The 144,179-nt window shown below is 34.6% G+C and overlaps 2 protein-coding genes and 1 long non-coding RNA gene across 18 annotated transcripts; all 3 read right to left on the bottom strand.

Moving 5' to 3' along the window:
- Positions 1-11,253: 11,253 nt before the first annotated feature.
- On the bottom strand, positions 11,254-71,189 carry LOC309625425 (pancreatic alpha-amylase). Of its 10 annotated transcripts, XM_082384925.1 has the most exons (13): positions 46,998-47,304; positions 46,700-46,785; positions 40,215-40,306; positions 19,017-19,230; positions 18,452-18,598; positions 17,417-17,614; positions 16,800-17,030; positions 15,908-16,041; positions 15,011-15,133; positions 14,833-14,932; positions 13,057-13,175; positions 12,825-12,950; positions 11,254-11,497 (listed from the first exon to the last, which is right to left on the bottom strand). In XM_082384925.1, exons 4-13 carry the CDS (start codon positions 19,182-19,184, stop codon positions 11,308-11,310), a joined length of 1,536 nt encoding a protein of 511 aa, XP_082241051.1. In that variant the 5' UTR covers positions 19,185-19,230; positions 40,215-40,306; positions 46,700-46,785; positions 46,998-47,304; the 3' UTR covers positions 11,254-11,307. The 10 variants fall into 10 exon arrangements, with proteins under 10 accessions (XP_082241051.1, XP_082241046.1, XP_082241054.1 ...); XM_082384920.1 differs by lacking the exons at positions 40,215-40,306; positions 46,700-46,785; positions 46,998-47,304 and adding exons at positions 35,916-36,034; positions 69,775-69,860 and having other exon boundaries at positions 19,017-19,159; XM_082384928.1 differs by lacking the exons at positions 19,017-19,230; positions 40,215-40,306; positions 46,700-46,785; positions 46,998-47,304 and adding exons at positions 69,775-69,853; positions 70,997-71,189.
- On the bottom strand, positions 69,769-96,585 carry RNPC3 (RNA binding region (RNP1, RRM) containing 3; the record flags this gene model as incomplete). 7 transcript variants are annotated; one of them, XR_014242596.1, is made up of 16 exons in its annotated part: positions 70,880-71,078; positions 71,668-71,711; positions 72,756-72,827; positions 73,537-73,669; positions 75,751-75,809; positions 75,898-75,992; positions 77,072-77,233; positions 79,185-79,336; positions 82,032-82,157; positions 85,013-85,155; positions 88,019-88,087; positions 89,190-89,301; positions 89,718-89,801; positions 90,976-91,094; positions 95,191-95,238; positions 96,394-96,585. XR_014242596.1 is itself a non-coding variant. In XM_082385213.1 (15 exons), the coding sequence occupies 14 exons, from the start codon at positions 96,583-96,585 to the stop codon at positions 72,768-72,770; spliced, it is 1,554 nt and encodes a 517-aa protein (XP_082241339.1). In that variant the 3' UTR covers positions 69,769-69,853; positions 72,756-72,767. The 7 variants fall into 7 exon arrangements, 6 of the variants coding, with proteins under 6 accessions (XP_082241339.1, XP_082241342.1, XP_082241340.1 ...); XM_082385213.1 differs by lacking the exons at positions 70,880-71,078; positions 71,668-71,711 and adding an exon at positions 69,769-69,853; XM_082385216.1 differs by having other exon boundaries at positions 70,880-71,711; positions 72,756-72,824; positions 79,185-79,333.
- A 23,279-nt stretch (positions 96,586-119,864) lies between these two features.
- Positions 119,865-122,992, bottom strand: LOC309626507. The gene is made up of 2 exons (XR_014243239.1): positions 121,818-122,992; positions 119,865-121,517 (listed from the first exon to the last, which is right to left on the bottom strand). It is a non-coding gene; the product is annotated as an uncharacterized lncRNA (long non-coding RNA).
- Positions 122,993-144,179: the final 21,187 nt, after the last annotated feature.

The raw sequence follows: 144,179 nt of genomic DNA on the forward strand, positions 1-144,179 counted from the left end.
CTCCATTTGTGTTTGTTTCAAGTTATTTATTTATTTATTTATTTATTTATATTTTTTATTTATTTATCTTTGGCTGCATTGGGTCTTGGTTGCTGCATGCAGGCTTTCTCTAGTTGTGGCGTGCAGGGGCCACTCTTCATTGTAGTGCACGGGTTTCTCATTGCGGTGGCTTCTCTTGTTGTGGAGCATGGGTTCTAGGCTCACAGGCTTCCGTAGTGGTGGCACACTGGCTCAGCAGTTGTGGCTCGCGGGTTCCAGAGTGCGAGCTCAGTAGTTGTGGCGCACGGGCTTAGTTGCTCTGTGGCATGTGTGATCTTCCTGGAACAGGGATCGAACCCCATGTCCCCTGCATTGGCAGGTGGATTTTTAACCACTGTGCCACCAGGGAATCCCCCTCAAGTAATTTTTGATAACCCTTTTGATTTCTTCTTTGACCCAGTGTTATGGTATGGAACCACAAACACCCCAAATAGTCAAATTAATCTTGAGAAAAGAGAACAAAGATGGAGGCACCACACTTCTTGATTTCAAACTACATTACAAAGTTATGGTAACTAAAACAGTATGGTACTGGCATAAAAAAAGGCACATAGACCAATGCTACTGAATAGAAAACCCAGAAATAAACCCACACATATATGGTCAAATGATCTTTGACAAGGACACCAAGAACACCCAATGGGAAAGGCACAGTCCTTTCAAGAAATGATGGTAGGAAAACTGGATGTCCACATGCAAAAGAATGAAACTGGACCCCTGCCTTACAGCACTCACAAAAATTAACTCAAAATAAATTAAAGATTTAAACAAAGAACTCAAAACCATAAAACTCCTAGAAGAAAACAGAGAAAAATTTTTGTGACATTGGTCTTGTCAATGATTTCATGGACATGACACCAAAAGCACAGGCAAAAAAAAGCAAAAGTAAACAAGTGGGACTGTATCAATCTAAAAGGCTTCTGCATAACAAAGGAAACATTAAAAAAAAAAAGAAAAGAAAAAGCAATCTACAGAATGGGAGAAAATATTTGCAAACTATGTATCTGGTAAGGGTTTAATATCCAAAAATATATAAAGAACACTTACAACTCAATGGCTATATATATATATCACAATTTAAAAATGGGCAAAGGACCGGAATAGACATTTTTTCATAAAGACATACAAACGATCCATAGATACATGAGAAGGTGCTCAACACCACTCATCATTAGAAAAATGCAAATCAAAAACATAATGAGATATCTCTTAACACCTGTTAGAGTGTCTACTATCAAAAGGACAAGAGATAACAAATATTCACAAGGATGTGGAGAAAAGGGAACCCTGTACACTGCTGTTAAGAATGTAAATTAGTACAGCCATTATGGAAAACAATAGTTCCTCAAAAAATTAAAAATAGAACTACCATATGATCCAGCAATCCTTCTGTGTATATATCTGAAAGAAATAGAGTCAGTATCTTGAATTGATACCTGCACTCTTACGTTCATTGCTGCATTACTTACTATAGCCAAGATATAGAAATAACCTAAGTGTTCCTCAGTGGGAGAATGGATAAAGAAAACATGGTATGTCTCTATATAATGAAATACTATTCAGCCATTAAAAAAAGAAATACTGCCATTTGTGATGACATGAATGAAACTGGAGGACATTATACTAATTGAAATAAGCCATACAAACAGAGATAAAACTGTATGATCCCACTTATATGTGGAATCTTAAAAAAAAAAAATGGAGCTCGTAGAAACAGGTAGTAGAATGATGGTTGTCCGGGGCTGGGGGTGCTGGGGGAAATGAGAAAGTATAACACTTTCAGTTATAAGATGAATAAATTCTAGGGCTGTAATGTATCACATAGTGGCTATAGTTAATAATACTGTACTGTACACTTGAAATTTGCTGAGAGTCTTAATTTTTTTCTTAAGAGAGTAAGTCTTAATCATTTTACCACACTCACAAAAGAAAATAGTTAACTATATTAGGTGACAGATGTGTTAATTAACTTAATTGTGGTAATTATTCCATTGTTTAAGGATCAACACAATTCTACTCTGTTCCATGTACCCAACACTTTGTTACTGCTGGCTCATTTTGAGAGTGGTGATTTAATTCAAGATGCAGTGGGGTCCAAAGTCTTAGTTCACATGAATCTGTATAGGCCCTCAAAATGTGGGCCAGATGTCATGTAGGGATTGCCTGCCCCTTGAGAGCTAGAAAGACTTGATAATATCCCCATCCCCACTTACTTTGGAAACCCAAAGCCGCCAAGATTTCTGTTGATGGATGGTAGGGAGGGAATGAGTTTATGTCCCCATGGTCATCTCACAATGTTTTACTGGCTTCTCTAACTCTTTTCCCTCTTCTGTTCCTAATTTTATGTCCTTTCCTAGAAAAAAAAAAAAAAAAATCCCCTTCTTTCTAGTACAGACCTAGAAAACCACATTTACACTCTTGGGGTCTTGTCTCAGAATCTCACTCTGTCAGTGGTTTTTCAAGATATCTTCTTAAAGGGGACGATTTTATCTATGAGATAATTCAGATGTCAGATACTAAAATAATATATTTTCACCTTCTAATAACTGTCTTATTACTCAACTTCTATGATTTGGGAATTTATTTCTTAGCTGTTTCTTTCTTGGCTCCATGGAAGGCAGGCCTGTTCAAGTACCTTAAATATCATCTTTTTCAGTATCCTGAGACATGTAGAGGAAAATGTCTTTCCCAAGATCACACTGCTATTTAGTATCAGAGCCATACTGCAGCTAAGAGCCTCTGAATTCTCATTCCAGTGTACTTCCTATCACTCCACACTGCACTGATATTCCAAATAAATGCAATCATTATATAGGTAACCTATTGAAAGAATTTTCTCATTTAATCAAATGAGAAACGTTCAAATTACTTAACGAGAAGATTTTAATTTATATTTTCCTTTGAATATTGAAATTGATAGTAACCACTCCTGGACCAGATATTCTTTGTGACTTTACATTAGAAAAGCAATTACGTATTCTTACAATTTATTGCTCTTTCAAATATGCCATATAGTTCAAAATGCCATGTGGTAATACAATTACTAAATTAATCACTGCTGCAAAGTTAATTTTTATTTATTTACATTTTTAACTCAGACTATAGGCAAATGTAATTTTATAAAATTAAAAAATTAGATATGTTTAAGTAGAGAGAATTGAAGTAATTAAATGAAATTGACTTGTATCTACTCAATTTATACAAATGCCTTATTTATTTATTTTTTTCTAGTCAATATAAGGTTTTATTGGGACAATAAGTAAAACTTGGTGCACATTCATTGTGGCAGGCACTATGCTCTATATATTATGCTGTTTCTGTAACCTCTCTATGAGTTAGCTGTTATTTACAATTATTAGCTAGGAACATGAAGGTGCATGTGGAAAGGTTAAGTAAATTGCCCACAGACACACAATAAAGTAGTAGGAATTGAATTCAGACCCAAATCTATCTCACACTAACACCCACATTTTTACAGATGTGAAAATTGATTCTTTATTCACAATTATCAATATTATTTTACTATCTATATCTATTTGTATGTAGATTATTTTTCAGAGGTTGCATGTTAGTATCTAATGAAGAACTATATTTTTTCAATTACTCACTCATCAGTTAAGTAATTTAAAGCCTATTTTATGTCAAACAGCACGTTTGGTGCTAAAGGTTTAATGTATGCTTAGATGTAAATAAGTATTTGAATAATTATGAAGATTTTTCCTCCTAACATTTTATTAGCTTTTCTCAAATTACATATTTATTAAAATAGATAAAATACTATTAATGCAATAAATTTTGAAAATATTTTTCTAAGCGGTTTGAGATATTTTCCCCCTGGGAATCCTTGCCAGTTCCTCATTTAAATTTTTTCCTCCAAAATCTCTGGAATAATGAGAATGCAGCTTTGCCTGACCTGTAAATGGACTCACTTTCACAATTATATTGAACATATTTTCTTAGCTTTTTTGACTGTCCGTAACATAATGGTTCATACTCACACAGTATTCATCTTTAAGCAACAAAATCTAGGACAGGATTTTGATAAGAAGGCTATCAAAAGCCTTTTGGAAGGCTTAGGAAAGATATCAAAAAGGATAGGAAGGCTTTTGATAGGAAGGCTCACCCTAATTGGAAATATGTCGGCGTTTTTCTAGGTTACATGTAGTGATGGACTTGATTGCATAAGAGTAGGGACATACCTGACCTAGCAGCATGTAAAGCATTCGCATAACACAGATGATTTAACTCTATGAATATACAATACTCCCAACAAAAATCTTTTTTCTTCTCAAACTAAACCTGCCATTTTTAAAGTTCAAAACATGTATTAAAATCCAGATTTGACTTTAATAATCTAACAAGGATGAACTAAATGATATAAACCTGTTCCAAAATCTAATATGACTTCAATCTAATTTGGTGGAAGACAGAAGATCAAGAGCAACAGACACCTTCTTGGACATACTTTAATTTGTACCTAAACTAGGAGATTTCAGAGAAATCCTTGGTTTGGGGAATGGTCTAGGACCTATACAAGGGAATCCATATTGGCCTGTGCACCTACTTCTCTTTCAAAGACAAGATGATGTAAGGTATTATCTGAGCCATGTGAGAGAAAGGGAGAATACAAAATCCTTATAAGGATAATTCTAACATACCTTGAAACATTAGTGTCACCACTTTATGGTATGTATGGAAAAAGAAGAGTTGCCTCACCTCTATCCCTGGGTGGCCCACTATATACTCATCCTCAATGCCTCTAACTCTGTGGTAAGCCACTACTCATGTTCTTGCTTGTCATCTTCCAGAATTCTTTCAAAGAATGCTGCTCCTTCCTCTTAAGTGGCAAGAAAGGGGACTGGCCATACTTGCATTTTCCTGCCCTGAACCTTTATCCTCCTGTGTATATGTCAATCATTACTGAAGTTTGGGAGAGATTAGAGTCAAACATAGCCTGGACACAGGTCATTGCCAAAGATTAAGCCCATCTTCAAGTCTACCCTTCTCTAGGAGTGCCTATTTCTTCATAGTGCAGATTCTGTAACACTCATTATCCAACTCTGCCTGCCATGTTGGTCAAGCTGTACAATATATGTGTTCCCATATCTCCAATGTGAAGTGGGACACAGATTACTCGGGATTTTCCAAAGTCTGTTTAACACTGTGGGGAGACTACATCAGGACTGCCTAGGTTTTAACCTGAGATGGATCAGGCAAATTAGTTTATGCTTGTGGCTTCAGAAATAGGAAATAGGAAAAAAAAAAAATTCAGAAAAAACTTGTATTTATATTTTTAAAAAGAAAAACATTGAAATATCCTAATTCAAAACTCAGAACTTTGTTAGAATTTCTTTCATTTATAGAAAATTTAGAATTTTGTTTGTTTCTTTTTAAAAATTATTATTACAAAAGAGTGTGGATTCCAAATGGTTTCAGTAGTTAGTGACTCTAAAAGTTTGAAACTAGCACTGGCTTTGGCATTCTAATTCGAGTGACCATTGATATTTAGAAATGAATGTGAAATGAAAAGTAAAGTTTCTTTTATTTTTTCTAGGAGATATCTATTATGAAAGTCTGTCTCTCTGTCTCTCTCCCTCTCTATGCTATAGATATTATGCCTTGATTTCCAAATTTGTAAGATTATAATTTAGTACTATAATGCATCCCTCACATATGCACATTTTCTGTTTCCCATCTTCCCCATATGGTTTTATTAATTAAATCCAAATTTACTGTTTTTAATATTATGTCTATGTAAACATTTTTCATTCTGAGCCAAGCATTATGACATTTTATTTCCTTTCTTAGACAAGAGTTTTTACTTTTCTAAAAGTTATTTATTTATTTTTATTTGCTTGGCATTCTTCAAATATCTACTTATGTTTTCCCAAACTTCCAGCAACTCTCTAAAATGCTTCTCAATAAAATTATTCACGAGGTCAAACCCTTCAACTTTTTTATTTTATTTTTCTAAAAAGACCTTTCTCACAAATTCCACCAATGAACTAACCTCATATTTACTGGTTTATCCATAGCCTGCTGGAGTCCTAATCTCCTGGGACTTTTTTTGTTATTATATTGAGAATTCCCTTAGCCTCTCTTCTGTATAGGATTCTATTTCAGAAATCTTAATTTCCTCTTTCTGGGTTTAATTCCTCCTTTCTGTGAAAAAAGGTATATGGGAGTTAGATGTTTTTAGGTTTTTGCATGTGATAAATATGTATTCTCCCCCACAAATCATGGCTGATGGTACGGCTAGCTACAAAATTCTAAGTTGGAAATCATTTTCCTCAGGATTTTAAAGAATTGTTCTACTGTGCTCAAGCTTTCAGGGTTACTGTTAATAAGTTTTCTAAAATAGCTAACATTAATTTAGGAATTCCTATATACCATGTTCTATATTAGCCTATTTATTCCTCATAACAAAGTTATGAAAAAGTAATATTATCCATAAAGATAGTTGAGGAAATTGAGGTCCAAAGAAATTGAAAAGCTTGTCTCAGGTTACTTAGCAAATAAATTTTACAGTCAAAATCTGAATCTACACTCTATTGACTCTCTTGTACTGGCACTCTGGTGCTAATCTAATTTTGATCCACCATATGTAAACTAGTCATTTTCTTTCTCTGGAAGTTTTTAGCATCACTTTTTTCCCTTTGATTTTCTGAAATATTACAATATGCATTGCTTTTAACATTTCCAATTTTAATCTATATACTCATATCCTTGAGCTCATAATTGGCTCTTTCCTGTTTTCCATATAGTCTCTTCAAAAAATCTTTATAATTTGATATTTAAACTCCTGGAATAATCCTCTAATTTTTTAACCTATTCTATTTTATTTTCTGTCTCTTGCCATTTTCCTCTATTTTCTGGAAGGTTTCCTGAATTTTACATTTCAAATTTTCTATTGAATATTTATTGCAGTTAGCACATTTTATTTTCAGGACTCCAATTCATGTGTATAAATATATTTCCATTTCTTTTTTATGTGTCCTAAAACATTCTAGAATTTTTATAGTATCAATTTCCACCTTTGTTAGGTTTATTCTTAGGTACCTTATAGTTTTGTTGTTGTTGTAAATTATGTTTTTTAAATTACTTTTTCTAGTTATGTTTGGTGGTTTTCAAGAATGCCATTGATTTTGTACTGCTGTTTTTTATTTATATTCATTTTCTTCTTTTACAATTACTTAGCATGGGCCATATATAGTTTCCTTCTTGATTATTAATCATTTTATTATTAGTAAGTCTCTTAATCCAACAAAAGCTTTGTATGTGTATGCTGGGGTTTGGTGGCTGTGTGAATTGGGACAGTTTCATTTTGGGTACATTGTCTCAGAACACTTTTTCATCAATTCATCTGTGTCTGCTCTAAGATCATTTATTTTCTTTGTAGTACCTTTGCCTGTTTCTCAACATCTTTTCAGAATGATCAGAAAATCTATATGGCTCCTTATGAAACTTATTATGTTATAGATTTCCTTTATGGTATTAGAGAGTGTATTTTATTCCCCCAAGCTAACATGTAGAATTGGATTATCAAATCAGACAAAAGTGAATCAGAGATCCTATTCCGGCATCAAACTTTCATAATAATTTCAAGAATACAGTCAATCAAGATGTTCAGATAAAACAGAGAAAGGCCTGAGATATCAACAGCAGCACCTCAGGTCCCATTTTCCTGCATTGGACATTAGTATCTGGCTCAGAACAATAGATCAGGTTTCTAAATAAGGTTCATGGGGTTACCTCAGACAACAAGAGCAGTTAAGGTATAAAACATTTCCATTTATGTCTCAGAGAACTGTATAACTTACAAGATATACACCATACCGCATAGATTCTAGGTTATATTTATTATAGGTAACCCTGAGCCAGGAACACTCTATAAAGGGCATTTCAGAGATAAAGTTTCTTCCCCCAGCAAATATCAGTAGTCCCTTTTCCCAGAAGTCCAGCTGACAAGGAGATTAGACCAGGTCACCTACCTTCTATTCTTTCTCTCAGGGCATCTGACGGTAAACAGAGTGAATAGATTGCAGGTTAACTGCTTTAGTTACTTCTTTACACTCCCAAAAGGATTCTGTACAACTATCAAACTGATCATCAAATATGTTCCTTGCTAATACTTGCAACTCTTACTAACTTCTTCTGGAAAATATTGGTTTTCGTTGTGACTTTTAGAGTTTGTGTATAGTTCCAAGGCTCACCACATCCTGGTAGCTCACTGTTCAAATAAACAAGTCTTTAATTAGATCTTTAAGGTCAGAGACCTCCGTATTTCTAAGAGGTTTGGCCATGCTCAAAGTCTGTTGGTACTATTTCCTCTCTAGAAGAGTCCAAATTCCACTCTGTTGAATTTTCATGCTGGTCCTTATTGTTTATCATTTGGGCTGACAATCTCACAGTTTTATTAGAGATGAAGGGGATTATTTCCTATAATTTTTGTTCTTGTTATTTTCTCTTTTCATTAAGGAGGAGGTTGGAATGGAGATAACTTTACTCTGTAATCTTCAAACATAAGAAAATGAAACTTTTTTTAAAGACCTTCTACTGCTATAACTAAAATGTCTGTGATTTGAAGAAGTTTCCTAAAACAAGATTTACTTCAAACTCACGTGTTTGACTTTTTGTGAAAGAATCAGTTTTATAAATTCTAGAATTAACGAGGATCCTATATAAACTTTGAAAATACGCAAAAAGTTTTTGAAAAGGAAATGGTTAAATTTTGTGATAATTGTTTTTGGATTCTGAAAGTATATAATTGATACTGGTGAATGTAAGAGTAAATAAAGGAAAAACAGAACTAAAATTTAGACTCACTTTCAACTACTTTAAATCAGTACCTAGAGTGTCAAATTTTATCTGCAGCAATAAAGAATTTAATTTAAAGAATACACTGAAAGTATACTCTATGGTGCTGCTTTTTCCTATATTTTGGATTAGCCTTTTATATTTTGAATTAATAAGAGAATCAGATGCAAAATTCTCTGACGGTATAGGTAATTATTGACCAGTTTCCACTAAATGATAGGTCGAAAGAGTAAAGGCCACACCTTATCTTTTTACCTCTCATACTTTAGCATTTTATCTTGCTCATGATAGTTAGTTTTCAAGTGGGTGTGCCCTGTACTTCTATCAATAATGTGATGAAAATATTTAAACAATATTCTTTTATTGCCACTTTTCCAATTAATTAATATATGTCAATAAAAATGTTGGCACTTTTTTCATAAGCACCATCTCATTTATTTCTAAGGTCTCCAAAGATTCTTTTCAATGAGTTAAAAGAGCACAAAATATTCTCTACTGGAAGGAGAATAGCAAATCTTCAGCAAAATAACATGTGTCAAAAAAAAAGATATATCTCTCATCAAAAAATCTACAAACAATAAATGCTGGAGAGGGTGTGGAGAAAAGGGAACCCTCTTGCACTGTGTGGGAATGCAAATTGATACAGCCACTATGGAGAACAGTATGGAGGTTCCTTAAAAAACTAAAATTAGAACTAACATATGACCCAGCAATCCCACTACTGGGCACATACCCTAAGAAAACCATAATTCAAAAAGGGACATGTACCACAATGTTCACTGCAGCACTATTTACAATAGCCAGGACAAGGAAGCAACCTAAATGTCCATCAACAGATGAATGGATAAAGATGTGGCACATATATACAATGGAATATTACTCAGCCATAAAAAGAAATGAAACTGAACTATTTGTAGTGAGGTGGATGGACCTAGAGTCTGTCATATAGATTGAAGTAAGTCAGAAAGAGAAAAACAAATACCATATGCTGACACATATATATGGAATCTAAAAAAATTAAAAAAGGTTCTGATGAGCCTAGGGGCAGGACAGGAATAAAGACGCAGATGTAGAGAATGGACTTGAGGACAAGGGGAGGAGGAAGGGTAAGCTGGGACGAAGTGAGAGAGTAGCATTGACATATATACCCTACCAAATGTAAAATAGATAGCTAGTGGGAAGCAGCTGCATAGCACAGGGAGATCAGCTCAGTGCTTTGTGACCACCTAGAGGGGCGGGATAGGGAGGGTGGGAGGGAGACACAAGAGGGAGGGGATATGGGGATATATGTATACATGTGGCTGATTCACTTTGTTGTTCAGCGGAGACTGGAACAGCATTGTGAGGCAATTATACTACAATAAAGATGTTTTAAAAAAAAGACATATCTCAGTCAAATTAAATTACAGAGAGTATTGACATTGATAGAATAAAATTTCCTAAGATAGAACTGGGCAGAATTCCTAAAGTAACACCCAGTTCTTACAAAATCTACCACTAGGAAACAGAGGTTTCATTTTATATCTCATTGTACCTGCACCAAGGAACCTTCTTTAGCAAAGTCCCAACATGCCTCTTCAATTTCAATATGACATTTTATTCTGAAGTTAATAGATAATAATACGTACAACCATAGAATATCAGCTAAATCAAGACACTAAATATAGAGAAGGTAATACTGTAGCTTCTGTTCTATTAGGACATAAGAACAGGACCCAAATCTGACCAGATGTAAGATCTTTAGACTCATTCAATCCAGTACTGCATGGCAGAGCATAGAGCAAGCCTCTCAGAGATGGTGTTGTACCAGAACAACCTTCCTGACTTAGTTTTCCTCCCTCACAGAATCAATTTGGTTAAGAGAGGAAACCAAAGTCATACAACATCATCATGTGAAAGCCATTGGAAAGAGAATGAAAAAAAGAATATAGAGAATGTAGGAGGAGATTCCTGTGAGCTCCAGATAATTATTATAGACTACATAATATGTTTCTTTTAGTTTTTAACTTATTAAACATGAAATGGCCTTTATATTGTGAAAAGCACCCAAGTGTTATGACTTTGTATGGGAATCATCATTAAATCAGCTACCCCTAACTAATTGTTAGAAACACCCTATGTAAGAAATACAGACATATATTAGAGATACATAGCTGGGCAAATGGTGTTAATGGCAACAAACATGTTTTTCAACATGCTTTTCTGAATTCTTAGAAATGCCTTTGACAAAAAGGTTAATGACAATCTTCTAAAACACAACAAAATGTTGATTGTAATGATATTATAATTATTTAAGTATACGTGTTTTTTTATGCCTTTCTGAGTTTTTCAAGTTGGTTACTTATTAGAGCTTTAACCAAAAATTAATGAATTATGAGAAGTTATAGGTTACATATGTATAAGAACAGAAACACCTTTTATTTCTCTGTGTGTACGTATTTAATTCAAACTTTATAATTTAGATTCAGCATGAATCACAATAAATGGATCTTCAGCAGAGTTACTAATAGAAAAATTAGCATTGCCATCGCCGGAAACATAGATTTTAATTCCTGTACAATCGTTACCAATTTTATCTCCAGAAATGACATCACAATATGTACCAGCAGGAAGACCAGTTTGCAAAGTTGAATATAATGCCCTGTAAAATAAAATTTAAGATTTCACCACAATTAAAAGCAAGAATACAGACTATCTCTAAAACAAAGAGTTTAACTTTGTGCTGTAGAACTCTAAGCAGTCAAGGTCTCAATGAAAATAAAATCTAAATACAAAGGTCTCCCCAGTGGCTGTAAGTAGTTTTCTTAGGGCCAACAATATTCTTATAGAAGAGAAGACTTAGGCGTAACCTAGTCAAGAGTAAATATTATTTAAAAAAAAAAAAAAAGGTTGAAGAGTATCAGTGAAGATTTGGTTGAATTGGCTCCCTTAGAGAAAATTGATTCCTGTGGTAAACACACACATTTTAAATTTGTCTTCATCTGAACTTAAGAAAATACTGATTACTGTCAAGAATTTAAATATGATTATTTCTTTAAAAACCTTTTTTTTTTTCAAGAGGGTCAAATAAATTTGGGCTGGAGATAAAAATAATCTCACATTTCTATGAAGAAGTATATGGTTTTAAAATACAAAGCTGTCCCATATATTTATTTTGACTCTCCCATCTACAAAAGACAGAAATTAAAGGACAGGCAATGGAGTCTTGGGGAAGAAAGAGATACACTTTATTTATTTTTTGTCAGTAAAATATAATTTGGGCTAGAGTGAGCTAAGCATGAGTGGAAGTTAGCCTTGGACAAAGGTATTTCAACTGCCTGCAAAGAGGTCTTCTGAGCTATAGTCCTCTGTGTGAGGGAATCAGTATACTTGAGACAGAGAATATAAGTGTCACAAATGAAAAGCCAGTAATGAGATGTTTCAGAACTAAAACTAAAAAATCTCCTGAGGTCAATCAATGACCATAACATATATGTTCTTTATATATATATATGTATGCTTTAAAAAGTATTATTTGTCACAGAAAGACAGGACAGTGAAAAAAGAAGACCAAAGAACTAGATACCAGGGTAGGTGAAAAAAAAGAGACAGAAAAAAAGATATTTCCATCCTGAGGCAGTATTTTTCCATTATTTATTTTAAAAGTCCTAGAAGACAGTCTTCTAGGGATTTCACAACCTTTATATTATGTGAATATTTATGTGAGGTGTATATGTTAGCATATATATGTGCATCATATCTGCCCATGATATGCACAAGTGTACAAAAAATAACTCTACTTAGAAGAGAAAGCCCTTATAAAGAGAGGAGATCAAAAGAATAAGAGTCATCATCATTTTTCTGCTGATCACTATGTTTTCTTAATCTGCTGACTAAAGGATTTTTCAGATATGAAAGAAGTAAATGAACAGGAAAAGAATAAACCAAGAACATGTTGGTACAATTATTTCTAATTGATGTCTACTTACCAGTCATCATTGTTAAAGACAATGAATCCTCTGTTTCCTCTTCCAAAAGCTACTTGGTTGCTACCATTATCCCACCAGTTTGTTAAAGGTTGGCCATCAACTACATTACGGAACACAACCATGTTCCTAAACACAAAATAACATAGGAAATGCTGATGAATATGTCAACAGTTTAAAACAAAATGTTAAGAAACTGTATTATTAGAGGATATCTCTAAATAAGTATTCCTACCTTATTTGACGCCATCGATGTTCACAGATCCAGTCATTGCCACAAGTAGTATCTGGATTAATAGTAACTTCTTTAATGACTCCATTATTATTTGGTGGCCCAATCCAATCATTAACATCCTCAATTAACAAAACTATATTAATACATTTTAAAAGCTCACATTATTAACATTACATGTGTCCTTATTCAGTCCACCAAACCCAGTCTGTCCCTTATGTGTCTCTGTATTGTCTTCATTGAGAATCCAACTTGTTTCGTATTTTTACTGAATTTATCTTCCCCCTAACTTCCCATTCTCTAGTGCCATATTTCAAACAAGGCTATGATTCTCTTACCCTCTCATTTTCTTTGCAAGGAATTGCAATGACTTCTTAATATCACTCTAGGTAGTGCAATGTCACTGAAATGGCAAGGCCTTTAGTGTCAGAAGCAGCAGGACTAAAAGATAGGTTATATTAGTACTAGCTACAAAAACTTAGTTAATATACAAAACTTCGGTGCCTGCTTTTCCTCTTCAGTAAAGTGAAGATATTACTTAGTGGCTATAAAAATTAAACGAGGTATGTAAAAATGCTTTCCACATGATAATTGCTAAATAAATATTAGTTTCTTTCATTCTTCTTTGTTAAATAAATGTACTAATCAAAGCATCACAATATCCCTTACTAAATTGACCAAATTTTTAATATTGTGGTTTCTGATTGGTACTTTCAAAGATAATCATAGGAAAAAACAGATTATGTCTAGGAAGGTTATAAAGGTCTGTCTTAAATCCTGTTGTATGATGAATAGTGGACAAAACTAAGAGTTGTTAGCATGCACAAGTCCTGGAGAAGTCTTGGAAATGTTATGGGAAAAGGGGAAATGGACATACGCCATGACTCTGGCCATCAGAAATAAGACCAGTTAGTGGTAATTACAAGAAGTTGGCTCAATATAAAGGGACATCTTCTAAATATTAAGGCTATCTAACAATAGAATGAGTTGCTGTACAAAGTAGTGGACTTCTCAATTTGAAAATAATCTACTGGAAACTAGATAAATATCTATCTGGTTTGCAGCAAAGAGAATTTTCTACTTCAGGTATGAAGTTGCTGTATGATGTTGTATTTGAAATCTTCAGTTTGAAAACTGTCCACTAACTTACCAAATATATTCTTTAATAATCTTATTTCTCAGTTTTTTTTTAATTATTACTCAGATTATTGTCTTTACCATACCGCCCAAATTTTTTTCATCTTCAACATTCCCAGCAGAGTCAGCAAATGTCTCTTCTTTAACACATATACTTTCTTTCCTGTTATACCATACTTTCCCTATTGAACCTAGGTCCAATTGGATCATCTCTTTGCTTCCCAAAAAACTTCTCTTAAAAGTATTTAACAAATATGTATATTGCTCGTACTGTAGTGCATGTACTGTTTTAATTTTTTTGAAGTGTTAATTTGTAATCATCATATCAACTCTATGAAATAGGTACTTATGAGAAATACATATTTTACTCACTGTATCCTATTTTTAAGTGTGTTTTGTTTTCTTTGGTGAGGGGCTACCTTTGTCATATTTTGAAATAGCTTACATACTCTTTGTCCATAGAGATCATTAATTTTAATTTTTTTAATATCCACTGCATTGTTAAAAGAGTCCTGCATCAGGTCTACACTTAATAAATATTTGATACAAAAAATACCGAATGTAATAGCATCATGTGAAATTAAAACAAAATTAACCTCTTTTTCTTGAGGAAAAGACATTTTGGACAATACCAAAACTTACTTGTCCATTTTCAAAATGTCTTGGCCAACGGTAGCTTGACATTACTCGTGTAAATCCGTAGGGATGAGCGAGCATAAATCCAACTCCCATTTTGTACAGTCTATAACATTATAGAGGAAAATAATATTTTTAATATCAGTAAACTGTAGGTTTAAAAATGGGGAACTTTGTTTCTTACCTAGGGTCCCAGAATGTAAGAATAGATGCTCCCCCAGCTCCACGCCCTCGCTGATTGTCATGGTTATCAACAAAGACAAGTGCTCTGTCAGAAGGCATGAAACCCCAGCCTTCTCCCCAGTTCCTATTTAAAAAGAAAAAAAAAATCTTAAAAGCACCTATATGTATTCTTTTACAATAGCTTTAGAGTAACCTACATGTGTATTTCGTTCAGAATAGCACCCTCTAATGAAATTCTCTAATTAAATGATTATTCTGTAGGGCTTTCAAAATATAAACTATATAGATATATTATCTACAAATTCATTTCATGCATGTATATATGTAGGAATTACTTGACTTATATTCATGTTACAGGTATAAGATTTTTGTTATAAAAGTTATTTTAGAAGTTTCACTGAATTATAATTTAGATGGACTGCAGAAGGTTCAACATTATTATCATTTTATACACAATGGCAAACTGTTTTTAAATAAGGCTTCAATATTATATTGTTATAATATAAATATTTTAATATTTGAAATTAATTAATTGATTAATATATGTAAATTCTACAGTACGGCCACATTGTAGGGACTTCATAAAGTACAGAATCATTTTAACAATAACCTGGCCTGCACAATTTATGTGCAAACATTAATCAAATCTAGTAGAGACGTATAATACCAGGATTAAAATCTCTATGTGATGTTTTGGGTCTCTAAAATTACTTCCTCGTGATTGCCGTTCTAAATAATGATGATCATTTGGCGTTTGGGGAACTCTGACACTTGCTATTAGTAAATGAATCCTTGGATGTTGTCTAAATAAGAAGGCTTAAAGAGGAAAATTCATGTTGGGGTAATATCACAAATAAATCTGTGAAATACTTCAAAGGATCAATTGTATTTCACTTACTTTAAGTAAGACATCTTCTCTCCATTCCACTTGCGCAGAACTGTGCCTAGTTTTGCACCATATTTAAATTCTGTCACACGGCCATTTCCAAAGTACTCACTGCTTTTAATTGGCTCACCACCCAGATCAATTACCTAGTAGAAATCAAGAAGAAAATATCGCTTTAAATAAGAGCTGAAAAGAATTTTAACTAACGAGTTACTATTATATAGAAAATAACTTTATACTATTTATGTTATGTGAAATGCCCCAAATGCTTTTGTTTATGTTAAGATTCTTATTTTCCTTTGTTAAAATCTATGCTACAATATTAAAAGTAACATGACAAAGTAACCTGTTGTCCTGTGAGAATGCTGACCTAATTTAGTCTTGCACATAAATGATAAGAATAGCTCACACTTACAGAGCACTTAATATCCAGCTGGCAATATTTCTAAGTGCTTGCTAAATATTACCTCTTTAATTCTCCAAAGAAAACAAAGACATAACCATTATCATTATTCCTTTCGATAAACTTTGAAAAAATTATTGCTCAGAGAGGTTAATCAATTTGCCTAAACAGACACAGCTAACAGCGCTATAGCCAAGAATTTAAGTCACATAGCCTGGCTCAAGACAACAACTATATTCTTATCTGTCTTCTATAATGGTCTCTGGGGAGATGATACATGACACAGAGATTTTTGGCAGCCTAAAAAAATTCTCGGCACTTGCATAAAAAAGCTCCTGTGATAGAGTCAGATGTGCTGTCTCTGAATCAAAGGAGTTTAAGGAACACTCCTCCGTATACATGAGTCAGCCACTAACCTACAGAAATTGCACTTTTAATGAAATCTGCCATTTACTTTCTGATGAATCTTTGTTTTATCTGCACATATATGTATTGATGTACCTCCTGGTAAATGAAAGGTTTACTTCCTGCAGGGAACCATCTTGTGTTTAGATTATGCAGTTCATCCAAAATCGCCTTCATGTCTCCAGGCCACATGTGCTTAGAAGCATCAATTCTGAACCCTGCTACACCAATGTCAATGAGACGGTTCAGATATTCAGCAATCGTGAAGCGCACATAATCTTTCTCCAGTGCAAGATCAAGAAGACCAAGCAGACGACAATCTCGGACCTATTGAGGTAAAAAATGTTGTGACTGGTACATAAGCATCATCTTTGCCTGAGAATCCATTTGATTATTCATTCATTTATTCATTAATAGATATTTATATAGTGCCTTCTTTGCATTGGTCTCTGGGGATACTGACATTCTAGTATGGACATACCTTTGAAACATTTTCTAGTATAAAAATGGAGAATGTAGGAAATACAGTGGATGAGCTTTTTCATTGTGAACAATTTAATTGGGAAAAATGTTTTAAATATCGATTTGAGATTCTTTGTTTGAACAGTCAGGCTTGGAATCCTGTTCTAAGGGATCTCAACTAATATTTAAAATGAGATCAATAAGTTACATGTGGATAATAAAAGGCATAGACAGCTCTTTTTGCTAATTACCTGAGAAGCATCATTATAGCTCTCAATGTCTCCACTTCCAGTTTTACATTTACCACCATTAAAATCCCAACCAGAGTATGGGACTGCTGGAAAATCCTCAGTTCCAGGGTTGAAGTAACTCCTACAAGTACTGCTCGTTCCTTCAGCCACACCATTTCCACACATATGATTAATTATAGCATCCACGTAAATACGGACCTGAAAGGCAAAATTTCTATTTCAATGGGACCTAGAGAGAGGTAGAAATTTATAATAGTATTAATTTGAGTTTATAGCACATTAATAACACTCCAAAATATTTCTTTGTTATTTTATAACTTACCTTCCTAGAAGAGCAACAGTCAAATGTTAAAGGAAATCATTGTGAACTAAAGCCCTACATGCATTCTAGCCACTTGGTGGAATATTTACATATATGACAAATTAAGAGAACCCAAAACTACCATAACTGTGAAAAAATGCAAAGGCCTTTTTTTGGCGGGGAGGGGCAGGAGAAAAGAATCAGATTAGGCAGGAGAGATGATTGGTTTTTGCAATTTCCATGGGTCATCCTAGGAAATAAAAAGCCAGTCTCTACTATCTATTTAGGATCAGTAGGTATTGTCTCTTGTTATGCTCCTCATCAAAGAGAAAATAATTATTTACCATCAAAGAACCTATGGGAAGAAAGGCCCAGGACTTATGGGTGGAGACACAAGTCACATAAAAGTAACAGCCAATACTGTAACTGGAATTTCCAATTCCTAACTGGAAAAGTGTTCCCCAGAAATGCATGCAGCCAGGAGGGTTAAAAGTTGGTATTTTGCTGTATGAGTAAGTTCGTGGCCTTAAACTTTTACTTACATCTTCTTTAGTGCATAAATAAATATTTACAAAAGCTGAACATAAGGTAACAATTACATTTTAATTTATGGCTAAAGCATGAAGTAAAATTTTAAAATATATGAAAATCGTTGTGCTTGAAAGGAACAGGAGGCAAGAGAGAGAAATCCTTTTTCTATATAATACTTTTAAAGGGAAATTTAATTCACTTACACCAACGTTGTTACATCTAGTCACCATGTCTTTGAATTCATCCTCATTTCCTGATCTTGTACATAACTTGTAGCTAACTGGTTGGTATCTTTCCCACCAAGGTCTTGAAGGGTTATTAATTACCGCATTTTCATTGGGTGGGGAAACCTACAAATAAAACAACAGTAGTAAGTATCAAATTACAGCTTACTTTGTATCACTGAATATTCTAGAAACGACTCAAGAGTCTAAAATTGTTTCTGAATCTTTGTATTTGCAGCCACGTTCCTTGACAACCATTAGAAAATATTAACTTCACATTGGAAATGTCCTGCTGAAAAAAAATATTGTATTAGAAATAAAACATGAAGTTGCCAACAATTTCAAATTTTTTTCTTCCTCAGAAAACTGTTTTAAAAAAATAAATAAATAAAATAAAAAGAAAAAAAAAAAAAAAAGAAAACTGTTTTACTTAGAGTACTTATTTGTGAAGTAAAATGTTGTCCCAGCTTCACAGACACAGAGCATAATACCATTTACTCTAAGCACAGCGAAGTCTGCAATTTATACTGTGAACAATGCCCACCTGAACCCCTCCAAATCCTTTGGGAGCTAAGTATCGCTCACATTCAAGAGCAATATCAACCCAGCGCCACTCAAACAGATGGACAATAGATGTCCGTCCAGATTCGGTATTTGGGGCATACTGAGTCCAGCAGAATCCAATGGCTGAAAGCAATAGAAAGAACTTCATTTTGCTTTCAAGCTGTCAGTGTTCTTTCCAGCAACTATTTATATTCCTGTAAGAAGCATATTTTACAATGTAAATGTTAACACGAATAAACACTTAGAGCACAAACCAGTTATTCATAATCTGAAAAGAACTATCGATAATAATGTTAAACAGGTGAAGAACAGCCATAAAATCTCCCAGGAATGACACCTAAATGACCTTTTAGAACAAAGTTTTCCTTTTTGAGGGAATATTAACCATTTTTAAACATCTGGCATTTTATATATCTATATGTATATAAAAGGTCTGTAATCATGTATTATTTAACTAGGATTCGATCATATTTCTGAAGTCCTTCACTAAGAGAAGGAGATTAACAATTAGGGCCAACTGAATTCACAGTGAAAATTTTGCCTGAACTATCTATTGCAAACATTTGTAATGTTTCAATTTCAAAAAGAAACAGAATATTCAATTCAGTTCTGGTTTCACCTTCAAAGAAAATTTGTAGTTATTTCAATTTCTGGATTAAGATTTAAGAAACTATTTGGGGAGAGAAGATGGCGGAAGAGTAAGACGCGGAGATCACCTTCCTTCCCACAGATACAGTAGAAATACATCTACACGTGGAACTGCTCCTACAGAACACCCACTGAACGCTGGCAGAAAACGTCCGACCTCACAAAAGGCAAGAAACTCCCCTCGTACTTGGGTAGGGCAAAAGAAAAAAGAAATAACAGAGACAAAAGAATAGGGACGGCACCTGCACCAGTGGGAGGGAGCTATGAAGGAGGAAACATTTCCACGCACTAGGAAGCCCCTTTGCGGGCAGAAACTGCAGGTGGCAGAGGGGGGAAGCTTCGGAGCCACGGAGGAGAGCGCAGCCACAGGGGTGCGGAGGGCAAAGCAGAGAGGTTCCCGCACGGAGGAGCGGTGCCGACCAGCACTCACCAGCCCGAGAGGCTTCTCTGCTCAGCCGCCGGGGTGGGCGGGGCTGGGAGCTGAGGCTCCGGCTTCCCTCGGATCGCAGGGAGAGGACTGGGGCTGGCGGCGTGAACACAGCCTGAAGGGGTTAGCGCACCACAGCTGGCTGGGAGGGAGACCGGGAGAAAGTCTGCAGCTGCCGAAGAGGCAAGAGACTTTTTCTTGCCTCTTTGTTTCACGGCGCGCAAGGAGAAGGGATTCAGAGCGCCGCCTAAACGAACTTCAGAGACTGGCGCGAGCCGCGGCGATCAGCGTGGACCCCAGAGACGGGCGTGAGACGCTGGGGCTGCTGCTGCCGCCTCCAAAAAGCCTGTGTGTGAGCACAGGTCACTCTCCACACCGCCCCTCCCGGTAGCCAGTGCAGCCCGCCACCGCCAGGCTCCCGTGATCCGGGGACAACTTCCCCGGGAGAACGCACTGCGCGCCTCAGGCTGCTGCAACGTCACGCCGGCCTCTGACGCCGCAGGCTCGCCGTGCCTCCTCCGTACCCCTCCCTCCCCGCGGCCTGGGTGAGCCAGAGCCCCCGAAGCAGCTGCTCCTTTAACCCCGTCCTGTCTGGGCAGGGAATAGACGCCCTCAGGCGACCTACACGCAGAGGCGGGTCCAAATCCAAAGCTGAACCCCAGGAGCTGTGCGAACAGGGAAGAGAAGGGGAAATCTCTCCCAGCAGCCTCAGAAGCAGCGGATTAAAACTCCACAAACAACTTGATGTGCCTGCATCTGTTGAATACCTGAATAGACAACGAATCATCCCAAATTCAGGAGGTGGAATTTGGGAGCAGGATATATTAATTTTTCCCCTTTTCTTTTTTTTTGTGAGTGTATATGTATATGCTTCTGGGTGAGATTTTGTCTGTATAGCTTTGCTTTACAATAGCTTTATTTTACTTCACTATATTATAGCCTCTTTCTTTCTTTCTTTCTATTTTTTCTCCCTTTTACTCTGAGCCGCGTGGACGAAAGGCTCTCAGTGCTCCAGCCAGGCATCAGGGCTGTGCCTCTGAGGTGGGAGAGCCAACTTCAGGACACTGGTCCACAAGAGACCTCCCAGCTCCACGTAATACCAAACGGCAAAAATCTCTCAGAGATCTCCATCTCAACATCAAGACCCAGCTTCACTCAATGACCAGCAAGCTACAGTGCTGGACACCCTATGCCAAACAACTAGCAAGACAGGAACACAGCCCCATCCATTAGCAGAGAGGCTGGCTAAGATCATAATAAGGCCACAGACACCCCAAAATACACCACCAGACGTGGACGTGCCCACCAGAAAGACAAGATCCAGCCTCATCCACCAGAGCTCAGGCACTAGTTCCCTCCACCAGGAAGCCTACACAACACACTGAAACAACCTTAGCCACTGCGGAAGGATACCAAAAACAATGGGAACTACAAACCTGCAGCCTGTGAAAAGGAGACCCCAAACACAGTAAGATAAGCAAAATGAGATGACAGAAAAACACACAGCAGATGAAGGAGCAGGGTTAAAACACACCAGACTTAACAAATGAAGAGGAAATAGGTAGTCTACCTGAAAAAGAATTCAGAAAAATGATAGTAAGGATGATCCAAAATCTTGGAAATAGAATAGACAAAATGCAAGAAACATTTAACAAGGACGTAGAAGAACTAAAAAGGAACCAAGCAATGATGAAAAACACAACAAATGAAATTAAAAATACTCTAGATGGGATCAATAGCAGAATAACTGAGGCAGAAGAAAGGATAAGTGACCTGGAAGATAAAATGGTGGAAATAACTACTACAGAGCAGGATAAAGAAAAAAGAATGAAAAGAACTGAGGATAGTCTCAGAGACCTCTGGGACAACATTAAACGCACCAACATTCGAATTATAGGGGTCCCAGAAGAAGAAGAGAAAAAAAAAGGGACTGAGAAAATATTTGAAGAGATTATAGTTGAAAACTTCCCTAATATGGGAAAGGAAATAATTAATCAAGTCCTGGAAGCACAGAGAGTCCCATACAGGATAAACCCAAGGAGAAACATGCCAAGACACATATTAATCAAACTGTCAAAAATTAAATATAAGGAAAACATATTAAAGGCAGCAAGGGAAAAACAACAAATAACACACAAGGGAATCCCCATAAGGTTAACATCTGATCTTTCAGCAGAAACTCTGCAAGCCAGAAGGGAGTGGCAGGATATACTTAAAGTGATGAAGGAGAAAAACCTACAACCAAGATTACTCTACCCAGCAAGGATCTCATTCAGATTCGATGGAGAAATTAAAACCTTTACAGACAAGCAAAAGCTGAGAGAGTTCAGCACCACCAAACCAGCTTTACAACAAATGCTAAAGGAACTTCTCTAGGCAAGAAACACAAGAGAAGGAAAACACCTACAATAACAAACCCAAAACATTTAAGAAAATGGGAATAGGAACATACATATCGATAATTACCTTGAATGTAAATGGATTAAATGCTCCCACCAAAAGACACAGGCTGGCTGAATGGATACAAAAACAAGACCCATATATATGCTGTCTACAAGAGACCCACTTCAGACCTAGAGACACATACAGACTGAAAGTGAGGGGATGGAAAAAGATATTCCATGCAAATGGAAATCAAAAGAAAGCTGGAGTAGCAATTCTCATATCAGAAAAAATAGACTTTAAAATAAAGACTATTACAAGAGACAAAGAAGGACACTATATAATGATCAAGGGATCGATCCAAGAGGAAGGTATAACAATTGTAAATATTTATGCACCCAACATAGGAGCACCTCAATACATAAGGCAAATAATAACAGCCATAAAAGGGGAAATCGACAGCAACACAATCATAGTAGGGGACTTTAACACCCCACTTTCACCAACGGACAGATCATCCAAAATGAAAATAAATAAGGAAACACAAGCTTTAAATGATACATTAAACAAGATGGACTTAATTGATATTTATAGGACATTCCACCCAAAAACAACAGAATACACATTTTTCTCAAGTGCTCATGGAACATTCTCCAGGATAGATCATATCTTGGGTCACAAATCAAGCCTTGGTAAATTTAAGAAAATTGAAATTGTATCAAGTGTCTTTTCCGACCACAACGTTATGAGACTAGATATCAATTACAGGAAAAGATCTGTAAAAAATACAAACACATGGAGGCTACACAATACATTACTTAATAACGAAGTGATTACTGAAGAAATCAAAGGGGAAATCAAAAAATACCTAGAAACAAATGACAATGGAGATACGACGACCCAAGACCTATGGGACGCAGCAAAAGCAGTGCTAAGAGGGAAGTTTATAGCAATACAAGCCTACCTCAAGAAACAGGAAACATCTCGAATAAACAACCTAACCTTGCACCTAAAGCAATTAGAGAAAGAAGAACAAAAAAACCCCAAAGCCAGCAGAAGGAAAGAAATTATAAAGATCAGGTCAGAAATAAATGAAAAAGAAATGAAGGAAACAATAGCAAAAATCAATGAAACTAAAAGCTGGTTCTTTGAGAAGATAAACAAAATTGATAAACCATTAGCCAGACTCATCAAGAGAAAAAGGGAGAAGACTCAGATCAATAGAATTAGAAATGAAAAAGGAGAAGTAACCACTGACACTGCAGAAATACAAAAGATCATGAGAGATTACTACAAGCAACTCTATGCCAATAAAATGGACAACCTGGAAGAAATGGACAGATTCTTAGAAATGCACAAACTGCCGAGACTGAACCAGGAAGAAATAGAAAATATGAACAGACCAATCACAAGCACTGAAATTGAAACTGTGATTAAAAATCTTCCAACAAACAAAAGCCCAGGACCAGACGGCTTCACAGGTAAATTCTATCAAACATTTAGAGAAGAGCTAACACCTATCCTTCTCAAACTCTTCCAAAATATAGCAGAGGGAGGAACACTCACAAACTCATTCTACGAGGCCACCATCACTCTGATACCAAAACCAGACAAAGATGTCACAAAGAAAGAAAACTACAGGCCAATATCACTGATGAACATAGATGCAAAAATCCTCAACAAAATACTAGCAAACAGAATCCAACAGCACATTAAAAGGATCATACACCATGATCAAGTGGGGTTTATCCCAGGAATGCAAGGATTCTTCAATATATGCAAATCAATCAACGTGATACACCATATTAACAAATTGAAGGAGAAAAACCATATGATCATCTCAATAGATGCAGAGAAAGCTTTCGACAAAATTCAACACCCATGTATGATAAAAGCCCTGCAGAAAGTAGGCATAGAGGGAACTTTCCTCAACATAATAAAGGCCATATATGACAAACTCACAGCCAACATTGTCCTCAATGGTGAAAAACTGAAACCATTTCCACTAAGATCAGGAACAAGACAAGGTTGCCCACTCTCACCACTATTATTCAACATAGTTTTGGAAGTGTTAGCCACAGCAATCAGAGAAGACAAAGAAATAAAAGGAATCCAAATCGGAAAAGAAGAAGTAAAGCTGTCACTATTAGCAGATGACATGATACTATACATAGAGAATCCTAAAGATGCTACCAGAAAACTCCTAGAGCTAATCAATGAATTTGGTAAAGTAGCAGGATACAAAATTAATGCACAGAAATCTCTTGCATTTCTATACACTAATGACGAAAAATCTGAAAGTGAAATTAAGAAAACACTCCCATTTACCATTGCAACAAAAAGAATAAAATATCTAGGAATAAACCTACCTAAGGAGACAAAAGACCTGTATGCAGAAAATTATAAGACACTGATGAAAGAAATTAAAGATGATACAAATAGATGGAGAGATATACCATGTTCCTGGATTGGAAGAATCAACATTGTGAAAATGACTCTACTACCCAAAGCAATCTACAGATTCAATGCAATCCCTATCAAACTACCACTGGCATTTTTCACAGAACTAGAACAAAAAATTTCACAATTTGTATGGAAACACAAAAGACCCCGAATAGCCAAAGCAATCTTGAGAATGAAAAATGGAGCTGGAGGAATCAGGCTCCCTGACTTCAGACTATATTACAAAGCTTCAGTAATCAAGACAGTTTGGTACTGGCACAAAAACAGAAATATAGATCAATGGAACAGGATAGAAAGCCCAGAGATAAACCCACACACATATGGTCACCTTATCTTTGATAAAGGAGGCAAGCATATACAGTGGAGAAAAGACAGCCTCTTCAATAAGTGGTGCTGGGAAAATTGGACAGGTACATGTAAAAGTATAAAATTAGAACACTCCCTGACACCATGCACAAAAATAAACTCAAAATTGATTAAAGACCTAAGTGTAAGGGCAGACACTATCAAACTCTTAGAGGAAAACATAGGCAGAACACTCTATGACATACATCACAGCAAGATTCTTTTTGACCCAGCTCCCAGAGAAATGGAAATAAGAACACAAATAAACAAATGGGACCTAATGAAACTTAAAAGCTTTTGCACAGCAAAGGAAACCATAAACAAGACCAAAAGACAACCATCAGAATGGGAGAAAATATTTGCAAATGAAGCAACTGACAAAGGATTAATCTCCAAGATTTACAAGCAGCTCATGCAGCTCAATAACAAAAAAACGAACAACCCAATCCAAAAATGGGCAGAAGACCTAAATAGACATTTCTCCAAAGAAGATATACAGATGGCCTACAGACACATGAAAGAATGCTCAACATCATTAATCATTAGAGAAATGCAAATCAAAACTACAATGAGCTATCATCTCACACCGGTCAGAATGGCCATCATCAAAAAATCTAGAAACAATAAATACTGGAGATGGTGTGGAGGAAAGGGAACACTCTTGCACTGTTGGTGGGAATGTAAATTGATACAGCCACTATGGAGAACAGTATGGAGGTTCCTTAGAAAACTACAAATAGAACTACCATACGACCCAGCAATCCCAATACTGGGCATATACCCTGAGAAAACCATAGGTCAAAAAGAGTCATGTACCAAAATGTTCATTGCAGCTCTATTTACAATAGCCAGGACATGGAAGCAACCTAAGTGTCCACCGACAGATGAATGGATAAAGAAGATGTGGCACATATATACAATGGAATATTACTCAGCCATAAAAAGAAATGAAATGGAGGTATTTGTAATGAGGTGGATGGAGTTAGAGTCTGTCATACAGAGTGAAGTAAGTCAGAAAGAGAAAAACAAATACAATATGCTAACACATATATATGGAATCTAAGGGAAAAAAAAAAAAAAAAAAGGCCACGAAGAACCTAGTGGCAAGACGGGAATAAAGACACAGACCTACTAGAGAATGGACTTGAGGATATGGGGAGGGGGTGGGGTGAGATGTGACAGGGTAAGAGAGTGTCATGGACATATATACACTACCAAATGTAAAACAGGTAACTAGTGGGAAGCAGCCGCATAGCACAGGGAGATCAGCTCGGTGATTTGTGACCACCTAGAGGGGTGGGATGGGGAGGGTGGGAGGGAGGGAGATGCAAGAGGGAGGAGAAATGGGAACATATTGTATATGTATAACTGATTCACTTTGTTATAAAGCAGAAGCTAACACACCATTGTAAGGCAATTATACTTCAATAAAGATGTTTAAAAAAAATTAAAAAAAAAAAAAGAAACTATTTGGAAGATGGATGCACATGCGTTGAGGCAACAGACCTTTCCCCTCCACCCTCCCCCCTCCATCAAATCCTGTGCTTAATGCATTGGCTATAGCAGTAGAGTGTGGCTTTTTTCTTTCTCTCTCTCTCTTATTTCTTATAACCAAATATCTCTTCTACCTGATCAAACACTACATCAATAAATTTGCATCCATTTTCCTTCTTAATGTACATGAAATCCTGCTAGAGAGAATATAGTACAGGCGGGAAGAAGTCCATTCATTCAACAAGCATTAACTGAGTGCCTGCTTTTTGCTAAGCGCATGGATGATACTCAGGATACAATGATGAAAAAGATGGAGAAGATTTTGTTCTTGAGCAGCTTACATCCTAGTGGAAAACCAGAAAATACATGAGTTAATAATAATAATAATAATAATAAAACACTTCAAGATGGCAATAAGAACTAATATGAAATAACAGTGTAATGAAATAGAAAATGACTTCACCATCAGGGTATTTTAGACTGAATAGTCTGGGAAGGTATCTTCAAGAAAGTGATTTTCAACTAGAATTTGGAGGTTTAGAAGGAGCTAGTGATTTGAAGATCAGAGAAAGAGAAATCTAGATAGAACAAAGTGCAATAGTAAAAGCCCAAGGCAGGAAAAAGCTTAGAATACTCAAGTCTCTCTCTCTCTCTCTCACACACACACACACACACACAGTCAGCACAGCTAAACAGTGTGTGATAAAAGGGAGAGTCAAGTAAAACTGTATTCCTGTAAGAAGCATATTTTACAAAGTAAATGTTAACATGAATACATACTTAGAGCACAAACTGTTTATTTGTAATCTGAAAAGAACTATCAATAAAAATGTTAAACAGGTGAAGAACATCCATAAAATCTCCCAGCAATACCATCTAAGTGACCTTTTATAACAATGTTTTCCTTATTGAGGGAATATTAACCTTTTTAAACATCTGGCATTATACATATCTACAAAGTCTGTAATCGTGTTATTTAACTAGGATTAGATCTTTTTTTTAAGTCCTTCACTAATAGAAGGAAAATAACAATTAGGGCCAACTGATTTCACAGTCAAAGTATTGTCTTAACTATCTAGTGCAAGCATTTGTAATGTTTCGATTTCAAACAGAAACGGAATATTCAATTCAGTTCTGGTTTCAGTCCCAACCAAAGTTTTTAGTTATTTAAGTTTCTGCCTTAAGAAATTAAGAAATTTCAATATGAGGACTTCCCTGCTGGCACAGTGGTTAAGAATCCGCCTGCCAATGCAGAAGACACGGGTTCGAGTCCTGGTCTGTGAAGATCCCACATGCCGCGGAGCAACTAAGCCCATGAGCCACAACTACTGAGCCTGTGCGCTAGAGCCCGTGAGCTACAACTACTGAGTCCACGTGCCACAACTGCTGAAGCCCGTGCGCCTAGACCCCGTGCTCCGCAACCAGAGAAGCCAGTGCAATGAGACGCCCATGCACATCAAGGAAGAGTAGCCCCCGCTCGCAACAACTAGAGAAAGCTCACGCACAGCAACAAAGACCCAACGCAGCCAAACATGAATAAATAAATAAATAAATAGATAGATAGATAGATAAATAAATAAAGAGTAGCTCCCGTTCGCCGTAACTAGAGAAAGCCCAGTTGCAGCAACGAAGACTCAATGCAGCCAAAAATGAATAAATAAATACGTAAACAAATAAATAAATAAAATTTAAAAATGAAAAAATAAAAAAAGAAATTTCAGTATGACATTTTATTCTGAGGTGAGTAGATATTAATAAAACGTACAACCATAGAATATTAGCTACATCAAGACATTAAGTTTAGAGAAGGTAATTCTGTGGCTTCTATTCCATTAGGACATAATCACAGGACCCAAATCTGACCAGACATAAGATCTTTAGACTCATTCAGTCCACCACAGAACATCTGAGCAAACCCCTCAGTGATGGTGTTGTACCAGAACATCTTTCCTGATGTCCTGGATGTTTTGGAAACTGTGGGTTTTACCATCAAAAGCAGTGTCACTGTGAAAGACTTTGAGTTCAGATATGATACGGTAAGGTCTTAAGTGCTAATGATCACAGTACTGAGATAAGGCATATTTCAAAATATAAGCACTGATGCATTTAAGTTGTATTGCTAATCTTGTAAGTACATTAGGGTAACTAAGCGAAGCAACAAGTCTATTCTCAGTAGAATGATTTATAGGTAGGTTGGGCAGGAGGTTTGCAGCAGGATTAGGTGCCAAAGTGAGTCCGGAGTGATAATTCCAGATAATCAGAAAAGGAAACAAAAAATACATCTGATGATTGAAATAATTCTAATAGCGCTCTAATTTCTAACAGTGAATGATGCAACCATTGAGAATTCTAAAGTGTTTCTGCTTTTCTGCCGGGCTACAGGGTATGCGCCATTCTATTTAAGTGCTGAGCTTCAGTGATCTTAATTTACAGTGATATATTTGTTTGTTGCTTTTCTAAGAATAAGAGGAGATAATGGAGTGGTATTGTAGAATTCAGACTATAAATTTAATGTCCATAAAAATCCATGAGCGCAGTGTATCCAGTCAGAAATGTTTTGTGGAGGGATTCTCAACATGATCAGAAGCTGTAATAATGATACAATTCAACCAATAAAAAAGGACTGAGAGAGACAAGACCTCTCTCTTTCCCAAGAAATCAGGAAATCTTGAAGAAAGAACTCATAAAGAAATAAAGGCAAAACCTGATCAAACGGTTAAGGGAAAGAAGGGAGGAGTCTGTCTCTCAGTTGGATTGTGGTCAAATTCCCACAGACTGATTGCTAAAGTATGCAGAAGGAACAAATGCATATACACTGAAATTCTTTGTGATACATTTGAATTAAAAGGCAACACTGATTTGAGACTTATGCAACATAGTGTTGCAGGAAAGAGATTCTTCCCAAACAGAAAAATACTTTGGCGCTAAAGAGCTCTAATAGCGGCTTTGGCGTGGAAGTGTGGCCTCAACAGCATGGTCTTTGCACAAGGAGAATTTGCATCAGCAGGGAAGGGGCTGGTGGCCTATATTAGTCAAAAGACAGTTTCACATGGTAGCTTAGCAGGCATCAAGGAAGCCACAATATAAAGGAGGAAGATGGCTGGTGCCACACGGTTCAGGAGAATATAATCATGTCTGAGATATGGCATCACATCTTCCAGGTAGAGAATCTGGAAGACTTTGAGGGCAAGCTGTCAATGCCACAGGAAATGGGTGGAGTCAGAGTTTGAGACATACAATGAAACATGTGAATCTTCAGACACATCTTCACTGAGACCAGAGAGTTGATATGAAACCTAACTGAGGAAACAACGTTATTGGCTAAAGAACCCCTTTTATTCAGCAAATCTGCACTTTCAGGAGAAATAACAAATGAATTAAGTATCAGTCCAGGATATAGTGAAACATTAAGATGACATGGAGTACATGACCCTTGAAATGAGGGGTCATGTGTGTGCTAGCAAAGTGATATGACAAGTGAGTCCAGAAAGAGAGAATTTTGGAGAGAGACTGCAGAGCAAAAAGAAGCATAGGTTTTAGTATGAATGCTTTGGATTTCAAGTGACAAAAACAATCAAGAACAATTTGTTAGCTTTGTCACTGGGAAGTTAAGGGATACAGATGGCTTTGGACTGGAATTAAAAGCTCAAAGAAACCTCAAGACATTTTCTGTCTCCATCTCTTGGCTCTGCTTTCCAGTGTCTTGGCTTCATTCTCAGGCAGGCTTTTCCCACACAGTGGCAAAACTGGTCAAACGCAGTGTCAAGCTTACTTCCCAGCAGACTGGCAAACTCAGAGAAAAAAGTAAGCACTTCTTTCCCAACAGTGTAAGCCAAAGACTCAAGACTGACTCTTAATTGGTCTGGCTCAGCTTATAAACCCACCCCTGAACCAAACATTGCGACAAGGGAATGGAATGTCCTGACTGTTCCAGCATAGATCACATGCCTACCCCTGCAGGTGAGAAATAAGGCTAACTGTGCCTTAACAGAATGGGTGAAACATGGTCTCTGTGTAGTTTCTTACCAGGAAACTTATGTACTGTTACCACTAAAGGAGGAGGGGATGCTTGACAGGGATGAACAATAAATACTCATCACATGCACATGTTGGAATCTTCTGGTTCATGTGGATAATATCCTGGAAGGAATTATCACTAAAAGTTATTGCTAACTATAATAATTAACTATGAAAGGAAACTACATAATCTTAGAATTATGGTAGTGGAAAATGTGCATGTACTTGTAAACATGTTGTCTAATAAGTACATCGTGGATTTAGTATACCCTATTTGTCTTGAAGTGTCCATGATAAATGTTGAGTTTGTTTTTTGTCTGTACTTGCCTTTGATAATTTTGGTCTGGATTATTATTCCAAATTCTGTAGTTTGTCAATGCTAAAGAAATATACATGCATGTCTTTTGCCATATGGCTTTGCAATTCTTCCTATTAAAGTATACAGAGTATATCTGCTTATTCAAATGGCATTACTTCTTACTCAAAGCCACTAATAGAGCTCTTAGGCTTGTCCATGTGTCTAGCTTTAATCAATGGAATATTTTCACACTGAGGCAAGCAAAGGCTTTAAATGTTCTTTCATGACAAGACTTGGTCCCTGTATTTCTGCTTTGCATCATGAAAAGAACATACCTTGAGCGGCCACTGACTGAAGAAAATGGATCAGACATGACTTTAACTCACAGCCTGAAGTCAAGCTCAGGTAAACGACATCATGAAGCAGAGCTGTCTCAAACAAACTGCAGAACTCAGAGCAGGAAAATTCAGCATTTGTTGTTTTAAGCTCCCAAGATTTTGAGTTTCTTGATTATGTAGCATTATTGCAGCTGAAAATTATTCAGCTTTTCACACTCCCTGTGAGTTACATTCCACTTATTTTCAACATAATATATTGTATAAAAATGCTGCTGTTATAAATAGTAAGAACATTTTGACATATTACAGATTATTTCATAATATTCTTTCAAACACTGTAACTTTTAAAGGTCTCAAAAACATTTTCCACAGAAGGTATTGAACTTAAAAATCAAAAATATAGCATTTACAAAATTTCTTCCTGTACTTAAGTTTAAAAGCAACATATCATGCACCTATAGATGCTTTCAAGTGGTCCTGGACAAGGAGGGAGGAGGTGAGGGCAGGCAATCCAGCTCCCAAACATCCCACCGCAATTCCAAAGAGAGGAGCCTCATTACTAGAGTTTTATACATTGATTTTCCACAGGAGGTTTTAATTTTAAAAGGGGCAGGGGGAGGGGATTGTCCTGATAAGTTAAAAAACACGTTTGTAACGTATGTGACTACACGGTCATCCTACCTAGAAAATTACAAATTTTCTCCTTACTCCTAAAAGTAATTTGTTTCTGTATACCCAAATTACATCCACATATAAATAGCTAAAAAATAATCAATAATTATGCTAAATGATGCATCATAGAGGAAATATCCCTTTCCTACACAACCTAAATAATCACATTATAAAAAGTAAGTGTTCTTGGGGGCTTCCCTGATGGCGCAGCAGTTGAGAATCTGCCTGCCAATGCAGTGGACACGGGTTCGAGCCCTGGTCTGGGAAGATCCCACATGCCGCGGAGCAACTGGGCCCGTGAGCCACAACTACTGAGCCTGCGCGTCTGGAGCTTGTGCTCCGCAACAAAGAGAGGCCGCGACAGTGAGAGGCCCGCGCACCGCGATGAAGAGTGGCCCCCGCTTGCCGCAACTAGAGAAAGCCCTCGCACAGAAACGAAGACCCAACACAGCCAAATATAAATAAAATAAAAATTAAGAGCTTTGAGATATAATTTTTTTAAAAAAGTAAGTGTTCTTCTTATCACTCCTTTAGCCATGCCTTTACCAGAATACGTCCCATGTTAAACGTCGCCAATTGAAAAGATCTTAGCTCCTTGTTAAGTGTACCCTTGAGAGAGGAAATGAAACATTCTCTCATTTGCATTCATAAGAGTACATCTGTGGAATATGTATGTTACTGCTAAATAGAAAACAAACATACTTCCACGCAGCTTTTCAGCTGATGTGTAAGTAGATTATGGCAGATTCTGACACTCGGAGCATTCTTTACCCTCTAGTGGAAAGCGACGTGGTAGTCAGTGACTGACATTTGGTGGTTGGAAGACTGCTCAGAGTCTACCTACATATCCTCCCTGTTAGGTATTCCTACCACTGCAGTCACACCTCTGAGTAAAGACATTATCTCCAGGAGATTTTTTAAAAATAATCATTAAAATTTAATTCAGTTAATATAAACTATCAATATATTAAGCCATTAACACCTACTAAGTTTTTGAGGCAGTAAGAAGGGATACATTTTATTTTCTTTGAGGACTCATTTCCTCTTTTCTTTTGATAGCTTACTAAGAAGATTGACTCCACAGGTCTGAGTGAGCTCAATGGAAGAACAGGGAATACCAGAGGCTGGACTCAGAAGCCATATCTTCTAACAAAGCCACTTATTGGCTGCTCCCTCCCATATTTATATTGCATTGGGGAAGTGGGGGTCTCTGTCTGCTGAGCACTTTCTGTAGTCACCCAGTCCAGATGTACCAGCCAAAGCATCACTCTTTGTGGATTAATGAAACTGTGAAGCATTATATGTGTTGTGTTTGTAACATTCCCCAGTAAACCCTCTTTTACGTTTACTGTAATGAAGTTAGTATGTCCTTCGAGAGACAAACATGTTACTGGTTGAGATGAGTTAACAAAAAGAAAAAAAAGTTTTAAAGGAAGAAATTGTGAGAGTAAAATTGTGGGATGCTATTCTTGTGAGTTTTCCATGACCAAATGTTGCATAAGGGTAGGAAGGCTCCAAAAGGGGGAGAAAAATCAAAGACAATCATGGGGCATGGATAGGAATTCCAGAGCAAATGAACTGTTAGAGCTCTGAATATTTATTACTGTGTCACTAGCAAGGAACAGTGAAAATATATAGAAAGAAACTATAATTGAGGTTCTTTATTTTTGCATATTATTTTTCTTCTTTAAAACTCTTGACTTTAACACAACATACTGATTGTCCTTTCAAAACACCAAAAAGTATGAAGGAGATTATTTTTCTCTATTCATCTTCTTTTTCTATTTTGAGGAATAGCTACATGTACCGAACACTCTGGCGTCTCTCTGCCACTTCACTCACTAGAGGAAGTGGGTAAAGTCTTTTTGATGAGTTTGGAAGGAAATATTGCACACATGTAGCCCGGCTCCTTCTCTTTCTCTTGGCGGTTGATAAAGGTATTCTGCTTTTTTCTTCTAGAGAGGCTCTGCCCCGTCCAGGGGAGCCCTGCTCCAGTTCAGGCTCTTGAGTGTAAATGTCGATCTAATTCTTAGGTTCACTATTAAGAATGCCGCTCATCCGCTGATAAAAACTAGTCTCTTACATTATTAGCTTTTAAATAAAGGTAATCGTTTTGATTTGTATCTTCCTTACACTTTTGTTTGCTTTTTCAGTAAGTTTCACCCCAGGACTTGGGAAGATGGACTCTTATGTAGCGACACCTCTAAGCCTGCACACTGAAAATGTTTCCATATAGTACCTCTAAAATTAAACCTCTATAACATGAAACTGTATTTACACAAAATACTTTCTTTTACTCAGAAAAATTTCTGTATAGATATTAGTCCTTTTTATTTTTCTTCCCTTTGTTGGTTTTTTTTAACAACAAAAAAAAATGGATACCAATTTCTTAATTTGGTATCTTTAGACTATAAAGCAGAAAATCCTTTATACCAAATAATGCCTTTCCTTCTCAAATGAAAAAATTTTAAGTTTATTCTCATTGGAGGAGCGTTTTGCTGGATGTAAGTCTCTATTCTAATTTTTTTTAATGTATTAGTACTCATTTTGGTACAGGAAAACATTTCGTAGCTAAACTTTCATCTTCTACAAAGCCAGTAATATTACTAAAACCATCCGTTTCTGGCAGATTGAGGGGCTTTGTAAAATGTTATAGTATGCTTGAGGTGTCACTGGACTGACAGTTAAATCAAGGGATAGTTCTATTATTTCCATCCCCAGTGATATAAAAATAGTAAGCAGGAAGTAGGTTGTCATTCAAAATCAGTGATTTCAACACATGACAGTAGTAGCCTGGAGTGAGGATTGACAGATGTAGGTTTACACAAATCTGAAAGGATTCAAAGATTGGCAGACCTATGTGCAAGTGGACTACAAGTGTTGAATTCAGTTTCATTTAAACTACACAGCTCGGGGCTAGTAGGAGTGAAGCAGACCACAAAATTAATGTAACCTAAAACTTAAGAAACTAACTCTGTATTACTATCAGTTTAAGGAATGATAGTTCCTAGAATTTCCCCATGGAAACATATAAAGGTCTTGCATAGAAAGTGATCTTCTACATAGTCAGAAATGCCATTGCTGGTATCGATATATCAAACCTATTAGGAAAGCCTTGACAGGAAATGTGTTTTTCTGATATTAGTCTCTTTCTACCTATCCAACCTATTTTCCCCTCGTATCCCAGAAATCTCCCTCTCCAGCCTCACTAATCGACTAATCTATTTAGTACCACCACACAGGCTCTTTCATTCCTCTGTGCCTCTGTCACTACTTTTCTTCTTGGAATACTCCTCCCTCTTTTCTCCTCCTTACAAATCCTCATCTATATATCAAGCCCTTCCCTTTCCACAAAGCTTTCTCAACTATTTCAGAACAGGCATCATTTTCCTCCTTTGAAGTCAAACAACCTACTACCCATACTTCATTACGCACACTGTTACAATATTTTCCTCTATTTTTATTAATGTATCACATAGTTCTCTTTTGCTCTCACAACTAGACTCCTACTTAAACATGGGTAACATGTTTCAAAGTACCTAAAAGAGTCCTATGCACTTAATAAACATATGTTGGATTGATTGATATGCACTTTCATTGTAAGCTACAGAATTTACTTAATCTTTGCTTGCAGCCCTACAGCACATGGAAGATAATACACAAAGCTAAGGCTAACGTTTCTGATAGAGGCATTCCTGCAGATCCTATGACCTAGAACTGAATTAGAAGTACTAAACTCAAGACAGAGAGGTTTTCTGTCAACTGACTTTTACAGCTAAGGACACACTGACTGACCCTGGCAAGAGTTCAAATTAGAGTTGAATGTTGCTTTCTGCTCCAGTTCCAATGCTCTGTGATTTTCTTTCTTCCTTGAGTTAGATTTTAGGAGAGTATTAGGCTGACAGACCTCAACACTAAGAATAAGAAACACATCTTTATTGAGGACATGAAGAAATATGCGTTTAGGCAGAAATAATGATTAGTATATTATATACAATTTCTCATTTGATACATCAGACTAAAACAGTAGATATTCCTTTCATTTTACAGGTGAGGAAACTGAGCTTCAAAGAAGTGTTTCCAAAATGTCCATTCACTGAATTGATGCACATATAATCATTTTATAACAAATAAGACCTTGAAAAGTATCCCAAAATATCAGTTGGATTTTGCAGATTTGCTATTATAGGGAAATAATACATATTTTACCTTTTATTCTAGTGTAAATGGTGCTCTTTGTACCTAAACCCTTTCAAGACACCCATTTCTACCTAAAAACAAATTATGTGAGTGGCTCTTACCCACACTTTTATTTCCCCAGAGTCTATGTTCAAGGACAAAAAGAGCAAACAGACTGCACATCTGCCCATCTGATCTGTTCAATTTCTTGTGAAAGACCTTTAAAGGTCTTTTAATCTATCACTTTCCATTCTGTTTTTTTTTTTTTTTTTGAAGTATTGTTTTTATTGGAGCCCTTGAATGATTTCTTCTAAAACTTTATAATTTTCTGCAACAAATTCTAAGCTACATCTGATGGATCTAGATGTTTTTTCCTTTATCTCTAGACTTATTTTTTTTTTAAGAGGCTTGCAGTGGGAAACAAAAGAGAAGAAAAATTAAGTCAATTGAACTAGCCCTGAATAAAGACCCTGAAATTTTTTCCACACACTTTCATATTGGAAGGAAGGAAACTGCTTTGATACAGCCATAAGAACAAAATACAAATGTTCTAAAAACTTTGGTTTAAATACGTGAAGACTTTTCTATCCTTTGCAAAAACCATCTGACTTATCTCTACATAACACAGAAAGTAATCTCTTTAGAGATTTGGTTTATTGAACGTAAGTGTCTTTTTGGAAGCTTTTATCATATATTGGTTCAGCATCTAGGGGCACTCTATTTGGAAGCTGAATGATAATAAAAAATGATCCTGATCATCATAATATTGAGATTACTCTGCAAAGGCATGAGCTAATGTCCCAATCATTCTGTTATCCGTCATACTCTATGATGGTGTTTGTTGGTTCAGTTTTGAGTTACAAATGAAAGTCTAATCACAAATAATAATTCTTCAATACAAATAGTTACTTTCCCTTCCATGAGAAGAGAAATAACTCAGTATTCAGAGGCAGAATTACTTCTGTAGATAAAATGAAACATCTAAAGGAAGAAAGTGTTAACAAGTTATTACACATGAGAAAAGGATTAGAAAATACTGTGAACAAAGAAAAAATAGATTTCAAATGTATTATACCCAGACCATGTGGCATCATTTTGCCTGTTTAGGAGTACTTGGTTGACATAATAAGGGCATAGCGTACCAAAGAGTTGACAGCTCTTATGGTTTGAAAATCCTAGAAACGTGATGGGGTTTTGTGAAGGTACTTGACTTCCCCATGATTTTTTTCTAGCTTTACTGAAGAATAATTGACAAATAAAACTTTATATATTTAAAATGTACGATGTGATGATTAGATATAACATTAGCACTATGAAGTGATTGCCAAGAGCAATTTAGCTCACACATCCATCACCTCACATAGTTAACTCCTTTTTTTATTTTTTTATTTTTTGGTAAGCACTATTAAAATCTATTCTAAATGAATTTCAAGTGTACAATCCCATATTATCAACTATAGTGACCTCACTGTACAGTAGATCCTCAGGACTTATTCACCTTATAACTGAAGGTTTGTACCCTGTGGACTACATCTTTCCATTTGCCCACCCCCCCTCCCCCACCAGGCCCTGACAACTACCATTTCTACTCTCTTCCTATAAGTTCAACTCTAATTTTTTAATGCACCACAAATAAGTAATACCATACAAGATTTGTCTTTCTCTGCCTGGCTTATTTCACTCAGCATAATGCCTTTCAAGTTGACAAATAACATTATCTTTATCCATTCACTGCTGATAGACTTTAGGTTGTTTCCACGTTTTGGTTATTGTGAGTAATACTGCACTGAACATGAGGGTGCATATATCAATTCGAGATATTGATTTTATTTCTTTTGAATCTATACGCAGGAGTGGGATTGCTTGGTCATATGGTAGTACTATGTTTAATTTTTTGAGGAACTTCATACTGTTTTCCATAATAGTTATATCAATTTACATTTCTACCAACAGTATACCTGGGTTACCTTTTTCCACATCTTTGCCAACACTTGTTATCTCTTGTCTTTTTGATAATAGACATCCTAACACGTGTGAGGTGACATCTTGTGGTTTTGATTTGCTAGTTCCCTGATGATGAGTGATGTTGAGCACATTTTCATGTACCTCTGGCCAGTTGTATGTCTTCTTTGAAAAATGTCCACTCAGTCCTTTGCCCATTTTAAAATTGGGTTATTTGGGTTTTTTGCTGAGTTGTAAGAGTTCCTTATCTATTTTGAATATTAACTCCTTAACAGATACACCGTTTGCAAATATTTTCTCCCATTCCATAGATTGCCTTGTTTATTTTACTGACCGTTTTCTTTGCTATGCAGATGCTTTTTAGTTTGATCTTGTTCTCCTTGTTTATTTTTGGGGTTCTTTTGTCTGTGATTTTTGGTGTCATATACATGAAATCACTGCTGAGACCAATATCCTGAAGCGTTTTCCTGTTCTCTTCTAGGAGTTTTATGGTGTCAGGTTCTATATTTAAGTCTTTCATTTCAAATAAAATTTTTTCAGTGATGTAAGACAGGGGACCAGTTTCATTATTTTGAATGTGGATATCCAGATTTTCCAACACCATTTATTGAAGAGACTATCTTTTCCCCATTGATGGGTATTAGCACCCCTGTCAAGCATCCTTTGACCATATATGTGAGGGTTTATTTCTGGGCTCTGTTGCCTAGTTTTGGGCCAATACCATACTATTTTGATAACTGTAGTTTTGAAATTTAGTTTGAAATAAGGAAGTGTGATGCCTCCAGCTTTCTTTGCTGTTCTCAAGATGATTTTGGATATTCAAGGTCTTTGGTGATTCCATATGGGAATTTTAAGATTGAATTTTATTTCTGTGAAAAATGCTATTAGAATATTGACAGGGATTGCACTGTCAATAATAGATCACTTTGGGTGGTATGGACATTTTAACAATATTAATTCTTCCAATCCAAGAACATAGGACATCTTTCCACTGGTTTACATCTTATTCAATTTCTTTCCTCAAAGTCTTACAGTTTTCAGCACACAGATCTTTCACTACCTTGGTTAAATTATTCCTAAGTATTTTATTATTTTTGGTGCGGTTGTAAATGGGATTGCTTTCTTACATTCTCTGATAGCTTGTTGTTATTGTATTGATTTTTTCATGTTGATCTTTTCCTCTGTAAATTTACTGAATTTGTTGATTAATTCTAACAGATTTTTGCTGGAGCCTTTAAGAGTTTCCATATATAAAATCATGTCATCTGCAAACAGAGACAAGTTTATCCTTCCTTTCTCATTTGTATGTCTTTGTCTTGCCTAATTGTTTTGGCTAGAAGTTCCCATACTATTTTGAATAGAAATGAGGAGAGGTGAGGTTCCTGATATTAAAGGAAAAATTTTCAGCTTTTCACCTTTCAGTATGATGTTGTCTGTGGGCTTGTCCTGTACGAGTTTTATTATGTTTAGGTACATTCCTTCTATACTTCATTTGTTGACAGAAGAATGTTGAATTCTGTCAAATACAGGCATACCTCATTCCTTGTTTTGTTGTGCTTTGCAGATATTGCACTTTTTACAAATTGAAGGTCTGTGGCAACCATGCACAGAGCAAGTTTAAAGCCACCATTTTCCAACAGCATCTGCTCACTTTGTTACTTTGTCATACATTTTGGCAATTCTCACAATATTTCAAACTTTCTCATTATGATTATATTTATTACAGTGATCTTTGATCAGTGATATTAGATGCTATTACTGTAAAATTATTCTGCCTCACTGAAGTCTCAGATGAGAGCCTCTTTTAGCAATAAAGTATTTTTTCAAACAGGCACGTACATTTTGAAAGATATAATGCTATTGTATACTTAACAGATTACACTATAAATATAACTTTCATATGCACTGGTGAAGCCAGAAAAATTCTGTGAATGGCTTTATTAAGATACTCGCATTATTATGGTGATCTGGAACTGAACCCACGATATCTCTGAGGCATGTCTACACTTCTTCTGCTTCTATTGAGATCCCAGGACATTTATGATCTGAGAAATCAAGGTAATCAGGAATTGGTGAAATGTGGGAAGAATTAGACTGAGGATGAGAGGAATAACTCTATTCCAAGGCCTTATCTTTACTAAGTTTCTACTTCTCAAAAATTGACATATTTTTCTTTTCCTCTTCTCTTTCATTATGTCACTTTATTTTACAAATAATTATTGAGTTCTTAAAATATCTGCCAGACCCTGTCCTGTGACTGAGGATTCAATAAAGACCAAAATAGACACTGTCCTATAGATTTATGGTGAGTGGTGAGAAGAAAAGTACAGAAAGTCATGACAATAGTAGAGGAATTTGACCTAATCCTCGATAAATGACTTTATAGGAGTGGCCTTTGAACTAAGAATTGAATGATGAATAGCAGTTAATTAGGGAAAGAGGTGAGAAAAGATCCTTCCAAGTAGAAGAGGCAGAATTTCCCTGAGTTAAACTTGATGAGATAAAAGGAGCTCAGTGAATCTGAGTAACTAAAAGATTAGTATGGTTATAGGAAAAAAAAAAAAAAGTTGAAGAGGAGAGTTTGGGAGATGAGGCTTCAGATGCAGAAAGGTCTAATAGCCCTGCTAAGAATTTTGGCCTTTTATTCTAAGGTAAGTGGTAATCCATTGACAGAATTTTGGAAAGGTGGTGGTGCTGGTGGTGGTTTTCTGATTTGAGAAGACCATTCTGGATGCACAGTAGACAATGGAATGATTAGAGGAAGGGCTAAGGTAGATGCTGATGATGAAGTGAGCCCCTCCATAATCAACAGAACGTGAAGTTCTATCAGTTTGATATGCTAATAGTAACAATTTCAATAGATGGCCTTGATGTTTTATTCTCCTGGACAAGCTCTTTAACCTCTATACACATATGCTCCCTGTACAAATACTGCTATCCCATTATAGAATCTCTTTCAAATATCCTTTTTGAAGTTTGCAGCCTTAAGTCCATAATGTTCATCTTCCCTTCCCGGACATACATACCTGATTATCATGGTTACCCTACTCCCCTGCTAACGACCAGGAAATTCTTAAAAGGGTTCTCTCTGTACAATCTTACCTAAAAGAAAGCATGTAATTCTGATGTGTTACAAAACTGCTGTGAGGTGTTCCCAGGCTGTGGCTTGTGTTTGGACTCCCTGCGTCCATCCTGCAATGAATTTGTTATAAACAATAAAGTCTGGTTTTAAATTGTGAGTCTGTGGTGTTTTCTTCATAATAATGTTGGTAAAATAAGAGATTTTAGTCATTTAACAAAACCATGACTAGATAGTGGCAGTGGAGAGAGAAAAGAACTTAGTCGAGAAATATTTAGAAGGTAAATTAGGAATGTGATGCTGAATGCATGATGGCCTGAGTGACATATGAGAAGAGGGTTTCAACAATGAGACCAGATTTCTTGCTTGCAGAACTGAATGACTGGTGATGCCAGTCACTGAGTTATGGGACCACTTATAAAGAACAGGAACCAGCCATACTAAAACCTGGGTTAGGAGCATTCCAAAATAAGTGGGGGTAAACATCCCCAAAAATCTCCAAGGTGAAAAATAACATGGCCCATTCAAGTAAATGAAGAAAGTCCATCATGACTGAGGGTATGGGATTGCCAAGGGAAAGAGCAAAGCTGAGGTTGGAGGGCTAGGTTCATGCCAGATAGTGTATAGTACTGTAGGTTATCATGAGGAGTTGAGATTTTAGTCTAAATGCAATAAAAATGTAATAGTGTTAGGCATGTGAGTTTGTAATTTGACTTAAATACTATGAATATTATTTTGTGGTTTGTAGTAAAATCAGTTGAGGAAGTAAAACAGTACAAACAGGAGAAAAGTTGTTTTGGAAACAGGCAAGACATAATGATGACCTGGATGAAGAGGTGGAAGAGGATACAAGAAAAGAAGTGCAAGGAATTAAGAGATTGAAGATAAAAATTCATAGATCATGCTAAGGTTTATATGAAGAAGTAGGGCAAGTTGTTAAGAGGAAAAAGTCAAGGAAATACCTCAGGTATCTTAGTAAGTGGTGAAACACAGCAGCGGGGAATACCAAAAGGCTTCTTGAAGAAACAAATTGAAGGTCACATTTTGGATATGTTAAGTAGGAGATATCTGTGAAATAGTGAAGTAGAGATGTGAAGCATCTCTTGTAAATGTGAGGTTGAAGTCCAAGAAAAGATCTGCTTTCAAGATGCAGGCCTCCATGCCAAAGTATGCATTTTAAATCCGTAGAAATGATGGCAAACACTTCGAAGAGAGGATTGAAAAGAAAGAGAATTAGATCCAAATGAGTTCACTCTCAAGAGTTCACTCTCATGACTTCACCTTAATGTAGTTACTTCTCAAAGGCCTCATAGCCTAATACCATTCCATTGGGAGTTGGGGTATCAACATTTGAATTTTTTGGTGGGGTGGAACACAAACATGAAGTCCCTAACACCTATCCATTGCAAAACTAAAATTTCTTCATATTTTACAAGGAATTTTATTCCTCCATGACTTTCATGCACTTTATTTAACTCTCTATGGTTCCCTTCCATCACCCCTGAATATCTAGTAACTTCTCTTCCTTTCAGATGCAGTTGAAAAACATCTTTATGAAGCGTACCTTGATATTCCCAGGAATAGTTAATAACTCCTCTGTAAGACAGCTTTTTAACTTATATGATATTATTAAGTGATATTTGATTTATATTGTAAAAAATAAGTATTTATATGGCCATCATTCTGGGACCAATCTTCTTAAAGGTAGACTTCATATTTAATATTCCTTGCAAAACAAATAGCATAATGGCTTACGTGATCAATTAATGGTTACAATATACAGACTCTAAAATCCAGGGATTGTGCAAGACATTGGTGTAGCTTGGGTCATGTCCACATTGATGTTTTTTTAAGTAAATGAACACCATGTCAGAAACTGTGTAATACAGTCAACTCTAATCCTTGCAAAAACTTTGTATACATAAAGGAACTAAGGCTAAGAGAGACTGAATAAATTGTTCAGGCTCATATAATAAGTAACAAGGCCAAAATTTGATAATCGTCCTACCACGAGTCAACATCCTCTGTACTACACCAATGTTTCTCATAGAATTCTCAGGTTGTAATGTCCAATATGGTAGCCAAAAGCAACGCTTTGCTATTGAACCCTTGAAATATGATTTATCTGGACAGAAATATGATATGTATGTAAAATACACTCCAGATTTTGAAGTTAGCATGAAAAACAATGTAAAAAATTAATTAGTATATTGTTTACATGTTGAGATAATATTTTGTGATACATTAGGCTAGATAAAATTTATTATTAACATTAAATTTCCTAGTTTCTTTTTACCTTTTTTAATATGGCTACTAAATTTTTTTAAATTACATATGTGGTTTTCATTATATTTCTATTGGACAGCACTGTTGTAGCACCTTTCTCATACTAAGTCTGAGAAAGGACACGTCCATGCACAAATACAAATAACAATAATAAAATGAAGGATATGATCACTATCTTAAGAGAGAGATGAGTAACGTGCTTTAGGATTTCATTAATAGGAAAATCCTTTGTGACTGATGGGAATACGGGAAGGTAAAATTGACTTGAAGAATGGGTTTGGTTTTAATGAAAAGAGATAAGGTGAAATGACTTTTAAGTAAGAAAAGAAATATAGCAATTGTAGGAATTGGGCAAGGAAAATAGCAAGAAATTAATATAGTTTTGTAGAACATTGAGTTAGAAGTAGAGGAGCCATAGGACTTAGGAAAGTTATATTGGGGGGCTCTCAAAGTCAGGGAGAAGAAAGCAGACTTTCTTCTGAAAGCTATGAGAAGTTATAGAAGGTTTTTATTCATTTGTTTGTTTTTAAAAAGGAAAGTAATATGATTAGAGCCTTTGGAGTATGGCAGATGGATTGGCAGGCAAAGAGAACTGAGATAGAAACAATCGAAAACTTGTGCAGTATTAAAACAGAGTAGTGATGAAAATGTGAACTATGATTTCAGCAGTAAAAATGAAAATTAGGAGACTGTGGTAAACTGTAACAATAAGTGCCACCCAATGAATGACACTTGACAGTATCCATATTTTTGTGGAATCTCTTCCTACATAGACTACGGAATTGGTTTATAACTTGTTTTGTCCAGAGGGATGTCAGCAAACAAACCACAAACACAAACAGAAGTTTGATTAACATCTGCACATCTCTTGAAAATCTGAGACCACTGTGTTGTGATGATAACTGGGAAGACCACATGGAGAGATCTAATTGGCCCTAGCCATTCTAACCATGTGAGTTGACCTACCAGCTAACTGTTAGTTGAATGATTGTTCCAGAGCTAAATCAGCAGAAGAACTACTTAGTCAACCATAGACATATGAGACATAATAAATTATTGTTATTCAGCAATAATGAATTGATATAGAGAGGAGAGATGCAATAGATTTGGTGGAGATAATTCTACAGAAATGGTAGCTAATCAGATGTAGGGGACTAGAGAAAAGGAAGAATCAAAGAGGACTCCATGATTTAAAGTTTAGTGAGTGGAACAATGACAATGGCATTTTCATGCATAGTGCAACCTAGAGGCAGATTGATTTAGGGAAACTGAAGAGCTAATATGGAATATACTGAGTTTGGGCCATAAAAAAATTAGATATGGAGAAAGAAGAAGAGAGACATGGCAGCTTTCAACAAAGAAATGATAGTTTCAGAAATGGCACACAAAATATTTAACAACTAATTTAGCACAGACACCAACCAGTCAGAACAGATACCATTCATAAGCAACTAGTATGTATAGGCCAGTTCACTCTGGTGGGATTATCAGGCCTGGAGAGCTGGACCCTTGAAAGTTGACAAGGTATCAACAGACATGTTGAATCCAATGTTATAACTCTGCAGTCTATATGATAGGGCAGGTAGTAGAACATATAAAGAGTTACCTTCAACATAGGGAGAGTTTAATTACCAAAGAAATGTATTCAGAAACAAATAGGAAGGAAAATTTGCAAGGAGGACAAGAGACTAATTGAATGTACATGAATATTAGAAAGAGAATAGGAGAGAAGACTGACTAAATAGTGGATGACATAGGGCTGATGGTGATAAAGAGTTGAGAGTTAGAGAAGAGAACATTTGAACTTCACACTTGACCCAAGGTTCCAAATGTTAAAATGTAATGGTTAAGACTAAGACCTTAGGAGTTAGACAAAGCATAGTTTAAATCCTCACCTTACCATTTATCTGCTGTGTGATCCTGGAAAGTAACCTCTCTAAATATATCTGTAAACTAGAAAAAGTAGTATGTACCTCATAGAGTTGTTATGATGATTAAATGGATTAACACATATAAAGTGCATGGATACAGGAAAAGCTCAGTGTATTTGGTTGCTGTAATACTGTTATTATTTTATTGCTATTTTTACTTCTGGTACTATTCAAACTGCTAGAAACTCATGTTCTCTTCCCACTTTCACTTATCATTACTTGGACATTCTGTCTTTCCATTCCACTATTCCCAAATTCTAATAATACTTTCTACATCTCAGATGTATTTTTATCCCCCAGAGGAACAGATGGTGATAAGAAGGAACCAGCAATGTTTTCTACCTGCAATTTTTCCCCCATTCTCTTCTCTTTTTTTAAAACTCTTTAGAGCTTCTGGCAGTCTACATGTTAGTTTTGAAACAACTTCTCCTCATTGCCTCATCAGTTATCTCTGAACTGTTCTTTAAGTAACAAATAAGTGTTTTTCACAAAGCATTTAAAAATATTATTAAAATAAAGGATAACTTGCAAACACAATTTGGGGGATTTTATTAGCATCCTAGCATAGGTGGAGATATGCAAACATATAATAAGCTTCTACCAAGGATCAGCCATTGTCATATGTTTTCTCATTTAATCTTAATTTTCATCTCAGTCAATCTAAAGAGCTATAAACTTCACAGCAGAGGCATTAAAACAACTAAAGTATATTTATATCATGGGAAGTAAACAATGCAAACAAATTCTTGACATCTTTGGCATCAACAACAAAGTAAAAAAATAAGAACTTGAAATAGTTGTTATGTCTACTTCCCATTATAGTTTTCCTAAAATGGTTCTCCTCAGAGAAGCTATTCATAGTTAGTGATACTAATATCAATGCTCTGTTGCCCACACCTCATGTTTTCTGGATTGCTCTAAATAGAGGAAATTTCTTTTTATTTTAAAGCTCTTACAGTTACTATAATGTACTAAATGAGATGTCTTGGGAATTCCTAAATAATATTAAATAGGATATTTGGTAATAGCTTAACAACAAAGCAATACTTTTTAGGGAGTATTTATATTTGAAAATTTATATTTGAAGTTTCAATAAAACATATCCAATGTTAAGAAGAAAAAAATTGTTAGCTCAGACTTACCCATAAGGTTTATTCTCAGGATAGTAAGTCACATGTGAAGATTAGAGAAATGAAGGCAAAGATAATCAAGTTTGCATACCACGTTTCTGAAATGTGAGAAACATTTTGAGCCAAGCCTCAGACGCATTTCAAACACAAACAGTATACGCTGCTGGAAACTGAAACTTGAGTTGTCAACAAACCTAAAACAGATTGCGAGACTCTGAACTATATCAAAGCGTATGACAGAAACCACCTATTTCAAGAAAAAAGGGAGGGGGCAACTATATGATACACAAAAACCATTAAAACAACTTACCACATCGACTTCCCTAAAGTCAGCAGTCTCTCAAATCCACAGTTCAGTCATTTCAATTATAAAACAACAAAGTCACACAGTTCTGGTTTTTTTTTTTCTCTTCAATTAGGAAAAAAATGCTGAATTTAGGACTTTATAGATTTCCTATAATACTCTTCCTTTCAGTAGGTGATCTTACAATCCTGCTCTAATTCTCCAAATCCAATTTGTACAAAAAGTCTAATCTGAACTCCACAACGGCACCAGATTGGCCACTATCACTCCTGTTTCCTGAGCAAACCACTGACTTCCCTCCGCCAGCTCAGTTGGCTGCCCTGCCACCTACTCTAATTACACTGTACCTTTTCAGTTGCTTGCTTTCTCTTTGTCTTCCTTTCTCATTCTCAATATCCTCTCCCAATCTCAGCTAGTCTTTTTTTCCTGAACCATTTATATCAATCTATAGGAAAAAAAAACCAATAACAACCTTTTGCTAAAATAACATTAAAGACACAGATTAGAATATGATTGTGTCAAATTACTTAAATAAGTGTGACTAGAATGGAAACAAAATCTCTAAACCAAAAATCTAATTTTGAATCCAAGCTTTGCCATCTACTACGTGAACCTTAGAGAAACATTAAAGTCTATAGATTGCATTTAGGTTTTCATTTAGAAAATGGGAATAATAGTACTGTTGATAAATGATAAAAATACAAAAAATAATTAACAACTAGCAATATGCATTGAGTGTTACTGTGTGCCATTTCCATGTATTATCACTTTGACTCCTCACAGATATATAAATTCAGGATAGAATTATGATTATATTCAGTCCTAAAAGAAGGAAACTGAGGCACTGAGAAATTAAGTAATGCAATTTGTCCATGAACATATTTTAGTAAATGTTGAGACTGTAATTCAAAACCAAACGATCTAACTCTGTAGTGAGCCTTTAGCCACAATTCAGTCCTTTTAATCTCCCTCACTGGGTTGTTCTAAAAAATCAAAAAAAAAAAAATTGTATGTGGAGATATTCTGATATCTGGAAATTTCTGTTTAGCTAATATTAATATGTTCAGAAGATTGGAGAAGTAATAAGAGTTATTCTCAAATTTCCTGTTTTTCTAATTTTCATTTTAAATAAAATTCATTTTTCTGTTAGTTTTTATTCCTAATATCATACTCACCCACAGAATATATTGTTGTTTATAAATATTCAGTGCTCCTCTCTGCAGGTGAAATATATATCCCTGTCCTATTGAATTCAGGAGTGCTCATGTGATTTGCTTTGGCAATGAGATGCAAACAGAAGTAATGTTTTACTTTCGGGCTTCTATATGGTAAAAAATGTGTCAATATGTTTCTGTGACAGAATGTAAAGTGACTGATACGAAGAATCCCTTGTTGATCTGAGATGAACAAGAGAAATAAACTTTGCTATTGTAAGGCACTGAGAATTTTTAGTTCTTTGTTACTGCAGCATAACTTATTCTATCCTGATTGATACAACCATTAAGTTCCCTTAAGATATTTGATTTATAAAACATTCTTATATGACATTTTCTTTCTCTTGGGATATAAGAAGTCAAGGGAAGAATAAACTGTAAGATCAGAGAATGTTAACCTTGAGAGAGACTATTGGAATAAACTAGTCCAGTGGTTTCCAGATTTTAAGTAATAACTAAAATTTCAAAACATTGTATAAAAACATATTTTAATATAAAGTCATGAAATTGTAGCTTTATAAAAAATCTGCCATTAATTGTAATGTCCCTTTTTTTTGGTAATTTGAAAACACATATCTAAATATAATCATCTTGTTTTATTGATACAGAAAATAAGACCAAAGAACAAGACAATTAGCATTTACATTAGAGAAATAACCACTCTAAAAAGTAACAAAACTAACATGACATCAGCATCATGGTGGTGTATGCATTGTTCCTTTTTTCTCTCCACTTTGATTTACAACTAATTGGACATCCATAACCAAACAAAAGCCCTCTGCATTTTATACCAGGATACCTAGGAGATTTCTACCCCTGTGCATTCAAAGTAGGTAGACAGGACCTCAGATGGGGCTGCAGATTCAAAGGAGTGGATGAGTCTGCTTTACTCTCACCTGCTCCAATTGGGAGAAAGGGAACCTGAGAACACACAACTGGGTGGACCCTCACAGGAGACAGAGAATTTGTGGAGGTCCAGCCAGCCTGATGGGGGAACTAGAGCAGGACTGAGACAAGTTTGGAGACAGAGGAGAGGCAGGAACCTGCTGAGGCAGCCCCCCTCTCCAAGGTGACCCTAAACAACACTGGACTTTTAGCAGTGGAAGTAGCTACCTCTGTGTTAGAGGAGGAGGAAAGCCAAAGTGGTGAGCGACAAACTGCCCAGATGCAGGTGGGTCGCAGCTGGAGGGTCCCAATTCTCTCCAGCAGACCTGGAGTTCTGAGGAGGGACCTCCATGACTAGGGGGGGTGGGGAGGAAGAGAAAAGGAAAGGGGGCAGATAAGGGCATTGAAGGAACATGTTTCCTGCTATCTGCTTCAGGACTCTGGGAGACCCCACTCTAGGATCCCCCTACCAGGCCATGGCACTTCCAAAGTCTCAGTTCCTAAGCCCAAGCCTCCCCCCATTCTGATGCCAGCTCTTTTTACAACTCCCAAGCACAGCCCCAAGAGCCAGCTTCTACAGGAGAAACCTAAAACTTGAGCTACAGCGCCACCTTCTGGAAAACAAAAGAAAGTTTTCTAATTGCCAGCCTGACGAGCTGTAACAGCCAAAGCAAACAAATCCTTAACTAAGAAAAGTGCTTGCTACTTCAACTGCGAAAGTAGAGGCACATATGGTCAAACACTATGAAAAATCAAGGGATATGGTATCACAAAAAGAAAATGATAATTCTCCAGGAACTGAACTCAAAGGCACAGTATACTGAGCTCTGATAAAGAATTCAAAGTAGCTGTTATGAAGAAATTCAATAAACTATAAGAAAACTCAGAAAGGCAAGTCAATAAACTCAGGAACAAAATTAATGACCATAAAGGATTCTTTACAAAAGAAACTGAATTTTTTAGGAACCAAACAGAAATTCTGAAGCTGAATAAATCAATGAATGAAATAAAGAACTCATCAGAGAGCAACGGTAACAGAACAGATCAGATGGAAGAAAGAATAAGTGACTGGGAGGATAAGAATTTAGAAATGATTCACTTAGAAGAGAGAAGAGAACTAAGATTTTTTAAAAATGAAGAAGCCCTATGAACCCTAAGGATTTGATCAGAAAAGCAAATATAAGAATAACTGGTGTACCAGATGGAGAAAAGAGGGAAAAGGGGAGTTTATTTAAAAAATAATAGCTGAGAACTTTCCAAACCTGGGGAAGGAATTAGACATAAAAGTCCATGAAGCTAATAGAACACCACGTTATCTCAATACAAAAAGTCTGTTTACAAGACACATTATAATGGAACTGTCAAAAAAATCAATGATAAAGAAAGAATCCAAAAGGCAGCCAGGGAAAAAAAAATGAAAGTAATCTACAAAGGAATCCCCATTAGGTTATCAGTGGATTTCTCAGAAGAAACTCTACAGGGCAGGAGAGAGTGACATGACATATTCAAAGTGTTGAAAGATTGAAAATTACCAGCCAAGAATACTTTACCTGGTGAAGTTATCCTTCAGACATAAAGAAGATACAAACAAAAGGTGAAGGAGTTCACCACCACTAGACCTGACTTACAAGAAATGTTAAAAAAAACTCTTCAAGCTGACATGGAAAGATGTTAATTAGTGACACAAAAACATATGAAAATACACAACAGTTTAGTAAAGGTGAAAAACAGACAATCACAATTAGAAAACTGCAACTCTATACTAGAATGGTGTGTTAACCATTTAATTACAGTACAAATGTTAAAGGAAAGAAGAATTAAAAATAACTATAACTACTACAATTTGGTAATGAATTCACAGTACAACAATAGGAAAATTTTGACATCAAAAATATAAAAGAAGTAAAAGGATGGAAAATTTATAGATGAAAAAAGAGAAGTTGTTATCAGGATAAAAAGGACTATTTTGTTCCTATGAGATGTTTTATGTAAGCCTCATGGTAACCAAAAAGCAAAAATCTACCATAGGGACACAAAACATAAAAAGGGGGGACTGAAAAAATCACTAGGGAAAACCACCAATTTACAAAGGTAGGCAGAAACAGAAGGAAAAAGAAAGAATTGAGATGAAAAACAAGCAGAAGGCAAATAATAAGATGACAGTAGTTAAGTCCTTACATACCAATAATCATTGTAAATGTAAACATATTGAATTCACCAATCAAAAGGCACAGAGAGGGCTGGGAAAACCAAGACCCAACTATATGTTGCCTACAGGAGACTTATTTCAGGTCAAAGTGACATACATAGGCTCAAAGGATAGAAGAAAATATTCCAAATAAGTGAAAACCAAAAGAAAGTGGGGTTAGCTATACTTATATCAGACAAAATAGACTTAAAGCCCAAAACAGTAATAAGAAACAAAGAAGGTTATTAGATAATGACAAAGGGGTCAATACTTCAAGAAGATGTAACAATTGTAAATATACATGCACCCAACATGAGAGCACTAAAATATATTAAGCAAATACTAAAAGATCTAAAGTGAGAAATAGACAACACTACAATAATAGGGGACTTCAATATGCTACTGTCAGCAATGGATAGGTCATCCAGACAGAAAACCAACAAGAAAACATTGGATTGAACCACACTTTAGAACAAATGGACCTAACGGACATTTATAAAACATTCCACCCAACAGCAGCAGAATACACATTCTTCTCAAGTGTACATGAACAGTCTCCAGGATAGATCATATAATAGGACATAAAACAAATCTTAGCAAATTTTAAAAGACTGAAATCATACCAACTATCTTTTTTGACCATGATGGTATGAAACTAGAAATCAACAAGAGGAAAGCTGTAAAGTCTACAAATATGTGGAAACTAAACAACACATTTCTGAACAACCAGTGAGCTGAAGAAGAAATCAAAAGGGAAATAAAAAATTATCTTGAAACAAATGAAAATGAAAATACAACATATCGAAATGTATGGTATGCAGCAAAAGCAGTTCTGAGAGCAAAGTTCATTGTGATAAATGCAGATATTAAGAAATTAGAAAAATCACAAATAAAAAAATCTAACTTTAATATCTCAAGGAACTAGGAAAAAAGAACAAAGTAAGCCCAAAGTTAGCATAAGAAAGGAAATAATAAAGATCAGAGAGAAAATAAATGAAACAGATAGAGATCAGAAAAACAGTAGACAGGATCAATGAAACTATGAGATGGGTCTTCAAAAAGATTTTTTTTTAATGACAAATCGTTAGCTGGACTAACTAAGATGGAAATAAACTCAAATAAATAAAATTAGAAAGTAAAAAGGAGATGTTAAATATATTATTACAGAAATACATAGGCTCATAAGAGACTATTAAGAACAATCATGTGCCAACAAATTAGATAACCTAGAAGGAATGGAAATATTTCTAGAAACACACAACCTATCAACACTGAATCAGGAAGAAATAGAAAATCTGAACAGACCAATAACAAGTAAAGAGATTGAATCAGGAATCAAACCCTTCCAACACAGAAAACCCCAGGACCAGACAGCTTCACTGGCAAACTCTACTGAACATTTTCAGAAGAATTAACACCAATCCTTCCCAAACTCTTCCAGAAAATTAAGCAGAAGGGAATACTTCCAAACTCATTCCATGAGGCCAGCATTATTGTGATATCAAAGCCAGATAAGGACACCACAAAAAAAGAAAACTGTAGGCCAATATCCCTGGTGAATATAGATGTAAAAATTCCCAACAAAATATTAGCAAACTGAATTCAAGAACACATTAAAATGATTATACATCATGACCAAGTGGGATTTATCCCTGGGATGCGAGAATGGTTCAACATATACAAATCAATAAATGTAACATATCACACTAATAAAATGAAAGATAAATATCACAGTCATCTCAATAGATGCAGAAAAAGCATTTGACAAAATACAACATCCTTTCACGATAAAAATACTCTACAGATTGGGCATAGAAGGAACATACTTCAACATAATAAAGGTCATATACAAGAAACACACAACTAACATTATAATCAATGGAGAAAAATTGAAAGCTTTTCCTTTAAGATCAAGAACAAGACAAAGATGTCCACTCTTATCACTCTTATTCAAATAGTAGAAGTTCTAACTAGAGCAATTAGAGAAGACAAAGAAATAAAAGACATTAAAATCTGAAAAGAAAAAGCAAAACTGTAGCGATTAGCAAGTGATGTGAGTTTGTATATTGAAAATCCCAGAGACTCAGCCAAAAAGAATATTGGAACTAGTCAATTTCAGTAAAGTTGCAGGATACAAAATTAACATACAGAAATCAGCTGTATTTCTATACACTAATGATGAACCATCTAAGAAAGAAAGAAATCTACCCCATTCAAAATGGCATCAAAAACAACAAAATAGGGCTTCCTTGGTGGCGCAGTGGTTGAGATTCTGCCTGCCAATGCAGGGCACACGGGTTCGAGCCCTGGTCTGGGAAGATCCCACATGCCGCGGAGCAACTAGGCCCGTGAGCCACAATTACTGAGCCTGCGCGTCTGGAGCCTGTGCTCTGCAACAAGAGAGGCCGTGATAGTGAGAGGCCCGCGCATGGCGATGAAGAGTGGCCCCCACTTGCCGCAACAAGAGAAAGCCCTCGCACAGAAACGAAGACCCAACACAGCCAAAAATAAACAAACAAACAAATAAATAAATAAATAAAAATTAAAAAAAAAAAAACAAAATATTTAGGAGTAATTTTAATCAAGAAAGTGAAAGATCTGTACAACAAAAACTATAATAATTTGCTGAAAGAAATTGAAGAAGACACAAACAAATGGAAAAATATCCTGTGTTCATGGATCAGAAGAATTAATATTGTTAAAATATCCATACTACCCAAAGCCATCTATAGATTCAACACAATTCCCATCAAATACCAATGGCATTCTTTACAGAAATAGAAAAAAAAAAATCCTAAAATTTGTGTGGAACCACAAAAGACCCTAAATAGCAAAAACAATACTGAGGAAAAAGAACAAAGCTAGAGATATCACACTTCCTGATTTTAAACTATACTATAAAGCTATAGTAATAAAAACAGTATGGGACGGGAACAAAAATAGACACTTGGACCAATGGAACAGAATAGAAAGCCCAGAATTAAAACCCCTGAATATACAGTCAACTAATATTCCAGAGGAGAGCAAAGAACACCCAGGGGGAAAGGATAGTCTCTTCAACAACTGGTGTTGGGAAAACTGGATAAACACATTCAGAACAATAAAATTATACCCCTATGTTATACCCCATGGGAGCTCAATAAAGATTTATTGAATTTTTAAAAAGATTACAATATGTAATATTTCTATCACATCTCAGAATCCCTTTGTAGTCAATTCATCTACCCAGACCTGGTCCCTTGGGGCCCATTCATCAGGTAGCTGTCTTATAGTTTTGTTTTTATATTATTTTATAAAAATGTAGTCACATAGTATGTGACTTTCTGAGTCTGGTTTCTTTTACTGAACATGATACATTTGAGATAAAGCCATACTGTTCCATGTATCAGTCATCACTATTTTGTATACAGGTACTACAATAGTTGAAGAACATTCGAGTTGTTTCCATTTTGGAGGATGATGAATAAAGCCACTGTAAATGTTTACATGTAGGTTTTTTTGTTCAAATTTTTGTATTGTTACACATATATCAAAATTTACCATCTTAATTTTCTAAGCATACAGTTCAGTGGTATTACATACAAACATATTGTACAACCATCACCACCATTGATCTCCATAGCTCTTTTTGTCTTGCAAAAGTGAAATTCTGTACCAGTTAAACACCCCATTCCTCCCTCCACTCAGCCCCTGGCAATCACTGTTCTATTTTATGTCTCTATGATTTTTATTACTACAGGTACCTCATGTAAATGGAATCATATGGCACTTGTCTTTCTGTGACTGGCTTGTTTCATTTAGCATAATGTTTACCCTGCAAGGCTTATCTCTGTTGTAGTATATCACAGAATTTCCTCCCTTTTTAAGGCTGAATAATATTCCATTGTATGTATATACCATATGATTCTTATTCATTCATCTGTCAATTGACACTTGTGTTTCTTCCACCTTTTGGCTGTTGTGAATATTGCTGCTATGAACATGGGTGTACAAATATCACTTTGAGATGCTGCTTTCAATTCTTTTGGATATTCACTCAGAAGTGGAATTGCTGGATGGTATGATAATTCTACTTAAAATTTTTTTTAGGACTGCCATACTGTTTTCCACAATGGCTATACCATTTTAGACTCCCACCAGCAGAGCACAAGTTTCAATTTCTCCACATCCTTACTGACACTTACTGTTTTCTGTTTTTTTTGATAGTAGCCGTCTTAGTGTGAGGTGGTATCTCATTCTTGTTTTGATTTGCATTTTCCTAATGATCAGTGATGTTAAGCATCATTTCACGTACATAAATTATGGGCTGTCTTCTTTGGAGAAAAGTCTATTTAATCCTTTGCCCATCTTTCAATTGGGTTGCTGTTTGTTGTTGAGTTTTAGTAGTTCTCTGTGTACTTTGGATATTAATCCTTTATTAGATACATGACTTGCAAATATTTTCTCCCATTCTGTGGATGGATTTTTCCTCTATTGATAGTGTCTTTTGATGTACAAATTTCAAACATTTTCATGAAGTCCAATTTGCCTGTTTTTTGTTACCTGTGCCTTTGGTGTCATATCTAAGAAATCATTGCCAAATAAAACATTGTGAAGTTTTTGTCCTATATTTTCTTCTAAGGTTTCATTGTTTTAGCTCTTAAATTTAGGTCTTTGATCCATTTTGAGATAATTTTTGTATATAGTGTTAGGTAAGTGTCCAAATTCATTCTTTTATGTGTGGCTATCCAGTTTTTCCAGCACCATTTGCTAAAAAGAATCTTTGCCCATTGAATGGTCTTGGCAACCTTGTCAAAAACCATTTGACCATATATGTAACACGCTCATTTCTGGGCTCTCTATTCTATTTCATTGGTTTATATGTCTGTTTGTATGACATTACCACACTGTTTTGATTACTGTAGGTTTGTAGTAGGTTTTGAAATCAGGAAGTGTGGATACTCCAGCTTTGTTCTCCTTTCAAAAGATTGTTTTGGCTATTTGAGGCCCCTTAAGATTCCATATGAATTTTAGGATGGGTTTTTCTATTTCTCAAAAAAAGTCATTGGGATTTTGATAGGAATTGCATTGAGTCTGTAGATCACTTTCCATAGAATTTACATTTCAACACCATTAAATCTTCCAATCCATGAACATGGGATGCATTTCAATTTATTTGTCTTCTTTAATTTCTTTCAGCAATGTTTTGTAGTTATTATTGTACAAGTCTCTCATCTCCTTTGTTAATTCCTAAGTATTTTATTCTTTTTCATGCTACTGTAAATTAAATTGTTTTCATAATTTCTTTTTCAGATTGTTCATTATTACTGTATAGAAATGCAACTGAGCTGGTTCACTTTGTTGTACAGCAGAAACTAACACAACATTGTAAAGCAATTATACTCCAATAAAGATGTAAAAAAAAAAATGCAACTGATTTTTGTATGTTGATTTTGTATCCTGATACTTTGCTAAATTTATTACTTCTGACAGTTTTGTGTGTGTGTGTGTGTGTGTGTGTGTGTGTGAAATCTTTAGGGTTTTCTAAGTAAGATCATATCTACAACTTAATAGAAAAAACCCAAATAACCCAATTTCAAAATAGGCAAAGGACCTGAAGAGACATTTTTTCAAAGAAGACATACAAATGGGCAACAAGTACATGAAAAGGCGCTCAATATCACTAATCACCAGAAAAATGCAAATCAAAACCACAATGAGATCACCCACTTCACACCTGTTAGAATGGCTATCATTAAAAAGACAAGAGATAACAAATGCTAGCAAGAACACGAAGAAAAGAGAAGGCTCATACACTGTAGGTAGAAATGTAAACTGGTAGTCACTATGAAGAACAGTATGAAAGTTCCTCAAAAAGTTAAATACATCTACTATATGGTCTACTAATCCCACTTCTGGCTATGTATTCAAAGTAAACAAAACCATTATCTAGAAGAGGTATCTGTACTCCTATGTTCATTGCAGTAGAACCAAAACGGCCATTAACAAATCAATGGATCAAGAAAATGTGATATATGTATATATGTGCATAAACACACACACAGATACATACACATACATAATATTCCATGGTGTGTGAATGAGCTTGGGGGTATTAAAGAAACCAGACAGAAAAAGACCAAATACTGCATGGTATCACTGTATCATTTCTATATCAAAAAAAAAAAAAAATTTGAACTCATATGCAGAAAGTAGGAAAAGTGGTTGCAGGGGCTGGATGGTGGGGGAAATACAGAAAGGTTGGTAAAAAAAAAAGTACAGACTTTCAGTTATAAAATGAATAAGGACTGAGGACATAATGTATAACATGATGACTATAGTTGGTAACAATGTATTGTATAATTGAAATTTGCTGAGAGTAGTATGTAAATGTTCTCACCAAAACAAGATAAAACCAACAAAAAAATGTGATATGATGGATGTTGATTAAATCAATGTGGAAATTCCTTTCACGGTGTATACATATATCAAATCACCATGTTGTATACATTATCTTAGAATTTTGTCAATTATATCTCAATAAAGCTGAATAAAAATCATATTATCTGTGAACAGAGATACTTTTACTTCTTCCTTTTCAATTTGAACGGTTTTTATTTTTTTCTTGCCTGATTGCTCTGGCTAGAACTTCCAGCACTGTGTTGAACAGAAGTGGCAAAAGTGGACATCCTTGAGTTGTTTCTGATCTTAGAGGAAATGCTTTCAGCCTTTCAGTATGGAGTATGATGTTCACTGTGAGTTTTTCATATAAGAATATTATTATATTGAGGTAGTTTCCTTCTGTTCCCAGTTTGTTGAATGTTTTTATCATAAAGGATGTTGAATTATGTCAAATGCTTTTCTGTGTCAATTAAGATGATTGTGTAGTCTTTGTCCTTCATTTAGAGTTGATAGATTTTCATATGTTGAACCATCCTTGCATTCCAATATAGATCCCTCATGGTCGTGATGTATAATCCTTTTAATAGGCTCCTGAATTTGGTTTGCTAGTGTTTTGTTGAGTTTTGCATCAGTGTTGAACATAAGGGATATTGGCTTGTAGTCTTCTTTTCTTGCAGTGTCTTTGTCTGGCTTTGATATCAGGGTAATATTGGTCCCAAGGAATCAGTCAGAAAGTTTTCCCTCCTCTTCAACTTCTGTGAAAAGTTTAAGAAAAACTGGTTTTAATTCTTCCTTAAATGTTTGCTAGAAATCAATAGTGAAGCTATCGGGTTCAGGACTTGTCTTTATTCTGATCACTGATTCAATCTCCCTACTAGTTACAGGTCTATTCAGAATTTCTATTTCTTTGTAGCTTAGTCTTTAGTAGGCTTGTGTTTCTAGGAATTTGTCCATTTTATCTCATTATACAATTTGTTAGTGGAGAACTGTTACAGTACTCTTATAATCCTTTTTATTTCTGTAGAATCTGTAGTTTGTCCCCACCTTCATTTCTGATTTTAGTAATTTAAGTCTTTTTCTTAGTCCCTGTAGCTATAGGTTTGTCAATTTTGTTGGTCTTTCTGAGCAATCAACTTTTGATTTTATTGATTTTCTCTACTATTTATTTTTTATTCTCTATTTCATTTATCTCTAATCTTTATTATGTTCTTCCTCTGCTAGCTTTGGGTTTAGTTTGCTCTTCTTTTTCAAGTTCTTTAAAAGTTGTAAAGCTAGCTTGCTGATTTGAAATCTTTGTTAATGTTAGTGACTGTAACTATAAATTCTCCTCTTAGCACCACATTTGATGCATCCCATAGTTTTGGTATGTTGTGTTTTTGTTTTTTTTAAGTTTTTTTTTTTCTAATTTCCCATGTAACTTCTTTGACCCACTGGTTGTTCAAGCGTGTCATTTAATTTCCACAATAGTGTGAATTTTCCACTTTTCCTTCTGTTATTCATTTCTAACTTAATCCCATTGTGGTTGGAGAAGATACTTTGTATATCTCTTTTCACTGAAACTTAATTTGTGGCCTGACATATGGTCCATTCTGGAAAATGTTCCATGTGCACTTGAGATAAATATGTATGCTGTAGTTGGCTACAGTGTTCTGTATATGTCTGTTAGACACAGTTATTAAGTCCTCTATTTCCTTACTTCTGTTTGACTGAACTATCCATTATCGTTATTAGAGTCCTGAAGTTTCCAACTATTATTGTAGAATTGTCTATTTCTCCCTTCAACTCTGTCAATTTTTGCTTCATATATTTTGATGATCTGTCATTAGGTTTGTAAATGTTTATAACTTTTATATCATTTTGCTCTATTGAAACTTTCATTAATATATTTTTGTCTCTTTTAACTTTTTTTTTTAAAGAAAGCCAATGTTTTTTTTTAAATTAATTAATTAATTAATTAATTTTTGGCTGTGTTGGGTCTTCGTTTCTGTGCTAGGGCTTTCTCTAGTTGCGGCGAGCGGGGGCCACTCTTCATCGCGGTGCGTGGGTCTCTCACTATCATGACCTCTCTTGTTGCGGAGCACAGGCTCCAGAAGTGCAGGCTCAGTAGTTGTTGCTCATGGGCCCAGTTGCTCTGCAGCATGTGGGATCTTCCCAGACCAGGGCTCAAACCCGTGTCCCCTGCATTGGCAGGCAGATTCTCAACCACTGTGCCACCAGGGAAGCCCTCTTTTTGATTTAGTCTATTATTTTATCTGATATTAGTATAGCCACCCCTGCTCGCTTTTGGTTATTATTTGCACTGAATATCTTTTTCAACACTTTCACTTTCAATCTATTTGGTCTTTGGATCCAAAGTGACTCTTGCAGATAGCATACAGTTGGATCAAGTGTTTTAATCCATTTTCTCAATCTTGGTGTTTTGCCTGGAGAGTTTAATTCAGTTATACTTAAAGTAATTACTGAAAAGGAGGGACTTACTTCTGTCATTTTGCTTGTTTTTTATATGCCTTATAGGTTTTTGGGGGTTTTTTTTGGTCCCTCATTTCCACCTTAACTGTCTTTTATGTTTAGTTGATTTTTTTGGTAGTAAAATGTTTAAAATACTTTCTCACTTCCTTTTGTGTTTATTCTGTAGCTCTTTTCCTTGTGGTTGCCATGGGGTTTACATTTAACATCCTAAAGTTATAACATTCTAATTTGAATTCATACTAGCTTAACTTCAGTAACATACAAGAAGTGCCTTTACAGTTCTGTCTCCAGTCCTTTCTCCCCCAAATTACATCTTTATAAATTGTGTGCCCCTAAACATAGATAACTATTTTTAAATGCATTAGCCCCTTAAATTATGTTGAAAACACATGTAGAATTAGACCACAGTTACAATAATATCAATACCAGCTTATAGACTAACAATTGTCTATTCAATGTATTAGTCTGTTAAATCATGTAGATAACAAGTGTAGTAACAAACCACTGTTACAATAATACTAGCTTTTATAATTGTTCATGTATTTCCCTTTGTTAAGATCTGTATTTCTCCATATGGTTTTGAGTTATGGTCTAATGTCCATTCATTTGACTCTTGCAAGAGTCCCTTGAGCATTTCTCACAGGCAGGTCTAGTGGTAACAAACTCTACTGCTTTGTTTATTTAGGAATGTCAATTTCTCCCTCACTGTTGAAAAATGGTTTTGCCAGATATAGGATTCCTGGTTGAATTTTTCTTCCTTTAGCACTTTATATATGTCAGTCCACTCCTTCTGGCCTCCAAAGATTCTAATGAAAAATCTGCTGGTAATCTTATTGAGAATCCCTTGTATGTGAAAACTCACTTCTCTGTCTTTGTTTTTGTAATAAGTTTTATTATGTCTTGATGTGGATCTTTGAGTCAATCTTACTTGGAATTCGTTGAACTTCTTGGATATTTATATTCACGACTTTCATCAGACATAGGAAGTTGTCAGCTATTATTTCTTCAAATATTCTCTGTCTCTTTCCTCCTCTCTTCTGGTACTCCCACAGTGTGCATGTTGGTCTGCTTGATGGTTTCCCATAGGACTCTTATGATATGTTCATTTTTGTTCAATCTTTTGTCTGTTCCTCAAACTTGATAATTTCCATTGTCCTATTTTCATTGTCCTATGTTCACTGATTCCTTCTTCTGCATACTCAAATCTTCCTTGGAATTCTAGTGTATTTCTCATTTCAGTTACTGTACTTTCCCAGCTCCAGAAATTTTTGGTTTAATTTTAGATTTCCTATCAATTGATATTTACATTTTATTCGTAAGTTGTTTTGCTTTTACTTCCTCCACATCTTCTGTTAGTCCCTCGAGCATGTTTAGAATAGTTATTTTAGTCTTTGTCTAGTATAGCTGCCATCAGATCTTCTTCAGGGATAGTTTCTGTCCATTTAGTTATTTCTCTTTGAATCACCCATATTTTCCTGTTCCTCTGTATGTCTTGTAAATTTTTTCATTGAAAACTAGACATTTGAATTTAACATTATGGTAACTGAAATCCATATTCTCCCCCTTCCACATGGTTTGCTCTTTTTTTTATTGTTTTTGGTTTTTTGATTATTGTATGCTGTATCTGTGCTAAGAACAAGCCTGAGGTGTAAAACCCAAGGTCTTCTCAGACTTTTGAGCCTTTCCCTGGGATTAGTGGGCAATTTCTAATTTTCCCCACATGTGCCGTTGTTTTTGAATATCCTAGTCTTTAAGCATGTCTGGCTCCCCAAAGGGGGAAAGGAAAAATAAAGAGGGAGGGGAAAAGGGGGTGCCTGCCTTATTATTCCCCTGTAAGTCACTTCACTGGGGCAGTGGATAGAAGGGATAACTTACAAAAATGGGAGGAGGTACAACAACCTTGGCTGCCAACCTCTTTGTACCTCTGTGATCAAAAGCAGCAATTAACAATTAGAGCATAGATTCCCCAATATTTAGAGTTCAGGGCCCTTTTGCCCACCCTGACTCCTACCAGCTGCATGCAAGGTGTTCCAGGATACATACATGGCTGCCTGCCACATCGTTGGGGATGGGGGATTGGTAGCTGCTACTATGAGCTGATATTAACCTAAATTAACTATAATTTATTGTCCAAGGCTTCCCCTGGAAGTTGCAAGCTTTTAATAGACTCCAGAGTTCCAAAATAGTGACATCAGGCAGATTCTGCTGGTGCAGCTGTCTAGGTGGGGAGATGGAATCCTGGTACTTCCTACTCCACCATCTTCCCAGAAACCTCTTAGGTATAGATTTTCATGTGAACATAGTTTTTTTTTTTGTTGTTGTTCTTCTTAGATAAATACTTAGAAGTGTGGTGGATAGGTCACATGTAAGTGTTTGTTAACTTTATTACAAACTTCCCCAAACTGTTTTGCAAAGCAGGCGTACCATTTTGTACTTCCACCAGCAATGTATGAGAGCTGTAGTTGCTCCACATTCTTGACTGCTCTTAGTACTATCAGAATTTATCTTAAGCCTTTCTAATAGGTGTGTGGTCCCATCTTATTATGGTTGTATTTTGCATTTGTCTAATTTGCATTTGGCTAATAATGTTCAGCATCATTTCATGTGCTTGCCATCTGCAAATCTTTGGTGAAGTGTCTTCAAATTTATTGTTCATTTTTTTGTTTTGTTCTTATTGAGCTTTTCAAGTTCTTTATATATTCTGGATACACTCCTTTGTCAAATATATGTTTCCCAAAGACTTTTCCTAGTCTGTGGCTGCCTTTTCATTCTTCATAGTGTCTTCTAAACAAATAAGATTTTTATTGGACAAAGTCCTATTTAGTTTTTTAATGGATCAAACTTTTGGTGTTGTATATAAGAACTCCTTATGTAAGCAAAGTCATACAGATGATTTTGCTAGAAGTTTTATAGTTTTACATTTTACATTTTGGTCTCTGATTTATTTTGAATAAATTTGTGTGAAAGAAATGTATTAAGGTTCACCCTTTTTCAGGGTGGGGGGGCAGATACAGGTGTCCAATTATTCTAGCATCTTATATTTAAATGACTACCTTTCTCCACTGAATTGTCTTCTCATTTTTGTCTAAAATTAATTTACTATACATGTGGGTCTATTTCTGGACTTTTCTGTTCCAGTGATCTATGTATCTATCCTTCTGCCAAATACTATGTTACTTATTCTAGCTTTATAATAAGTCTTAAAAGTATGTAATCTAAGTCATACAACTGTTTTTCAAAATTGTGCTGGCTATTCTAGTTGTTGCTTTTCCAAAGAAATTTGAAAGTCAGCTTAGCAATATCAACACAAATATCCTGCTAGAATTTTCAATCTGAAATGAATCTATATATCTGAGGTAACAAAATAATCGTGAGTCTTACAAAACATGTACACAGTGTATCTCTCCGTTTATTTAGGTCTTCTTTATTTTTTAACAAATAAAGAATAAAGGTGGAGAGTCTTCAGCATACAGGTCTAGTACACATTTTGGTAGATTTATACCTAATTATTTCATTCTGGAACTATTGCAAATGGTAATTGTAGAAAAAAATTTCAATGTCTAACTGCTCATTGCTAGTGTACAAAAGTATAATTGATTTCTACATATTTACTTTTAATCTTACAATCTTGTTTAACTCGATTGTAGCTTTTAAATTCTTTGGGATTTTCTACATAAACAATCATATCATCTCTGTATAGGAATAGTTTAATTTCCAATCTGCATAGCTCTTCTCTTTCTCATTTTAAGCACTGGCTGTCAGTGAGATTTTGAATAGGAGTAGTGAGGGTGCCCTTCCTTGCCTTGTTTCCCATTTCCTTAGGGAAAAAACATTTAGCCTTTAACCATGGAGTATCAGGATAGCTGGAGGCTGTGCAGACACTTTTCAGCTTAAGGAAGCTCTTTTCCTAGTTTACTGAGTTTTTATTAAGAATGGATATTTAATTTTGTCAAATGCTTTTCTTTCACTTATTAAGATGATCATATGGTTTTTCTTCTTTAGTCTATTGATAGGATAAATTACATTTACTGATTTCCAAAGGTTCAATAGCCTGCATATTTGAAGATAAACTTCTTTTGGTCATGATTTAAATCCTTTTTATGTATTTCTTGATTCAACTTGCTCATATTTTGTTGAGGACTTGTACATCCATATGAGAAATAGGAATATGTGGTTTTCTTGTAACTTTTTTTTACCACCAGGGTAATGCAGGCCTCTTAATATGAATTTGGAAGTGTTCTGTTGTATAGTATTGTTGGTTTTTTCATTTAATGTTTGGCAGAATTCACCAGTGAAGCTATTCAGCCCTCCCGGGAGATTTTTAGCTACAAAGTAAATTTATTAGATATAGAATTGTTCAGGTTACCTACTTAAAAAAGCTTTGGTAGTTTAACACTTTCAGGAAGTTGGCCCATTTCATCAAAGTTGTCAAATTTATGGAAATAAATTTGCTAAAAATATTCCAATATCATCTTCTTACAATTTGAGGGGGAGGAGGGGTTGTTTTCTTTGGCAGTAAGGCTAGAACTTTTTCCACTTTATTAATCTTCTCAGGAACTAGTTCTGTTTCCAATGATATTTTCAACTGTTTTCTGTCTATAAGTTCATTGATTTATGATTATTTTTATTATTTCCTTGTTCTGCATGCTATGTGCTTAATTTACTCTTCTTTTTCTAGTTCCTTAAGGTAGGTTAAACCTATTATTTTTCTTCTTTTCTAATATAGCCAAATTCTCTTTAAACCCTCCTCTTAGCTGTATCCCCCAAATTCTGATGTTGTATTTTCATTTTCATTCAAATATTTCCTAATTTCTCTTATAAAAAAGTCTGCTTTGATCCATATATTATTTAGAAATGTTATTTAATATCTAGGAACTTGAACATTTTTTCAGATATTTCTTTTACCAATATCTGGTTTTAATCAGCTAAAATCAGAGAATGTACATTGTATGATTTAAAGTTCTGAACTTATTAATGTTTAATGTTTTGTGATACTGAATCATTTGTCTTCTAAATGATTCACTGTTGTTTAGTTCTTGGGGTTGGGTAGGAAGAAAAATCTTACACTTTTTAAACAAAAGGATGGATACACACAGTTCAAAAAGAGACATATCATCATATTGTGGTATTAAAATTTCATAAAGGATGATTAGGGGAAAAAAAAAAAAGTCTAAAATCCTCCTGGACGGGGGGAGGGCAAAAAATGGCTAAGAAACACTAGATTAGAGGTGTTTGACTATTTTGTTTTATTTTTCATTTAAGATGTAATATATTTGTCATACAGAAAAGTGTAAAAAAATATAACAGACCCCATATCCCAAGCCCCAGATTTAACAGATGTTAACATTTAGACAAAATAGTCTTCAGATATCTTTTTTAAAGAAAAATCCAATATATACAGAACTACCCAAAGTTCAATCTCTTTCCCTTCCACCTTTTTCTTCCATAGCAAGATAGTCAATGTCTTCATAAATAATATATAATATTTTGTGTATCTTATTAAGCTCTGAAAAGGTTTATACAATAAAGTAATTAATCAGTTGCTCAGATTTTCTTCTGGAATTCTTAGATTTTCAAAGATCCTGGTACATAAGTATGCTACATATATCGATGCTACACCATAATTAAAAAAAATAAAATTTCCTGCGTAGTCAAATACCTTTTACTCATTTCTGATATTTATAAATATACACATATATTTTTAAAAGAATATAATCCCTTTAAATCTTTGTATATTAAATCATAGATACCTCGTTTGATCTCCCAGTTTTTCCCCATGGCATTAAAGCTTATGCTTAGTATGTAAAGGATCTCTCTTTCCTGGTACTTTTTCCGTATTCGGTGAGTCTTTGTTGTTTATTTTAGATTCCCTATACTGGCCTTTGTGTGACTGCTGTATCTCTACTACAGTTTGCTTTCAGGAAATGTCAGAGTAGAATATATAGTAGTTTAAGTTCTTGGGGTGGGAATTCTATTTCTATTTCTGAGAATCATCAGTTCTATCTTTTATGTGCCTAACACATGTAGTTAGCTCTCATCTCTACTGAACAGTGCTACTGAAGTCTCTATTTTTTGTTTTCATGCATTAGTAAAGGAAATTAAATGTAACAAAGTATCTTACTAATTTTATTAAACTTCTCCATTACTCACAAAGGCAAGTGTTCTCTTTTTATAGGGTGGTAAAGATCAAATTATTATACCTAAGCACTCAGTACTATGCTTTTTGAATTTTAGGTACTTAATAGGTATTGATTCCTTCCCCTTATTTCCTTTCAAAGACCTAATCTCTCTTGACGTTGATTTTTGAAGGAGTCTCATTTGCACAGCAAATACCTTCCAAATCATCTCAAACAGCAACTTGTATGCTACTACTTTTTATTTGGTGATTTACCTAATCAGAATTATGCTGATTCTGTTCATGACTAGGGTGAAGTTACTCTGAGAGCATATGCCTCCTTAAATTTTACACCCTAGGAGCCTCCCTCCCTATACACTAGTCCCTGCCCTTATAAAAGGCATAAATGGAAAACAACCACATGGCAATAAGAGTTTTATATACTGTATATTATAGTAAAACATTTGCTTTTGCCTGCCTAATATCTAAGTTCCTCTTTTGATTTCATAGTGCTATGCTTTTCCTTTCGAGAACAAGTCCATTCCCAACTCTCCTTTCATGTGGTTTATATGAAACTTCACTTCTTACCTCAGAGGTGACACATTTGACCCACACTTGGTCAGTGTGCCAAATCCCTCCAGCAAAAAGAAAAAGGTACTTACTGTTTAAAGTAACTGAAAAATTCAATGACAGACTAGCTATTAGGGCTTTTGCTGTGGGATCAAATTATAAGTAGTTCTCCATTTCCATGACGACTTTTTAAAAAACTCATGGGTTGGGGGCAGTTTCTGTACAAGTCCTAGAAATCTTTCTTATTTTACTTACTTGAGGCACATGCTCAGTTTATGAAGTAGTCATGGGGTTGGAATATACGTTATCCATAAAAAGGTTAATTCCTAGACACCAAAGATCCTAAACTTATCAAAATAGTCTCATGCTCCCTAAGTGTGGCAAGGAAGAATCTGGGCACCTCAGTGATAATCATGGTGGAAAGATGACTGAAGTTTTATCTAAGACCTCGGAATTTTTACATCACCTTCAGGACCAGGTGAGTTGAGAACCACCACAACCACCACCATGACAGCTAATGTTTATTGAAAACTTGATTATATATATAAAATATAAATACCAGATTTTATATATATATTATTATATGAAATATAAATGCCAGATTTTATATATATATTATATATATAAAATATATATATATATATACCAGGTTTGTTTTAAGTATTTTATATTCATCTTATCATCTTTACAACAACCCTGAGGTAGGTATTTTTACTATCCCCATGGAAACTGAAAAAAAGGTACAGAACTTGCCCAAGGCTGTAAAGCAATTAAGCTATACACACAAGATTTGAATTTAGAACCTATACCTGTAAAACCACTTTAATACACTATTTCTCAGAAAACTAGTTAGGCTAAAATTCCTGTCACTGTGGAAGGATAGGGACTCCAGAGTTTTATTTAGGTTGATTTAAAAAAATATTTTTTTTTGGCATACCTGACAGATCTAAATGTTCTAAGGAATAATTTTTTTAGCTTTTGATTCACTACTCCTGTCGTAATTTTTGATAATTTCAAAATCCACTTAGATGATCCTTTCAATACCTGAGTTTCTCAATTTCTTCAATTCATCTCTTTCCATGACTCTGCTTTCATTCAACTACCATGTTCACGTTCTAGAATGTGAACTTAGTCACTAATTACTGTACTCTAATACTGTCAATTTCAGTCCCTTTCTTATTTCAACCTCCCAAATTTCCTATCTCTAGAAATTAACTACAACACATCTTCAACCACACTGCAATCTCAATGGATCATACCATTTCTCCACTGTGCCTCAAACTCCTTCATTTTATTAACTTGCTTGTTACCAGATTACTTTCCATGTCCCTCCTTTATCATCATTCTCTTGATTATATCAACACCTCTCCCTTTCTCCCTTTTTGTTGTATCCACCTGGGAAAATTCTAACTTTAATGATTTGACTCTGTGTCTACTCAATGATAGGACCAAGGCTAAACTTAACTGGAGAAAAACACAAAACCATGTTGACTGATCTCACTTAAATTAATAACCATGGACTTCAATTATGCATTTTAAGCAATGTCTAGCAATTCTTCTAAGAGTCTATTCATTCTCTCACTTTCCTAAACATCTATTTTACATCTTCTTTTCTTTCCTCAATCCAACACGTTTTTCCCCAACACTTCTTCCCTCTACTTCATGACCTTGCTTCCTATTTCACTGACAAAATGTGACAAAACTTTTATATGCTCCCACTATATGTACTAAACTGCAAATACCTAAACCTATATAATCTGTACTTCTTTCCACCGCTATTAATGAGCTGTTTACACACTCATCTTTAAAACTAACCCTTCTATTTGTACACCATATCTATGGCTCCAGCAATACTCCTCTCCTTCCTCCATCATGTTCTCTACTAGCTTAGTCCTATTAACACATAAATCTGCTATATCTTCAATCTTTATAAAATAAAATAAAAACAAAAACCTTTTTGATACCATACCCCCCTATATTAACAGTCCATTTCTCTACTTCCCTAGAGAGCAAGACTTAACAGAGTTGTCTTCAGAACTCATCTTTCTTGCATCATTAACAGACCTGACATATTTAATCACTTCTTCGTAGTTGAGATTTTTTCTTCATTTGGCTCTACCTATTCCTAGTCATTCTTCTTTGATGTTTTCTTACCACTTGACATCTAAATGTTAACATGTTCCAGGGTTCACATTCTCATTCTTCTAATTCCTATTTTTAAGCTTCTCATTTACCTTATTTCACAAAGCTATGAGTAAAAGGGCAGAAGCTGTGATTCACAACATCATTCCAACAAAGATGTGACTCTAAGATAAAACTGTTATTACATACTCACAGGAGAGCATCAATCAGAGCAAATTAAATAAAACATATCAAAGTTTCATACTTAACATAGAGCTGAAATTAATTTCACTAAGGGAACAGAATAATTTTATATGAGAAACATTTACACCACTGACTGACATTCTGATAGACTGGGGGACACAAAACTGGAAGACTAAGTTAGGGCAAGGATACAAATTCCCTAAACTGTGAAAAATCCCCCACTACTAAAAAAACAAAAACAAAAACAAAAACAAAATCAACAACAAAAAAAATCATCAAAACTCATAGCCAATCAAAACCACTCCTAGAATAATTACAAGAAATAAGATTACTATAAAAAAAAAATGGTAAGTGCATTAGTATCCAGGTAAGAATGAAAAAAGGGCAATATTTGTAATCATAAAAGAAAATTTACATTTAATATAAAACTACATAATAAAAAATTTATGTAATTATCAAATTACACTTTCCTTGATATATAAAACAAAGAAAAATTAAGATCATTATTTTATTGGAAAGAAAATAATTTATTATATATGAGGAAGATGATTAAAATACATGTGATATATCTCTAATAAACTGATTTAAATGCATATAGTTTTAATTTTTAAATACACTTTAAAAGCTGTTACGCACAGTTCCATAGTCCAGGTGGTCAATTTCGTCTCCACAAAGTTGGAAAGCACTTGAGAGATATGAAAAATTCAAATGGAACCTAAAATACCATAAAAATTCATTAAAAGTAATCATGATTATAAAACAGTTCACTAGTTTTAAAATAACTAAAAGCTAAAACATTTATATTTAGAAAATTAGTGAATCATGTCAGTACAACAAAATTTTAATTGTCTAAATAAACAGCTTACACAGAAACTGATTTATAACATTAAAAAATAAAACATTTTAACTGTGCCAATAGAAAAAAGTAACAACAATTTCAGTATCTCTAACTTTTTGTACTCAGAGTGACAATGATTAACAGAATTTTTCATTGGTTTCATCGTACTATTTATAGCAGGATTTGCAAGAAAGAAATGTAAAGGGCTCCAATGCTTTATTTTCCTACTTATAAAAGTTTAGATGGTTAGGTTGGTGTCTCGGATCCACCTTACCATTTTAATCTAACAAGTAGAATCCAAACTGGTCAGTCCTTAGAACTACTGAGGGACCTTTTTAAATTAGATTCTTGGTCCCGATTCCAGAGATTCTGATTTATTAGCTCTAGGGCAGAGTGCAGGAATCTTTACGTGTAAAAATTCTTCCTCAGTGGTTCTCAACCTTGGTTGCACATTAGAACCAATACTTTGGGAGATCTGAAAATCCTAATATGTATGCTGCAATCCAGACCACTGAATCAAAACTCTGGGGGAGAAACCCAGGCATCAGTATATTTTTTAGTTTATTATTATTGTTTTCTTTAGTCAGTATTTTTTTTTTTTTAAAGCATTGTTTACTTTGTTTATTTATTTATTTATTTTTGGCTGTGTTGGGTCTTCGCCTCTGTGCGAGGGCCCTCTCCAGCCGCGGCAAGCGGGGGCCACTCTTCATCGCGGTGCGCGGGCCTCTCACTATCGCGGCCCCTCCTGCTGCGGAGCACAGGCTCCAGACGCGCAGGCTCAGTAATTGTGGCTCACGGGCCCAGCTGCTCCGCGGCACGTGGGATCCTCCCAGACCAGGGCTCGAACCCGTGTGCCCTGCATCGGCAGGCAGACTCTCAACCACTGCACCACCAGGGAAGCCCTAGTCAGTATTTTTTTAAAAAGTTCCACAAGTCATTCCAATATGCAGCCAAAACTGAGAACCACTGTTCAGGTGGTTCTGGTTATCAACTAGTCTGGAAACCACTGCTCTTACATACCTACCAGAATTTTTCTTTCCACTTATTGAGCTACCCTGAGTCAACATTATGTCTTCTCCTCTCTGTTACTCTTTTCTTATTCCTTTTGTTTTACTTTGCTTAGAAAAAGAAAGAGGAAAAAAGATACTTCTACTTGCTATCTCAATAATAAAACCTCAGATGTAAGGTCTGCTACTCTTATTTGGAATTTACATTGAAATCCAGTTATTTAAATTTTCAACAAATGTACTTTTTAATAGGAAAAAAAAAAAACCAATCAAATTTTACAACACATTATATATACAGAACACCTAAATCATGAAATACATCATGAAAAAGAAAACATATATGTTACTGAATTAGGTTTAGAAAATACATAAATAGAAGAAACAAGAATAAAATTTGTGTTAAAGCAAATGTATACCTTGTCCAAGTAAAAAGCTGACCTGATTCACTAACTTTCCCTGGCAAAACTACATAACCTAAAGGACAGCACAGAAAATTCAGCAACAAATCTAAAAACCATATAAAAGATTTGTTCAATCAACACAGATAATTTTAAAAATACTTCATTTCAATACATTGTAAAAAAATTATTGCTTAAACTGGATCAATGGGTTGGGGAGAGACAAAACACTTGCAGGAAAATCCAAAAAGCACTGCCCCAAAAAGGATACGACAAGAAAGGATACACTTTGTATGACAGTATTACAGCAGTATTTACGCAGGAATGCTTCTAAAGAAGAACAGCAGAATGCAATTTAATTTTTTTCTGATTTTTCATGTTAGATTTACAAATAAAATGATTTTTTTTAAACATACACTGAAAATGGTTTATTTTTATCTTTTCTTCTAAGCTATTTGTAAGACTTCTGACTATACCAATGTAGACACTTCACAACAAAATTCAAATATTCAAGGTGCCTCCCAAAAGGCATAAACATTAGGCAAAATTTTCTTTATATCATTTTTTCAGCTTAACCATCAGTAATTCTGGCTCACTTACTTCATGTTCTTCCAATATACTAAGGCAGAAAGATTTAAAATAATAAAAAACAAAAGAAATATATTTCTACTCATCTTTCTTAAATCAATGTGACATAAAATGCTTAATTCTACCATTTTTAATCATTAAATTACTTAAGTATGAATTAAAATTGCTTATTTGAAAGATGAAATACTTGATTCCAAAAAAATATGTACCTATTTCTGTGAGGTGTACAATTAGTAATTAGCAATGCAAATTCTCAGGTCCCACCAAGGGTAACCAACTTGTCCTGGCGTGGCAGACACTTTCCCAGTGTTAGCATTAAAAAGTCCAGTATCCTGGAAAACCCCTTAATCACAGGAAAACTAGGGATGATTGACTACCCAAGGCCCAACCCCCTTGCAGACCGACTGAATCAGAAACTCTGGGTGGGGGTGAGGGGAAACCCAGTAATCTCTGTTTTATCAGGCCCGCTAGGTGATTATAATACATGTTAAAATTTAAGAACTACTGCTTTACTCTATGAAGAAAAAGTAAATAAAGACTAATAAAGATACACTGCCCTTATAAAATTCATTCCCCAAATTTAATTTTTACATACAAATAGGTTTTATTCCATAGTTTTAATCGTGAAGTTTAATGGAAATTAACTGCATAGACAGAAAGAGTCAGAGGGAGGATCCTTTAAAAACGTTAGAAGGTACACGAATTACTATTCTCTCAGGCTTTTATCCTTCCTTAATTTTATCTCAAGAAAGTCTTGTCCTTTTATTACGTTATCTCCACACTTACCTTTACTAATTTTTAACACTTTCTTTTTCCTTCTTTAGAGTCTTGTTTTGGTCTAGCAGATCGAGCAAACTGCTAATATTTAAACATTAAGGTTTTCTTCACAAACATGAAAGTAATCTTTTCTAAAGAATTGTCAAGAACTTCCTAATGTAGGGTAGGAGTAGTTTTTAATTTATCTCTATATTTGTCTTCCTACTCAGTCATTCATCAAATATTTGTTGACTGCCTCCTAGCTGTCCAAGATCTGGGGAAGAAGTAAAAAATTCACCTTTTCTTTTAGTCATTTTTTACACCTAGACCTTTGCTCGCTCCTTCATTTATCCCACTGATTTCTAGTTTGAAACTGCATTAACTACTGAAAGCAGGATGGTCAATCAATGATATATTTTGTTATTAAAATTCTCAAACATAAATATGGATTATAATACAATAAAATATACGATAATAAAACTACAACGAATCGTATCTTTCTTTAACGATTCCAAATGTACTTCTGGATACTGTAGTATTTTAGGCTTAGCATGAGTATGTATATTTTAAGCTGTATTAAGTAAAATGTTTAGACTTGGCTGGATTTTAATAACCTCATGATGCTTATTTTCCAATAAAAATTTAAATAACATTACCATTTGACTCAACTAAATATATTTATAACTGAGTATTCTCAAGCTAGAATGCCAGCTGTTGAGATGAAGGATAATATAAAAATTGGTTTCAATTATACCCTTACTCCTAAAAACTATTGATCCATAAGTCTTGGAACAGACGATTTGAAGGATACAACCACCATAGGTTTTCCAAAAAGAATGTATCCATTAGCTTCCTTTAATGCTTTTGCTGCTGCTTTTTCATTTGGAAGTCCAATGAAAGCTTGTCCTTTCATGCGACCTTCTTTCATCAAGCGTATATCAAACCTAGAAGTCATGGAAGAAAGAATGGTTTTGACTCAAAGAATTGTCAAAGAATTCTGATGAAGTCAATGGGAATGTATTCAACAATTTAAAAATTTGCTATTTCAGAATAAAAATGACTATACTATCTGATTAGCACATTACTCAGGCTTTGTAAAATTATATTTTATATTCTGTTCTAAAATTGATTCTGTAAGTAGGTAATACTTATAGAATTATTTTGATGATATGCTTATCTTTTTTTAGCTGTTATAAATATATGTGATTTAAAAATCATATTACTAGCAACTATAAAAGCAAACTTCGTAAGTTTTTCTTTCATATCTCTATTTTTAAACAGTTTTATTCAGCCAATTTAATACTACTGATATTTACTCAAGTACAAAAAAACAACTATATGACCAAGAATAAAAGGGCTGACAGAAACTACAGAAAAGTAACATGGAATTTCAGAGTAGGAAGGGACTTTACTGATCATCTAGTCAAAAACCACCATTTTACAGATGATGTGTAGAGACGGAGTGACTTCTTCAAGGTCACACCGATCACTAAAGTTAAAGCCAAAAACACAAACCAGAATTTGTATTCCAAGTGTAGTCTTCTATTATTCCCTAGTGTATTCATTTTTCAACATTTTGGGGGAGGAAACTATACTCAAAACTCTTAAAAAAACAGACTAATTTATAACTAAAGTACCTCCTAGCATTTAGTCTATTTGACTAGCAAAAGCATATAAAGAATGCTTAAAGTATCCAAAAATGCAGCTAAATCCTTTTCTAACAAATACACATGACTAGTCCCACAGGAGACAATTACTAATTCATCATTTTGATGTGTACAGCTTTCTCAATATAGAATTTTCTTTTCCCTTCAAATTCTAATGGCAGGCAATACTGGAAATAGAATGTATATACATGATATATATATATGTGTGCGCATATATATATACACAGACACACAATACATATATTTATATATATCTATGTGACATATACATATATTTATATATATACACACACACATATTATCTATTTTTAAATTTTTTCCCCTTATAATTATGATTCAAAGGCGGCAACAAGAAAAAGGGCCAGTATTTTGCATGGCCAGCAACATAAACTTTTGGTATCCTGGTAAGATATATCTGTCACTAATGAATATAAAGTGGACATGGTTTTTAAGACATGGTGCTCACTGTGCATGCCTATATAAAAAGGTACACAGCCCAGATAAGACTTTAAAAATATTAGTTTCACATGAAGATTTAAGCAAAATTAACTAGAGTCATTTCTCTAATTTACCTCCATTCAAAAGTCTCTCTCCTTACCTTTTCTAATTTTCTTTACTTCTAATTTATATGGCCAAGGTCTTACATACTTTAGAGTTAACCAATTATAAAATTTTAAAGAATGAAATTCTAACTCCAAACGTTAGCTTTTATATCATTTACAAATCATATCCTTCTCTTTTGCACTCATAAAATTGGAAGCCTTCCCAACTGAACGAAGAGAAGTTACTGCCATGGTAAGAATCTAAAAAACTCTGCCTGACTGCTACATATTCCTGGATGAGTCATTAAAATGCTAGTTTTCAAAATGTAATCTTTGGACCAGCAGCTTAGTCATCATCCATACAGATTTTAGAAACACAAATTCATGGGCCCTATCTCAACCTAGAATATCAGACTGTCTAGAGATAGACCAAGGAAATGGTTTTAATAAGCTCTTACACAGGTTAAAGTTTGAGAACCACTGCTTTAGAGCTAGGGATTGAGGCCTGTTTCTATAAATAATGCTTTATTGGAACTCAGCCATTAATATTCATTTATGTATTGTTTACAGCTGCTTTAATGCCACAAAGACAAAACTGAGTAGTTGCAACAGACACCATAGTATTTTAGTATAAAAATATTAAATTTTTACTATCTGTCAATTTAAAAAGAAGTTTGCTGACTCTTGCTCTAGATGTCTAAAAGATAAATTTCTTCATATAATTTTAATCTCTAAAGGGGAACTGATGTTTAAAAAAGGGCTAATTCCTAGCAGATTAAAAACAAAACACAATTTGAGAATATACATGCCACTTACATTATGCGTTGTGTTTCCGACGAAAAGTCAACGTATCTTCCAAAAATAAATTTAAGGTCCTAGAATTTCAACAAGGAAAAGACTAATAAGGAAAGCCAGGGGAAAAACATGTAAAATAATAAAACCAATTTATAAATTTCAACTTACCTTTTCTTGAACTTGTTTAGCTAAATTCTTTACATAAATTCTACAGTTTGGTTCACCAGGTTCATAACTTCTAAAAACTGAAAGTGTTTCCATTTCTTATATAAAAACAAAACAAGGATATAAAATTAAGACAGTTTCATCAATTTTTCAAAGAAAAACTATAATAGCATTCAAATATATCTGTTAAATAGACAAAATAAGCATTAAGAAAATGTTAAAACCATACAAATTAATGGCAATGTTACTAATGGGATAAAAATACCCATTAAAAATCTAAAGTGGTGATATGAAAATAAGTTTATAAATTTCAGGCATCTAGAATAACTAAAATTTATCAAATAAAATATTTCTGTTAAAATTCTGTAAAGCTTAACTTTAAGATGAGTTATTTTATTAAAAAAACTAAAGCAAATAAAGATGCTACCAAATATTTGTGTAATTATTTTGCTTAAAGTCAATCTCCCAAACTACCAGCACCAATATATTCAAATGTAAAAATAAAGTACTCAAATGTAATAATCAAGTATTTCAGGCAAACTGTGGCTTCTGAATATACGGCTACTCCTATTTAGTGACAATTACCATCTTTCCTGACAACTAGATGTTCTAGGCAAAAATATGTCAGTTGGAAGTCTGTTTCCCATTATTATGGGAAAAATTATAATGTGTTACATGTCAATCTAAAACCCCTAAATATTTTCCTAAAATATACTAAAACAAGAAAAATCCATTAAGAAGTAAAAAACTATCACATTAGGATATAAAATTCATAAACACAGGCTTTTAATCACCAAATAGTTAAAACTATTTTTTTTTAGACAAATAATTGCTCTGCATACATCTCAGATATAGTACTGTGATGGTCTATCAACTGTATACAGAATACAGAATTCCAGACTGTGGGCCACACTGATTTAACACGTCATATAAGTTTCAGGAATGAAAACATTCTTCCAAATACATATAGACTGGAAACATTATACTGAGAGATACTTTCCTTCCAATAAAGTATGAGTACTAAAAACCAAAAGTGGTGATTAAAAACATTAACTGAAGAGATATTTCGAAGCATGTGCTTTGAATAAAGTAAACAACATGAAGAGATTTGTTTTGCTTCTGAAGGGGCAAAGAAATGTAAAATGGAATAAATGCTGGTTTACTTCATGAAAATTACCTTCTCTAGAAATTCTGCCCTTTTCCAACTCCCTTCTAGAAATACATTCTGATGGCATTTCATCAGAGTCTTCTTTAATCTCCTCTGCGATGCTCAAATTTGGTTTTGGGAAGATTTTTCCAAATCCTATATTGGATGCATCAACTTCAGAAGCAGGTAAGTCTAAGAGTTAACAGTGACATCAGCCATTAAAAATTCCTCCCTTCAAAACAGTTTTTCTTTTCCATTTTTAATTTTTAAGATATATTCTAGCACTAAAACTCTTTGGTGTTTTTCTCAATACTCTGAAACAGGGATAAGCAAACTTTTTCTATAAAGGTTCAAACAGTAAATACTTTAGGCTTTGCAGGCCATATGGTTTCTATCATGACTACTCAACTCTGCCACTAGAACATGAAAATCATAAAATAAGACACTTTCATTTGAGGGTACTAAAAAAATATCCATTATACTTCTCACCAAAAAAAAAAAGAGCCAATCCTAATCAAAGTCAGGAAAAAGAAGTATTTGCACACTTAATTACTTATTCAATTAGGAAAATTAAAAACCATTATAAATTTTAAATTTACAACATAGCAACATAATGGATTACATTCAGAAAACATGAATTTTAGCTTCAGCAAAAATTAAACTGACTTGGGGGAGAGGGTTGGGAAGGACAGGATTAAACATTCAGTAGAAAAATTCTAGTTATACTACCTAAAAAAACAAACAAAACCCTAAAAAAGCTGTGAAAATGATGCAAATAACATGCCATATTTAGGATTATAAAAGTCTCCTTATAACATAGAAAAGCCGTCGTACCAACAGACCTCCTGTGGCCTGAAGGCAACAGTAAGAAAAAAACTTTTAAAACTGTTTTTACTGTTAATTCAGCATTACTCTACGTTGATGCAGAATGGGACGATTGTCCCCCTCTCACAAAGGTCTAAGTCCTTGAGCAAATTAAACTTAAAAAAATAAAAATCTGTGTCAAGGGGTGACTAGCCATGACATAAGAAAGAAAACCATACAAAAATACAAATATAAATACTGAAACAAACAAAAAAGGAGCTATCTGAAAAGGCAATGCATTCTCACTAACCATCAGAGAGACAGGAATTAAAACCAGTTACAGTTTATCACTCAGTACATTTGCAATACTTACTAGAACTCTATCCTATATTCACACAAGTGCTCAAAGATATATGTACAAAAATGTATATTCCAGAATTTTCTGTAATAATAAAAAAAATGGAAACAACCTCAACTTCTATCAATAGAGTATAATAAAGATTGTTATAACTATACTATGGAGTGCTATGCAGCCATAAAAAAGTAACCCATGATGGCTATTTAAAAAAAGAAGTAAGGGAAAATAAAATGTTTATACACAAGTATAGGATAAGATCTGGAAGGACTATTTTCATACCAAATTATTAACAATGGTTATCTCTAAGTATTGGGATAGGGAACAGTGGGGTTTGAGGTGTTAACTTTTTAAAACTTTATATGCTCCTGTTTTGATTATATTTTTTTCTATAAGCTGGTATTATTTCTGAAATTTAAAAATTAAAGAACAAAGAAATGCCACTGTAGTATAACATCAAATTGTTTAAAATAAGCAGAAAAAAATCTGTAATTTCAATACATTATCTTCAAACTTACAAACAGTATCTTGTAAACAATCTTCCATGTCTTTTGGATTAAAAAAAAAAAAAAATTTTACATGAAATCTACAACTCAAAAAATAATCACAGTTTCCCTAACCAAAAATACAACTGTACTAATAAAACCAGAGCATCACATATAACAAGCAATGAAAAAACAGATCAATACAAGAAACTTTTATCATATTTTTAGTGTAAACATCAGCAAAAACGAGACTAAACCTCACCCCAGAGTTCACTACTAGCAAAAGGTAACTGTGACAATCTTACCACTAAGCTCCAATTTTAGTTATATAAAAAAGTTTAAAATGGATAGTATTCTAAGACACTAACAAAGACCTAATTTCATACTTCAAATATATTCACAAATACTAAAAAACAAAAACATATAAAATTTAATTCTAATACAAAAAAAACTGAGAAGAATTTTTACATAGCATGTTAAAGAACTGGAATATGCTTACCACAATTTTGTTCTTCACAATTTTGTTCTTTTTCTAAATCTTTCTTAAATGCAGCTGACATGTCGGTAGATATATGGAATTCAATTTTTTTATTACCTACAGGTTGTGGTTGGTCAAATACATCCGAAGGTAACAACACTGGATGTAAACTGCTGTTTACAAACAATCACAGCATTACTTTGTAATTGCAAATAAAATTTTGAGTAAAACATTATTTCATATTTACTTTAAATTTAAAAAGCTAACACTGATAAAACACACTATAGGCATTGAACAAAGTAACTTACATTTAACTTCAATAAATCCTAACAAATGTTCTCATATAGGTATTATTAAATTCCTAGTTTAGACAGATAAGGAGTTTGAGGCTAAAGGATGTTAAGAAATTGCATAAAGTCACTCAGTAAATGACAGAGACAGGACTTTAGGACTATTGATTCTAAACTTCAGGATATTTACCAATAAGCAAAAAAGTTCATTCTATGTTTAATGTAAGCATTTTATGCACTGTATTCTATATACTATATATAATAAACCTATGCAGGTCAATGCAGTAGCCACAAGCCACATGTGGCTAATAAGAATTTGAAATGTTGCTGTACTTATGCTCTAAGTACAAAATATACACCAGAGTTTAACAACTTGGTGTGAAAAAAGAAATATAAAACGTTTTAATAACATTTTATATTAATTATATGTTAAAATAACATTTCAGATATAATCAGTTGAATAAAATATATTATTACAATTAATTTTATCTTTTAATGTGGCTATTGGAAAATTTAATTGGTTCACATTACAGCTGACCCTTGAACAACTTAGGGGTTAAGGGCCCCAACCCTGCAGCGGTTGAACAGCTGTATATAACTTCATCAGCCCTCCATATCCATGGTTCCTCTAGATTATCTATGGATCCATATCTAGGGATTCAACCAACCTCAAGTCATGTAGTACTGTAGTATTTATTGAGAAAAAGTCTGCATATAAGTGGACCCACACAGTTCAAACCCGTGCTGTTGAGGGGTCAACTGTATTAATTTTTAATTGTTTGGTGCTGCTACAGATCAAAAGCATGGGACTGTGGTGTCAAAACATACATAGGTGGGAAATATGCATCATATTATGTATACTTAACATGAAAGAGTAATTTAAAAAAACCCAAAGACCCATTCCTTTAAAAATGTAAAAAGATCATTTTAACAAACTTCTTCCTCAATTTATAAAGTTACTTACAAGTTCAAGGGAAATTTACCTTGTAGAAAAGCTGAATAAAATTAAAATTGCAATTAACGGCAATTTTCATCCGATTAAGATATTAAAATACATAGAATTCCATGGCAAAAAGGCAAGTAAAATTTCTGCCATAATTTCAAAGAAAATTTGTTAAGCAAAGTGTCAGATAATCAGTGAAAAAGGAAAAAAAGGACAATATATTTCAAACGAAATACACAGTAATAAGTACTATTTCATTGGCAATTTCTCTACTCTAACAGAAAGTTTAAGACATAGTCAGAAGTTAATTTATACCTAATAAAATTCTTTCGTACCCATAGCCCAGGCCATCACCCAACATCTACATAATTTTCCTGGAAAGTTTATTACAAGGTGACAAAGTCTGAAAGAAATTCTTAATTGTTTTTAATATCAATGGCATTACAATGGCTCCCTCAATGTATTCAAACACCATAACTTAACATTTAAGGCAGATATCTCCACATCCTTCTAGCTTTCCCCTTCATCATTTTTATTCCTATGCACCAAATTTTCCTACCTCTGGAAACTCACTTTTTCATTCACACTGGATATCTCTTCCCTGCCTAAGTTTTGCCTCTCATCCTTCAAGCCCAGCTCAAATGTCTCCTCCCTCTTAAAGTCTTTCCAGATTTCTTGACTGGCTGTGACCTCTCCTTCCTCACAACCCTTCATAGTTACATCTTCTTCGTATGTCATTTATTATAATTGCTAATGCAACAGTCATCTGTGCATATGACTTACTTACCCATAAGACTATTACCTCACTGTTTGAAAAGATACCACTGAGCTTTGGAAGAATGTTCCAAAACACATAATATTTAGCAGAGAACTTATCACATATTTGATAAATATTTAAAGGTGGGTCCTGTGTGCTAAGCCATGTGAACTTTTACCAGGTAGGGTACTTTGAAGTAAAATAATGTTTGATATCAGGTAGTGGAGTTAGGAGAAATTAACAAAATTTCATATAAACACACTGGTGATGGATGCCATTATCAAAACTGTGAATGCAGGAGGAGAAAGAGATAATGAAAGGAAAGTAAATGAATTTTGTTTTGGATAATATCTTAAGTGCCTACAAGACACTGAGTATGCAAATAGGAAGCTGGAAATGAAGACTTTAGATCTCAGGAGGTTAATTCTAGAGATGGAGATTTGGAATCTATTAGCTGCAACAGGTGAACTATAAAAAAATTAATGATATTAACAAGGAGTATAAATATATGAACAGAAAATGACAATGGACAGGAGTATATGGAATCCAGTATTTAAAAAAAAAAAAGCAAGTGAGTGAGTAAGAGAAAGTCACAAAAGAAAAAAGTAGGAAGGAAAAGAGGAAGAGAGGAAGTAAGATGAGAAATAAAAAAAGAGAATGTAAAATTAAGGGTGGACAATTTTGAAACCTGGGGTAGTCAATAGTATCAAATGCTGGTCAACTTTGAGAATTAAGGATACTTGTGAATTTGGCAAATAAGCAGTCACTGGTAAACCGGTGGACTGATGAAATAAAAGTCAGAGTGAGGAATGATTTGAGTTAAGCAATCAGACAAGGTACATACAGAACCCTTATCTTATAATCCAAAACAAAATTACCTGTGTGAAGCAGATGATGGTATATTCAACATATCCTTTATTTTTCTCTTTTTTCTCACATGGCGCTGCTTTATTGTTTTTGGTCTTTTGGGCTGAAGATTTGCTAGTTCCATTAGTTTGGTCATTCTACATTGGAGGAAAGAAAAGTATAAAAGATTTCTTTGTGTAGAAGCATAGCTATTTACAACTCCTTTTGTTAAACAAATTTGTATTTGAGCTTATAAATTATAAAATGATTTGTATGGCGTAAGTATAATTTCTAAGCCATCAAGTAAGATATAATCAATCTGACAAAAGCTCAAGTTACAAATCTCCTTGCTCAACTTTCATCTTAGTTTGAAGGAATTGGGAATTTACTTAATTGCAATCTGTCATTTTTAAAGATATGTTTTACTAAAAAAATTATTAGTTGCCCAAATGACTGAACTTCGATGCCAAAAAGTTAAACAAAATACACTAAATATAATCTATGTAACTTTATTGCTCTTTTCTTGACTAATATTCAAAAGACCTTACGAACACAGTAAAATTATTTTGATTCATATTCTAATTATTAAAGAGAACCTGGACTTAAGTACTTTTACTTAAAAATATTTTGTGCATAATTGTTGGAAAGCATATTATATAAACAAGATACTTAACTTGAGAACAGGGTTTTCATATACTATACTCTGAAGTGGCTTAATCAATCAAGGGGTGACAATCGATACCTTATACATAGCTTATCTCCATTATGATTATGAATAATATTTAGAATAGATCTTGTTTAGGCTTTTTTGGATCTTCCACAGGATCAGATATAGTGCTTCCACAGAGCAAGTTCAAAAACCACTAGTCACAGCTCTACTTCCCCAGAGTTAAGTTTGTGAAATTTGAAAGCAAAACAAGCACAGTAAAATGTAGTGAAGAAGAATTTGGTTAAAATAAGTTTTAAACCTTTTTTCCTTAAGCGAGGAAAAATGAAAACGTATGTTATAAATTTTTAAAGCCTCTTAACAATCACGGTTTACCAAAAATTTTATGAATATATCCAGTTATACAAAATATATGTCTATATTCATAGATTGCTCACCCAAAGTATACTAAGGCTCTACACAGTGCAAGGCATATGTTAAGTAAGTAATCAATAGACATTTGCTGACAAATACATAGTGGCATATTTTATAATATTCCAGAAGATAACAGAGAAGCATGAAACCAGAGGTTAGTTCATGCAAAGGCTTTGTTCTCATGACTCAAGATGCATTAGCAGAATTCCTCACTACATCCCTAAATGGAAACCTAAATAAACAAAAACAAAAATGGTTTTAGCTAGCCTATTAAAGCATTTCTCATGACTATCATTATTTTTATAAAGAAAATAAAATTTACAGGTTAAGTAATTAGCCCATTGCAATGTTCTACATTCTTTATTTAGCAACAAGTTAGTCTATTAAGAACTGCCAGCCTTCCTTATTGTCTCTATTCAAGACAGATAGTCTATTCACTCCCATTTTAGTAGTTCCAACATAACTCCTTCCTTAGAAAGAGAATATATATGGAGCCACTACTCAAGTGGATGTTGCCTCAATAGTAGTCAAATTGCTGCTGATTACTTGTATATGTTGCTTAGATTCTCTGCTTGGATTTTGACTCTGGTCAACCACTCCTTCTGTATCTGGTTGCTTCTGTGCATATCTGCCTAAGATTCCCATCATTGGCCTACACAGGTCTTTTAGGCTAGGGGTTGACAAATTACAGCCAAAGGACCAAATCTAGTCAGTGTCTGTTTTTTTTAAATAAAAAGTTTTGTTGGAAGATAGCAACATCCACTCATTTAGGTATCATCTATGGCTGCTTTCCACTACAACAGAACTCTTTGGCCCTATATAGAAAATGTTTAGCAATTCCTGTTTTAGGCTATACTGTGGATTATATACCTGAACATTATTAACAATTTATTGCTCTTTGCCAGAATCTTTAAACAAAATATATATAGATCATCAAGAGCAACCAATAAAAGAATAATTCATTTGCAGTAATTTTTGTGAATGTTTTTGTATAAAATCCTATAGAATTGCTCTAGAAATTATTCTGAGGTGAATAAAGTCCAGGGGAATAAGCTGACAAAAACAGAAATACAACTTAATTTTGTTCTGTAAAGTCTCCACAAATACTGAATTAGTGAATAATGGATCACTGCCCCTAGGGCAGTGATGTTCCTGCAAGCATGTGCTCACATTTCATCAGTTGATCAATACATGCCTAGTTTTATGTGTGTTTCTGTTTAAGAACACCTTATTTAATATATATTGTTGATTCATTAACATTGAACTCAGAGTCAACAGTGCTATAACTCAGGCCTGAACAAAGTTTATTTAACACACAGCATTTTCTCCATAAAGCACATCACAACCTTCTTGATCTTGGAAACACTAGACAGCACTTCAACACTATGCTTGGAGACCATTTTAAACAGCAAAATCAACAACAAACAGCACAAAAATGTGCAAAACATGGTACAAATAGACAGAGAAAAAGACACTTGTTTACGGTATGAGAGCTGAAACAAGAAGGCAGAATGTCACCTTGTCTACCTCATCTAGGAATGTGCATGTCAAGAGCCTCAAATTTTTCACCATTCTGCACATGCCCATGTCTTCAGAAGACCATAAAAGCACTGTAATTATTGACGCTGAAGTCATAAATAAATTGTAACAAGTAGGCAAATTTGCAAATACAGAATCAACAAATAATGAGGATCAACTGTATACCATAATCATCAATCCAAAAAATTACTCATAATACAAAAATGTTCCCTTAGGTCTTGATGTCTAGTTTCAGGTCTTAATCTATAGCACGATGGGGAGCTGGGGATGGACAAATTCTAAAGACCCCGAATTATGAAGAAGTATATGCAAAACTTAAGAAGAGCAAGAGAATCTCTCCCCCATATTCTATGTTTCTTAGAATCTAAACAAATATTATTTGACATTGCAAACCTCTGACGGTCTTCATCATCACTGCTTTCATATTCTGATTCTTTACTAGATAATTCCTCATCCTCATCTGGCAAAGGAGGTTCCTCTGGTGGCTGAGGAGATGCAGGTGGAAGAGGAGCATGTAGTGGCATATAGTCTTCATACTAATTAAAAGAACAAAACAAAAATACTACGGTAATCTATGATGTTTAGAAAACCATTTCCATTCAGATACATGATTCTCACATCTCTCTACCTCATGATTTTCTTCTACACATTCAACATATATTGATGAAACACTTGTCTCAGCAGCCTTTAGCTGATCACAAAACTTGTTTCTTCTTCCTTGGCACTTAGCTGCACTAAATTTCCAAACCTCCTTTGCAGTTAGATTTCACCTGAAGTTTAGTCAATGAAATGTTAGCATAAAAAACTCTCACACATGTAATTCTCTCTTTCTTCTTGATCTGCAGCCTGCATGGTAATGTCCTCACCAACTTGGGAATGCACATAATGAAGATAACTTATCTTTTAAGTGACTCAGTAAAGGAGAACACCATTCTGCCCTACTTTTGGAATGAACTTGGCCTGAGCAAGAAATAACTTTTATTGTGTTAAATTACTAAGATTTGAGTTTTATTTGTTAATAGCAGCTAGCATAATCTTTGCAATGTGCCAGGAATTGAGGTGTTGGGGTTATAAAGAAAAATTATGCAGCTAATAGTATACACATTAGAAAAGCAACCAATACACAATACGAAAGCAAATTTTCTATTTAAATGTTAGCTCTCAAAATAATTTCTCATTGCTGTTATCTAAAAAAGTACTAAGGGTACATATATATAATGGAATATTACTCAGCCATAAAAAAGAACGATGTAATGCCATTTGCAGCAACATGGATGGACCCAGAGACTGTCATACTGAGTTAAAGTAAGTCAGAGAAAGATAAATATCATATGATATCACTTATAAGTGGAATCTAAAAAAATGGTAGAAATGAATTTATTTACAAAACAGAAAGAGTCACAGATGTAGAAAACAAATTTATGATCACCAACAGGGGGAAAGTGATAAATTGGGAGATTGGGATTGACATATACACACTACTGTAAATAAAATAGATAACTAATAAGAACCTACTGTATAGCACAGGAAACTCAATACTCTGTAATGGCCTATATGGGAAAAGAATCTAAAGAAGAGTGGATATACGCATATGCATAACTGATTCACTTTGCTGTATACACCTGAAACTAACACAACATTGTAAATCAACTATACTTCAATTAATAAAAAATAAATAAAAATAAAAAAGTACTAAGAGTACTATAGCAAAATATTGGGTTGGCCAAAAGGTTCGTTCGTTTTTTTCCATAAGATGGCTCTATTAGCGGTTAGTTGTCTTTAACTTCATTCGAAACAATTTTGTTAGATTGTATTGTGACAGCCTGTCATATCAACATGCATTAAAAAAAAAACTTATCAAAACTGGTGAATTTTTGTGTGGCCATTTTAATATCGATGGAAGAAAAAAGCAACATTTTCAGCATATTATGTTTTATTATTTCAAGAAAGGTAAAAACGCAACTGAAATGCAAAAAAAGATTTGCGCAATGTACGGAGAAGGTGCTGTGACTGATCAAACGTGTCAAAAGTGGTTTGCAAAGTTTTGCTGGATGATGCTCCACAGTCGGATAGACCAGTTGAAGTTGACAGCAATCAAATTGAGAAATTAATTGAGAACAATCAATGTCATAGCACGTGGGAAAGAGCCGACATACCCCAAATATCCAAATCGAGCACTGAAAATCATTTGCACCAGCTTGGTTATGTTAATCGCATTGATGTTTGGGTTCCACGGAAGTTCAGTGAAAAAAATCCTTCTTGATCATATCTCCGCATGCGATTCTCTACTTAAACATAATGAAAACGTTCCGTTTTTAAAACAAATTGTGATGGGCAATGAAAAGTGGATACTGTACAATAATGTGGAACGAAAGGGATCATGGGGTAAGCAAAATGAACCACCACCAACCATACCAAAGGCCGGTCTTCATCCAAAGAAGGTGATGTATATATGGTGGGATTGGAAGGGAGTCCTCTATTATGAGCTCCTTCCAGAAAACCAAATGATTAATTCCAACAAGTACTGCTCCCAGTTAGACCAACTGAAAGCAGCACTTGACGAAAAGCACCCGAACTTAGCCAACAGAAAATGCATAACCTTCCATCAGGATAACGCAAGACCACATGTTTCTTTGATGACCAGGCAAAAACTATTACAGCTTGGCTGGGAAGTTCTGATTCATCTGCCGTATTCACCAGACATTGCACCTTCGGATTTCCATTTATTTTGGTCTTTACAAAATTCTCTTAATGGAAAAAGTTTCAGTTCCCTGGAAGACTGTAAAAGGCATCTGGAACAAACAGTTCTTTGCTCAAAAAGATAAAAAGTTTTGGGAAGATGGAATTATGAAGTTGCCTGAAATACGGCAGAAGGTAGTGGAACAAAAGGGTAAATATACACTGTTCAATAAAGTTCTTGGTGAAAATGAAAAATGTGTCTTTTACTTAAAAATTGAAGGCACTTTTTGGCCAAACCAATAATAACTAAAATTATTCAAGAGCAGACATAGCCTACCATTGAAATTATTGATAGATCTGCACAGTAAATTCTAATAAAAAATTATCAACCTTTTAATAAAACCAGAAAAATGGAAATTCTAGACAATTCAGTTTGTTAAATGTAACTATCCTATAGGATAGCACAACGTCCTAGGTCAAAGGCCTGAACAACAACACTGGCAGAAATGATGGCCTCTATTACCAAAGCATCTCTTTAATGTTCTGGCTTTCTCCCACTTTCAATTCTCCACTGGACTATTATTACGTTAACTTTACACTTGTTCTTCATTTTCAATACAAATTAGAGGTCACTGGCATAACATTTGTAAAATTTAGCCTCAATAATTTCACCTCAGGAAGAGAAATTTTGAATCTTGAAAATTCTAAGAGCTTTCTTACCATGGGAGGCCTTGCAGTAATTGGTCCAAAAGGTGTGGGCAAATTCATTTTATTCATAAGATGAAGCACCTTAATAAAAGTGGTAAAACATTTAAAATAAAATAGAAAAAATGATGATTCAACTCATATTTGATATTTTATGTACTAAAAAACTTTGCTATAACACTATTCATTACTTTAGTGCAAAGGAAGGACCACCTCTTGCCTTTATAATCCCAGGACAGGGCTAAACTAGTATATCTCAGGCACTGGTGTATCTCAGAAGATTAGCCTTCTTAAAATATTTGTCTATTCTACAAATACAATTATTCTCATTATTAAAAATGTCATGTTCTTACAACAGAAAAATTTACTGAACTGTTTTTTTCCCTTGATTATTGTGAAATTATGAAACACAGAGAAGTACAACAAAGAAAATAAGTATCATCTATATTTTGTACTTAAAAGAATGTTTTATTGTCAGTACTTTCAAGCATTTGCTGAGGGGTCCTCTATGTCCTTTCCTTTAAGAAAGGAAAAGGTGTATGCTAAAGTAACAAAGAAACACCAGAAATTATATTTCCCAAATTAGCTTATGTTTATTAGTATTATTAATACTAAACATGTTAGTATTTTTAAGCTATAGTTTATAACAGCCTTTACTTGAATGTAGTAATTTTTTATTACCTTTTGCAATGGACTGAATGTTTGTGTCCCCCTCCAAAATTCTTATGTTGAATCCTAACCCACAATGGGATGGTATTAGGACATAAGGCCTTTGGGAAGTAATTAGATCATAAGGGTAGAACCCCCATAAATGGGATTAGCGTCCCTTATAAAAAGCACGAGAGAGCTCTCTCACCCTCTTTCAGCTACATGAGGATACAAAGAGAAAACGGCCATCTGCAACCCAGAAGAGGGCCCTCACCAGAACCTAACCATGCTGGCACACTGATCTCCAACTTCTAGCCTCCAGACCGTTAAAAATAATTTTTTATTATTTAAAAGCCCCCCAAGCTATGATACTTAGTTATAGCAGCCCAAACTAAGACACCTTTAAAATACTGAAACATCATTGTCCCTATAGGAATCAGTCTAATACTATTATAAAAAAAAATTTGAGAATTAGCATGAAAACTAACATATAAGGTTGTACAAGTACTTACTTTGAGCAACATTTTATTCTACTTACCTGTACGTAGAACTTAGGCACACTTGCCAAAGCATTTACTATGTTTGCTAGAATCGTGCTTGAAGGTGGTGGGTACATATACTTGAGGCATGAATTTAGAGGAAAAGTCAGCCTAAAAAAAATATCTTAAAATGCTTATTGTGTTTTAATAAGTTTCATATCAATAACTCATTTTAGGTAACCTAATAACATACAAATTGCTCAAATGATTCAGTAAGAGTACTCTGTTCCTAACAGATCCAATTGATTACATTTAAAAAGAAACTTGCCTTCTGATTGCATTAGAGAAGAATACGGCATTTCTTATCAGAGAATATCTTACAACTTTGAACATTTTAATGGAACCAAATTCAGTGACAAACTCTTAGAGCTCAGTATGTTTAATCAACACATTAAAAATATGCACAATATATAATAAAATGTTCTTTAAAAAATTATCTTATTTGCAATACACACACATCCCACACACACACCACCTATCCAAAACAAAACCAAAAGAACAATGAAATACAAACAAAAAATGCTAACCCATGGTTTGGTGCAATTCCATTTTCTATGGTTAAACAATCAAGTTCTTTCTTTTCTTTATCATCTTCCACAGTATCATCAGACCTAAGAAATACAGAATCAAAGTTGATCTTACCTTTAGAAATAGAATGAAAAATTGCATACAAAAATGACATATTATCGGGCTTCCCTAGTGGCGCAGTGGTTGAGAATCTGCCTGCCAATGCGGGGACACGGGTTCGAGCCCTGGTCTGGGAAGATCCCACATGTCGTGGAGCGACTGGGCCCATGAGCCACAATTACTGAGCCTGCGCGTCTGGAGCCTGTGCTCCGCAACAAGAGAGGCCGCGATAATGAGAGGCCCGCGCACCGCGATGAAGAGTGGCCCCCACTTGCCACAACTAGAGAAAGCCCTCGCACAGAAACGAAGACCCAACACAGCCATAAATAAAATAAATAAATTAAAAAAAAAAATGACATATTATCTTTTCAAACAGGGCATTATGAAAACAGTTCCATAAGTAAAACTTTCAACTATTTCTTAAGTAAACACCAATGAAAAAGAGTATCTATTCCAGATATTATAGAAGGCATGGCACATTTTCATTTACTCTTCACAGCAACCCTATGAAGATGGTATGATAAATCTCACTGACACCCCCGCCTCACCAAAACTGAAGTTCACATGGTATAAATCAGTGGCACACAAATTTCCTCAATGTACATCAATGAGGGTCTGTTAAAACGCAGACTGCTGGGGCCTATCCTCCTCCCCACCCCCAATACCCCAAATTTCTGATTCAGTAGGACTAGGTTAAGGCCTAAGAATCTTTCTTTCAGTCAAGATCTTAGACGATGCAGCTGGTACAGGGATTATACTTTGAGAACCACTGGTGTAAAGCAAATTTATAAAGGTTATATAACTACAAAGAATTACAGCTGGGACCCAAATACCAGGCCATGCCTATTCATGACACCTTGCTATATCTAACACAAGGATTTTACACTAGTTACCTTCCCTCCACTTAAAGTTGAATGCTTTTCACCCTACTCTTTTCCCACTTCACATTGATTAATTCCTAATATTAAATCAATACTCAGGTTCCTAACGCACAATTAGGAATGAACAAATATATTGCTTTAATGTACTAGATTCAGTAGAGAGATATAACCATTTACTGTTTCAAATTATTTACTTGATAGTCTGAAAACAATCCAAGAGCAATACAACGGATTAAAAAAAAACACTTTTAAAATGTATGAAAACCTATCTACATACTTTTTCTTTTTTTCAGTGCTTGAAGAAGGACATGGTGAATGAACTTGATCTTGCTCTTTTGCAAATTCAACAACTAAAGTATGACCTAAAAGCTTCAGTTGATGAAGTCTTGTCAATGCCTTCAGTTGGAAAAGTTAAAAAAAAATTAATAACTGTACCAAAATTATTTGTTAGAGACCATATATAAAATAATTTATACATGTTTTTTGTTAATGCTCTTAATATTTCCTTGGCTATTTCTTACCCACTTCTCATCTCAGGCTGCCAAGGCTTCATTACTTATTAAGCAACTGCTTCCAGTCACTTAGGAAAACTAAGATCTGGTTAAATCCAACACTGCCTATACCCAGGCAGCTGAAAATGGTTAGAAAAACAAACATAATGAATTGGGCTAGTCTCACTTTAAATTCACAACCACAAATCTGAGGGTGACCCTTAAGGAAGCCACAGTCACTTATTATATTAGTTCATTTTTTTCTACCAATCTCTAAGACAATATTTTGTACCATTTCCTTCTTCCTCAACCTCACAATACTCCTGTCCCATTTTTTTAGCCTAGGATACTGTTTCCTACTTTGAGAAAACTGAAGCAACAAGATGAGAACTTCAGATTTCCCACCGTAACTTCCCATCTACCAGCTTCTGCATCCACATATTCTATCTTCTATCTGTTATCACATGTTAACAATCCATGTTTTTATTTAAATCTAGTTGTTTTACTTGTATACTAAATCCCAGCCTCTCTTCTGCTCTCTGGAACTGTACAGGGTGTGCTCCTACCTACACTGTTAATTTTCTGTCCTCTATTGGATCATTGACATCAGCATACAAACATAGTCTGATTTCTCCCATCCTAAAAAATATTTTTTCTTCATCTGTTGATCCAACTTATCACTCTCCCCCACCCGCCCCCATCCCCCACTCTGGTTTAAATTACTCTTGCAGTAAAACTCAAGAATTATCTATGCCCTCTATCTAAAATTCCTCTCTGCCCATCAGTCTCAAACTCACTCCAATCAGGTTCATGCCTTAATCAGTCCACTGACACTGCTTGTCATAAACAACAAATTCTGTACTGCCACACCAATGGTCAATTCTCAATCTTCATTTTACTGCATTTAACACAATCACTCCACTCTCTCCTTCATACACGTTCTTCACTTGGTGTCTAGACACTATAATTTCCTACAGGTTTCTTGCCAGCTCATGGGTTTCTACTCCTCAATCACTGTGGCTTATGCCGTCTCAAACTCTTAATGTTGTCATACTCCAGAGGTCTATTATTGGTCCTCTCTGTCTAATCCAGCACCCTAATTTTAAAAACCATCTCTATGCTGATGATTTCCCAATTTATAATTTCAGCCCAAACCTCTGTCCTTAAATCCAGGAACATATATCCAAACTACTGGAAAGCTTCTCTTAATTTTAAATATTTTAAAATTAAGACTTCAGGAATTGAATCTTCTCTCCCCATCCCCCCTCAAATGTTCTCCATCTGGAACCTTCGGATGGTAACCCCCTTCTTTCATTTACTCATGTCAAAAATCTTGGAACCATCCTTAACACCTCTTTCCCACATTGCATATCCAAGCCACTGAGAAATCCTGTTTGCTTCTACCTACAAAATATATCCAGAATATGACTATTTCCTACCATTTCCACTGCTACCATCATGGTCCAAGCAACCATCATCTCTGGACTGAATTAACAGTATAACCTTTTAACAGATTTCCCTGTTTCTACTCTTCCCTGCCTTCCATCTACTCTCAACACAAAGTGATACTTTTAAATATAAGTCGAATTATGTTACTGCTTTGCTCACAATACTATAATGGCTCCCAATTTTACTCAGAGTAACATCTACGGTCCTTACAGTACCTACATGGTATGGCCCTCTCTTAGTTCTCTGACCTCAAATTCAATATCTCCCCTCATTTGTTTTTGCTTTAGCCACAAGCTAGTGCATGCCAGCTATTCCTCTTACTGGAATGCACTTCCCCAAAATTCCCTTAGCTAACTTCCTTCACTTCCTTTAAAATGTTGCTCAAATATGACCATAACTACCTTAACTGTAGCTTAACCCTCCCAACCCAGCACTCCTGATACTATTGTTCTTTTTTTATAGCATTTATCATTTTCTAAAATATTAAACTCATTAAGTTTATTATTTATGGTCTGTCTCCCCTTTGAGAATGTGAGCTCCGATGAGGGCATAAATCTGTGTTTTATTCATTGATATATCCCAAGACCTAAAGCAGCATCTAGCACATAGCAGGCACTCAATATTTTTTGAACAAATGGAACTTTAGGCCTTAACAGGGACTATAATTTTATTCTACCATCTTTATGCATCCTTATTTGACTCCATTATACACAGCAAGTTTCTATATGTTTCAATAATTTTCAAGTCCTTAAATCAGCCTAGACCTCTTACTATCAGTGAGCCTTTGATTATCTGAAATACAGCTGAATTGCTTTAAGTTTCTTCCTCTCAAAATGTATGTCACACATTCTTTTCAAAGTTATGGCTTTTAATTTTTAATGTTAGACAATGACTGGTTCCATGCCCTCTCCTCCAAGTTAATCTTGACTCTAAAACAAGGTGGTTTTCATTACCATATTTTACTAAAAACTTTTTATGCTATATTTCAAAAGGTCTTTTCTGAAAAAAAAATTTTCCTATACTTTAATACATATAATGTGAAAGTCCTCTGTAATCCCATCCTTGGAGAAAGACATTTATTATTCAATTTGGTGTATAGCTCTGCTACATTTTGTTCTATGCATAAACTAACATACACAGTATTGATACTAGTTTTCCAAAATTCCAAGGTTACATATTATATAATGTTTTGCAACTTTATTCATGTACTCTATCTGGGCTACATTCCTTATTAATACATATTCATTTGAGCTCATTCTCTGAGGGTTGTAGTCCAGTGTATGGATATACTACAATTTAAAGTATCCTTTCCTCTTATTGATGAGAATTTGGGTCATTTCTATAGTTTCACAATAAAAATACTTTACTAATAGACTGTGCTCATTCTTCATCTTGTGTCATCACAGGATCTTATCTTCTTAAAACTCTCTTATCCTTGCATCCATGAGAATTTATTTTCTAGTTCTACTTCCTTTTTAACTTCTCCCTCCCAGTCTTCTTTGCTGGCTCTTCTCCCTTTGGGCAACCATATCCATTTACCTTCTTGAGGAAACTCCATTTTTAACCCTGCCTCAGCTCTAGTCCCGTATTTTTAATTGTTTTAAAAATATTTCCACAGAAGTAGCCCACAGACTCCTGCCCCTCATGTCAACTAATGTAATAACTCAGTCCAAAAATTTCCAAGTGTTCCCTCTCTCTCAACCACTACATCTACAGGGATCACAGGACCAACAAACACAATCTCTACCAAATGTATATCTACTTCTTCCTTTGTCTTCTTACTGCCTTATTCAGATCCTTTCTCTTGCCTTAGCCATTATAACATTTCTCTTGTCTTCGCTTTCCATTTGGTCTTTCTAACTCTCATCTTTTTCGACATCCAATCCATTACATGAACTCTACCAGATATCTTTCACAGACCTGACCATACTACTGGTCAGCTCAAATATATCAAGTGCCTTAAGAATAACTACTAAACAAAATTCAATCCCTCCCTCCCTTCCACCCAAATTTAGACTCAACCTATCTTCCAAGTCCTATTTCAATTTCAACCCTTAGTTTTTGCTCCACTTAGAACTTTCCATGCCCCACAGCTTTATTTAGTGTTCTCTAAACCTGGAAGGTCCATCTCCCTTTGTTTTCTTCTCAAAATCTAACTAATCATTAAAGGTCTACCTCAAAGGTCACCTCCTTTGCAAATGATCCCCTAGGATTTTTTTTAATATATGTATTTTCCATTTAATGCTTAAAACATCTTGTCTTGCAACAGTTACAGAGATAGTTATCAATGTCTGCATCCTTTAGAACTCGTCATTTTTAATTACATATGAGATTACAATTCAATTTTAATTCATGTTCCAGTTAATCTACTAGTCTTATGTCCAAACATTGGGCAAAATCTGCCAAATGACAAACCAAATGTAGCCTATGGGGCAAACTCTGAAAATACAAACCCTTTTGCTTTTAAAAACTATAGTTTAACATTATGCTCCATTTTTGAACTAAAACTGGATAATAGAAAATTGTTAATAATAGAAAAGAAAAAGTCATACCTTTATAGCTGCTTTTTCATTAGGGAAAGTAGCAAAAGCTGTATGTTTCTGAAAAACAAGGTACAAATTATTTCAAATATAATTTCTCATAAGGAAGTCTGATATTTCACCAGCTGACAGTGATTTGACGCATTAATAAAATCACAGAAAAGAACGGGAAATCCAGATCATTTAACTGATTACTAAATTCAGTACACTGCTTTTCAATGAGTTTAGGATCAGACTTCTTTGAGATGAAAGACTTTCTCATATAAAGGGGCACACACACACACACACAGCGTGTTTTACATATATTTTCAAGTAGTTCGACAGTCCATAAGTTAAAAAACCCCTACTATACACAGAGGACCACCCTTAAACCATCCAAAAATATAAAATATCTTACATGTATAACGCATCTAAGATCTAAACTTTCCTCTATATAGCCAAATGCAAAGTTTAAATTGGTCTTTCTCCTAACTCAGTAATTCTCAACCCTGGCTGCATTATTAGAAACACCCGGGGAGACTTTAACCACCGATGTTTTGCCCCATCACAGACCATCTGGCAGAAACTTAACATCACCACTGCTATTTTAATGGAGAGAACTCATCTAAAACATCTTCAGGTATAAAGGAAAATAAAGTAATTGTGTACATCCCAGTGTTGGACTTGGAACAGTCTTAAAATATTGCTCCCTGAAGGATTCCGTTGGAAATTTTTTATGAAGAACATCTTCGTCAAAAACTTAGTAGAAATCCTGTAACTAGTTTACTCAAGTTACCGACTACTGTAGCTTCTCCTCTATTTTGATGAATGTCTTAACGCTGGCTTATAAGTAAACCAAGATTTTTAAACAGTCCTTCGTTACATATTTCTGAGAGTACTCTTGAGCCTAAGAGAAATACCTCCAAATTCAGAGGAGTTTCGAGATTCCCAGGATGGGAAAATGGAACATAACTAAGCTTCTTTTTTCATTTTTTCTTCTTTGCCTTTCTCACTTGCCCTTTTCCGCAGCGCGGCGACTAACCTAGGCTCGAGCCAATTAAAACTTGACTTGGGACGCAAGATATTTTGATATGAAGGAGGAAAGACTGGGAAACCCCCACTACACAAGCGCATCTCCCTCACTCTTTTCTGTCTTCTTCCTTCTGTCAGAACTTCCCCTCCCCAGGTCAACAGCCAAGGGCCTTCCCCGGAGGCTCGGGACCGGCGCGCCCTTACCAGTCGCCCTTTATCGGACAGGACGCGCACGGACTGCGCTCCGAAATACTTCAGTAAGTCCTCTTTCTCCTCAGCGGTTAGCTCGGCTGGCAGGTGCCTCACTAGAAGGGTTCGGTCGCCCCGCGGCAGAGAAAGCGAAGCAGAGCTCTGGCAGCCTCTCGACATCGGCAGCGGCTGTTCTGGAGCCGCCATTTCTCACAGAGAACCAGCAACAGGGTAGCCACTGAAGAAACTGCAGTGATCATAAAAAGCTGAGCTAAATGAGTGTTTTCCCACTTCGCGCTAAGGATTCTGGAAACAAGGAAGTAACGCGAGAGATGGTCGCCTTCTCGCGAGACCTGCACCACGGAAGGGTGCCAGCTCTTCGGAGACACGTTCCTCAGACTGAAGGGGAAGGTTCCACAGTGATGGAAAAGGAAAATGATTCAAATTCCAGGTAGTTGATGACGGCATTAAAAACAAAAATCCCCCCGAGAGAGGTGTAAGGATTTAAAAAAACTGTCAACGCGTAAGAGACTTCAGCCGCCTTTACGAAAGAGGAAGTAACCTCAAGGCCAGAAGGAGTCACTGCTGCGCATGTGCTAGCTGGGAGCGGGTCTGGGCGTGGCGCCAGGGAGGTCTGGAGTTGCGCTAGCCGGGTTTCTAATCCTGACAGATTGCAAAATGCGTCTGATTGGCTGGCTTGGACTTGGTGTGGGAATACCGGGTCTGTGTCTACACTCGGGATGATAATGCCTAAAGATTGAACATTCTTTCTTTGGCTCAGTAGCCTTCACGTAGCCAGGCGAACTCAGTTTTAAGGAACAAAAAGTTGAGACAGACACTTGTTTTCTTGAATCATCGGACACGTAGCAGCCGGATACGGTCAGGCCGTGGTTCCCTTTCACGGAATTAGCGGCCTCTAGGGAGAGATGCCCTTAATATAAATCCCATCAACAACTCTAAGGTGTAGGTACTCCTCCCCATTTTACAATTGAGCCCTCTGATGTACAATACAGGGAGGTGTAAGTCACACAGCTATTAAATGACCGAACTGGGATTTGACCCTGCTAGTGTGACTGGCCTTTACACTATTCTGCCCCCCTTCTGAATGGAGCGAGGCAGAGAAGTCTTCCTTATTCCATACAAAGAGGGCATTGAGGATTCTGGATAGAGGTATTATTTTAGGTGCAGCTACTACAGTCTGGAGGCCTAAGGTGCCTCTTAACTGTTCTTTTTATTTGCTACTTGATTATATAGTAACTGTATAGCAGTAAACAATATATCAAAGTTTGGCTCCCATGGAAAACGGGTTGGGGAACAAGGGAGGGACAGACATTAATAAAAACTAGAAAAACTATGGAGAACCCCTCCACAAAATGTCATGTATATAGAGCCAGACCATGAGGGCCCTGTGGGTTAGTTTGAAGTTTTGATTAACGGAAGAACAATTGGAAACTGACAGAATTTTTAGTAGAGGTCTGTGTGTGTATGTGTATATGTATGTAATGATTAAATTTTAGATATGAAAATTTCTCTGGTTGCAGTGTGAAAAATGGAGTAGAAGCAGGAAGACCAGTTGGGCTACTACAGTAGCCCAGGCAAAAGACACTGCTAGAAATAGTTAAGTAACAGTAGACATGGAGAAAAGAAACAGGAATTGAGATGTATTTTGGAAGTAGAATTGATAGACTTGCAGATGAAGAAGAGTAATTAAGGATAAATTTTGAGGCTTTGGCTTGAGCCCCAACTGTCTACCATCTAGGTGGATGATGATGCCATTTACTGAGCATGAGAAGAGTTAACTAAAGTGTAGCTAGATTAGAGACTGTAGGGGAGGAAGGAACACATTAAAGTATCTATTCAGTATCCATGTTTCAAGTAAGCAGTTGGATGTGTAATTATGGCATTCTGGAGAAACATCAACACTAGATACATATGTAACATCAACACATATAATATTTATATCCAAGGTATAAGAGTGTAGGTAGAGAGAAAGGGGACCAGTATTGATCCATGGGGCATGCCAGTGTTGAGAAATTGAGAGGAGGAAGAACAAGGCAATACTTTTTCTCTTGGCACTTACATTCTAGTAATAAAGACAGACTAAAACATGTAGATAAGTAAGTAAATGACTTCCTTTTGGAGAGTAAATAAGTGCTTTGAGGGAAAAAAAACAGAAATAGACCCAGGGTAGAGGGATAAACTGATTGGAGAGGGCATGCTGCTTTAAACACTCCTTTACAGGCTTTTCCCTGCATCTCTGATAATTATTATTATGTATGATTAGCATATAGTAGACATATATAAATATTCAGTGAATGAATGCATGAATGGATTAACTTTAATATTACCACTGCCACCTATGGTCAAGAATTGCTACATGGGTCATCAAGATAAATTTAGTGTCTTTACTATAATTGAGATACCACAGCTCAGTGAAATAGGAACATGACAGAATTTTATTTTCTCTTAATTACTTTTAGTTGTACTCAATTAAATCTGCCTTATCCTTCCCTTGACAATAGCTCAGGCAGATTTCATAATGTCTTGGTCATTTTCAGTTACTAACAGTTCAAGTCGATTTGAAATGTCAACTTCAAACTCTAATAAGGTGACGCTTTTTACCCTCCCCTCATATAAGGCTTGACCTGAGGGATAGGAAGAAGATGTAATTTGCTTTCATCTCTGCCATGTTTAAGTGGAAGTGGGTGTGGTCTGCTTTGAGTTGCATTTTTCTCATTTCCTTTTCTTGGTATACCCCAGAGGTTCCCAAACTTTCTCAGCTCCTGGTGCCCTTATTGTCTCAGTAATTTTTTTCACAGCATCCCTAGGTGCCACCTTGTTTCCTGTTACCCCTTGATTTTTAAGAGGCACTGCCACCTGGGCTGACTCCGTAAGGTTCAGCAATTATTCCATATATTCCTCTACTTTTTCCAACTCCCAAGTTAGGTGCAACCGAGTGATTCATTCTGGTCAGTGGGCTGTTATGAAAGCAACATTTGTCAATTCCAGACTATAGTACAGAAGAGGGGGTGTGAAAGCAGTGATCCTGGAGGCCACATATTGAGGTCAAAGAGCTGTGAGGTAAACACTGCATAGACTACCTGGTCACCACATCAATGACAACTTCCCTACAAAAGTGCTTGACCCCCTCCAAACCTTGCGTAAGTAAGAAATAACTTTTATTAACTTTTGTTATGTAAATACACTGATAGTTTAGGGTTAATTAATTCTTTTTATTTTTTTAATTTTATTTTTTTTCCATAGCAAAGCCCATTCTTTCACCAGTAAAAATACACTCTGATGGTTCATTTTATGTGTCAATTTGACTGGCCACAAGGTACCCAGATTAAACATTATTTCTGAGTGTGTCTCTGAGAGTGTTTCTGGATGAGATTAGCATTTGAACTGTTGAACTCATTAAAGTAAATTGCCCTTTCCTATGTGGGTGGGCATCATATATCCATTGAGGGCCAGAATACTACAAAAGGTGGAGAAAGGAAGAATCACCCTTCTTTTCCTGCCTCACTGATTAGGCTGAGACATCTCATTTCATCTTCCACAATCAGACTGGGTTCTACACCATGAATTCCCCTTGGTTCTCAGGCTTTCAAACTTAGGCTGAATTACACAACCAGCTTTCCTGGATCTCCAGCTTGCAGATGGCAGATCATGGGACTTTTCAGGCTCCATAATCACATGAGCCAATTCCTCATGATAAGTATCCTTTTATTTATATATATATTTATATTTTAAAAGTACATAAATAAATATATACATGTATCAATAAATATATATTTTAATGTATAAGTATATAATATTTTATTTTTTAATAAAATATAGATATAAATATAATATATACTTTTATTTTTATTTATTCATGTATAAAAATTATATACATAAATTAAAATGTAATTGTTATTTATTTTACTTTTATTTATAAATTTTTAGTTTATTATACATGTGTAATACTATATATAATATATTCTTCAATATGTTTTTATTACCACAGCCAGAATGATTCTATTATGCCCTCAGAACTCTCCAGTGGCTTTTCCTCTCACTTAGACTAAAAGCTAAAATTCTTCCTTTGATTTCTAAGAGCTTATATGATCTGGCTCCACCAATGTATTACTTTTGTGGCTTCATCTATTCTTTCCCCCTCCTTCACACTTCACTATAGACATACTAATCTAGCTGTTCTTAAACTCTTCAGACACATGACTCAGATCTTTGTAGTACTTGCTAAAACTTTGAAAAAATGCTTTTCCCACAGATATCTGCATTTTGGCTCCCTTTCTTCAGGTGCTCAAATGTTATCTTTTAACTAAATTGTTTGTTGTCAGTCAACACCATCTCTGCCTCTTCTGTTCTCTGTGTTGCAGCGGCTGAAACACAGGAAACTAGATTTTTCATTATTTTTGTTGTCTATTGCTGTGTAATAAATCGCCCCAAAACTTTGTAGTTTAATACAACCACTATCAAAGACTTTTCCTTTTCTCAAGGCAGAATTTGTCTTCATTACATTTATTTTTATACTAGAAATCATCATATATAAATTTGAGTGTGTATATAGTTTCCTTATTACTGGTAAGCTCCTTGAAGATAGGAATTGCTGTATTCATCTCTGTATCCTCCAAGCATTAACATAGTGCCTTAGAAGTAGATTAGTAGTCACTGAATGTTAAAACATGTAAATTAATATTACTCACAAAAAACTAAAATATATCCTGCTGGCAACTAGCGATTGCATACTCATTGATTTGCATGATGACTTTAAGAAACCAGGCTAAAGAGTTCACTGAAAAATTATCACACTGGTCAAAGACAAAATGTCAGTATTATTCTGTGTTACTTATTGAGTGATGATTATGTGTGGATCTCACGGTTAGTCATTTGTAGATTTACTCCCTGTGTAAAATAAACAATTTACATAGCCATGAAATCTTATGTTGGTGTGCATATGAGGGCAATTTTTGTCATCAGCTTTCAGAAAAATAATCCTTAATATTTGTTTAAATAACATGTAAACATGCCTTTTAACCCAGCAATTCTGTTTTCAGAATCTGTGTGAGACAGCTGGTGCTGCCATAACAAATACCATAAACTGAGTGGGTTATACAATAGAAATTTATTTTCTCATAGTTCTAGAGGCTGAAAGTCCAAGATCAGAGTGTCAGCATTGTCAAGTTCTTGTGATAGCTCTCTTCCCGGCTTGCCTTGCTGCTGTGTCCTCACATGGTGGAGAGAGAGAGAGAGTGAATGTTCTGGAGTAACTCTTATAAGGGCATTAATTCCATCATGAGGGCCCCACCCTCATGATCTCATCTAAACCTAGTTACCTCCCAAAGGCCCCATCTACAAATACCATCACGTTGGGTGTTAGATCTTTAACATATGAAATTTGAGGGAACATAATTTAGTCCATAGCAGAATCTATCTTATACAAATAAAAACATTTGTATGTAACCAGATGGCTCATTGGTTTAACTTACTCAAATCTCATGGAGCTACCAAATATATATATTTTTTTTTTCTTTTTTTTTGATTTTTAATTAATTTGATTTTTTTTCCTAAGACCCAAATCAAGCTTTCCTTTGAGACCTAACAACTTATACCTGTCACTCTACAGCTGAGTTGACTCGGTGGTAAGTAAGCTAGCTTTCTGCACATTAACCTTATGCATACATAATTCTACCAGTCCCTTTATGGATTTAATATTTCTCTTTTAGAATAAATGACTTCAAGTCTCTGGAAGTAATGTGGAATAAAACTGTCACTTAAAAATATATTCATGATCTGTTTTTGCAAAACCTTTGGCTGATATAATCATCTATCTTTGTATTATGAATATGTGGGTACTGACAGCTGCTCATAATGTGTAAATCTACCGTAATCCCAGTTCAGTGACATAACACGGTTCTAAATAAATTTTACCTTCAATTTCTTCAAAATATAAATCACAGCAACAAGTATATGTATATTTTACAGCTTCAAACATGTTTTATTGGATCTCCCTTCCCTGACATGTTCCTTAACTTTCCTACTCATTTTGATTTTAAAAACAAACCATTATCTATCATTCAGTCCAATTAAAATACTAAGCTCACTTCTAAGCTTATACCCTTCTCTAAGGAAATCTGTAGTGGAGTCAGTACAGATTTCCTCAGAGAGGACTTTGCCACTGCTCTGGAAATAGCGTGCCTCTTCACCTACCCATCACTAATCACTTACTTGCCTTATTAATTTCTTGGCATATAACAGCCTAGAAATTATATATTAATTCTTATGTGTGTTTGTGTGTGCATGCCTGTATGTGTTTATAATATAAGCTCCATGACATTAGAGTGTCTATCTTGTCTTTGTTTTATTTGCTTCTTTATCTGCAGGCCAAACATAGTATCTGGTACATTGTAGGAGTTTGGTAAATATTTGTTGAATGAATGGATGTTGTCCAGTCCTAATATTATCTTGCTTGCATATATCACAGTTTCAGTTTTACATTCAGGGGCAATTAAAAGCACAGATTTGGGAGTGAAACAGTCTGAGTTTTATAATCCTGCTCTACTCTCACACCTAGGGGAAGTTACTTAACCTCTCTTCTTCTGTTTTCTGTTATGTAAAATGAAGATAATGTCTTTATCATAGAATTGTTATAAGTATTAAATGAATTATTCTGGCACAGAGTCGGTGCTATAGAAGTGGTTATATTTGTTATTTTTATATTTAATTGGTGATTATTTGAATAATTTCTATCTTTCCCACTACAGTTTTAGGAACCACATTAATTTTTTCCAATCATTGTATCTCCACATCCCAGCTCATAATAGGAACTCTATAAATATTTGTTGGGGGAAAAAAAAAAGAATGGTTGAAGTTTTGAGGCAATGCATGCATGTTTGTGTGCCCTAAGTGAGTTCCCGTATTCTGTAGTTACAAGTCATTGTCACTAGATGGCAAGCTTGTCCTAGGCAAGGCAAATGTTTGCATTAAGCCATCAAACTGAAGAATGAGGGTGCAAGGTAGGGGGAAATGTCACATATGCGTTTCTTAGGTTGGTGAGATGATAGGAAGATGAAAGTTTAAGCATAAAATAAAAATTACCTGTTTTTATTTTGCTTCATTTCTACCCTTCTGACTAGCTCATCTTTTGCATAGTAATGCATTTCTGTCATTCCACTGACCTCTTATTATTATATTCATAATTTCTGTTAAAAACAATGTTTAAAAAGGTCTCTTATACTATTCATTATTAACAAGAGTTTCCTAATTTTTTCAACCTCAAACCCTTTCCCTGCTGTTTTCAAAATCTATTATGATTTTGGCTGGGACATAAGTTTCTCTATATCTTATATCCTCTATTCTTCATTCTTGAACAAGTCTTTCATTTATTTTTTTTCTGATTATTGGTCACTCAACATTCATGGGAAGCACATGTCTTTTTTAAGTATATAAATTTATTATTTTTTTCTCCCAGTTTTATTGAGATATAATTGACATACAGTTCTGTATAAGTTTAAGGTATACAACATAATGAATTGAATTACATACTTCATGAAATCATTACCACAATAAGTTTAGTGACCATCCATCATCTCATATAGGTACAAAATAAAAGAAAAAGAAAAAAACCTTTTTGTGATAAAAACTCTTAGAATTTACTCTCTTAGCAACTTTCATATATAACATACATCAGTGTTAATTATATTCATCATGTTGACCATTACATCCCTAGGACACTTATTTATCTTCTAACTGGAAGTTTGTATCTTTTGACCACCTTCATTCAATTCCCCCTTCCTCAACCCCCTGCTGCTGGTAACCAAAAATCTGATCATTTTTCTATGAGTTTGTTCTTTTGTTGAAGTATAATTGACATCCGACACCATGTTAGTTCCTGGTGCACATCATAGTGATTCGATATTTCTATACGTTACAAAATGATCACCACAATAAGTCTAGTTGCCATCTGTCACCATAAAAAGATGTTATATTATTATGACTATATTCCCCACAATGTTACCTTTCATCCCTGTGACTCATTTATTTTGTAACTGGAACTTTATACCGCTTAATTTTCCTCACCTATTTCATTCATCTCACCACCCCTCTCCCCTCTGGCATCCACCTATTTGTTCTCTGTATCTGTGACTCTGTTTCTGTTTTGTTATGTTTGTTCATTTGTTTTGCTTTTTAGAATCCACAATAAGTAAAATTATACAGTGTCTTTCTCTGGCTTATTTCACTTAGCATAATACCCTCTAGGTACATCCGTGTGTTGCAAATGGCAAGATTTCATTCTTTTATGGCTCAGTAATATTCCAGTGTGTGTGTGTGTGTGTGTGTGTGTGTGTGTGTATCACAGCTTCTTTATTCCTTCATCTGTTGGTGGGCCTTAGGTTGCTTCCATATATTGGCTATTGTGAATAATTATGCAGTAAACATAAGGTTGCATATATCTTTTTGCATTAGTGTTTTCTTTTTCTTTGGGTAAGTACCCAGAAGTAGAATTGCTGGGTCATATAATAGTTCTATTTTTAATTTTTTGAGGAAACTTCATACTGTTTTCCATAGTGCCTGCACCAATTTGCATTCCCACCATCAATTTCAAGGATTGCTTTTTCTCCACATTCTGGCCAACACTTGTTATTTATTGTATTTTTGGTAATAGCCATTTTGACACATGCGAGGTGATATCTCATTGTGGTTTTGATTTGTATTTCCCTGATGATTAGTGATGTTGAACATTTTTTCATATGTCTTTTGGTCATCTGCATGTCTTCTCAGGTCCTCTGCCCATTTTTTAATTGGGTTGTTTGGTTTTTTTTGATGTCAAGTTTTTTTTATGTCTTGTATATTATCCCCTTATCAGATATATTGTTTGCAAATATCTTCTCCCATTCAGTAGGTTACCTTTTCATTTTGTTGATAGTTTCCTTCGCTGTGCAAAAGCTTTTTAGTTTGATGTAGCTCCATTGTTTATTTTTCTTGTGTTGCCCTTGCCTGAGAAGACATATCCAAAAAATATTGCTAAAACATGTCAGTTAACATACTGCCTATGTTTTCTTCTAAGAGTTTTATGATTTCTGGTCTTACGTTTAAGTCTTTAATCTATTTTGAGTTTCTTTGTTTTTTTTTTTTTAAAGATTTATTTATTGATTGATTACTATGTTGGGTCTTCGTTTCTGTGCGAGGGCTTCCCCCAGTTGCGGCAAGCGGGGACCACTCTTCATTGCAGTGCGCGGGCCTCTCACCATTGTGGCCTCTCTTGTTGTGGAGCACAGGCTCCAGACGCGCAGGCTCAGTAGCTGTGGCTCACGGGCCCAGCCGCTCCGCGGCATGTGGGATCCTCCCAGACCAGGACTCGAACCCGCGTCCCCTGCACTGGCAGGCAGACTGTCAACCACTGCACCACCAGGGAAGCCCTGAGTTTCTTTTTATACATGGTGCAAGAAAGTAGTCCAGTTTGATTATTTTGCATGTAGCTGTCCAGTTTTCCCAATACCATTTTTGATCTCTTCCAGTTAGTGTACCATCTTGGGGAAAGAACAAGTTAGGTTCAATGCTATTATGCTTGTCTAACTTTACCTTTGTTTAGCAAAATTATCAGTAAGGACCTGGTGGAAAAGAAAGTGTTGAAAAGCCTACAAATTAGATAGTCAACTTCTGAATGATCAATTTTGGGGGGAATTCTGGAAATTAATTTTATAAATATCAATTAATTAAATTGATTAAATGTATGCATATTCTTTGGTAAATTAAATTTGCCCAAAAAAATGAAAAATGTGGTCATGTAAAAATGAATAATAGTACTTTGAGACAGTAGTAAAAGTTTTCATTATAGTAATATTTAGACAGTATAATTATTTTCTTGTTTATTTTTTGAAAAAATTAAATACTGAAAAAAGTCAACTTTTGTAAAAAATTATAAATAATAATTTATTTATTTATAATCTTTTCCCTTTGTGCCTTAATGTGATGTATTATTGGCCAAAAGACAGAAAATTTGTGAATTTTCTTTCAACTGCTAAAGGAAAGATTTTTTCCTTCCTTCTCTCTACTTAGTAAGAAAAGTAATTATTGCTTAATTGTCTACTTGATTAGAATGACTTAAAATGAAAGGAATATAAATTATTTAATTGTTAACATTTTTTTTCAAGTTAATCCAGATTTGGTACAATTAGCAATGTTGGTAGAGATTCAGATATACTGATAGTCTTTCTCAGGTTAAATGGTTCAAAGTGGGAAAAAAATTCAGTGATGGTGATTTCCTATACCTTGGGAAGACTTACAGTATAAATTCCAAGTCTTGCATTGACTTAGACCTCCTCTCTATTCCCTCTACCCCATTCCCAACTTCTCTTGCAAACCAGACTCATAAAATTGTTTTACATTCAACTTAAGAGAGGATTTATGAGTTGACCTATTTTAGTGAGAAGGCATCCTCCAAGTAAATTTTCCAAATATATTACTGTCTCATGAATATCTTAGATTTAGTCAGTCTAAGAACTTACATTTTTAAAAACAACTATAACTTAGTTCAGATTAATATATTACTGTTTTCCAAAAGTAGTATATATTTATTGTTGAAACTCTATACTGATTAGCAAATGAAAGAAAGAAAAAGTGTAACCCCACCAACTATTAATAATTAATAATTAGCATTTTTGTATAATTCCCTCTACTCCTTTATCTACCTATATTATACACATGTATTTGTAAAAATTGAATATTATGATTCATATGAGTTTGTAATTTTTAGTAATGTGTTACAGACTTATTTTTGTGTGATTATACATTGTTCTTCAAATCATGTTTTATAGGATCCCAATACATTGATTTAACCAATTCCTTTATTATTTGCCTTTATTGTATCTTAAAATACAGTATTAGATGGATACGAAAGAATATATGTGACATAAATGTTTTACAGCCTAATAATAACAAAATGAACACCCATGAACCTACCGCCTCACTCCCAAACTAAAACATTGTCTGCCAATGATCACTCTACATTGTTAAGTTTCCCAGTGTAGAATAAAAACATGTGAGGAAGTTACAGGTGAACTGTCCAGGTTGGACTCCAGAACTCTTGGTCCTGCCCCATGTCCTTGAGGTCAATTTTTTCCTTCTTGCCTTTATCTAATATCTTGGTTTTATCTATCCCTTATGAGTAACTGTTTGAATAAGGATAGGCAGACACATGGATATCACATCTTCCCCAAATAGTTTTCAGAGAAACATTATCTTAAATCCAAGTTTACCAAAGATCCATTTTCATGAAGGAAACAATAAACATTAATAAAGCGCCTCTTTTTAAACTTTTCATTCCAGAATAAAACCTTTGCTTTACATTTCTATAATCAAAAGTCCAGGTAATTTTTCTCCACTTCTAGAAAAAAGGAAAGGCTAACTTAAAGATTTCTTCTGCTTCTATCCTATCAAGTTTTAAAAAGATTTATCTATTTTTATCAATAGATACTTTTAGATAGTTTTATCTAGATTGTTTATTACAGTTTATTAAGTCAGAGAAAATATATATTTTTTAAGGTCAAAACCAATGTCTTATTCTCTTCTGGGTAATTTTATGGTATACCTAACTAATAGAAGTCTGGCATTTAGTCAACATTTGCTAAATGAATGATTGTGGTCAGTAGAATTATTCAATAATACCTCATCTGAAGCAAATTGGCAACCTATTCTATATAAAATAAAGCTTAGCCACCCCTCAAAAAATATTTGCAAAAGTCTCTTAACACTCATATGGGGAACTTGCATTTCTCAGCCATGAGGTTTCAGTTGAGTTACCCCTCTCTATTTCAGGGCTAAACTCATTGGCTTGAAGCAATCCTGATCTAGTCACTGAACTTATTTCAGGGGTGAGCAGAAGTACCGGTCCAATTAAAGTACACTTCAAGACTTCTGCTATGAATGCCAGAGCAGATCTTCTCTTCAACACTGGTTATGATTATGAGTGGCTTGGAAATAGCGAAGCATTTTTGTTAATTGGAGGGGCATGGCATAAGATCAGGGCCTCCAAAGGGAGTAGAGCCTGAGAATTGATCCTGGTGCAGTTTTGTTTCTGACCTGAAGATAGATCTAACACTATATGTTTTTTCTGTATGTTAGCCAGTATCCCCTCCTTTTTTGCGACTTCCAACTTTATTGCATTTCCTGTCACAACCAAAAGAATTCTAACTGATTGATTTAGTTTATTTATAGGTGATTTATTTAGTTCTTATTTCAGATACATATCTTTAGTTTATGAACAATTTGAAAAATCTCCATTTTGTGGTTTTCAGGCAAATAGTAGAGAAACCAAAATTTGAAGGGGAAAGATGGGCAGGCCCACTGTCATTAGTCAGCCATTCAGTCAGTGCATGTTTGTTAAACCTTTTAGACTAAAAGATTCATGAGGGTAATGGACTATATCATCCTTTTAATGTCTTTGTCCCCAATTCCTGTGGTAATTTCTTGCACATTGTAACTGCTCAATTAACATCTAATGAATAAATGAATAAAATAATTAAGGGCATTATAATTTAGTAGGAAAAAATCTGGATTATTGTTGCCAGAAATATTTGATAATTAAAAGCAGATTTATGTTTAAGATATTAAGCTACAGATAGGCATAAATGGGTAAGGAAAAACTTTTATTATTAGTTTTGTGATCATGAGGAATTACTTCACTTCTCTGAACCTCATCTGTAAAATAATTGTAATATCAAGCTCAAGAATTTCTGTGAGCATTTAATGAATTAATGTATATAAAGTGCCTGTAAGAGCTCAATGAATGCTAGCTGTTAATGGTCACTGTACTTCACTTTAATAAAGCCAGTTTACAAAATTGAGTCCTATGTTACTATGTTTAACAAAATTAAAAAAAAAACTATGAAAATTTGTCCTGAGAATTTAATAAAAGTTTTAATTGATGTATCTATATATTTATCTTACAAATTAATTCTGTGAAAATATAGAAAAATGATATAAAAATTATAACTAAATATTAAATCAATGTTATCATTGTTATCATTATGGACCATGGAATCAATGAGCATTCCCAATGCTGTAGGAATTAGTGTGGTGCATATTAATAATAAATATTTATTAATGTCCAAACATATAGTGCCTATCACATCATATGGGCTAAATCACATGATATGGATTAAATACCTATTTTTATGTATTTATGTCTTTTATATATTTATTTTTTTATTTATTGTAAGATAGCTAACTAGCTAGCTAGGTCAGTATTTGTAGGAAATTGGGTTTGGGGTGATTTTTTTACTTGTCTGGTAGGTTGAATTATTTGCTTAAATTCTTTCCCCCCTCCCTGTAATCATTTGCCCTGCAACCTCTCAATTTCTACCAGCACACACAAAAAAGGAGTACACTTCCTTCCCTACCCCTCGATGTTGAGCTCAATCATGCGACTTGCTTTTGACAATGGAATTTTAGAAGGTAAAACACCATGTGTTTATGCTGTCCCTCTAGCTCTTTGCCATCACCATGAGAAGAATATACCCTGGCTACCTACTGGTTCCAAAAGGAGAATGAAGAACACGTAACGCAGAACCACCCCAGCAAACCCAAAGACATGTGAGTAAAATTCCTCTGAGAGTGTTCTGGGAAGTTTTAATACATCAAAAGATAACTGATAGAATTTAATTCCCTTTTTTCCACAGGGCTTTTTAAAACATCTCTTCCAGGAAATCTTCTCAATACTTTTCCCTTTTCTCTAGGCTGAAATAGATGCCTCTCCTCATGTTTGTGTATTGTCCTCTCCATATCTTTATCACTGAACTTACCACATTATGCTATAATTCTGTTGATTTTGTTATAATATTTCACCAGACTGATTTTCTATAAAGCAGGAGATGTATCTTCAATTTTTTTTGAAAAAAGTCTGTGCCTCATATATAATAGCAGTCAAGTAAGGATTTAATAAACGAATTAGTTTATAGAAATAAATCTAATACACAAAGTGAAATTACATTCACTTTGGAATGGTACAAAATAACATCTTATGGTAGATTGACTGAGTGGTCCCGATTTTTGCCTCCTTATAATAGTAATATATATCCACACCCTTGCCATGTCTCAAGGTGGGCAGAATGTATTTCATCAACCCTTAATTTTGGGTGTGACCATTTGACTAGCAATGCCAATGAACTGTTAGCACACATGACACAGTGAGGCCTAAAAAAATAATGCAGCAGTTGGGTTTGCCCTTTTGTGCTTCTGTTATTGTCACGTGAAGAACATGTCCCAGGTAGCCCACTAGTCCCACTGATCCAAGAAAGACATATGGAGCAGACTTGGACCTAACTTACGGCTTGGAGCCAAGTTCAGTTTAAGTCAGCCAACTTCCAGCCAGCACACAGATGTGTGAGCAAGAATAAATGATTGTTATTTTGTAGATCAGGGTTGTGGGATGGTTTGTTACAAGCCCAATTGTGGCAGTGGTTGGTACTTATTTATGAAGAGATTTTTTTCATGTGAATAGTTAATGAATAAACCTCACTGTTTATTTTATACCCACAAAGAAATTTTCTAGTGCTTACAAATTTTCAAAATCAATCAAAATGAATCTAGTATGCCTCATGACATAAAGCAAATTCTTATTGACAGAGTTATATTATATCACCGTAATAGCAGATGAGTATTTATAATTTTAATTAATTTCAAGCTATGAATCACACTATTTTTTCCTCTAGATACGTATATATGTATACATGCACAAATACACACATGTGTATATATATATATATATATATATATATTTGTATCTTTTGACCACTGTGAAAAGGATAATTAGGCTAAAGCAAAGCTCTTAATTTTATATATATATATATATATATATATATATGTAAAATATAATTATATCTAAATAATATAAATAACATATATATATATAATTATATACCTGTATATAATTAAGCTAATGTTTAGATATGTGGTCAACACTGCTGGTTATTTATGCCCTATTATCCATTTTCCTTCTTCTTCTTATAGAACTGATAAGGTCATCTAGACTAAAGAAGATTCCCAGTCTCCCTTCAAGCTAGGTATGTTTGTGTACTCGACAATGGCATGTAAACAGACGTAATCTCTGCCTCCTGTAAGTAATACCCTTAAAGAAAAGGGAAATCTCTTTCCTTCCCTCTTTCCCCTTTACTTTTGTATAGGTGGTAGTGAGTCATCTAGGAACCTATATGTGGACAAACCACAAGATAGAAGGAAGCTGACCCTGTGATTACTTTGTATAGCTCAACTGCCATACCAGCATGGGCCTTTAACTTGTGTGAGAATAAATTTCTGTCTTGTTTGTGCCATTGGTAATACTATATTTGACATGTGTATCATAAATATGCATATCCTGTTCATCTGAGTTATTCCAATTAGATGGCCTACATTTTTACGTATTTTTAAAAATTACAAAATATATGTGTGTTAATGCGCTTGTGCATTGAGTAAGAAATCAGAAATTTTACCCTCTGCACTCTCCTGTCTGGGAATGATCATCTTAAGCGTTTGGTGCTGTTATTGCCCTTGCCTGACTGGGCCAGTTGTCATGTCTGCATTCCTTCCTGTGTAAGGTATTAGATGTCAAACACATCTCTCCAGAGCCAGTGATCCCAAGTCCCTGGGCTTAGAGGCTGCCAAAGAGAAGAGGGGAGAGGAGGGAAGCAGAGGAGAGGAGAAGGGGAGTGAGAGGAGGGGAGAAACATAGGACAGGCTACTTACTGCCTCTTTGTGTTTTCAATAAGCCTGATGTAAGACTAACATTGGTGGCTCTTCCAGTAGGCGTAGGGGTTGGGAGGCAGGGGTGGAGATCAAAGACAGGGTGGTGTGCCTTGCAGACAATTTATTTATCTGGAATAGCAGAAGTGATTGAGGTGAGTATGGGCATCTGACAGCTTTCTCCCTGGCAGTGATTTATTACACTCAACTCTATTTCTGACAGGTATGTATCCTTCTAGCTCAATTTTAAAAGTTGCATTAAACTTGACTACAATTAAGAATGGGCAAGGTGACTAATTTTATGGGTCAATTTGGCTGGGCTGTGGTGCCCAAATATGTGGTCAAATATTGTTTTAGATGTTTCTGTGAGGGTGTTTTTAGTTGAGATTAATATTTAAATTGGTGAACTTTGAGTAAAACAGATTACCCTTCATAATGTGGATGGGCCTCATCCAGTCAGCTGAAGGCTTGAATAGAACAAAAGACAGACCTCCCCCAAGTAAGAGGGAATTCTGCTTTCGACTTGAACTGCAGCATTGACTCTTCCCTGAGTCTCCAGCCTCCTGGCCCACCCTGCAGATTTTGGACTTGTTAACCTCCATAATTAGGTAAGCCAATTTCTTAAAACAAATCTCTTCATATATTCAGGGAAAACCCTGGCCAATACAAAGGCATAACCAAAATAGTTACTAAATATGAATTATGTTCATATTCATTGTCTAGGAGAAACTTCAGTTCCACATGAAAGTAAAATGATGGTGATGATAATTGCAATATAGCTACACAAATTATATTATCATTCACCTTATTTAAAACCTCACAGTGTTATATTTTCCTTAACATATTACCAACCACCTATCTTGGCCCCTATATTTTATTTATGAATTTATCAAACAAAACTATTGTGTATAGCAAACTAGTTCAACCATAAATCAAATAATTTACCATGACAAGTAAACAGGAATGTTTACCCAGTAAGCTTTACCTTAGGTTTGGTCTGTAACTAGTGGAAAATGCTCCCTTGTACTAATGAATAGATTCAGTGAAGCTAGCCAAAGCACCTGCCAAAAATACCTTAAAAACATTCCTTTTACAGAACCCCCAAAATTAAGTGTTCAAAATGTTAATTCAGGATACTAAGGGAACAAGCACATACCTTGTGTTAACCAGGGTGTATATGAAGTGGGAATTCAAATTACTGAGGCTTAATTGTATAAAAATATCTGGGACCTAGCAATAATTTTTGGGTAAGGTGTTTATATAAGGCACTACTCAAGTAGGTAAATATATTTCTCTCAATTTTTTTATTCAGTAAAATACCTTTCTAAATTTCCCTTTTTTGTGGAGGAAGGGATGCTTTTATAATACACCAAGGAAAACAAGGAAATTATTATTTTTGTTACTGTTTTCAAACTTGTGGGGTCAAAAATGAATATTCTCCAAGCTTCAGGTGGAAGCCCAGTCAAGCTGGGACACACCAAAAAAATATTTTCCTGGATTTGGGTTCTCCATATTGATACCTATCCTTACCTTTTGTGTCACAGGAAAGATCACTGAGATAAATGCCTTTCCCATGCTTTAGAGCCCATCCAGTCCCATTTCTTCAAAAATATTGTTTTACAAATTAATCATCAGTTCTTTTTTCATAGATTCATCTTACCACTCTTCACTATTTCCTTCTCTTCTGAAAATAAATGTATATACTTAATTTCTCCTATCTTGAAGCACTCTCCCTTAGCTCTGTGTACCTTGATCACAATCACTCCTTTATTTCACAGCCAGACTTCTTGCAAGGGTTGTTACAGGCTTGCTCTCTCCACCTCTTTACTCAGTAATTCAGAAATATTTCTAAGCCAAAGCTTAGAGCTTGAGCTTTGCACATGTTATCAAATTCTTAACTGTCTGAGGAAATATATGTAGATATCCCTATTCTCAATTTATAGATGAGGAAACTGAGATTAAAAGAGGCCAAAGGATTTACTGAAGGTAACCTATATCCAAAACATGTCCACCATGATATAGGTATTGTCATCCTTCCCTAAAATTGTTAACTGGTGTTCACTGATGGAGTGCTTACTCTGTTAATATGTTTAAGGCACTGGTCAAGCTCTTTACCCACTTTTTCTTGTTTATTGCTTATGACACCTCTGGGAAGTGGATGCTCCCATTCATTCCTCAACCTCCATTCATCTTCCAAATTCAAATGAAATGATTTTTTTACTTAAAAAAATTTTTTTTACTTCCTATTTTATTTTTATTTTTAAATTTTTATTGAAGTATAGTTGATTTACAATGTTGTATTAGTTTCAGGTGTACAGCAAAGTGAATCAGTTATACATATACATATACAACCAATCTTTTTTAGATTCTTTTCCCATATAGACCATTACAAAGTATTGGGTAGAGTTCCCTGTGCTATACCGGAGGTCCTTATTAGTTATCTATTTTATATATAGTAGTGTGTATATGTCAATCCCAATCTCGCAATTTGTCCTTCCTCTCCCTTACCCACTGGTAACCATAAGATTGTTTTCTACATCTGTAGCTCTGTTTCTCTTTCGTAGATAAGTTCATTTGTACCCTTTTTTTAGATTCCACATATAAGCAATATCATATGATATTTATCTTTCTATGACTTACTTCACTCAGTGTGACAATCTCTAGGTCCATCCATGTTGCTGCAAATGGCATTATTTCATTCTTTTTTATGGCTAATGTTCCATTGTATATATGTACCACATCTTCTTTATCCATTCCTCTGTTGATAAATGAAATGGTTTTTAAATTGTGAAAAATCTATTGAATGCCAGATCAAGTGAACACTTCTTTTTCCTTTTTATTTATTTCTCTGTGGCATTTTAGTATTTCTCAGCACTCTTTGTAGAGGAAGATATCTTCATTAATGTTAAAGTGAAAAAAAAGAAAATGACCCTTGGCTTACACATATTTTTAATAGGAAAATTAGAAAATTTTAATAAAAAGGAGAAAAAAATCAATAGTAATTCTATTATTCAAAGATGATTACTATTACCATTTCACTGTATATACTTATAGATTTTTTTCCTGATACACACATACACATTAACATACACAAACAATTTTCTGGCCCCTCCATCGTTATCAGTTTGCTTGAATCACTCTTTCTTGGTTCTCTGCCTATTTCCTCAAACACTACTTGTCAATCTCCTTTACTGATAGCCTCTTTCTCTCTGAATCCCTTAAGTGTTTCTGTTTCCCAGGGATCTAACTATGCTCTTCTCACTATCCATACTCTTACTGTAATATATTATCAGACACCTGGTTTCTACTTCTAGCTTCCTGTTGCAGTTTCATCACCATATTTTCAGCCTTCAATTACAATTTACTCTCTACTTTTCAAGGCTCCACCCTTCACCCAGTCTCCAAGTCAATGCCATTTGCTTTGACCTTTAATACAGCAGTGCTTATTTCTATATCAATTATTTACTACCTAACAAATCATCCGAAAATTTGGTGGGTTAAAACATCAAACACTTTTGTGGATCAGCAATTGAGCTAGGCTCAGCTGTGATTCTTATGCGTCTGTAGTCATCTGAATGCTCAACTGGGTATAGATGATCTAAGATAGTATATTAGCTTTCTATTGCTACCATAATAAATTGCTACAGACTTAGAGGCTTAAAACACACAAATTTATTATCGCACAATTCCATAGGTCAGAAGTCTAAATTTACTCAGCTGGTTTCTCTGCTCTGGATTTCACAAGGAACAAAATCAATGTGTTGGGTAGCTGAGTTCTTATGAGAAGGCTCTAGGGAGAATCCACCAACAAGCTCATTCAGCTGGTTTCTCTGCTCTGGATTTCACAAGGAACAAAATCAATGTGTTGGGTAGCTGAGTTCTTATGAGAAGGCTCTAGGGAGAATCCACCAACAAGCTCATTCAGGCTGTTGGCAGAGTCTAATTCCTTATGGTTGCAGGGCAGAGGTTCTCATATCCTGTCAGCTGGGGGTTGACATTAACTATTAGGTAGAGGAATTTTTTCTTCTACATATCAGAACCAGCATCAGTGTTTTGAATCCTTCTCATGCTTGGAATCTCTTGGATGTCCCCTTCTGTCAGTCTCTCTGACTCATTTTTCTGCCTTTAAATGAAACTTCAACTAGTCATATAAAAGGAAGCATGCTAACTCTGGAACGCAAAATACAATTGAATTTTGTATTCACAGGGACACAATTGAAACTTGTAGTTTTCCAGTTGATATTCCCATTCCATTTTTTCATAAGAAGGGAAGTATATTAAGATGTTCTGCTACATTTTCTTTCATTTATTCTGTCAAATTCTTTTGGTTTCAAGGTACAGAAACCAACTTAAACTAGGTCAAGTAAAAATTTGTTTATTATAAAGCCACAGATGTCTCAGGATTCCAAAGAATGAAAATAATTAATGTTGGGCTTCATGGAATTTGGATTTGGGATGTCAGGAACTGAGACCACTCTGTTATTTTCAGAAGCCCTATGAACTCTAAAATCTGGTTTCTACCTTTCTATCTGCTGCTGTGCTACTCGGTTTCTCTTTATCTCTTACCACCTTCTTACTCTTATTGTTCAATGCCCATTAGAACCACCAGCAACAACTCTAAATTATGACTGCTCAGCATCTATTGTTATTAGTAATTGATTATGATCTCTCTGTCTCAGTTCATTTCTTGAAATATTTAGCGTTGGGCTGCCAGTGTGCCTTGACTGGCTTTGGGATAGATGATTATCCATGGTTGGACGTGAGGAGGTGAGTGAAAAGGTCGTAAGGTCTGCCTTTCAAGGGTCTATGGTTACAGTAGATTCTAGAAAATGAGTGTCTAGGAAAGTAAGTGACAGATATGTCTACTATACTTGTCAAAAATTTGGAAAGTTAAGAGTTTTAAGGAATATTTAAATAATATATCATTACTATTCTTAAATATTCATGAAGAATATTACACTATATTTCTCTCCAGTCTCTGTATATGCATGTATATAGTTGTGAGCTTATGTATGTGTGTAGACTTTTTATTTTGTTTTTTTGTTTTGTTATTCTGGATATAGCATAAAGATTTCCTTACATCATTAAAAACATTAAAAGATAAATTATAAATGGCTGCATATTATTAAATTATTTGTGTATGTGATTCACTTAGCTATTCCTCTGATATTGCAAATGTAGTATGTTTCCAACATTATAAATATTTTGATGAAATTCTTTGTTCATAATTTTTTTTCTGCATTTTAGATTTTAATCTTTTTTTTCTTTTCCTTTTTTTGGTAGATTTTTGGTATATAGTAAGGAAGCTGGGTATGAAAACTTTTAATGCTTTTGAATTTTGCCAAGTTATTGTCAAGTTTCTGAAAGGATTATATCATTTTACCACACTGCTTCTGTTAATCCTTTGTACTCATGATCTAGTGATGCACTAAAGAAATATAATAGTCCTGAGAATATGAGTCTTGTTAAAATTTAATTCCAACTGCAAGGAGAGAGATCTAGGTTTGTACTTTATCCAACTAAAAAACATACGTTCTATGAAATAGTGGCAGAGTCATGAAAAGTACTAGCCATCTTTTTTTGTGTGAAATATCTGTTATAATTACATTTGTTTGCATCAGTTATCTTCACATCATTACCTCAACATAGCCTGAGCATAATGTGATGAATTGTTTCAGGTTGGTCACTCTATAGATAATGTTCTTGTGCTTTTTATAGCAGAAAACTATTTATGACCTTTCTCAATCTTTATACTAATATTAAATTGTATTATCTAACCTAAAATAATGACCTCATCAGTGATTGGCATCATATTCTCTGTGTCCTCATACTGGATGGCCACTCTGATGTCTCATAATCTTAAACGCTATGACTGATGATCTTTCCTGAAGGAAACTCCTTAGAGAATAAAGTGACAGCATAAAGATTGAGGGCTTGCCTCTGAAGTCAGACAGACATGGTTTCATACCACATATCTGTTTCTGTTACATATTAGCCTGGATGACCTAAGGTAAATTACGCAACTTGTCTAATTCATTTTCCTCATCTGTAAAATAGGAATAATGCTAGAACTCACCTCATGTCGTTGTTGCAAGGAGTAAATGAATTAATGCCTGTCTGTTACTTGGCGCATAGTAAGCACTCAAAATGTTAGTTAATATTATCAATTTAATAAGCTAATAAATGTTAGCTATTAACTATTTCTATCCTATTTTCTCTTTATTAGTTTCACTTTATGTAAACCTTGATTCTCTGAAGTAAACAAAAAAATCCAGTTCCTACTTCAGCTTTATTTTCTCCATATTTACTTTCAAATCTTTTTGGATTATTAGTTTTAATGATAAAATTTCCCCTACGTAAATCCATAATGTAAATTGGAAGTCCATCCAATATTATTAAAATGGATTTTTTAAAAGATCACATCATTAGTTATAATAAAATCTTAAACTTAATAAAATTGAGTCACCCCACCCATATTGCTTATTCAGCAGCACATTTGTGTCCACATGTGATGACAAGTGGCCAAAAGTTGCAATCTTCTAGTTATAAGATAAATAAGTACTAGGGATGTAATGTACAATATGATTAATATAATTAACACAGCTGTATATTATATATAAAACTTGTTAAGAGAGTAAATCCTGAGTTCTTATCACAAGGAAAAATTTTTTTCTTTTATTTTATATCTATATGAGATGATGGATATTAACTAAACGTCATGGGAATCATCTCATGATGTATGTAAGTCAAATCATCATGCTGTACACCTTAAACTTACATAGTGCTGAATGTAAATTATATCTCAGTAAAACTGGAAGAAAATCATTTTAAAAAATACACATGATGGTATAGTACAGAATTGAGTAAAAACAAAGCCACCACGTACATTTTTACTGAGTTAAAATCAACTAATTGTCGAAGAAGAGAAAAAATATCAACTAATTGTCTTTATGATGAATGATGACAAAGAGAAAAGCCTCCCTTGACATTTGGGAGTTGGCCTGATACTATCAACCAGGCTTTAGTGTTCCTATTAACTACCCTGACATTCCTAGCTAAATGATGGTGTTCTCTTTTTGCACACAGAATAATTTCATAGAATGCCAACATCAGAGAAGGCCACTCTATGACCATGATAGAGCAAGACAAAAACAAGCCCACTTAATAATCATGTCTGAATACAAACAAAACATCAATAATTGTGGAGGCCACAGATAGCAAACACTTCCCTCTTCTAGCTAATATGAGTGACTGTTTCTTCTTTACCAATTATAGCTTTAGCCTCACTCTAGTGTACCTTTCTTATAAATAAGATTTATTGAGATACCCAATTGTAAAATTGTCCCATTTTCTGACAGAACCAAATTCAGGGCATCACCCCTTGTACCCTCCCCCAACTCATCCAACCATAGCCCAGCTCTTATAAGTGTTTTCTAACATCCCCTTACTGAAAACTTCCACAGTTCTCCATAGTATACATTCTCTCTCATAGCACCAAGCAGTAAACCTAACTTGTTCAACTATAGGTATGTTCCTTGTGGTCTTTGTCTAGAGGGTATGACAGAACATAAAAGTTGACAACGTACCCAGATTTTCTTTACTTTTACCCAACATTAATTGTTATCCATTTTGTTGAATAGTAAGGCCACTTTTAAAGTGTCATAGTTGGTTCTTTAACATTAAAGTTTGAAAAATTTTGTACAGTTTTTATAGCTTCAAAAAATTCAGTTCAGGGGCTTCCCTGGTGGCGCAGTGGTTGAGAATCTGCCTGCTAATGCAGGGGACACGGGTTCGAGCCCTGGTCTGGGAAGATCCCACATGCCGCGGAGCAACTAGGCCCGTGAGCCACAATTACTGAACCTGTGCATCTGGAGCCTGAGCTCCGCAACAAGAGAGGCCGCGATAGTGAGAGGCCCGCGCACCGCGATGAAGAGTGGCCCCCACTTGCTGCAACTAGAGAAAGCCCTTGCACAGAAACGAAGACCCAACACAGCCATAAATAAATAAATAAATAAATTAAAAAAACCAAAAATTCAGTTCTGCCGATTGGTGGTTGCCAGAGGCATGGGGTGAGTGTGGGAGAAATGGGTGAAGGTGGTCAAAAGGTACAAACTTCCAGCTATAAAATGTAAGTCTTGGGGATATAATGTAGAGCGTGGTCACTACAGATAAAAATACTATATTGTATATTTGAAAGTTGCTAAGAGAGTAGATCTTAAAAGTTCTTATCACACACACAAAAAAAACTTTGTAAGGTGATAGATGTTAAATTAGTCTTATTGTGGTGACCATTTTGCAACATACACGTATATCGCATCATTATCTTGTACACCTGAAAATGTTATATATCACATGTCTCAATACAAATTTTTTTTTTAAAATTCCATTCTGTTTCTTCATTTAGTGATTGCCATGCATGTTCTCTTATATTTAATGATATCCCTCAAATGCTGTGCTTACCAAACAAATACTCTTGGATAGCATTCAGTTTCTTTAAAGTAAGTTCATTTAAGAGCTAATTAGAGCCACATTCTGAATTAGAATACACCATTTAGTAGCATGCTGAGGCAATGGTTGTGATTGCAGAGTACAATGTGAAAACTTTATAATTCTGTATTTTTAGTAGAATAAGATAAGATATAGTTAGTTACACTAATTTTTATATTGAACTACTGCCTAGAAGAATTGTTTAATCACTAGTTCCAAGGACAATAATATTTAACAAGATGAACATTTAAGTAAATGGAGATTTTTTAATACTCTGCTATCAATTGCAAATTCAATTTAATAGGGAAAAGTTTCTCATGAATTCTTTTTTCACTATCTCATCTAACCCAATTAAACTAGTTTGGGCATTTTTTCCCCCTAATTCTTATAAAATGTCAGGGAGTGGAAAAAGAAATACTATTTCCATTTGTACTCCTTACAAATGCAATGTTTTATCTATCAAAGATTATGTTTAACTCCTACTTTGTCATAAAATATATATGTTATAGCAATATGAGATAATCTTTTTTTTATATTTATAGTAATTAACCATCTAGATGGACAATAATATGTTCAATGGAATTGCAGAAATTTCAAACAAAGCTAAATTTGTATTTAGGTCAACTAGATCTTTTAAATTAGCCACTGTAGATCAGCAGTACTAGACCCTATTCAGGGGAAGCATAAGCAAATAGGATAAATACTCTTTTCTTTAAGATTCTTTTAGTATGACTTAGTTATTCTGAGTTAAAGGACAAGAATTTGTATGTGGGAAAAGAATTGAAAATAATAATAATAGACATTTATTGAGGACTTACCATGAATCTCTGATATGTAAAATACTCAGAAGAGTATTAGTCCAGAGATAAAATCACTAAAAAAAATTGTACTTAAAAATGTAATTAGAGGGGCTTCCCTGGTGGCGCAGTGGTTGAGAGTCTGCCTGCCGATGCAGGGGACACGGGTTCGAGCCCTGGTCTGGGAAGATCCCACATGCCGCGGAGCAACTGGGCCCGTGCGCCACAACTGCTGAGCCTGCGCGTCTGGAGCCTGTGCTCCGCAACGAGAGGCCGCGATGGTGAGAGGCCCGCGCACCGCGATGAGGAGTGGCCCCCGCTCGCCACAAATGGAGAGAGCCCTCGCACAGAAACGAAGACCCAACACAGCCGGAAATAAATAAATAAATTAAAAAAAAAAATGTAATTAGAGACCATATTCCTGGAGAATATTTTTCCCCTTTAGTTTATTAAGAACAGAGATGACTTAGTTTGTTAAGGAAGATTGTTAAAGATTTCAATTTGAGATTCAAGTCTTAATCAGAATGTTCTTTTTGTTCTTTAATCTCTAGCCTCTATTATCTGTAAGTTGTTTAGCTACTTAAAAAAATTGTATTGACTTTTGGTTCTTTCTCTGTGGTTTATTAAGAAAATAAATAGTATTAAAGTAGAACTTTAAAAATTGGAGCAAAAAAATTAAAGGTACAGATTTTAAAAGGATAAATGTCAAGATCTTAATGGTCTCTCCCCCAAAAAGTTTAGTTAATTCCTTTTACACTGGAGATACAAGGGTCCAGTTGAGATCTAATTCTAAACTTTGCCCAAGTCTTTTCAGCAGCTTTTACAGAAAAGAGCAAAGGGTTGATGATGAAATGATCACAGTTTTTGAAATTTGTAAAATATTCCTGAATCTCTACTTTGAGTCTAACTTGCCATACGGATCTGGACAGAACTGGGCGCATTCTTGTAGTACATTATAGTTCTTCAAAATGTAGGATAATTAACTTTGGTGCAGGACGTAGGTTGGTTTTTGCAGACTAGTTATTAGACTATTTCTGTTGGTAAGCCTGTGCCTGGAGGATTGCTATCTCTATTCTAAACTATGAAGTTTAGGGGAAGTTAAAAATGTTCCTGTTGGGTAAGCAAAGAAAGGAAGGATGAGAAAGCTATGGATAGAGAAGTTAGTGACAGTGAGAGTGTGACAGATGTTTATGTAATCAGATGAGCAATATAGTAAATTAAGTTATCACATTTCATCCAATTGAAGATGTATTTTTTTTTCAAATACTAGCATGTCTGAAATTAGAACACATCTTACAATGGCTGTCAATTAAGTGTCAGTAGTGGTATACCAGTTAATGCCTGCACATATGCAAACTAAGCATAACTATTTGTATTTTATTCACCTAACTGAGTTATGTGTGTTTTTGGAAATATATCTATTGTTACTACACTTTAAACTATGCAACTAAAGCAGGAGAGATTACCAAGTCTGTTGAAATAGATAAAACAAATTGTAAAGAGAGGCTAGAATGACCAAATTCATGCATCACACAAGATATTGTTAAAGTATTGAAACATCAATTTGTTTAAAAACTTCCTGTTGTTTTTTAACAGAAGCTGCTTAACTTCCAGCAAAATGTAATTCAACTGAGAAAAAATTAAAACTATGAGCTTTCAAATAGAAAAGCACCAGCACCACAACTTTCAGAATGGATATCAGACACTTGAAAGACAAATCTTGGAGACAACAAAATAGGAGTCTTTTAAGAAATGCTGCATCACCAACAAAATTTAATGAAACAGAGATTAATATTGTGTTGAAAGTCATGGAAAACAATGACTCCAAATTAAAAACAAAATATAGTACAGTTAGATTTTATGAAGAAGTTTTTAGGAATAAACAAGCCAATTTCCTTAACTAACATTTTCCTCATGTGATATATGTTAAAAATCTATACCTAAATAGATATGTTTTCAATAAAAATTAGAAGTGAAAGAGCATTTATCTACATATAATTAGTGTTAGTGCAAGTTCATGTGCCCGAAGCACAGTGAGGCCAAACAAACTGAAACGTCAGGAGTTTGGAGTAGAGAAAGGTTTATTGCAGGGCCATGCAAGGAGACGGGTGGCTCATATCCTAAAAAGCCCTGAGCTGCCCAAAGGGTTTTGGCAAAGCATTTTTAAAAGCCAGGTTGCGGGCGTGGGGTGGGGGTGGGGGTGTCGCAGGGTACATGATCTGCTCGTGCACGTTCTGTCTGGCTGATGGTGAGGGGACAGGGTGGTGTCACAAGGTTAACATTATCAGTCCTTAGGCTCCAGGAGGCTCATGGTCATCAAGTAGTTAACATCTTCCATTTGGTCAGGGGTTTTCACATCTGTAAAACAATTCAGGAAATGTGCATCAAATACTGTTATCTAGATACTTCAGAGAGGAGCTAAAGCAGAGGATATGGGGGAAGGCCTCATAAGGTCCTGCTTGGTTACATTAGGAGCATTTGCTAATATTGTATCATAAAAGATAGTGGGACATCTTCTAATATCATAATTTATTATAACTTCCTGATCTAATAGTATAGTATTTTAAAGCACTTTTTAAAAAAGTCTTAAGCCCAGGCTTAAGGATATGTAATATTTAAATGTTAAAATGCCCATGTATTGGTTGATCCCTTTTGCCCATCTGGTATTACAGAAGTACTAGGCTATCCCTTGTTGAATCTTCCTCACCTGTTTGTCTAATAACAGAGGAAAAGGAAGAGTGACTACATTATCATAATCATGGCTTACAATGATTGAATACCTCCAGTTATTGAGCTGAGTGTTCTTTGTGGGCTACCTCATATAATCCTGACAAAGATCTGAATAAGACATAATTCTATACGCCATTCTAGTATGCAAATGAGGAAACTGAAGCTGAGAGAAATTACGCTCAATGTCACATACTGAGTACGCAGTGGAGTCTGTATTTAAATTCAGGCAGTCTGGCTCCAGAGTCTGTGCTCTTCATCTCTGTTCTATGCAGGGAGATTATATTGCATAGTGATTAAAGCATAGACACAGAAGACTGATTGGTTGGGTTAAAATTCCACTCTGTCACTAACCAGTTGTGTGACTTTAGAAAAATGACTTGACCACTCTGTCTCAATTGTCTCTTCTGCAAAATGGTTATGAAAATAGTAATAATAGTATCTTCCTCAATAAGATGTTTTAAGGATAAATAAGTTAATATATATAAAGCATTTAGAACAATGTCTGGTATATGACTTGCATTATCTAAATGTTAGCTAATATTATACGATCTACTTTATATTATGATTGGCCAGAAGGGGGATTATCTGCCCTGAAAGAAACAACCTGATGATCTCAGAAAAATCTGTCAGGCATTTTTTTATATTTATCTGCTGTCCACATTCATTGTCAGCAGAATACCAAGTGAGATGGCTCTTTTCCAATTGTTCTATTTAATTGAAAAATTAGGATTAAATGTCAGCATTTTCTTTAATGAGTTTTCCTATAGCCACATTAACCCTACTCTTTAAATTGGTGCTCAGTGGACCTTTGTATTTTCTCATTGATGTTAGCAAATACAAATTTAAAGTCATTGTTTTATTCCCCTCTTTTGGAACTAGATATGAGTACTCTAAAGTTTGCTTCATATTGTTAAATGCTTTTTTTTCCTAAATGTGAGAATGCCAAGAAAGTTTAAAAGGACACCTGAAAAATCAAAAGAACAGGTCATATAGGTATAGAGATTATTATTGAAATGTACTTAATGTTGTGTTCTTTTTCCAAGAATTGTGTTGTCATAAATCCTTCTTGATAGAACCAAGTATTTGTTTTGGCCCTGAAAGTTACCCATGCTTTAAGAGTACTAGGGAATCATATTATAACATAGAGGGTAGATTACATAGTGACACAGATCTGGATTTTAATCCTTGTTCTGTTAATTACTGTGTATGACTTTGTATGACTTTGAGGAAATTGCTTAACTTTTATGAGTCTCTGTTTCTTAGTAAGCATTGAATAAATATCTACTTTATAGGCCAGTTGTGAGGATTAAAAGAGTAAATTAATATAAAATATCTAATACAGAGACTCAAAAACAATTGTTTACTGTTCTCCCGTTCCCTTACACCCATCCTCTGCCCCAGGCTTTTTCAAAAAGTAGGGTCACTGCTAGGATGTATGGGACACCAAGAAAATATTTCTACTGTGTCTCACTGTAGAAATAAGTAAATTGACTTTAAAAACTACAAAATTCATGGGCCCATAGGACACATAGTGATATATTAATGAAGATTTAGAATAGCAGCTAGAGAAGAGGCACATACATATTTATTTATTGCCAATCAGTGCAAATAAAGATTCTTCAAAGTATTCAGACACTATCCCCTCCTGTTTAAGTTTAGGAACCATTTCTTTTCGTTCTTTATTGTCAAAGGTGTGATTCCTGTCTAATGTCATAGCTCCCACCACAAGAATAAGAGAGCAATGCTTATTTTTCACAAGGCCATGGCTCTTTAAAACATATTTTTGTTGGAACAATACTGGTCTTTTTGCCTCTGCATTTCCAATACTATTTATTTAATGCTGGTGTTAAAAACAAACAAACAAAAAAAAACCCCAAAATTCAACTGAGTAAAGATCTAATTGGCTTTATTCAACAATTCAAGTATCAAGCAGCATCCCATCTAAAAAATAGAGAGGAGCTCTGAAGAGCTGTACAAAATGAAAGTCTTTATAGGCATAAGGGGCGGGAAAAGGAAGCTCTAGCAAGGAGTGGATTGTTTCAGGCAAGGTCACCAGCAGTATGTGCAGTTAGGTCCCCATTTCATTTCTAATCCTTTTTATTTGGGCCTTCCCTCTTTTCACTTGATCAATTTTACACATTTTATTGACTATTAATTTTTTTGAAAAATGATTTTTTCTGTATTTGTCCTCTATTTTGTTGTTCTATAGTTTTTGTTTTTATCTTTATTACTTCTTTCCTTCTGCTTTTGTATCTAATTTGCTGTTTCATTTTTCTAAATTATTATGATTATTGATTTCTCGTGTTTTTACTATATGCATTTAAGGCTGTAACTATTCTTCTATATATGACTTTGACTATAGCATCCAAGTTTTAATATAGTAATTTTAATCAGTTCAAAAATATTTTCTGATTATAATTAGTATTTCTACCTTGGCCCATGAAGCAATGTGAAGTTCTTCTTGATTTGCAAACGTATAATGATTTTTTAGTTATTTGTGGGTTATTTATTTATTCAGCTTATTTCACTGTGATCAAATAGTGTGGTATGTATGTTATTAATATTTCAAAACTTTTAAGACTAGCTTTAAGGCTCAGTATATGGTTGTATTTCATCAATGTGTGATAAAATCTCTCACTATGATGATAAATTTGATATTTTATGTAGTTCTGTTAAAAGTACTTTTATATATATTTGGACCTATAAAAGTTTAGAAGTGTTGTGTAATCTTGATAAATTAAAACATCGTTTATTGACCTTCTTTAGTTCTAGGGAGATATCTATATCTGTATCTACATTCTTAAATGCAATTTTTTGTTTATAATTACTATAGTTATGTGAACATTACTTTGTTTAGCATTTGTTTGATTTTTTCCAAATTGGTTTTCAACCTTTCAGCATCTCCTGCTGATTTTCATCACATTTAGTATAATTAACAAACTAAATATTTTGGCTCTGTGCTTTACCATTTTTCCTTTAATGGGCAAAAGAAAATGAATGGTATCTCTAAAGGGAAAAGTTGGATTTCTGTGATAATTAAATGTATTTCAATTATTTTAATTTTAGTATTTTTAAATTATTTTAATTTTATTTTGTTTATTTTAATTTTTAGTATTTTATTTAATTTTAGTATTTTCAAAACTATTATATAATAGATATATATGAAGTATGTATGTGAAGATACATGAAATAGATATATGTGAAGATATATTATTAGTAAATTAGTCATTCATAATTCAAAGTATGCAAATTTAACTTAGATAAAAAATAAAAGGTTATGCAAGGCCCTGTTGTACCTACCCCACCAAAGACTATCTGATGAAATTATTGTATCCAATGAAATCATTGAAGGAATTTCTGTAGTATTAAACACATAACAGTTTGTGAGAACAATTCAATATCAAAAAATTTTAACTGCACTAGATGTTGTAAGATTTTTAATAATCTACCATCTTAGAAATGACTTATAAAAACACTACACACAGCATATGCAATTTTTTTTCTGGGCCTGGATAAAGAATTTGAGGATTTCCATCCCGTGATTCATAATCCATACCACATGAAATAGAAGAAAAACTGAGGTTTGAGACCATTATCACAGTGATAGGAAAGATATGCTTAATTTGTCTATAGTCCATATAACTGCTTTCCCACATTCATTCCTGACCTCCACGCCACACATCTATGTCCTTAACTTTGTTCTACAAAGAAAACCAGTGTCAACTCTGGGATATTTTAAAGGTTATCATTATACATCTTCCCCCAATATCTGGAAGTGTACATATGGATACAAGAAGGAAACGTTGTATTTCCAGGAGCACAGTAACTGACACTGAATGCAGCCAATATCAACAAGTAGGGGATGGATAAAGATTTACAGATATATTTTTTTATGATGGCATTCTTCTAGCCTTTTTTGAAATTGTATTGTTCAATTGATAGTGTGATCCTGCAATATTCCTAAGCAGATTGTATGGTTGTTAATATTATAAAATAGCATATTTAAATAAATATCCTGGGACTTCCCTGGTGGTCCAGTGGTAAAGAATCCGCGTTCCAATACAGGGGATACAGGTTCAATCCCTGGTCGAGGAACTAAGATCCCACATGCCATGGGGCAACTAAGCCTGCATGCCACAACTACTGAGCTCGCGTGCCTCAACAAGAGAGCCCGCGTGCCGCAAACTACAGAACCCACATGCTCTGGAGCCTGCGTGCCACAACTAGAGAGAAGCCAGCGGGCCACAACAAAGAACCGCGCTGCAATGAAAGATCCCGCATGCCTCAATGAAGATCCCGCATGCCTCAACTAAGACCCCATGCAGCCAAAAAAATAAATAAAATAAAGAAATATTAAATAATTAAGTAAATAAATATCCTGAGAATTTTAGAAGACCCCTTAAAATGAGGGGGACCCTTTACAAACATGATTTTAAGACTAATTTTCCTGACCCTTAGTTTTGAATAGTATTGTTATTTTTTTTACTGGGAAAACCATTTATTTTATAAATCAGGTGCTGGAGTTTAACCTTCGATTTCAATACCCTGGTAACCTTGAATACATTACTTAAATTTGATGAACATCATTTCTCTTTCCCACATAATGTGGCTAATAATACATACATGTGTTCTCTATACCTATTTGCTTTTGAAGTACTATCTTCAAGTCTTTACTGTTTTTTTATTTGCCTTTGTTGACAGAAGGTGAAGATAAGGCTAGTGAATCATGTTTGTTTTGTTTTTTTTAATATTATTTAACAGTATTAAGTAGCATTGTTCTGCATTCTAAAATCTGTCTAGGAAATCCCTGAAGATCAAATGACAATAGAATCTTTTAAGGTAGAAAGGAAGATAAGTGTTATTAGATGAAAGATATATATTTAAAAAATCATGTCCAAAGTCATTTCTTTATACAATTAGGTAAGAGTCCTTTAAGTGCTATTTATAGATACTAACAGATATTTTGTTAATGTGAAATCTCTAGGATATAGAAAAGCTTTTTGAACTTTATCAGTTAGCTTTTACTTCTTCGTAAACTACCCTAAAGTTAGCAGCTTAAAACAGCAACTATTTATTTGCTTATGAATCTGGACTGGCCTCAACTGGGCAGTTCTGTTCTGGGCCAGGCTTGACTAATCTTGGCAAGTTTCATTCATGTGCCTATGATCAGTTGGTGGGTTGGCTGGGGCTGGTTTGCTTATGATGGTATTGACTAGGAAAACTGGGATAACTGGAGTCCCTTTGATATAGTCTCTCAATCCTTTACCAACCTAGGTCAGGCTTATCACATGTTGGTGTCAGAATTTCAAGAGTAAGAGAAGGAGCTACAAAGCTTCTTGAGGCCAATGCTTAGAACTCAACAGCTCAACAGCACTTCTGGCATGTTCTTTTAGTCAAAGTAAGTCATAAGACATGCCCAGATTCAAGAGGTGGAAAAGTATATTCCAATTTTTGATGGAAAGGATTTAAGAACTGTCCATCTTTTAAATCTACTACACCAAGTAAAGTGTCCAAAGAATTTAAATCAGCTATTTATCTCTGATGTCCAAACATTGTGAACAAAAATTGAAAAATTCACTCAACGTTTAAATATGTTGTTCACAAATTTTGATAATAGCTGGAAATAAATTATACCACCTTAAATAAATTTTCCTGAATGTTGGACATTATAATTCTTCCAGTCTTTGTTAGAGGATGTAAAACTTTAAAAAGTTATTAATATAGGAAATTTTAATATTCCTTATTAGTACTCATAAGTAGTGTGATGGAGAATAGAACATTGGCTGAAACAAGGTTTTGAATTATTTATGGATTCTATTTATCCATTTGTCTCTACCTTTATTATTGCAAAAATTTACCTCTCTATTGGAATTGATAAGAACATTTGATAACTTGATTTAAGAAATGTTTTATTAAAAATGAAGATTTTTAGAGAAACTCCTGAGTATTTAACCTCAGTAGAATTTTACATAAACCAGGAAATAAATGGAAATCCTGATGAACTTGAACTAAACGTGAATTAATCCTTCAGGCTTTTTTGGCAAAACTGCAAACTTAATTCAGGTAATTAAAGGTTTTTCACAGCTGTAGCTTCGTCATCCTCTATTTATAATCCTTAACCTAGCACAAACACTACATTGGAGGCTTAAAAAAATGAAGTTCTAAAGAATGACAACCTTCAGAAAAATGTGTTTACTGCTAGAGCATAATGAATATATTTTATAGAATTTTGCATTTTGTTAAAAATGTGCATTATTTAACTTATTTATAATTTTATCAGCATTGCAGAATCCAAGTATATGTAATTTATATACCTATTCAAGTACAGTTTATAGATGACAAAACTTTAAAAAATTTTATGAACATTAATATTGTACAAAAATAAATTATAATGCATTATATTTTACTAGTTATTGAGCTGTTGAAAAATGAAGGAGTAAAGTGAGGGATTATATTCAAAGATGGCTAGTTCCAATTCATCCAGGAAAATATGGGGTAAGATTACAAAAATGTTGGTGGACAAAACTTTCTAGTTCAGGAAACAGACAAGGAAAGAGATTAAAATCATATAGTTTTTAGAGAGATTGATGAGACTATTCTTCAGAGTATACATATGAAAACTGAGTCTTGGGCTTATTCAGCGTTGTAAAACTAGCAAGTGTCATTTATTGATTGAAACTCAAATTTTATAACTTTAAGCCCAGTGTTATTTGTTCAATAACAAAGTGTAGAAGGAGGAAGATGAATAAGCTTCAGTGTCTTTGTATCACATTTTAAAATGTTTACCCTACTTAATGACTTTATTGTTATTCTGAAGATTATCAATAAAAAGGGTTTTGATGATTTTTATTTCTAATAATAAGTGTCAAAAATCAGGACACTTACAAACCACCTTTTCCCCTGAATATCTACATACCTGTTGGCTCATAATACAAAACATGGGTCAACCTCATTTCTGTCTCCCTCATATACATAAACATAAATGCACACACCCACACACAAGCATACCACCTGAAAATGTTAAAGATAATTTCTCCTTCCTCATCGTTATTGGGGCAAATGGTTTCTCAAGACATACACTTTGAGTTCATTTTAGAACTTCTTTTTTCATTTAATTTCCACATCACAAAATCCTTCCCTAATAACTCAAAAATAAATGTTTCTAAAAATAGCTATTTTCCTTTTTCAGACCTCCTAATGATCTCCCAGTCTGCTTTTGCCCTCTCCCTTGTGCCGTCTCCCTAATTCATCTTTATAATCTGGGCCCTATATTCTCCCACAATATTCCAAATTTCAGCTGTACTATACCATTTGATCTTTCTCCAACAAACTGTGCTTTCTCATGGCTCCATGCCTTTGCTTATTCCATTCCTATGCCTCCAACACCCTTCTCCACTTCCACTGCCTCATAAAAACACAGTCATCTTTTAAGACCTGACTCAGATATGCGTTCTTGTGTTCCACAAATGGCTCCTCCAGCAGCAGTAAAACTATCTTCTGGTATACCAGGTGTCCTTATAGGACAGTTAGGTTAAATCAAACTTTGTGATAAGCCCTGAAAGCCCCCATGGCTAAAATAAACAAACAAATGTCCCCTGTAGTGCTATGGATTGAGAATAAAATACTGGTTAGGGAAGGTAGGTTGTGTTTCATTACATTGTGAACAAAGTCTATTTTAGACTCTTTCTATCCCCGTTCCATTCCACTCATATGTGTTGAATTGTATAGATGACAGAAAACTCTCAATATTGTCAAATCACCCAATGCTCAACAATACCTTTTCTTTTTGGAAACTTCTATCACTATAAAAAACTAAGTGTGTTTACCCCAAAGGATACTACTCCAAAATAATTTTGAAAAATTATGTATAATCGTATATATTTTTAAGATGACTTCTAAATATTTTATAAGCTTAAAGCTTAGTGGATTGCAAATAATATAATTGTTGTATTATAAACATTTCATTTAAAAAAATATCACATTTTTGTTTCTATAAAATAGACCTGAAATGCTTTAGCAATTTAATAATTACTGTCCTGGTTGAATAGTTCCCCCCCCCGCCCCCAAATCATATCTGGAATTATTTATAATACTTTGTTTTGACAACCCTAGGGGACTAATGCAGATTTTGGTACTGAGAGTAGGGTGCTATTTTAACAAATATCTAAAAATTTGTGGATGGATTTGGAATTGGATAATGGGTAGAGGCTGGAAGAGTTTTGAAATGCATGATCAAAAAATCTAGATTGTCTTGAAGAGAGTGTTGATAGAAATATGGACATTAAAGGCCATTTTGGTGAGGACTCAGACAGAAATAATGAACATGTTATTGAACACTAGAGGAAAGGAAATCTTTGTTATAAAGTTATAACAGAAAACTTTGTTATGCAGAAAACTTGGCTAAATTGTGTTCTGCTGTTGAAGGGAAAGTAGAACTGTTCATGATGAATTTGGATATTTGGTTGTGGAGAGCTGATGAGTATAGATGCAAATATTCTCTACAAAATGTTAGCACCACATATTGAAGAGACTGTCTTTTCTCCAATGTATATTCTTACCTCCTTTGTCATAGACTAATTGACCATAGGTGTGTGGTTTATTTCTGGGCTCTCTATTCTGTTCCATTGATCTATGTGTCTGTTTTTGTGCATCATGCTGTTTTGATTACTGTAGTTTTGTAGTATAGTCTGACATACCTCCAGCTTTGTTCTCAAGATTGCTTTGGCAAGTTGGTGTCTTTTGTGGTTCCATATGAATTTCAGGATTATTTGTTCTAATTCGGTGAAAAATGTCATGGGCATTTTGATAAGGATTAAACTGAATATGTATATTTCTTTGGGTAGTATGGCCATTTTAACAATATTAATTCTTCCAGTCCAAGAACATGGGCTATCTTTCCACTTCTTTGTATCATCTTCAATTTCCTTCATCAGTGTTTTATAGTTTTCAGAGTATAGGTTTTTTACCTCCTTGGTTAAGTTTATTCCTAGGTGTTTTATTATTTTTAATGCAATTTTAAACAGGATTTTTTTTACTTTCTCTTTCTGATAGTTCATTATTAGTGTGTAGACAAGCAACAGATTTCTGTATATTAATCTTGTATCCTGCAACTTTGCTGAATTCATTTACTGGTTCTAAAAGTTTTTGGGTGGAGACTTTAGGGTTTTCTATATAAAGTATCATATCATCTGCCAGTAGTGACAGTTTTACTTCTTCACTTCCAATTTGAATACCTTTTATTTCTTTTTCTTGTAGGATTGCTGTAGCTAGGACTTCCAATACTATGTTAAATAGAAGTGGGAAGAGTGGGCATTCTTGTCTTGTTCCTGAAGTTAGAGGAAAGGCTTACAACTTTTCACCAATGAGTATGTTAGCTGTGGGTTTGTCATACATGGCCTTTATTATGTGGAGATATGCTCCCTCTGTACCCACTTTAATGAGAGTTTTTATCATGAATGGGTGTTGAATTTTGTCAAATGTTTTTTCAGTGTCAATTGAGATGATCATGTGATTTTTATTCTTCCCTTTTAAATTTAATTTTTATTTTATATTGCAGTATAGTTGATGTACAATGTTGTGTTAGTTTTAGGTGTACAGCAAACATATACATATATCCATTATTTTTCAGATTCTTTTCCCATATAGGTTATTACAAATATTGAGTTCCCTGTGCTATACAGTAGGTCCTTGCTGATCATCTATTTTATATATAGTAGTATGTAAATGTTAATCCCAATCTTCTAATATATCCCTCCATATCCCTCCCCCACAGGTTTCCCCTTTGGTAACCATAAGTTTGTTTTCAAGGTCTATGAATCTGTTTCTGTTTTGTAAATAAGTTCATTTGTATCACTTTTTTTAAAATTCTACATATAAGTGATATCATATTATATTTGTCTTTATCTGTCTGACTTACTCCACTTCATATTATAAACTCTAAGTCCATCCATGTTGTTGCAAATGGCATTATTTCATTATTTTTTATGGCTCAGTAATATTCCATTGTATATATGTACCATATCTTCTTTATCCATTCATCTGTTGTTGGACATTTAGGTTGCTTGCATGTCGTGGCTATTGTAAATGAAATGAACATTGGGGGTGCATGTATCTTTTCAAATTATGGTTTTCTCCAGATATATGCCAGGAGTGGATTTCTGGCTCATATGGTAGTTCCATTTTTAGTTTTTTAAGGAACCTCCATACTGTTCTCCATAGTGGTTGTACTAATTTACATTCCCACGAGTACTGTAGGAGGGTTCTCTTTTCTCCACCCCCTCTCCAGTATTTATTGTTTGTAGACTTTTTGATGATGGCCATTCTGACCAGTGTGAGGTGATACCTCATTGTGGTTTTGGTTTGCATTTCTCTAATAATTAGTGATGTTGAGCATCTTTTCATGTGCTTTTGGCCATCTGTATGTTTTCTTTAGAGAGATGTCTGTTTAGATCTTCTGCCCATTTTTTGATTGGGTTGTTTTTTTGATATAGAGTTGCATGACCTATTTATCCTTCCTTTGTTAATGTGGTGTAACACATTGATTTGCAAATATTGAGCCATCATTGCATCGGTGGAATAAATCCAAATTGATGATGGTGTATGATCCTTTTTGTATATTGTTGGATTTGGTTTGCTAATATTCATAAAAACATTGGCCTGTAATTTTCTTTTTGTATTGTGTCTTTGTCTGTTTTTAGTGTCAGGGTAATGGTGGCCTCACAGGATGTATTTGGGAGTATTGTATCTTCTTCAATTTTTTGGAATAGTTTGAGAGGGATAGGTGTTAAACCTTTTTGAATGTCTTATTTATTTTTGCTTTTGTTGCATTTTTTTTCTTGGCGGGGGTCAGATCCAAAAAAATCATTGCCAAGACCCATGTCAAGGAGCTTATCTCTTATGTTTTATTCTGGTAGTTTTATGGTTTCAGGTCTTACATTTAAGTCTTTAATCCATTTTGAGTTAATTTTTGTGCATGTTGTAGACAGTGGTGTAGTTTCATTATTTTTTCATGTAACCATCCAGTTTTCTCAACACAATTTATTGAGGGGACTGTCCTTTTCCATTGTATATTCTTGGCTCCTTTGTCATAAATTAATTGACCATATATGCATGGGTTTATTTCTGGGCTTTCTATTTGGTTCCATTGAGCTATATGTCTGATTTTTTGCCAATACCATACTATTTTGATTACTATAGCTTTGTAATATAATTTGAAATCAGGAACTGTGATACCTCCAGCTTTGTTCTTCTTTCTCCATATTGCTTTGGCTCTTTGGGGTCTGTTCTAGTTTCATACAAATTTTAGGGGTTTTTTTTTTGTTGTTCTATTTCTGTGAATAATACCACTGGAATTTTGATAGGGATTGCACTGAATCTGTGGATTGCTTTGGGTACTATAGGCATTTTAACAATATTAATTCTTCTAATCCATGAGGCATGGAATGTCTTTCCGTTTATTTGTATCTTCTTCAATTTCTTTCATCAATGTCTTATAGTTTTCAGTGTATATGTTTTTCATATCCTTGGTTAAATTCATTCCTAGGTATTTATTCTTTGTGATGACATTGTACCTGGAATTGTATTCTTAATTTCTCTTTCTGATTGTACATTATTAGGGTATATAAATGCAGCTGATTTTTGTATATTGATTTTGTATTCTGCAACTTTACTGAACTTATTTATTAGTTCTAATAGTTTTTTTTGGTGGAATCTTTAGGGTTTTCTCCATATGATATCATGTCATCTGCAAATAGTGGCAGTTTTACTTTTTCCTTTCCAATTTGGAAAACTTGCCTTTATTTTTTTGCCTAATATCTCTGGCTAGGACAAAAAGTCTACTTTTTTATAATTCTTTTTTATTCTAGATTTCAGAAGCTTATTTTTCAAAGGAATAGTTCTTTGTCAACAAACCATATCTTATTATTTTCAAGAGATTCTGCCTAGTTTTATTGGGGACTATTTATAGATCATAAACATATTCTTAAATTGCTAAGCTGCTTGAGAGAAGGCCTACAGAAGGCAGACATGTAGGTGTCATTCATACACAGGGTTAGTGTATGTTAGCCTTGAAATGGCATAAAGCCAATGAGTGTAGGATGTTGGTAAGAGAGTGTCTGAAGTGTTGGGATGTAGATAGGAAAAATAAACAGGTGTCTTTAGAGTTGAGGGCCCAGCGAAGTAAAAGATAGTGGGATAGTGGAAGTAGATGGAAGGATAAGAGGTTGGAATCAGAAAGTTGCAATATATTAATTTATAGTTTTCAGGTGTTCATTAGACCATCTAATTCTTTTTTTTTTTGGCTATGCAGCATGGCTTGTGGGATTTTAGTTCCCTGACCAGGGATCAAACCTGTTCCCCCTACAGTGGAAGCACAGGGTCCTAACCACTGGACTGCCAGGGAATTCCTTAGAACAACTAGTTTAACTAGAGAAAAATAACTAAAACTAAGAAGTCTATTTATTGGATTGATTACAGTTTTGGCTGACTTGAGTCAGAGAGAGTTTTTCCTTGAAAATTCAAAATGGTAAATGTAAATTAAGCAATATTAAAATACTTCCCTGTTTATTTGTATAGAATTCCCAAATTTGAAACTGCAAACAGGGATATTCTCTCTTTTATGGGCTTAGAGTATATTGTCATGTAAAAACCAATAAATTAATAACATGTTAATAAAAGAAAAATATACACTCTATTCCTGAAAATAAGAAAGTTTCTAAAGTGCTCATTTGCACTATTGGTTTAAAAAAAAGTCCATGGTGAATGAGGAAAAACATAATGTCAATGTTCTTAGGTAAGATAGATTTATTCTTTTATAACACCTTTCATGTTCACACACTTTTAGAAAAAAGAGCCATAATTTAATGCCTTCTTCTTAATTTTTCATAACGAGAAGATTTACATTAACATACATTTTAAGTTTTTCTGCTTCTAAGCAAAGTTTATTTTTCTTTGAATAATCAGCTAAGACTTTGTCAGGTATTACTTTGTTTTTAATTAGAGTCCACAGATATTTATGAGACCAGTTGATTTTTGTGGGGTTGAAAGATTTAAAATATAAATTGGCATTGAGGGTCTAATATATATTAAATTTATTATTGCAATTATACCACTGTTCTTCATTGAATAAACCTTGGACTCCAGAGCAGCTACCTTGGGATGTTATGTTGTTGCTATAGTTGACCTGTAGAGGTCACTATTAACAGACAAATGAAAAGCCTTTTAGAATTACAGGTTAATATAGTTAAAACTTAAAATCTATTTGTCCCAATCACTAGAAAGACCATGGTACTACCTCATATTAAGACATTATATAAATACAACACAACTTTAAAATCAGAATATTTTTAGATAATTATATAATAAAAGTAGATACTACTACTTGGATGGGTTAGCCAAATCTCATGATTTAAAACTTCCCATCCCTGCAGTTACTTACACAAACTGAAAACAAAAAGGGACCCCACTAAACTGAGTCCTAATGATTTCCTATTATTTAATTATTTTCTATAATATTTAATATAAGAATATGTGGCAAAGAGACAGACGGAAACTGGATTTTGTTTGGATTCACTAAACATGAGCCGTATCTTAGAAAGTGTAAATTTTACCCCATTTAAAAAAAAGGTCTGAGGAGATAATTCTAATAAAAAGTTATATAAAGTAACCATTTTTAATGTTTATTTAGTTGGATGGTAATCAAGTGGATATATGTAAGGAAAGATAGCAGGACTAGTCAATAGAGAAACCACCCTTACCATGTGAATGCCAGTAAAACCCCCTTAAAATGAAGGGAATCTGTCATTTTGTGTAAATTCTCTTCTGCTTCCATAAACACAGCCGTAATCAATTAAAGACCTACTTGTGAAGGAGCCATTGTTTGCAGTTCCATTCAGACATTGCTGAGTTGTCTTTTAGACTGTCCATGCGGAAACACTGGTAAGGTGATGAGAAAGTTCAAAGTACCTAACTTTTCAATGTGGATTTTGTTATTGTATCTTTTTTATTCATTTTAAACATTGGAGTGTAATATGTGTTGATTGTTGATTCTAGGAAAGGGAGGGGGCTTAAGAATGTAGCATAGAATGAAAATGATCTAATGACACAATTCCGTATGACTTTCAGATCGCAATGCCTCATAGATTAGTTCAAGAGGAATCAGTGTCAAAAATGTTTGCTAAGATAAATAATATTACTTTATGATAAGTCTTTTAGTAGAAAGTAAGAGTGCTTTCTCCAACACTAATAAATCATTCACTAATTTTTGTCATGGTCAGCATTTTATTTTTGTTCTCGACTTCTCTCTTACACTTTTAGTTTAAGCTAGATAGTATTATTGACACTAAATCAATATCCAATTTTGGTTGCTGGATTTAGGAGACTGGTGGAACTTCACTAAAGAGGCAGATGTAAAAATATTTCAGAGAGAATTTGGCATAAATGATTTAAAGAATTAAGAAGATTAAAAAATGACTCAATATTAGTTATTTCATGCTGTTGATATGTACTAAACTGAAGGGAGTGAACAAATTATCCTTCTCAGATTTAAGAGCACAAGTTACTTAGTACATGAAAGTAAATCCTCATACAGCAAGCCTAGGGGCTAAGAAAGAAATGCCATAAAGTTAGTATCAGGATCTCACCTTGTCAGAGTGGGAATCTAACCTCTGGGTCACCTTTGATTCTTTGCTTTCTGGGCAGAAATGGGCCAACTTTCTTACCTGACTGCCTAAAGAATACTCTGGCATAGGTCTAGAGAAGGTCACGTTCAACCACAGTTAGCTGGATATTTAAGCCAAATGTAAAAGATTTTGGAATGGATATTAAGGAGTGGAGAGATCTAACAAGAATATGTTTCCTTTCCTAAGACCCCTTTGCTTTTCTAGATCAGATAGAGGGAACAACTTTCCTTGGGACTACAATTTAGTAAAACTACCAAGTCTGTCACTGTTATGCAAGCACATAGCCTCTCTCTTTTCCTTGAGTGATATATCTGGGGAGGTTATAAGGAAGAGCCTCAGTGTCCAGACCAGCCACTCTACAGATGACTAAGGACACCATCACTAAATCCATTCATTACTGTGGCCCTAGTGGGAGTTACAAGTGAAGCCTGCAAATTAGACGTTGGTAATGTGGACTCTACTTTAGGGAATTGGGCAAGACTGCCAGAATTCATTCCTGAACTTTAGCAGCCACAAAAGAGTATTTTTCTGTCGTCTGTAACTGATTCAAAACCAGATCTCACAAGGACAAGCTTCCTTTTGTGCACCATCTTTCCTAAAGTCCAGCGACTAATAATGTTACAACATCAGGTTTTTCACAAGATCACAGGAAACATCTGATGAAGGAGAAGCAAAGAAAAAAATGTCATCTTTTGACTTGATTAGCCTCTGTTTCACTGTTTTCTAATTTTAGAACATGCTGTTTGGAAAATTATTACGTGGTTATTCACCACAAACTAATGGTACTTTATTGTTAGATGAAAGATTAAATCTGTGATGTATCAAAAATCATAAAAATTTCCAAAGGTTTTAGATGTTGAGTAAAGCAATTGATGTCAGTGTCAGTTCATATTCAAAACTGCTTGCACTTGCCTAGAAAACATATTTCCAAAATCCTATCCTAAAGCTGTATTGGCATCACTATTTCCTTCTGTGCTAATAATCACACATAAAGGTGAATGCTTTGCTTTCAAGTTCATTGACATTATTATTATTTATTTATTTTTTACATTTTAGTCAATTTGAATGCTTGGGGGATCTTTTGAAATTTTTTGAGAGGCAAAGGTAGATTTTCTTAATAAAGATTCTGTGAACTTAAATATCTTATTAGTAGAATAAACAAATCTTAGAAAATTTCCAGGTCATTTTGTAGAAAATATCAAAAAGCTCTAAACAGTAGGAACGTTAGATAGTAAAGCTCATATAGTCAGTCCCTGTAGACTGTAACAAGAAAGATTTGACTCTGTACCTTTGTATCAAGTATTTTTTTTTTTTCTTTTTAACTGTACTCTTTTGGCTTCTAGTCCTAATTTTACTTCAGAAATTATTTTTAATGTGCTTCAGACAGGGGCCTTCTGTCCAGGTCTTGAATGCAAGTACTGTATCTTTGTTTTGTATTCTTGTACAAATATATTTTATTGGGAACCTATTTCAAAATGCTTGTTAAACATATGAGCTTATTCACATGAATGCACTCAAGTGCTGTAAATGTAGGTGCAGAAGTTGAAACAGAGGAACCTATGTCTCATACTCATGGCTGCAGCTCACTGTTTGAAGCAAGGGGTTTCCTTCATCAGCTCACTGACGGTGTACATGCTGCACTATGTACGTACTTCTTTCTGCTGTGACTCACACACACACACACGTGTCCCTATGATTTAAGGAAAAAAACACATTAGTCATAAAGCTCAGGAGTTGAAAGTAAGAGAGTAAGGCTGGGATAGTAACCGTTCAGAACTTGAATGAATTGCCAGTTTTCACCAAGTAACTGGCTGGCCTTCTCAGGCAGGCTCCAAATTCCTGTTGAAATGAAGACTTTCTTTCCTGGACTAGGCTTGGCATTCCTGGGAAACAATGGCCCTTTTCAAATAGGCTCTGAAATTTCACAGGTGAAGGGAGAGGGGCAGTCATTTGATCCCACCCACAAGAAGCCTGTTAGTATTTTAAAAAGTGAAGACAGAGCCTATCATGGAAATGCAGGCAAAGCTGGCTAGTGGCTAAGAGCTGCAATCTAGACTCACGGTTCTGTAGATCTCTGTGAAATATGAATCAATTTCAACTTTCTGTCTTTGTCTCCAATTACAACTCTTTTTCTAGATTTTCTTAAGAGCACACTACAGAACCACCAAAACAGGATTTTATTTTGTGTCTTGTGTTATGGAAGAGCAATATTCAAGCTTTTCTTTAATTAGAAATTGACATTAGAACTATAAAATAAAGGATTCAGTTGCTGATGTGTGTGTGTACGTGTGCATGTGTGATTTTGGAATAGATACAAAGTAAAAATATTCCACAGGTATATAAACATACACATATATAATTACATATATATGTACATTACATATATACACATACATACATATGTAATAATTTTACCTTGCATTATTTCCAAAACGATTTTAAATTGGATATAGTTATATTATTATTCAATAATTTAAAAATTCAAAAATGTTCAGATAAGTCATTTATGAAAGTATAGACTATATCCAATTTGAAAGAATTTAAGCATGTTGATCATCATACTTACATGTACAATTAAGGTCAGGTCCATTTCATAGATTTTATGAAAATTTTTATTTGAGCGGATCTTTCAATAATGGAATGATATAAACTGAGGGTTTTAGAGAAACAAAAGAGTAGAGATGGATGAGGTGTTCAAGATACAGCACTAAGGTGGCCTCATAGAATCTCTTGCTCCATTAATATAGTAGCCTAGAGAGCAGCAGAATGTTTTTCCAATGAGCACAGATATGGTGCAGAAAACCAACAGACTGGAGAAGGGGCTATGTTGAGGAGGAGGAGGATGCAACTGACATGTGCATAAGCCAGTGATGGAAACCAGGAGAAAATATGTACATCACAATGGAAGTTAGTGTGAATTGACCGTTAAGAACCATATAATTGCTAATTGGGTGATACCCTCTAAGTTCCTTAGAGCTTAGAAACAACTTCAGTGAAGGGTTTGTAGGAAGAATGGTGAGTAACTGAAATGATCAAGATTACTCTAAATTGACCAAGATTATTTTTACTGCCTAGCAAAATGGACGCGGGGAGAGCACAGAATAGAAATTAAGTTTATTTACAGAAAAATAAAGTTAGTAATTTTGCACACTTGAATTTTAGGGACTAGACGTCAGACCCTTTACACCTATTATAAAGAACAGGATTCAAAGGAAAAGATCTAAGTTCCCTACCAGTTTACTTAAGCTAGTTTTATTGCGTCATTTATCCCTGCTGTCCTACAACATCATTTGAACTCACACTGAAACATCCAGTCATCTAGTGGTGCCCAAGCCTTAGCAGTTTTTTGGTTTGCTGCAAGCTGCTAACTTGATTCTACTTGCTCTAGTTGCTTAAAACAGCACATATCAGAGTTTGTTTTGAATTTAGCCACTTAAGACACTTGTCTTTGAGTCTTCTTCTATAATTAGAGTCTTATCTATCCATACCTGAATCCCAGGTATTCTTAGAAGTGGTGTTGTTAGGGTATATATCCTTCAGTTCTGACAAGAGGGAATCTCTAGCTTTATTATTATTATCTTTTGCAACTTCTACTGTATATTTATATGCAATTTTCTGATGCAAACTGACCTAACCCAATCTGTTAATACACAAATATTAGGTTATTTGTGGTGAATATATATGCCTACCAGTTGTTAGAGGCAGGGAAGGGATATAGTCCATCTCCTACAATCTTGCTACCAGGTCACCAAAAAAATACATATTCTGCTCTATATAGACATCTATGCACAAACAGACACAAAACAATCCTAATCCTGTTCTATGGGTCATGAAGTCCCAACTCTCTGTCCCATGTGCCTTTATGCAAGAGCATAAAGGTTTACTGGAAGCAAATGAGCAATATTTTTAACTCTTTAATCAGTCAGACGATCCACAATCTTCCAGAATCACTGGCTAAATACAGGTGCATTTAAGAACAAAGCCTAGAACATCATTTATAAGGGCTAAATGGTACAAGATTTGTGGATTGTTATAACTGGGTCATACAATGGTGGGAAGGGAATGTCTACATATTTTAGTTAATTCACTTATCTAATGTCATCAGTGGAAATTCAATTTAAATTAAACTCATTAACAAATATCTGATGTTGATTAGAACTAAATATAGATGAATCCTATCTAGAGAGTGGCTTTTGAATTAAGTGATCAGAAACCACCCTGGAGGACATAAGCCAACTAACTGTCCTGAAGTATATCATATTAAAAGCAACACACATGTTATCACATTTTCCATGATTAATAATGTTAAAAGAAAGTATAAGCCACATAACTTTTTCCTTCATACAGGTAGTTTACTGTTATTTTCAACCTGAAGGAATATAAGGAAATCATTTAAAAATATATTGATCCTTAGTATTCCTCATGCAATTCCTTCTTTTCTTTCTTTCTCTTTCATTTCTTTCCTTTTCCCCTTCCTTTCTTCCTTCCTTCTTTCCTCCCTCTCTTACGGCCCCTCCCTCCCTCTCTTCCTTCCTTCTTTCCTTCTTTCTTTCCTTCCTTATCACTAATATATAAAGAATGGCTAGAAAGTAACTAGCCTCATAATTCAGATAATGAAAGTAAAATTGCTTTTTAATAACTAAGTTGCCCAGGTAGTTGCTGAGGTATTTGTTTTATTTAATCACGAACTTATTTATGAAACAAATATTAGCCTATTTCTATTTTGGGTCAGATTCATTATGTTTCTAGATATATGGGTAATAATGAATTTAATATTAATAACCAAAATATCTAAGATTTTTATGTAGTTTTTCACTTATTTCTCACTGAAACCTTGTGAGGGAAGCTGTATTATCTACACTTTGCACATAAAGAATCCAACACTTAGAAAATATAATCCACAGGTCCAAGGTTATACAACTAGCTGGCAAATGGTAGAGTGTGGATTTAATTCCATGTCTGATTCTTTTTTCATGTTGTTATTTTTTAAATTTCTTTCAGCTTAACTTAGGTGTGATTGACAAATAAAAATTGTATATTTTTAGGCTGTATAACAGGATATCTTATTCTTAATTGCCTAACTCTTACACGCTGCATATTTCATCAGACCCCAAGCATTAGCCCTTGGCCAGCTTTCCCTGTTGATCTGTGTGAAGATTCAACTCAACAGGTAATTACTGGACAGATCTATATGTCATGAAGATTATGTAGATAAGTAAATCACAGTATCTGCTTTTAAGAAGAATACAACTTAGATTTAGTAGGGGACATAAGACTATAATATTTACACAAATATGTATAATACAAAGCAGAATGTAATACATGCAGAACAGATTGTTGAAATGAGAATATTTTTACCTAATTTTGA

This window comes from Balaenoptera borealis, assembly GCF_965194805.1.
Source record: "Balaenoptera borealis genome assembly, chromosome: 1".
NCBI lineage: Eukaryota > Metazoa > Chordata > Mammalia > Artiodactyla > Balaenopteridae > Balaenoptera > Balaenoptera borealis.

What these genes read in the sequence shown, in the direction of transcription:
- LOC309625425 (XM_082384920.1), bottom strand. An exon ending in CTAGATGTAACAACGTTGGT is followed by an intron (nt 17,615 to 18,451) that starts GTAAGTGAATTA and finishes TTTGCCTTTCAG; the next exon opens with GTCCGTATTTACGTGGATGC. An exon ending in GACATTTTGAAAATGGACAA is followed by an intron (nt 13,176 to 14,832) that starts GTAAGTTTTGGT and finishes TTGTTAATTGAG; the next exon opens with GATGTTAATGATTGGATTGG.